This window comes from Acinonyx jubatus, chromosome C1 (assembly GCF_027475565.1).
Source record: "Acinonyx jubatus isolate Ajub_Pintada_27869175 chromosome C1, VMU_Ajub_asm_v1.0, whole genome shotgun sequence".
NCBI classification, from domain to species: Eukaryota; Metazoa; Chordata; class Mammalia; order Carnivora; family Felidae; genus Acinonyx; species Acinonyx jubatus.
Window position 1 is genome coordinate 197,537,955 of NC_069381.1, and position 142,364 is coordinate 197,680,318.

At 46.8% G+C, this 142,364-nt stretch overlaps 2 protein-coding genes, 1 long non-coding RNA gene and 1 pseudogene across 12 annotated transcripts; 2 read left to right on the forward strand and 2 right to left on the reverse strand.

Moving 5' to 3' along the window:
- Nucleotides 1-2,188: 2,188 nt before the first annotated feature.
- SMARCAL1 (SWI/SNF related, matrix associated, actin dependent regulator of chromatin, subfamily a like 1) lies at nucleotides 2,189-56,178 on the forward strand. Of its 8 annotated transcripts, none has more exons than XM_015066688.3 (18): nucleotides 2,193-2,297; nucleotides 3,553-3,589; nucleotides 4,026-4,901; nucleotides 5,665-5,715; nucleotides 9,724-9,957; nucleotides 12,080-12,130; nucleotides 16,969-17,155; nucleotides 20,442-20,592; nucleotides 22,194-22,352; nucleotides 25,450-25,515; nucleotides 32,867-33,007; nucleotides 37,373-37,591; nucleotides 43,602-43,672; nucleotides 46,978-47,080; nucleotides 50,386-50,568; nucleotides 51,658-51,758; nucleotides 52,929-53,025; nucleotides 55,894-56,178. In XM_015066688.3, exons 3-18 carry the CDS (start codon nucleotides 4,085-4,087, stop codon nucleotides 56,110-56,112), a joined length of 2,850 nt encoding a protein of 949 aa, XP_014922174.3. In that variant the 5' UTR covers nucleotides 2,193-2,297; nucleotides 3,553-3,589; nucleotides 4,026-4,084; the 3' UTR covers nucleotides 56,113-56,178. The 8 variants fall into 8 exon arrangements, 7 of the variants coding, with proteins under 7 accessions (XP_014922176.3, XP_014922174.3, XP_014922171.3 ...); XR_008295557.1 differs by lacking the exon at nucleotides 55,894-56,178 and adding an exon at nucleotides 51,846-51,987 and having other exon boundaries at nucleotides 2,247-2,491; XM_015066685.3 differs by having other exon boundaries at nucleotides 2,247-2,491.
- On the reverse strand, nucleotides 52,464-66,413 carry LOC128314122 (uncharacterized). 3 transcript variants are annotated; one of them, XR_008295560.1, is made up of 3 exons: nucleotides 65,664-66,413; nucleotides 59,966-60,314; nucleotides 52,464-56,746 (listed from the first exon to the last, which is right to left on the reverse strand). It is a non-coding gene; the product is annotated as an uncharacterized LOC128314122 (long non-coding RNA). The 3 variants fall into 3 exon arrangements; XR_008295559.1 differs by lacking the exon at nucleotides 65,664-66,413 and having other exon boundaries at nucleotides 52,464-56,543; nucleotides 56,662-56,746; nucleotides 59,966-62,065; XR_008295558.1 differs by lacking the exon at nucleotides 65,664-66,413 and having other exon boundaries at nucleotides 59,966-62,065.
- Nucleotides 65,793-68,745, forward strand: RPL37A (ribosomal protein L37a). The gene is made up of 4 exons (XM_015066693.3): nucleotides 65,793-65,939; nucleotides 66,318-66,446; nucleotides 66,983-67,065; nucleotides 68,622-68,745. The coding sequence occupies exons 1-4, from the start codon at nucleotides 65,937-65,939 to the stop codon at nucleotides 68,683-68,685; spliced, it is 279 nt and encodes a 92-aa protein (XP_014922179.1). The 5' UTR covers nucleotides 65,793-65,936; the 3' UTR covers nucleotides 68,686-68,745.
- Nucleotides 68,746-70,880: 2,135 nt separating this feature from the next.
- On the reverse strand, nucleotides 70,881-71,112 carry LOC128311888 (ATP synthase subunit ATP5MJ, mitochondrial-like; annotated as a pseudogene).
- Nucleotides 71,113-142,364: the final 71,252 nt, after the last annotated feature.

A 142,364-nucleotide genomic window follows, 5' to 3' on the forward strand; every position in this document is an offset into this window, starting at 1 on the left:
TGACAGAATACTCACTACACTGTCCTTTCCGTTGCGGGTTTCTAAGGCAACCGGGTGACGCTTCAGATCACTTTGGCAGTGGCTAGTTGCCCTGTGTTTGCAAGCTTCAGCTGTGTGGTCCTGGCACACACCGCCCCCCCCCTTTTTTTTTTTTTTTGCTTTAGCTGCCAGAAAGGTCCGAGTTCAACTGGAGCTCATCTGCTGTAAGTATCTTCTCTTCTCCCTCCATTTCTTGGCTTATGTGCTCTCCTCCAGGTCTTTAAACCCTTTAATGAATGAACTTTCACTATAAGATGCCTCAAGAACTTCAGAAGTATGGGCGGGGGGGGGGGGGGGGGGCGGGGCGGGGGTAAACCTTGCATATAGTGAGGCCTCAACAAATGATGCTATTGGCAAAACAGATGTGAATATTAAGTGGCATCTGATTATATTACTTGCTGAAGATGATTTTTTTTTTTAGGGAATTCTTATTTTTAATATGGCATTCTTAGAATTTTAGTGAGTGAGAGCTAAAAAGGTAATTGCAAATTCTAATCCAATTCCAGACCCACCAGGTTGGGACTTTTGGGGATAAGATCCACAAATGTACAGAAAATGTAGGATCCAAACTGCACTGGTCCACATGCCCTCTTAGTACATGTCAAAGGGCACTATGTGGTTTTACAGGTTTTATGTGAGCACAACAGAGTAAACTCGCTGTTATATAAATAGGGGGCAGGCACGGTGAAAAGCACAGCACCCAACTTTCTTAGCAAATTAACAGACTCTGTTGGAGGACAGGGAGGGCAGGTAAAGGTGTTCATTAATTTCTGTTCGTCTGTATAGTAGAAAGTTCTTGCTGGGTGAAGAGAAATGAAAGACCAAGAAGATTTACCTCAAATAATAGCAATATCCATCTGGCATCTGTTCTGGGATTTCACAGTTCACTAAGCACTTCTCTTGTCTTGCTTTGATCCTCACCACAACAAGGAGATCTAGCAAGGTGATATTGTTTTCGATACCAGATGAGAAAATGGAGACACAGTTGCTGTGCTTGTGTGTCCATAAAAGAGGTAGAGTGAGATCTGCACGCTTTCTGGTACTAAATGTCTCTGAAGTTGGCTAAGACAGGCCAATATCTTTGTCAGTTAAAAAAAAAATGATTTGCATGTTTCAAAATTGATTCTGTGTTTCAAAAGTCACACAAGTTCTATAGTATTATTATAAGAAAACCCAAATAATTCAGAAAAATATATAGATTAAAAAGAAAAGTGTGTTCCATCCTATTCTGGTCCTGAGCAGTTTGGTGAGTTTTGGGGTTTCCTTTCTAAACTTTTTTAAATGAGTTTACATGCATTTAGAGGTAAGGCTTTTTTCTTTCCTGCTTCTTCCTTTTTTAATGGATCAATCTATACACACTGCTGTGCTTTGTTTTTCTTAACATTATATCTTGGCCATTTTTCCAAATCCTTAAGTAGAGATCTACCTCTTTGTTTTTAAGTGAGCCATGTTTGAAAACAGAATAGAAACCTTTGTGTATACTGAGACAGAAATATTACCATCAATATGTAATAACTGAGTTGATCGTGTAAGGAAAGGGGTACTGATGCTCAGAAATGGGGCAAACTGACTCTGAGAGTGTCAGATAGTTTAGAGATTTTCCCTGAAGAACGGGGACTTCGGATTCAGAATCACAAATAGTCTAACAAAGCCTTGAAAAGCTAACAGCTGTCTCAGTCTTCCCATTTATAGAGTAGGGATACGAATAACACATGTTCCATTAGGTTATCGTGGAGATTAAATAAGATAATTCACACTAAATGCCCAGCACAGCAACGATGAAGACGATGATGACCACGACGCCAATTCTCTTTAGTCCCTGAAAGTCAGGTAGGAGTTGGAACAAAGGGCGGGGGTTAAATTCCGAGGTTATCGACACCTAGAATGGATGCTCCAGGGGATACTTTTTATTAAGAGCTACCAAATCAATCCGCTGTCTGGGATTCCCCTGGAGACAAGCTGAGACCGCGAGACTCTAGTTTTAAGACCTGCTGTTTGGCTAAACTTTTGTGGGCACGGAGGACTACAATTCCCAGGCTGCATCGCTCCAGTCCCGCCCCGCCCACGTCGGTGCGTGTCCTCTAATTCCCGCCAGGCTCGTGGCCCAAACTACAGGTCCCGGAAGACCTTGCGGCACCGGTCCCTATCACCCACTTCATCACTCCCACTTTATGAAGCGTAACTGCGGCCGCGTTGCCTGCTGGGAAGCGAAGTTCTGCGGTGACCTCTCACCCTCCAGGCCCAAGCGCGGCAGTAAGGTGGGCGAACTGGCGGCGCTGAAATACCCGCTCTTAGCCGCCCACCGGGAAGGGTACTCTAGCTCGAGAGGGATCTGGAGAAACCCCTGGGTTCGGGGAGGCCTCAAACGTGGCTCGTGTTCAGTGCCTCTACGGGTGAGAAGGCGGACGAGACCAAATGGCAGCCTGGAAGAGGGAGTCGGCCACGGGGAAGGGTAGATCCAAGTGGAGATAATAGGGGTGGGAGTGGGGCGTGGCGCTCTGTTATTGCCCGGCGGCGGGAGGCGCGCCCACAGAATGGGGTGGAGCAGGGGGCCCCAGCCGAGGGGCGGCGGGTTGTGAATATGGGAGGGTGGGGATGGCTTCAGGACTTGGGGGCTGTTTAGTGGGGTTTCTTCGTCCCCTGGCCTCGCCTCCCGTAGCTAGTGAAGGCAGTCAGCGCACCCGGCTTGGGCCTGGAGATCTTGGGGGTTCAGGAGAGCCCTGGTTGGAAAGTTAGGAGCGTGTTACCCAGCGAGCCTGAGGGCTTCAGCTCTGACCTGGGAACAAAGCCTTTGCCACATCCTTCCTAACTGCTGGTGGTTAGAGGAAGTGAAAGGTCTTGGGGGGTACCATGGAAACTCCATGTGATGCAGAGCTGTGCCCAGGAGAGTCTTAGCAGCAAGGAAAGCTTTAAACCCCTTCAGAGGCGGAACAGCGCTGCTGGATTCCATCCTCAGATCGTCATTGTAAACACTCGTGGATGGAGGTCTGGTCTGAACCAAGCCAGAGAAATTGGTGTCCAGCTCCTTGGTTCTAGAATACTGTAAAAGATTGTATTGTTCATAGAAAAATGTCCAAGTTAATAAATTGAAAAAGAAAACCAGGACATGAAAAAGTGTATGTAATGATCCTTTTCTGTAATACATAAATGTTTCTGCTGAATATGTGGCATGCATCTACGGATAGGAATAGAAAAAATCACTCTAAGCTACTCTAAACCACTAACAGTGCTTATTGATGGGTGGTGAGATTACAGACTAGTTTTACTCTTTTCTGTACATCTTTTTGTAGCATCTGAGTTTGTACAAGGAGCCTGCATTACTTTTTTTTTTTTTTTTTTGCTGATTTTTCCAAGCGTCATGGTTGCTCTAACCAGGGCCAACTACTTGTGGCTTTCACCTGGCCACCTGCAGATTGGTTTGCCAGGAAGGATGACAGGATTGAATTCAAGGGGGTGAGTTTAGTGTGCAGTCTGTATGAGGCTAATCCTGCCTTCCTTCTTTATTTCTTCCAGATTGACCAGAGTCTGTGTTCACAAGTGACACACCATGGTATGTGGCTGTTTTGGTCTATGTCAGTCTAATCCATGATCACTTCTGGTTTGAAGTGTCACCCTTTTCATTATCTGAAAGATCTAGGTTGCACTGCATAACTTCCTTGGGATCTGATAACTCACATTGGCTGGGGGAGATGAGAGGGAGAAAATTATTGCAGCAAAATTACTATTTTAGCTTTGGATTCGATCTTACCTTGCTTTTTGCTTTTTTGTCAGGATCTTTGTTTTAGTGTATGCTACCCACTCTCCGTGTGTGTGTGTGTGTGTGTGTGTGTGTGTGTGTGTTTGTGTGTTTAATTATAAAAGAAACTTTAACATATCGCTTGATTGTACTCCTTGTGCATTTCCTGGGACAAAAGCTTGTTAAAATAAAGGTAGGAGCATGGCAAATATGTTTGATGTTTATTTCAATATTGTTTTTCCTTCTTCAGCTTTTGCCAAGTTTCTGATTGAAGAGTGACAATCCTTGCATAAGCATTTCCCTCTTAAAATGTCCTTGCCTCTCACAGAGGAGCAGAGGAAAAAAATTGAAGAGAATCGACAGAAGGCTCTCGCCCGTAGAGCTGAGAAATTATTAGCGGAACAGCATCAGCGCGCAGGCTCCGGCTCCTCCATTGCCACCAGCTCTTCCCAGTCCAAGCAGGGTCTGCCCCCCAATCTCCCCAGGGAGCCTCCTAAGCCGGTGAGCCATGGTGTCCTTTTCAAACAACAGAATCTCAGCAGTTCATCCACTGGTGACCAAAGACCTGCTAATCCCCACCATTTTCATCTAAGCACTCCACAGCAGGCAAAGGAGAGCGGGAAGATACAAGAAGATGTGCCCACAGCCTGCCTGAGCCACAGCCCACCGAGTCAAATGACTGCCACCAGGGTCTCTCCTCCCTTGGCAAAAAGTCCTCCAGGGGCCCCCACTCAACAGCTGTTGTGTTATCAGTCAGGTCAGGCTTCACACGAGACCAAATCCACACCCTTTGCTAACACAGCTCGTGAGCCTTTGGCCAAAGCAAAGAGTTTCCAGAAGACACCGGCTTCTTCCTTTGGACAGCCACACAGGGACCCTGGATTAGACGCCAAGGCAGAGAGGCCCTCCACCTCGGGGCAGAACATTTCTGACAGCCGCTGTGGTTCAGGGAGTGCGACAGCCAGGCCAGAAGGAAGGCTCCCACAGAAATCGGGGGCCTCGTTCCACAAAGCAGTAAGCTCGCAGCAGGGAACATGCATAAGGAGTGGGGATCGTTTCCAGGTGAAGATCGGGTATAATGCACACCTCATTGCAGTCTTTAAGAGTCTGCCCAGCAGAAGTTACGGTAATGAGCCTTCGGTCTTGTTCTTCTGATGTTTTTTCCTATTTTTAGAGTCTCTTTTAATCTGACAGGTTCTCATAAATACGAAGAGAGCGCATTGGCACATTCTGTCTGTCCAGTTGTTAAAAATTTTTGTTTTTGTTCATGTTTCCTTTTGTAATAGACATCCCTCCAAACAGCTGTCAAACTTGGGGGCTGCCACAGGGCCGTATGGAGAATGGATGAATATTCACTGAGAGGCCAGGTCCCCTGCCGGGTACTTTATTTGTGCTGTAGCACTTAAGCATAACAACCATTTTTTGCGATAGATGAATGTTATTTCCATTTTAAAGGCCATAGAACTGGCTCAGTAAGGGGAAGTAACATGCTGGCATTGGTTCTTCTGGAAGAGCAGAGCCGGGATGTGGTTGGTGCTGCAGCAGCCCAGAGAGCATGTCCCTTCTCACTGTGCTCTGCCTGACTCTACTGGGTCTCGGAGAACTTGGCTTCTAGTTCCACCTCTGTCCTTCTCCCTCTTAGGTGAGGCCATAACGTGCCAGGGCCTGACTTGAGTTCCTCTATAGAGAGTAGAAACACTGTCCGCGCTTGTGTTTGCTTTTGGTCCTCTGCAGGGATTTTGTACATTGGTCGGGGCTCTCACTCAACTGTTTTGAACTCAGTACTCATTCATTCGTTAAGCAAGCTTTTACTGAATGTCTAAGTACAACTTATAACGACAGTCATCAACGTCCTCGTGAGCAAACCAAGTACTTCTGTTTCCTTTCAGATCCTGCCACCAAGATGTGGAACTTCAGCATGACCGACTACAGTGCCCTAAGTAAGTGGGCGTGTCATTGCCTGGCATGCAGGGAGAGACTGGCACTAAACAGCTCCCAGAGTAGCAGATGTGGTCCAGCTCATGGTCCAGATGGCATTTAGGACACTCCCGCAGTGTTCTTCTGCCTTCTCACTAACGGCCAGCCTCGGGTGAAGGTCCCCATATGAACAAAAGCTAGCATTTAAAGGAGCTGCTACACAGCAGGTTTTTCTAAGCTTCCTATACAGGCATACCTCAGAGATTTTGCAGGTTTGGTTCCAGACCTCCGCAGTAAAGCAAATGTCACAATAAAGTGATTCAGGCGAAGGTTTTGGTTTCCCAGTGCACATAAAAGTTATGTTTACACCATACCGCAGTCTGTTAAGTATGTAGTGGCATGTCTAAAGACAAAGTCTAAGTACAAACCTTAATTAAAAAATACTTTATTGCTGGGCACCTGGGTGGCTCAATCACTTCAGCATTTATCAGACCCTTGATTTCGGCTCAGGTCATGATCTCAAAGTTAGTGAGATTGAGCCCCATGTTGGGCTGTATGCTGGCTGCTTGGAGTCTGCTTGGGATTCTCTCTCTCCCTCCCTCTCTTCCCCGGCATGTGTGCTTGCTCTTCCTCTCTCTCTCAAAATAAATGAGTCAGCGTAAAAAAATACTTTGTTGCTAAAAAATGGTAATTATCATCTGAGCTTTCAGCAAGTTGTAATCACTGGTCACAAATCCCTATAACAAATATAATAATAATGAAAGAGTTTGAAATATTGCAAGAATTCCCAAAACGTGACAAAGAGGGAGTGAGCAAATTACTGTTGGAACGATGGCACTGACACCTTTGCTCGATGCGGGGTCGCCACAAAGCTTCAACTTCTAAAAACGATATTTGCGAAGTACAGTAAAGCAAAGAGCAATAAAACGAGGTATGCCTGTATACGCCACGTCTTCTGTTTCTCATAACAACCGTTTTACAGATATCTGGGAAAACTGAGACCCAGAGAGGATAAGTAACTAAAATAGGATCACACAGCCAGTGAGTTGCACAACTGGGATTCAGACCCACACAGTCTGACTTCAGAGTGCACGTTCCCACTGGAGTGCTGGCTCTAGCTACGACAGGAAGCTGGCTGCCCCGAGAGTAACGGCTCGGCAAACAGCACCCATCCTCACAACGCTACGTGGCTAGTTAACCTGAGCGCTCAGGCTCCAGCGGATACCGTTAACCCAGCCTGGCCCGTTGTCAGAGTCCCCGAATGCCCCACCCTGTCTTCTCACATTTTATTGACTCTTACACTAAGGTTTTCATCACCTTGGTGCCCGGAGCCTACATCTCTGCCTATGCGTCAGCCCTGGAGGTTCTGGTCTCCCATTTTCGTCCTCTCTTTTCTCAGCCATTTCTATGCTCCCTTTTTCCCCACCCGGCTCAGATAGGGAAAAGGTGAGGCCTGTCGAGGTCACTTCTCTGCGGGTTTGGGGCATGAGGTAGAATTGTCTGGAGCCACCAATCGTTTCTGGGTGTGAGGGGTGATGGGACGGCCCCCTGCAGAATTTCCTGTGTCTCTCTTTGGAGTCCCACCTCTTTAAATGTATGGCGTCAGGTGATATCCCTTTCTTTGGTAGCTGCTGGTGATGTTTTTTGGGGGGAGGGCTCACTTCTACTGTTATTTTAATCCATTTGTTAGGTCTTGGGAGGGGGAGAGCCAGTACTCTGGGTTAAGATTGCAGGTTTCAACACCTGGTTTTCTCATTTTTGCTCAGTTTAGATCAGTGAGTTCCACTGTCATGGGTTTGTTTTACTGTCTTTTTACTCCTTTCTCACAACGCATGGTGACTTGGATGACTTCTGCTTTTGCAAATTCATTTCGGTTTTCCGTGTGATATGGTTGCTTTTTGTAACGCCCCACATCTTTTTTAAAAACTGGTTATTGGGTGGCACCTGGGTGGCTCAGTTGATTGAGAATCCCGCTTCGGCTCAGGTCATGATCTCGCAGTTTGTGGGATCGAGCCCTGCATCAGGCTCTGTGCTGACAGCTGAGCCTGGAGCCTGTTTCGGATTCTCTCTCTCCCCCTCTCTCGGCCCCTGTCCTGCACACTGTCTCTCTCAAAACAAATAAATAAGCTTAAAAAAGAAACGGATTATTGGGCACAAAATTCTCCCTATTGCTTTTAGATGACTTTTACTGCTTATGAATAACTTCGCACCTCTTTACATCCTTACCAGTGTTTTGCCCAATTGACCCGCTGTCTGCTGAGATAGCCCTTGAACACTCGCGCAGTGACCGTGGACTTGTGTGTTCATCCTTGCTCTTTTTCCTCTCTGTTGAAGTACAGTTGACACACAGCGTTACGTCAGTTTCAGGTGTACAGCATGGTGACTCAGCAGCTCTGTGTTACGCGGTGCTCAGCACGAGGACAGCCACCATCTGCCCTTGGTCTTTATTTTTCAGATAGGTTTATGATGTGTCTTCACAGTGGCTTATGCTTTTTATCAGTGTCGTGTGTAAAGACTGTTGGTCTTGCTGCCGACTTGCTCTAGGCGGACCTGTGGATTTTGTCTTTTTAACCCTGCCACATCTGCGTCATAGAACGCGTAGAAAGTATATCATCGTGCAAGGAACAACTCTTCCCCCATAGTCTCCCCACTCAGTTAACCACTATTAGCATTTTGGTTCTGTGCCTTCCAGCCTTTTTTCTAGGCGTTAAAATGTACACACTTTATTTTTGTATTAACAGTGAATGTTAACCACTAACTCTGAGCTATGAAGAGGCAGGTGTCCATTACCGGACCACTCTGACCTCTAAAAAAATGATTTCATTCGGTTAAACTTAATATTGGCTTTTTGTATGTCTGTCTTTTCTAAAATTTCTTACTAAAAACAATTAACGGTCATATAACGTTCCGTGGTATAAATGTGTCACAAGTTGCTTAAATCATTTCCTTTTTATTTCATTTGTATCCGCTCTGGGTTTTTCCAGTGTTAAAGCTGTAAGAAATACCTGTATCCGTTAATCTCTGTATTTTCAGTTGTCAGTTTGGATAGATTCCTGGAAGTGGAATCATTATCAGTGTTTAGGACTCTTCCTAGATAATACCAAACTGTTTTCCAAAAGGTTTTATTCCCAACTAGCAATGCAGATATCTGTTTGTGTGTTTTTTTAAGTTTATTTATTTTGAGAGCGAGAGCACGAGAGCCGGGGAGGGGCAGAGAGAGAGAGAGAGAGAGAGAGAGAGAGAGAGAGAATCCCGAACAGCGTGGAGCCGGATGCAGGGCTTGAACCACAAATTGCGAGATCATGACCTGAGCTGAAATCAAGAGTCAGATGCTCAACCTTCTGAGCCACCCAGGCGCTTTTTTTTTTTTTTAATCTTGCAAATTTGATGAGTAAAAATGGCTTTTTATTTCTCTGATTATATGTGACGTCGAACACTTCTCCAGATGTTAGTCATTTCTCTCCTCTTTTGAGTTCGTTAGTGAGCTCTACTCACATTTCTTGCAAAAATCTTTATTTGGTAGTTTTGCCTTTCAATTCCATTTGGTTTTTTCGACAGTTTAGTTTTATATAGTCAAATCTGTTAATCTATAAGATGCATCCGTAACAGATAAAATAAGGCTTGCAACTGCGTTTTTGGACTGATGGTTCTGTGTCTCTTTCTCTGGTTCTCCAAGCGGTAGCAGAGCCGTGACCTGGGGGTCGGGTGAAGGGCATGATTTCTGGGTGTTGACCTCAGTGGCTTCTGTGACACAGCAACAGAAGTTCTCTAATAAGGTCACACATCTTGGTGAGATCCCTCCTCCCCCTGTTCATTTGTGCGTTTTTTAGTTTGAACACTTAAGGAGCAGAAGTTCCATTCAGTAACCCTGCAGTTCCCAACGCCCCAGTGAAAGCATGCTCGCAAGCCTTCCTAATCTAACCAAGCTTTTTCTCGAGTCCCATCCCTGCCCTTCTCCTTTGCCTGTCCGAGCACCCCCAGGGTGCTGTGAAAGTCATCCACCTTGTCACATATGTCCTTTTCTTCCGCAGTGAAAGCAGCCCAGAGCCTCCCCTCCGTCACCCTGCAGCCTTTGGAAGAGGCCGAGGACAGCAGGGAGTTGCCCTCTGCTGGTGGTGTAGTCCAGGCCTGCCTGCCTTCAGCTCCCTCCCTTGCCTTTGTCAAAGGGCGATGCGTGCTCATCTCCCGGGCCCGCTTTGAGGCAGACATCGGCTACTCTGAACATCTGACTGCACTGTTTAAGCAGATGGATTCCAGAAATTATGGCAAGTACTTGGCTTCCGCCTGATTCCCAGGATGCATGGTGGTCCGTGTTCTCACACAGGTTGTTTTTCTCTGTTTGAATATTCAGAAGTGATTTTTGTCCTAGGGGAGCTCAAAAAATAGGCATATGCCATAAAAATAAATGCCCTGGGGTAGACGGAGTCAGTGGTTGTCCAACTTGAGCGTGCATCCAAACCACCTGGGGGGCTTGTTGACACAGATTGCCAGGCCCTGCTCCCAGAATAAACACTGATGCCTGGTTCCCAGCTGCAGATACTGATTTAACTGTTGCGAGGTGGGGCCTGGGCATTGGTATTTGTAAAAGTCTAATAATCAGCCAGAATTGAACACCGCTGGCCAAAGCAGAGCAGTTGTGCTTTAGTTTTTGTGAAGCTCTTCAAAAGGTGCCCCATGAGAACACGGGGCAGAAGTTAGTTTTAAGAATTCTGCACTACCGGGTTTCATTCTCAGCTTGGGCTTTTATGTGGCTGTTATGGATCAATATTTCCCATCCTTGATACGGTTTTAGTCTTTTCCGTAGGTGGGTATGAAAGCAAACCTTTGAAACCTCATGCCTTTGAGACATCATGTTTAGGCAATCTTATGGAAGAAGCCTCTATAGAATTACTTGCTCAGTGAGCTTTCATCAGGGTTTGGGGCTCCTTCCGGAGAAGGGTGATGCCAGCCATTACTGTTTTATTCCTTGGGTGGATCGAGTTTTAACTCACAAGGGCCGCCTGCTGAGTGGGATTTGGGTGAGATGTGCCGGGGCCTGTCCTGAGGCCAGATGAGCCACGGACACGAGGGCCAGGGTTCTTTGCCTTCCGGGCTCCCTTGGATTTTCGACTTCAGTTTGGAGTAGGCTGCCCTTAAAAGGCCGGTACAGAAGGCCTGTGTGTATTCCACAAAGAGTGACCTTTGAAATCACACCAAATAGATACGGTCTGCTGTTTTGGAAATGTGAACAGCTAAAATATTGGCACCCAGTCCTGCCCACGCTCAGACATCTAGAAACCGTGAGTGGATTTTTTTTTTTTTTTTTTTTTTTGCCGTCACTGCTATTCACAGACTTCCCCGTTTGCTGCTCTGCCAGTGTCCGGGTCAAGCTGTTGTCACGAAGAGTGTCCTGTACTATTCCCACGGCGGGAGTAGCCTGTCTGCCTTTGGTCTGTCAGATTACACCGGGGCCACCTTGCTTTTTGTTCAGAAACTGACTCACTATGTTTATGCAGCTTGTTCCCTAACCACCTTGCTTTCTCCGTTGGTCATACAGAGAAGAGTTCATGTCCGCCGTCCAGAAGGCATTTATCTGCAACTATGTAGCTTTCATGATTTTCTCAGAAGGTAGCTCGGTAGGGGAGCCTCTCTAAGAACTTAGCTACGGTTGGGTAGTGAGACACTCCCCTTCTTGGTTAGTTCTGTGTGTGGTGTGTACTATGGCAATCAGTGGATGGCATCATACTAATAACAACAATAATAATTTATAGTTGCTAGCTTTCTTTTGAGTGCTTATTGTTTGCCAGGCACAGTTTCATAAGCATTTAATACTTAAAAATCATGTAATCCTCCTGAAAATCCTGTGAGGCAGGAGCTGTAGTGTCCTCATTTTTCAGGTGTGGAAACTGAGGTACAGCGGTGTTACATAATTTTCCCAAGGTCACACAGCTAGGAAGCGGCAGAACTGGGATTTGAACTGGTGTTTGACCACTCTGACCCCGGTACCCAGCTTATAGGGTAGTGAGGTGCATGTGAACCTCTTGATACTATGCCTGGCTTAAAGTAAGCACCGGATAAGTGTAAGCTACTGTAATTATCCCCATCTTGGAAATTCAGGGCCTTTCTGACCTGTCAGGCCATGCCTGGTCACGTATCACCGTAGGACCCTTTATCACCCCTTAACAACGCAGTATTATTGCCACATCGGTTTGTCTTTCCTCCCTGAATTCTCTGAAAGCCACGAGGGCAGGTGCTCCTAGCCTCTCTGTCCCCACTGGCGGGCACAGGACCAGCCACCTCATCCTGGCTTCCTGGAGATTTATGAAACCAGGGAATGAACGAATAAGTGTAATGACGTCGCAGAAGGGCAGGCTGTCACGTTGGCTTGTGTGTTTCTTATCATTGCAGATGCCAAGACCAGGAGGTGGAGCTTTCTCTTGGAAGAGCACAATAAATTAAGTGAGATGCCTGCCTTGCTTGTTTCATATCATGCTGTTGTTAAGCTTTAATTATCTGCCTTAAATTTAACATATTTTTAAAGAGCACCACCCCCCCACCCCCCATCCCCTGCCTGTGGTAAGTTCACCTGCTTGTGCCCAGGACATGTGAAGGTGAAGATGGTCCCAGGCAGCCACACCCCGTCTGCTGAGATGGTGGCTTTGGGGCAGCTCGGGCAAACACAGGACCTCTTCTTCCATCCGAGTGCGGCCGTGCTAGTCAAGTTCCTGAGGCCTGTGCAACTTCCCACCTATCGTAGAAGTGTTAGATGTGGACTTTGGGAATCAGTTGAGCTGGGTTTGCTTTGTGTAGATGGAAGCCACTATAGATTCCCTCTAAGAAAGGCTCTCGGTTTGCTACGAGAACGAGATGATCAATGAAGGTTGCAGGGTCTAGGTGGCTGTGGGCTTTGTAGCACGCGTAGCATTTAATAAGCCCTTGGAAACTGACGAAGGGAAGGGATGTGTGTACAGCTATCAGTATAAGAAGGAGAAGGCAGTTGGGCTTACCATTTTTCCTCTCTGTGCTTTGCATGGGTCGGGCAGTAAATTCTAGTGTCCCTGAGAAAGGGGGGACATGGGCATAGCTCAGCCTGCCCTGGAACGCCCATCTGTCACCCATCTTCCAAGCTGCACACTTCTGCAGTGGGTCTGTGGCTGGCGCCACTTAGGTTCCTCCTGCTTGGCCCCCTGAGGACTTGCTGGGCCTCCGAGCCAGTGCTGGTCCCAGTCAGGCCAGGAGAGACATGATCCAGGGGGCAGCTCTGAGTCATTGGCCATCTTGCCCACCAGCCCAGGACTTTCAGCAAGAGGGAGAAGCTGGGTTTCTTCTCTCTGTCTCCTCCTCAAGCGACTGACTAGGTGACATCAGGTAGAGAATTCAACATTCTGGGTCTCCTCTGTCCTTTCAGTGAAAAAAAGCGGTCTTTACTCTGTTTCTATCCTACTGACAGAAGTTAAATAGAAGAGAAGTGTTTCTGATTCCTTGTGGAAGGACTTGCAGCAAACCCAAGGTTAAGTGTGACTGCGACGGGGTCCTTATTTAGCACCAGCAAACACTGGCTGACATGGCAACGGTGACCGACGTTGAGCTGAGGCCCTGTGGCTGCGGCTTTCTGGAACTTGTGGTTCAGAGGGAACTATTTGGCCAAAGCTAAATTTTTGATAAGCAGTAGGAGTGAGTGTTTCCCTCTTGCCCCTTTGTTTTTCAACCGCAGGAAGGCATATAATTATGTTAGCTATAAAGGCTTTTATTTTTACCGACCAACACGAAGCAGGAAATGTACGGCCTTAGCGGAGGAATGTAATGGAAAACCATGTCTCGTGACTCCTGTAACATTATATAATGGTTCCAAATCTTGTGTGTGCCGTAGACTCTTTGAAATACCTGAGGAACACGATGGATTCTTCACCCAGAAAAATGCACATCCTGGCCACACGTGAAATTTTGCATTTCACGTTAATAATTCCGCAGATCTCAAGAATTCTAGTGTTAGGGCTCAGATTGCTGTGTTACATGCTATCTTGTCATTACAGCGACTGGTGGAAGAGAAGACTATTCTACACATTTCATAGATTGCAAAAATCTTGGACCCAGAGAAAGGAGGAAACAGTTGTCTTCCTCATTGGGAGCGTTGTAGGCTTACAATCAGGCCAGTGACAGAAGTCAGACCAGGCTGGTGATCTTGAGGTTGTAGTGTGACCTGTTTGGAAATGTAGATGCCAGCACCGTGAATAAGAGGCTGAGGAGACAAGGCTCTTCAGAATACCCCAGTTTAGCTCCCATTTTGTTGACAGACTGCAGACCTGGGCCTCTCCTCCACCCCCAGCCCTCGTTCCTCCTGTGTGAAGTTAGGTTCCTGGCCCTGAGCTACCGAGCGTGTGCATTTGAAACTCATTAAGAAATGACAGTAAGACCTCCTGAGTGCATGAATGCTTATTGATGACATGTGACAGTTATTTTCTCCAGATAACAGTGAATCTAAGAGCTTTCCTTCTCCCTCTTTTCTAAGTGACTTGAGGCCTTTCGCCCACAGTGAAATTGGCATAAGGCCTTTTGTTTTCGCCCGGCTGTCACAGTCCAGAAGGGCTCTGCATCCCCCTCACTGATCTTGTCTTGTCAGCTGCTATTTGAAAACACTAACATCTCTCTGCTCTGTGGCTCAGTAGCATTCTGCCGAAGAGCAATTTTACAGAAACGATTTCTAGATGACTCATGAAGCCAGACAGCACATTCCTGTCATCTTCCAGCACCTGGAAAGGACATTAGTGACTTGGGGGGCTGTCTCAGAAACTTACCCACTTGGCTGAACCAGCAGCGTAGGACCATGGAGGCAGTAGCTGGTGGGAGACCGAGTGGAGGTTGCTTTTTCCTCTTGAACGGCTGGGAGAACATAATGCTTACAAAGCACCACATTTCACACCGGCCGGGTCGTCATCCTTTTCTTAGCTTCCATCAGGTATTTATTTGAGCACCGGCGGTCACCAGGATTAAAATAAAAATGGTTTCTGAAAGCACACGGAGTGCTCAGTCTCCTGAAGTGTGCACAAATCAGCATGTGCAGATTTAATTTGGAGGCATAAAATGTATTTCTCTGTCAGTAGGGGAAGTCTCTTTTATATTAAAGCCATCAACCTTACCTAATTTCTTATCATGGTGATTCTGTTCACGCAAACGGTTTCCAGAAATAACTGGTATGTACATTTAGTGAGAGATGGAAATGGATTTAAATATATTGAGACTACAGAGCAATTTAAGGTAGCAGTCAGATGGCTCAGCCCTCCCTCTTGAGATCAATACTTACAATGGTAGCCATTTGATGATGTGGCAGAAGACTTGGAGCACCTCGTGAGGATATTAAGAAAAGACGTGACCATGTGGCACACAGAACCAACAACCTTAGAATTTCCAGTACGACTGGGTAGAAATGAAATACACCCAGTTTCTTATTTGGTTCCCTTTACCAGGTTCCTGAAGACAGCCCCTTGGTGGGTTACTGTGACTCCCAAGGTGCCCGTGAGAAGGGAAAGGATGAAGAGCAACAGAAGATCCGCAGACAGGAGTTACTCTTCTAATTAGATTTTTCAAAGGACAATGATAAAAGGGAAGGCCATCTCGAAAGCCTCAACCCATAGGACAGCAGGCTGTGATTAGTAGATTGCTGATAATTCCTCCACCAGTGACGTCTAGGTCTGTCATCTTTGGTGTTTAACTTGTCTCTCTCCCACCCCCAGAATTATCTGTTTTGTTTGTACCCCTGGTTTATTCTTTTTCTGTTTCTCTCTTAAATAAAGGAGCTTCTTTTTCTTCCCTCTTAATTTTAAAATCGGGTGAGGCTAAATTCTTTCAAAAAGCAAAACCATTGAAATTGATTTCCTTTCGTTTCTTGTAGGTCCCAAGTAATTTTTCCCACTTGGGGTAATGGCTCTGACTGGAAGGAGAGATTTCCCTGTCCGTTATATAGGGGTCTGGAACCAGCACACTTGGAAGGAAAGTAAAGACCCCTAAATACAAGCTTTAATTGGAAGAGTCAGAGTAATAGTCACCCTTAGGAACAGTTTAGACTCTGAACTTGGCAGAGGTTGGTAAACTTTTTTTGTAAAGGACCGGATAGTAAATATTTTAGGCTTTGTGGGCTATATGGTCTCCCATCTACTTGATTTTGTCATTGTGGCAAGCAGGCAGACAGTTGTCATGGCTGTGTTCCAGTAACACTTTATCTACAAAAGCAGACAGTAGGCTGGTTTGGCCCGCAGGTCTAAGCTTGCCAACCTACTTTAGAGGTGCTCTCAGGTCACCTCCAAACCAAGGAACTTGGTCGTCTGCTTCACCATTGATGTCACTGCTGTAAAGCTCACCTCTCTCAAGGGGAGATCGGTATTCTGTCTTACGGAAAGGGTCTCAAGTGTGCAGGGCCATTTGTATTTTTATAAGTTGGTGGACTCAGCGTGACTCTGCCTTTTGTCATTGCTATTGTTGTTGTTTATAAATAGCCCTACTGTCCTCCTGATCTTTCTTGGAAACACCTAACAGCTTCTCTGCACAGAGCACAGTGCTTCCTTGCCTATCAACAGCAGATAACTTAGAGTTCTCAATTTCTCAAACATCAAAACCCAAATAAAACAAGAAGAGGGATGCCTGGGTGGCTCAGTCAGTTAAGCATCTGACTCTTGATTTCGACTTAGGTCATGATCTCACAGTTCATGTGTTTGAGCCTTGCGTCAGGCTCTGCCCTAACAGAGCGGAGCCTACTTGGAATTCTCTCTGTCTCTGTCTCTGTCTCTCTGCCCATCCCCTGCTCTCGCACTTTCTCTCTCTAGATAAATAAATAAACTTAAAAAAAAATGAAGAGAATGGAAATGACAAGATTTATTCATTCTATATCTTGCTTTTTCATGGGTCTTTCTGGGCTGATTTTTAAGAATGTGGGTCCTTATTTATTTGAGTGGGAATACTGAGAGAATTGTTTTAAATTACTTTAGGTTAAAAAAAAAAAGAGTCACAGAAACATTTGTAATTCTTCCGAGTGTCCATGTAGTGTAGAAAATCAATTTGGCATTAGTGACTGCCCTCTTATTTGCAGAAACTAAGTGATAGAGAGGGAAAACCAGTTCTCTAGCCTTATGGACTTGCTCAGGATGTGACCGTCATCCTGCAGGTTTGTCTCCAGTTACGTTTTTGAGAAAACGGCATGTGCCAGAATTCCAGCCACCGAGCTCTGTATTTTGAAGCGCCCTCCCTGTCCTTAGCTCTCGTGGGCATTAGCACTTCCATTCATACCCTTCTGTGCTCCTTTCTAGTTGCACAAGTGCGCTGCCTTCCACAAGTTCAGCTGGATCCTCTGCCCAAGACGCTCACCCTGGCTTTTGCTTCACAGCTGGAGAAGACGTCTCCATGTGTCCCAGAAACCATCCCTGAGGCAGACCTTTCTGGAGTGGACTCCAAGCTCGTGTCCAGTCTGCTGCCCTTCCAGAGAGTGGGAGTCAAGTAGGTTCTTGGTCTTCTTGCTTGGACTCCATCACTTAGTACAAATGGGGTTCAGATGCTTCTTCTCTTAGGAACACTCATCTTTCATGGACATCTAGGAGCAGCTAGGCATTAAACAGCCAGGTGTGCGGTCAGCAAAGCCTGATTATAACCATTGATTGCAAATACTATGAGTTGATCAGGACTCTGGATTCCAGGTGCGCAGATACCCAACAAGGAGAGAGATTTCTCAGTGCGTGGAGTAGACAACCAAGGGTCTCCAAAGATCCCATCACACCTCCCTGTCTCACTCTCGGCTCGGCTCTCTCCTCAGTTTGCTTTGTTCTCAGCCAGGTGCTCCTCAGGTGTGGCGGCCAGGGCTGCCTCGCACTTCTGGCTTGCACCCGTCAGCTCAGCAACCCAGCGGAAGCACCTCTTTTCTGGTGGGCCTGACACTGAAGGGTCTGAAATCTGGTGCTGATGCCAGGACCAGTCACTGTGCCCTGGGGGCTGGGGAGTCTTGTTGGTGAGAATGGATGACAGGCCCTGGAGCCAGCTGGTAGGGCCTGCCCCACCTGAGTTACTTGGATTGAGCGGAAGGTGGTTTTCCAAAAGAAAGGGTGTTCTTATTATAGACAGAAAAAAAAGATAGGCCCACATCGTGACCTGTCCTGTGTTCTAGAGCTGCTTGGGAGGACCAAATGGCAGGTTTGAACTTGCCTTCTAGTGAAGAGAATGGAGGTCATAGAGAGGAAAAAGGCAGTCCTCATGGCCATCCAGAAGACAGCAGGAGCTACCTCTGCCATTCGGTGGTGTGGCTGGGGATATAGCCCCGTGCAGGGGAAGAGAGGAAATCGTGGCGCTGGCAAACAGGACGGCCTGTCCACACGCAGTCCACTCGTGAGGTTTTGGCAAACGCGTGGCCACTGTCCCTGACGGGATTTTGGTCTGTGATTTGGGCCCATTCCTGCCTCCCTGCATTCCCACGGCCCCAGCTCTGCTCACACCCTTTCCCTCGTTTTTCCCTCCAGTTCCATCTGTCACGGATAACATGCTCTGCACAGCTCCGTCTTGCTTGAGAGCCTGCCCACCCCCACCCCTGGGCAGCATCTGTCTTCAGTATCCCAGTTCTCCTGGGCTCGGTGAGAGACCGGGGCCCACGTGGCACCTGCCGGCCCGGCCAGTTAACCTCGTCACCGCCGAGGGGTGTGATGCGCCTGAATGGGAGCCTGGCCGGCAGCTTCCACCTTTTTCACTATGGCTCTGAAACTGCTGAACCGAAAGGCTAATGAAACTGCTAAAGCTGCACTTGCAGCCTTTCTTCAGAGCTCCCCAGTTAAATCCAGATTTTAACTTGCATTCTCTGAAGAGGAGGAATTTGGTGTTGAGGGAACAGGGCTGTTGGTTCCATGTTGTTTTGTAAGAACTACGGTGAGAGCTCCCTTAATCGTATGGAGCAAAGTCTCCTAGATAGGTACCAGCTTCCTCTAATATCTGAATGGTCCCTTTTAACAGATGAGGGAGTCGAGACCCAGCAAGTCATGTGCCCGAGGTCACTCAGCTTCCAAGAGTTTTCCAAGAGAGCACCCATGTTTTGTGACGACGTCGTGGCATGTTTTCTGTTAGGCTGCGCTCCTGTTGTGGCCGCAGCACAAGGTCCTCCGTGCTTTGTTGCTCACCTGCCCCTGTCCACCCTGGCCATCGGTTGTGTAAATCAAAAAGTAAGGGAGAAAATGAGTCTTTTCACACTTACCTCCCCACCTGGTCCGTGTGGAGAGTTGATCCTGGAAACAGTCTAGAAGATTTCTCTAAGGCCAGTGTGCCAAGGAGAGGCTGGGTCTGTTGGACAAGTGAGGCGGCAGTGTGCCGGGCTCCCTTCCTTGTCACTGAAGGTATATGGTGGTCACGGCCCTGGGGATGAAGGGGGGGGGGTGCACACCCCCCCCCCCCCCCCGCTGGGCTGCTGTGGCCTCTGGGCGATGACGACAGTGCCGTCACATGCCATGAGTAGTAGTCCACCCAGCTCGCCCCCCGCGGATGCGCTGCTCACTTCTCTGTCTTTGCTGAGCACTGGCTTCCCCAGGGCAGCAACGCTACTTTCTGGCAACTCAAAAGGCCCCTTGCCAGCCATACCCGCTGCTGACCACGGGGGCTACACGCTGCCTTGGCTGTGAGAAGGAAAGAAAAAGAGCTAGTTGATGGGCTTATTATCAGGTTTCTGAGCAAATGATCAGTTTTCCAGGAATTCACAGGAAAGAGGTCTGCTGTTTGGAGCAGGAGACCAGACATCTGGCACTTGGGATCCGTTTCGCTTTTCACTGATTCATCTTGTGAGCCAAGCAAGTCATTTTTCTTCTGTTCGTCTTGATTATTTTTCCCTTTTTGAGGAGTAGCAGTTACAAGAGAAACACTTCCTCAGCACTTAGGATGGATGGTGGCAGGCACTGTTTTCAGTGCTTTAGACAGTAGCTCTGTCAAAGCCCGGCAACGGCCTCTGGGGTGGGTCCTTTCATGCCTGTCTCACGGCTGAGGCGTGAGGAGATTGGGTAACTGGCATGAAGGTACCCAGCTGCGAAGCGGTGCAACCGGGCGGCCCCCCAGGCCAGTCTGACCCCCCGGACGCTGGAACGCGCCCCGATGCACACAGCGTCAGCAGGGGTTGTCACACTGGAGGGCGGAGGGGCTGCGGCGGCTCCTAGTGGACAAGCTGCTGAGGCTGCTGCTCCCTGATAGACACCCTGGCTCCATCCTCCCCATGGCCTGTCCTCCTCTTCTCCAGTGTCCTGTCTCTGCCGGCTTCTTCCCTTTGCCCCGTGCATAAACGTCCTCTCTGACCTTGAGAAAGCCTAATTTCAATTCCATCGTCTCTTCTTCCTTTCCCTTCTAGGCAGACCTTTCACGTGAGAGGCGTCCCTCCTGGCCCCTCTTTAGGGGCTGGTTCCCAGGATCCTCCTGACCACTCCCCCAGGTCTCGCCTGCACTGGGCTGAGGGGCCGCCTGTCCTGGAAATTTTCTCCCTTGGCTTCCATGATGCGCTTATCCTCTAGAGCCCCTCTCTGCCTTTTGACCCCCATTTCACATTTTCCCTATTTTGACTCTTCAGTGTTATCGTTGATTATACTGTCCCCTAATTGGCTCCCGCCTTCCCTGTCCAGGGAGCAGGTCTGTAGCGAGCAGGGCCCGTGTTCCCTCGTGCGGTGGCCCACACTGGGTGGTGCACGTCCCATTACGTGGTTAGCTAACAGCCCTGACACTAACAGTGACACTAACAGTGCCACACCACTGTCCTTCCCGCATCTGCTTTCAGTTTTGCCATAGCGAAAAGAGGCCGCCTGCTGCTTGCTGACGACATGGGCCTGGGGAAGACCATTCAAGCCATCTGTATCGCGGCCTTTTATCGGAAGGAGTGGCCGCTCCTGGTAGTGGTGCCGTCTTCGGTGCGCTTCACGTGGGAGCAGGTCAGTTCCCTTTGTGTTGTGATTCTAACACCGAAGCGTCCTTGGTCCTTGGTGTTAAAGCAGTCGAGTAGCAGTTGGGGACAGGGCCCGGGAGCTTTCAAGATCCTGTCTCAGCTGAGGGAGGAAGGAAGAGGAGATGGCCTTCTGAGGCCAGGCTTATGATTTTTCTGAATTAGAATCAGGTTGTACCTTTCCAAAGCTAGCCAAGGAGCCGTGAGCTCAGACGTGGATGCGTTGCCTCAGTCTGGCAGCAGACTCTTCCCCAGTACGTCCTGTGCCCCTGCCGGTAACACCTTTCACCTGCACCACACTTCAGCTCAAAATGGTTACCTCCTCATCCCGAGGCAGCCGTGTGTAGTGGACGCAGTAGATGTCAACCCCGTTTATGGATGACAAAACTGAATCTCAGTGAGGTGAAGCAGCGTGCTCACTGGTGATGGGAGCATTACAGGACCTTGAAGCCGTGTCTCCTGAGGTCAGAGTTCTTGCACCCTGCCGAAGGTGATGTGAGCAGGATGTCCGTGTCGACCAGGTACCATTATAGCCGAAGGAGCCGACACGAGCTTGTCTTCCATAAATCTAGGGATCAGAGTGCTTCCAGTAAAGGAATAAACACCCAGACAAGCAAACTTGGTGGAGAATGAAGAGCTCATTGGTCATCAGTGGCTTTTCCCAGCTCTCTGCTACTCGTGGCAGCTGTCAGCCTCGTCACATGCCGGCTTCTGACTCAGCCCCACCGTGAGCCACTTGTGGAGAAGAGGCGACTCTGCCCGTAGCGCTCAGCCCGGTGCACAGACGTGCCCTTCCAGCTGAAGAGAAAGCAAAACTTTAAAAATGTGCATCGAAACAGTACCTTTTTATCCCTGTCCCTATGACCTGAATCTGCCGCTGCCTCTAGAAACTAACAATTCAACACGTATTTATTTGCTGCGTGTTAGATTCCCACAGCACCCTCAGAAATGCTGAAAGAAAGAACCAGGTGGTCACTTGGTTATGAGCAGAAGCGAAAGTAGAGAAGGAAGCAGCACTTGACAGCACAGCAGTGTCAGCCCCGGGATGCCAGGGGAGCTCCCAGACACCAGCCGCTGACACGGAGGCTGCTGGGGGCCTCCCATTGGTTGCAGGCAGTGGCTTTGGCTAGAGATGGCAAGATTTCTGGAGAGAGCAGGTGATAAGTATTTTTGTCATTATCGGTGTCTTTGGTATATACCAGCATCTGGTAAGACTTCCTTTATAAAATTCCTCATTGAAAGAGTCCCATTCTTTCCCTGCAGAAACCTGCCATCTAGTTAGAGATTGAAGGGATGGAATCCGCAGACCGCATAGTGACTGCTAATGATATTTGCATACTAAGGAAAGCAGTGTCCCGTTAGTAGAAAGTGAAGGAGTAGATGGGTAAGAGGGCAGCGGAGGTGTTTGCTGTTCATGGGCCCAAGGGTGCCAGCAAATGCAGAAGGGTGTGGAGAGAAAGGCACTGAGTTTGTTTCTCGGGGAACGTTAACATTGTCCCTTGAGGGGGTGCTGTTGATGGGTCGGCTGGGGCCTCAGCTGACTGCTGCCGGCCGGGTCTCCCAGGCTCCATTCTCCCCTCTCATCCCCAGGCCTTCCTTCGGTGGCTGCCGTCTCTGAGCCCAGACCGCATCAATGTCGTGGTGACCGGCAAGGACCGCCTGACAGCTGGCTTGGTCAACATTGTCAGCTTTGACCTTCTGAGCAAGTTAGAAAAACAGCTAAAAACCCCTTTTAAAGTTGTCATCATCGTAAGTGACTTGGCAAAGTCTTTAAGTACTTTCTCTCTGGGGAAACTTTCTCTTAAAAGCTCCAAGAACTTTGATGCCTGTGTTCTACGGGAGCCTCCCTCTGTTTCTAAGAGAATAGAAATCACTGTCTTTATTTTGTGGGAAACTGACATTTTATTCATCTCAAATAGCAGTCCTCAACCCTAGCTGCATATTAGAACCTCCTGGGGCGCTTTTTGAAAAGTGTCATTTACTGGTGGGCCTGAACTAGGGGTTTGCAGCCCATCTCTCCAACACAAAGTCATGGACAGGGGCTGCTGGTGCGGACAACAAGGGCGTGTACCTTCATGTGGCGGCCTCTTGTCCGGGTGGCTTAGGCACACAGTCCAAACAGCTAATAAGGTTTTTTCCAGCCAGTATAAAGACCCTCCCTCCCCCACCTCAAAAAGTACAGCTGACCCTTGAACCACATGGGTTTGAATGCATGGACCCACTTATGGGCATATTTTTTTTGATAAGTTCAGTCCAATACTGTCTTTTCTCTTCCTTATGATTTCCTTAGTACTTTTTCTCTAGATTACTTTGTTGTAAGAATTCATCATATAATCCTGTACCATACTAAGTATGTGCTAATCGACTGTATGTTATCGGTAAGACTTCTGGATGAGTAAAGGTTTGGGGGAGTCCAAAGTAAACACTGACTTTTGACTTTATGAGGCAGGGGGCGGGAGGGGGCGGGGGCGGTTAGTGCCCCTAATCCCTGTGTTGTTCGAGGGCCACCTATACTTTTTCCTCAGGTTTGTTGTTTTTTGAGTAGGCTTTTCTTAAGTTCTGTGCACAGATGTGACAGCACATCTTTCAGTCACTGGCTTTCCTTGTTTACATGCTTCACGTACTCCGTAAGGAAAGTCTAGAGAGACCTGGTGCCGGCTACCTGTCAGAACCCCGTGTGTTCACATGGCTCACAACTAAAGATTTTGAAAAGGTGTGCAGTCCCCATCCCCCATCCAGGTAGCCACTAACAGACATGCAGGGCTGAAGACCGCAGCGGATGGTTTTCAATGGAAGCTTACCCTTGTTTATCCTCTTGGTGAAAGAGGGACACCCAGTGCCTCGGGACGATATGAAAGAGTCTTCTTTATTCACACGTGTGAATTTTAAAGCCAGTGGTATTTTCCTGAATTCTCTGACAGTGGCTTCCCAAATCTTGATGCTCAAAATGTGTAGTGCTATCTCATCTAGAAGGAGAGAAAGGGATGAGTTTTTAGGAGGCCCAGAAAAGTCAGCAAATCGCAGTAGAGCCTGTGGGTTTCTCGACATGGGGCTGGCTGTCATGGGAGGCTCGTTCATCCGCATGTCCAGCCAACAGCTGAGCACGAGCTCCACGGCCCGCACGGTGCTGTGCCCTGGGGGTGTGGAGGGAGGAGAGTCAGCCCTGTTCTCTAAGATACCATAGTCCAGTAGGACAGACAGACACATAGCACACGGATCATTATAATACATTTTAGTGCTTTCATAGATGTGTGAGCCAAGTATTGTGGGAACTCAGAGAAGAGAAGAAGAAGGCATAGTTGCTGACCTCGGGCATCTATTATCATGATTTGGGCGTGAGAACCATACTATGGCCTTAGCTCAAGCAAACTTAAATGGTTATATCTTTTTGTAAAAGTTTATTTATTTATTTTGAGACAGAGCAAGACAGTGTGCAATCAGGGGAGGGACAGAGGGGGAGAGAGAAGCTGTCAGCACAGAGCCTGACGTGGGGCTCGATCTCACAAACCGTGAGATCATGACCTGAGCTGATCAAGAGTTGGATGCTTAATGCACTGAGCCACCCAAGTGCCCCAAATGTTTATATCTTCTCATAGCTGTCAGGGCAGTGAGTCTTCGAGGGAGTCATTTCTGGTTTGGCACAAATTTGGGTGTGGCTTTGAAAAAATGGTAGCATACCTGTAAAATGAAAACATGAAGTATCCCAGGATGATGGTGACGGTTCTACAATGTGTAGGAAGAATAATGCCTTCATCTCCTGAGGGTTACCCTGTGTCAGGTACTTTATGTCTAACTGCCGATCTTCCCGGTGGCTCCTAAGGCAGATGTTCTCTCCATTTCAGCCCTAATGGAACCGACAGTGAAAGTGGTTACATGATTTGCCCACAGGCATGAAGCCAGCAAGATGGGGCGTCATTGATCAAAGCTGGACTGCATCTGGCTTTAGAATTCATGTTTTTCTGCTTCTGGCTCAACACTTAGCCTGCCATATGGTTTTTGGCAAGCCACTTACCACCAGTGTTGGTTTGTCTTCAGTTATTTAAGAGGCCTGTCTTCTGATTTCAGAGAAATGTTGTAAGAGGGAATAAAGTGTCAACTCTAAGATGTTACACTTCTTCGGAGAGTTCAGATAGAAGCCATTCCTTGGGGTTAGAGTGGTGGTACATGTTAGCCCACTGCTTAAAGGGTCTTTTCCTTCCCTGTCCTCTGTACTTTCTGCTGTTTCTCTCTATAAATCCCTTTTTCTTGGCTGTCATATGCATTCGTCATCACACAGTATGAATATTACAGCCCAGCTTTCTAGGAACAGATACTGTGACATTTGTGGGTTCACCTTACTTATACTCCCCTCCATTGTGCTTTTGAGGTCCATTTCGGTTTATCATAGCTGAAATGGAACAGGAGGTTTCTCACATCACCTCTAGAGATAGAGCCAGGATCCCCCCCACTGTGACCCCATCATAGTGTGGCCAACAACCACCGGGTGCTTACTAAGTTAGCTGGCAGGACTGTTCTGTGTGTCAGCTCATTAAGACTTACAGCAACCTGATAAGTTAGGTAGTGGTATTTTACCCATTTTATTGATAGAGAAACTGTAGAGAGGTCTGTTGGTTGCTCAGGTACATAGCAAGTGATTTGAATATGTACCAAAATAGAAACTTCCCCTCAAAATACTAAGAATGTATTAGTTACAAATTTGGGTTTAGAAAATATGACAGGGACTCATGATCGGTTATGGTTGAACAAGAAACCGCTAGGGGAGGCATCCTCAGTGCAACGCCGTGCCAGGTCAAGCTTAACACAAGCCCTGTCTCCATCCGCTCAGGATTTGGCTGTTTCTTTTCAGGATGAATCTCACTTCCTCAAGAACATTAAGACAGCCCGCTGTCGTGCAGCTATGCCCATCCTCAAGGTGAGTCCTGCTGAGAATAGACTTGAGGCTGGAGCCCACCCAGCACTGAGGTCCTGCTGTATCTTGCTCAGGCTTGCAGGTGGGTCCAAGGAGAGCAGGGGCTGTAAGTCCAGGGCCAGGGGCTCTGGGCCGTGGACGTGACTTACGTTGACCGAAGCTATCACCGTGTAGGGCTTCAGTGCCAGACTCGGTGTTCTTCCTGACGTCCTGCTAAGGAACTGGCGCCTGGTGCAGTCACCTCTGTCTCTCAGAGATGAAGGCCTGTTGAAGGTCACAGGCTGGATGGGGACTGCATTTTGGGTCCTCCTCGGGCTCCCGGACAAGGCAGAGGGGAGCTGCCAGCATCGTGTCCTCTGAACAGCTCAGGAGAAGCTTCCTGTCTTCTAAGCCATTTGTGGGGGCCCGGCTCTCATGGTGCTAGGAACCAAGGGAGAGGAATCATACAGACTTGGAACTGGGCCATCAGGGATCAGCAGGAAGCATTGGCAAACCCGAGTCATGCCCAGAAGCTGGTGCTCTTTCCTGGGGTCACCCTAAGCCTTTTTTGTTAGCGAGACGGGCAGCCATGCTCACCCCTTTCTGTGGCCTACACGGGGGCCTGAGTGCTTTGGCTGGTTGAGCCTTGGCTTCAGAGCAGGTGGGGGTGTGGATTTAGTGGAGCTTCGGGTCTTTACCTGGATGTGTTCTATTCTGATATGAATTCAACCTGTGCTATGTTTCACCTGGCACACACTTCCATGTCTGTGGCTTGTGTCCAGACTCTCCCGACCCCAGATGGTGGCAAGGCCCCCAAATTTCCTTCCTTCTTTTTCTGGGGAGCTTTTTCGTAATATTGGGGGACAATACCACAATTAGGAAAGTAGCTTTTTCCTCTCCTAAGGTAGAAATCTCTCACAGATGACTTTGGGAGAATCTACTTTGGTTTATGTAGACTGAGCACACAAAAGTACATGTTTATCTTGTGCTTTATTAAAGCAGCCTTGGTGTTGTGCCAGCACTTTAAACCTGCAGCTTTCATTGCTTAAAAGAAGCTTTAAGTTGTACCTAAACTAGGGAAAACAAATATGCTAAGTGTTGCTGGGGCTTATTAACATTTGAAAATTCACTTAATTTTTTCAACTCCCCCTGAAGCACAGCCGTCTACTCATTTCAAGTTTTATTTTGCTTTCTTTTGTTTTAGGAATAACAAGTAATATGATACATCTTCCAAAGCAGGATTATGTCATATGCTCCAAACTTAAAATAAAAGTCCTTTACTTAAAAACCTTGATCATCTGCTCATGTTACCTATAAATATTTATGGACACACTTAAATGAAACATTTTTCCCAGAGTGGTGACCCTTCTTTTAGGAGGCTTTAATATGTTCTCTTTTGCAAAATGTTACCAGATCTTCGTACTGTGGTTCCAGTATTATAGCCATACCTAAAAGTAAATGTGTACCCTTCATTGTTTGGGCCAAAGAAACGGCACAGTAGATCGGGTATATCATTAAAGGTATAGTTGGGGAGCTTCTGAGCAGCCATCTTGTTAATGCAGTCATTGCCCAGCCGGGAAAGCTGGACCGCATCCTTGTTTCTGAAATATATGCTTCTGAGCCAGACCTTTTAAAGCAGCATTTATATCTTTAATATCGTGGGTATATTTCAAATTGATATATTTGAGACAAATCTTTTAGCAGTTAACTAGCATAGATTACTCTGCACTTGCTATACAACTTGGATGTGTTAACACTTTAAGACAGGACCCACGAACATAGCCTGCTATTTATGAAGGTGTCCTGAATCCACTCTCGTACATAACGTTGAGTTCACAGGGTTCCGGACCTGTGAGTGGAGGTGGGGCTGAGGCATTCTGCCTCAAACCTTTCATCTCTCCGCTGTGTTTTCATCTAGATTAGAGTTTCTCAGCCTTGGCACCATTGACACTGTGGGCTGGATCATTCTTTGTTGTGCAAGGCTGTCCTGTGTGCTGTAGGAAGTGTAGCACCATCCCTGGCCTCTACCCACTAAGTGTCAGTAGTACCCCCCAGTGGTGACAACCAAAATTGTCTCCAGATATTGCCAAATGTGCTCTGGGGGGCAAATCACTCCTCCCCATCTCTGTTGAGAACCACTGATCTAGGTACTCCAAGGAGATGAATCTAAATATTTTGGAACAAGAGGAGAGTTGGGAGAAGTAAAATATGCCCTTGAAAAGCCATGTCAGGGCCTAATTTGGTACCACTTGGTTGTTCCTCCAACTTGTGCACCTCTTAGAACTATATTCTGATGATTTCAAGACATGTTCAGCAAATGTGCATGGTGGGGTGATTAGGTTATGCCATCCAGTCTGTGAGATGGCCGGGCCAGATCACATCCTGGAAATGCAGGTTTCATAAATGGTGACGGCAGACACAGGGCACATGTGGTTGAAGTTGTAGGAAACTGGTGTCGTCCCCTGGGAAGTGTGACGTCTTTCTTCTCCTACAGCACTATTTGTTTGAGCTACTAAAGAAAGGTAGTTCTGTTTTTATGTATACATGCATGAAAGTAGGCAAGACAGAAAGCTATGAAGAACAAAATTCAGATCCCCTTTATTCCTTCCAATGGAGAAAACCACCAGTAACAGCTTGGTTATTTTTCCAACATGGCAGTTGGAGAGCAGGGTCATCATTTTTAATGGCTCTAGAGCATCATGTTGTGTGGACGCATCCCGTAATTTAACCCTTAGTGTTGGATGTTGTTTTGCTATTATGAATAATTTTGCAAGCGAGCACCATCCACGTCTTTGCAGCTTGCACACCTCGACTCCATTAGGACAGATGTCTACACGCAGAATTGCTGGGTCAGAATTTCACCTTTTGATAGATGCCTCTGATGTCCCATGTGGCCAAGCATGACTGTCTCTACTCCCACTCAGCCTGAACCGCACAGTCTTTCCCACAAGACTCTGGCCCTCATGGGTGTCAGTCTCTTTCTTTTGTGCAACGAGGTACGTGTTTGAGTCTTCCTTAGTGGTGTTGGGTTTATAGTTCTTCTTACTGTCAAACCAGTGTTAGATGATTTCAGTAGAGAGAAAAAGCCCTCAGAATCCCCACCATCCTTTCCTAATAAATACCTGTTTTTCATTTTGTGTGAATAGAGCCTCTTTTACAAATTACTGTTGATTGGTTAGATGAAATGAGAGTAGTGGTCTAAAATGTATGAGCCTTTTCTTTTTCCATCCTCATTAAGTGAGTGTAAATAGATGATATATTCAAAAGGGTGTACGGTGAAAAATGACTCTGTCCCCCCTCTGGGCCCCTGACCCCTTGATCTGTGTCTGCAAGGCAGCCCAGGTTACCAGATTCTCACGTTTACTTCTAAAATGTAGTCTATGCCCAGTGAGTATGTGCATCTGGGTTTTCTTCTTCATTCCTTCTTAGAGTGTTGTACAACCACTCCTTTGCTCCTGCCTTTTTTCTCTTAATAGTGTACCTCAGAAACTGTCCCACCTCATTTCAGATGACACAAGCTCATTGTTACAAATACTGTTTTTGGTTGTACGACTCTACCATAATACATGTCATCTGTTCCGTTTTGATGGGGTTGTAGCCAGGCTTTGGCCATCTTTTCATACGATATACAAGCAGGTGGTAGAAAACCCAGTCCCGCCACATCGACAAGAGACGGCTCTTCGCCCCTCTCAGCCCAAAGGGAGAGTGGTGTCAGTTGGAGGGTCTGCTGTCCCAGTTGACGAGGCTGCAGGAGGAGTCCCTTGTGGTCCTGCTGTTCTGGTATGAATTCTCCCAATTGCAGCACAGAATCAGAAGTGAAATTATTGGAATCTAATACTTAAGGTAAAATAGACTTTTTTCCAGAGGAAAAAAACATGCTTAGTATTTAATTTGAGCATGTGTGTTATATTAGTGATACCTATACCCATGCATGCCTTGAAGGTCAAAACAACAGAACTTTAATTAGCTATAATTATAACGTTTAATGTTTTCTTGTACATTTTGGTGTTTTTGAACTGCTGTAGTCATGTTCTTCCTTGTTTCTGTTCTTACCTCAGAATGAGTTGCCTTTTACATGGCATCAGAATTTTATTAAAATCGAAGCAGTGATGCTCGCCTGCCTTGAAAGCTCTGTGGTTGTCATGCAGATCAGTTTAGTGTTGGTGGTGGTGTTCAGACTTGTGACTGGAGCTGTGTCTCTTTTGGGGAAAAGGCTAAAGCCTAGAAGGGAACTATTTTATATGTAATATGCTGACCCGACCAGAGACTCAGGCCATTTACGAGGCATCACTAAGTGGTAGGGATCACTTCTGATCCCTGGGGTGGCCCTTGGTCAACAGGGGCGTAATTATGCTATTTATCTTGGTTTGGCCTTGCGTGTCGTGGAGAGCAGGGGGACGAACAGAACCTCGATCTATTGCTCGGATTCCAGTCACCGGATTTCTCCTGAAGATTGGGGTTTCCCTCTTGTTCTCAGGATTTAGATTTAACTACAGATGTTGACTCTTTGGTTGTTTCTTGGGTAGTGACAATGATCCTGCGTTTGTTCTTGATCTGTGTACTTTTGGTCACGTGTCCCCAAACTGTGTTTGCCTCTCTCCTTATTTTTGAAGATTCTATAATGACTTCTACACTCTTGACAGCATAGCTCCAGTGTCCGTGCCACATGGAGCTTGTGTGTAACAGGACACTTGGGTAGCGTGGGCTTGACCTGCTTTTGGATGTCACCAGCCTTCTCACGTTGTACTTCTAAATTTCAGGGGACTCCACCTATGGCCTGAACTTTATTTAGAGTACCATCAGGAATAACACTTGGCAAGAACTTTGGGCTTTGGGAAGCATGACTTTTTCCCCAGTCTGGAGCCTTGGTGAAGTGTGTTTTAACCGGTCAGAATAATTCAGTAAAGCAAGTTATTAGCTCAGTTGGAAAAAAAAAAAAAAAAAAAAGAGGTAATGATGGAAAGCGAGGAAGAATTCCCAGGCGGCGTCTTGTACGAACTTACAATTTTGGTTCTTTTCTTTGCAACATAACATTCTCTTAGCTCATATTTTAAAATCTATGTGAAAAAAGAAACCTGTGTGTAGGTTATGCACTGTGAGTCAGATTGGGTTCTCCTTGGCAAATTACATATATTAACTTGTCCTGCCAGCAACCTGTTCCACAGGGCTGACCTGATGACCTTGACCCATGAGGAAACTAAACCTGCCTTTGAAGGTCATCTGCCTCCCGCCTACCCCCAAGCGTCTGTTCCTGTGAATCACATGATCTCTTGCGGATACCACATAGAAATTATTTTTTTTCACCGCTCCCTTGCGGATTTCTTGGGTACTGCTTTCTGTGCTTAGCCACAGGGGTTAACTGTAAAGTATTCAGCTTAGTGTTGAAGGATGTAATTTTATACATTTATATTTTCTTAAGTTGGAAGTTCTCCGAGGTGGACGGTGACCTACAAATCATGTACAGCTGGGCAGGATGACAGGCTGCACGGGTGACAGTCATGATGGCACCACCGTGTTGGGGCTGAGCAGGCTAAATCATTCCAGAAAAGAGAAGACGCTGTTCTGGCTTCTTTTCAGAGCTGGTCTTTTTCTTTTTCTTTTTCCATAATGCTGCCTCTGCTTTTTAAACACCCACAAACGTCCATTTTCAGCGGTTTCATCAGCCCTAGTCAAGGCAGCGCATGGGATAACGGGCTCCAGATTAACACTGTCCTGGAGTGATTTTCCATCACCTGGTTTGTGAGCTGCCCCTCCCCAGGCACCAACAGCGATGTGGGGAATAGGTTTAGGATGATAGGCTGATTTTCTCTTCTTGATAAGGCTTCTCATTTTCCCCGTTTCATTGAAATGGTCTTGAGCCAAGGCAAGCAGTGCTACAGACGTCATTCAAGAAGCTCATTGTTATTTTAATGAGTCTGCATTAAACCGCACAGGAAATTAGAAGGCTGGGTAATTGAACTGTGGAAAATTATAGCTGGAGAAATTCATAGCTCTCCTGTCATAATGGAATTAGGTATTGGCGGTCGCTGAGAGGGCAGAAGTGCATCTTGAGAGTTGTATATATTGTATATTTATAAAGAAACATTTTTCTTCCCTCTGTTGCACCTTTATTTATTTATTTTTATTAGGCAGCATATCCATTTGAAAACCTAATTTCCTCTCCTAGGTGATTTACTGCGTGCGATTGCCTTACACTCCTGTTGTTAACTCAAGGTTACAATGGTTAACAAGGTGTTTCTAGACAACTGAGCTCCGTGGTAGGCTTCCTTCCCAGAGCTGAAATGGATTTTACCTCCAGTAATTTTTGGCCATTCCCTCCCCTAATATAGCAGCGAGTGTCTCCTTTTCTGTTCTCCCCTCTTTCCCATCTTAATACGACGTGGTACATTTCGGTTTGATCACCTTCGGGTCAGGTTGGTGTCAGGATGGTGGGGAACTTGGAGCTCATCGTTGGCGTAGACCATTTATTTCTGTCCTACCCACTGCCAAGCAGGCTGCTGCAGACCTGGGCTGGGTTTAGGGTCAATGGACCCAGGTCCAACTTTTTAAAGTCCTTTTTAACTGAAAAATAGGCTAAATCAGGGCTCTCTGGGCTCAAGGCATTGTGTCGCTGGGTTAGCGACAGCCTTTTTTTCCTCCAAAGAAAATCAGTTAGAGGCTTACGCACAGGCCACCCCTGACTCTTCCTCCTGTCCTCAGTGTCATTATCTGATCAGAAGTTCAACTTGGATGTCAGAGATCAGAGATCCCCTCTGGAAAAAGGTCAGACCTGGTGGTCTCTCCCCAGCTTCCACTTCCAATACTGAATTCTTTGAGTTTCTTCTGTCTTCCCTTGGTTACTGGTTAGCTGAATATTTTTCAGCATGCATCGAGTATTTATAGATCACTTGCTTTGTGCCAGGTACTGTGCAACAGAAGATAAAGGTGGACACAGCCCTGATCTTAAGATGCTTGCAATCTAGTGAGGGAGACAGAAGAGGTAGAATTCAGGATAATGTGCTAGGTCCTGATACAGGGGGACAGGGCTGTCCCAAAGGCAGCCTAGGAAGTGGCATCCAGCTGCTTCCGTGGGTCACACCGTGAGGCTTGTGGAACTTGTGTGTTCTTCTTCTCTGGCCACGGTACCTTTGCTTAGAGTTCCCAGGTGTAGGCCAGCCTGCAGTGTCTTCAGAATCCAGATCTCCTTGGGTTCTGAGAGTAGTAAACTGGATAACTGCTGCAGTCAGAGTGCCCAGGAAGTGAGAAATGCTCCCGCTACATTCCAGGGGATTTTGCTGTCTCTGGGGCATCCAGCTCCTATCCCAGTGGGGCATTTGGGATATTCCCTATGTGCTCCTCTGTGCACTCTCAATCCCTCTGGCTGTTTGTTTTCTAGGTTGCCAAGAGGGTGATCCTGCTGTCCGGCACACCAGCCATGTCCCGGCCCGCAGAGCTCTACACCCAGATCATTGGGGTCAGGCCAACTTTCTTCCCTCAGTTTCATGCATTTGGACTTCGCTACTGTGATGCCAAGCAGGTATTTATTCTCCCCTCCCCTCTCCCCCACCCATTCCTTACCCTGATTTTGAGACCTCCTTTGTGTTCCTTCTCTTTGGCCATGGTTACGATCAGAGGCACACTGGCCAGGGAGCCGGACCCAGATTTTAGTCCTGCTTTGCCCCTAACTCTGACCTTCGAGTGTCCTCAAGGATAAGATAAGAACAGTCCCTCCTAGTTGTAATGCTTGTGATTCCAGGGTGGTGTTTCCCAATAAAGGGACCGGTGGCTGATGTGTAGGTGCACAGAACTCTGAGAAGGGCACCTAGGCGAGCTAGGGGTGAGGCCCGGGCCCATATGCTCTGTGCAAAAAAGACCACAGAGACATCGAAATGGGTGGAGTGGAGAGTGTGATCTGGTGCTGCCTTGGTGGGCTCTCGTCAGTCAAAATGTTGACTCATGACAGTGAATTGTGCCTGCTCAGGAGGCTAGAAGCCTCTGAGCTACAGATTCTCTATGAACACAGTGCCAGTGAAGCAGGTTCCTCTGGAGCTACAATCTGCACAGCTTCAGTCTCCAAACGTGTCAGAGAGAGCCTTGTGAACACGAATGCCATTGCAATCAAAGTCTTGATTTTTTGTTTTAGGTTTATTTATTTTGAGAGAGGAAGAGCTCATGGCACACACCTGTGTGCATGGGGGAGGGGCAGAGAGTGAGGGAGAGACAGAATCCCAAGGAGGTAGTGCACTGTCACCTCGGAGCCTGATGCGGGACTTGAACTCATGAACCGTGAGATCATGACCTAAGCCAAAACCAAGAGTCAGACACTCAACCGACTGAGCCACCGAGGCGCCCCAAAATCTTGATTTCTAAAACCTCAATTTTTTTTTTTAACTGGAAAAAAAATGTCTATTTAATGACATGGGGAAATACAAGAGTGGGGAAAAAAGTAGGATGCAAAATTTTCCCCATAATTCATTCATTCATTTGTTCTCTCTCCCTCCCTCTCTTTATCCCTGTCTCTCCCCTCCCCTCTCCCCTGCACCTCTCTTTCCTATATGATTGGGAGATGACGTACACAAAATAATGTACAAGAAATGGATTACTTTTGTAAACGAGAAAATTGGCATTTTTTTTTAAATGTTTACATGATTTACCAATCCTGCATTCCTCCTGATGGGCCGTTGAATCCCTCAGTGTGCATCAGTCTGATCAAGCCAGCTGAGCACAGGACACTGTCCTCCTCAGCAGAGGAGGCTCCTAACTGAGCCTTGTTTCTCTCCTTGTCTACAGCTGTGCCTCCCTCTACGGTGGGCTCAGCATGTTTCCTGAGCTGGGGGGGCCTCTCAGTGTCAGGCAGCCATAACCAGCTTGGCCAAAGCCTGGGCACGTTTCCCATATTCTTCCCCAAAAATAACCCAAGAAGGGATGACCCAGAAAATCAGCCTCTCGTTTGCTTAGGTGTTCATTTTTTTCCTTATGCACTGAGCTGTTTTCTTCTGGGTTTGGGCTCCTCCTTCTTGGCTCTGGTGCCTTCTTCACCCTCTCCAGACCCCCCCATGGGATGCAGCTCCTCTGTTAGCTTGCGTGCCATGGCCTTGGTTGGCCGAGGGGGATGGAAGCGGAAGTCCCGGCCGGCGACCTCTCTGGCCGTTGGGATGGGAGTGGGGCTGGCTGGCGTCTTCTTCCTGCGCCCCTAGTAGCTCCCTCTGATCCAGGCTCCGGAACTTCCACAATCTGAAAACCAGAGGGAAGATTCATCAATTTTTCCTTCTAATCTCTGTTTTTGAAACTGTGGCCAGAGCAATGAATTTATCCTTCAGCAGCAATCCTTCATCTGGCAAAGTCAGACTCCTCAACTCCTCACCTCTGTTCCCACGAGGGTCCACACGGCCCTGAATGAGAATGGCAGACTCAGGTCCCCTCTCTCAACTGTAGGTCACTTCTCCTTTCCCCCAGCTGTTCTGCTGTAACTTTGTAACTTCGTGAACCTTGAAGCCACATCCTGAGCCTCCCCTGACTTCTTTCTTGGGGGTGGGCCCCCTGCTGCAAAGGCTCCAACCAGTCTCTAGGACCTCATTGTTTCAGACCTTAAGGATTCCTGTTTTGTGGTCAAATGACAACTATACTGAGCCACTATTTGCATCGAAGATGCTGACACATTGGAGAAATGGCTGCAGCTTACTCCTTCTGCGTGCATGCCTCATGCCGTCTTGAGAAAAAGCCTTGCTATGCAAGTTTGTGATGTAAATAAGACTGTCTGCCTTATTTTTTAAATGCTCTTTCAAAAAACTTTTCAAGTACTTTAAAAATACCCACTTACGTTCAAACACAGTGCTTATAATGTAAATTGTAGTGCTTTGCAAAGTTAATTGCAAACCATTTTTAGCTGCTTATTGAGGCAGGAAATTTCTGTTATTGAATGTATTTAAAGCAATACACTTCTTTAACGAAATCTGTAATGCACTTTCCCCAGGATCAATCCAGATTAGATTCCACACAGTTGTCGTGGTCCCACAAAACTCTTCACCAGTGATTTGTACTTCTGTCCTATTTGTAAATGACCCACTTTCTGAGAAGGACCTTCGCTTCCTCGGCCATCTGGGCCCATAGTAGAATGTTTACCTAGTGATGATAGGGGCTGAAGACAGAATCCATTGCCTTTGCCCCCAAACTGCCCCTTCCTGTGTCCCCAGTCTCTCTCTGTCCACCATCTCCCCAGTCTTCATGCCATCCTCATTCATCCTTTCTCTCTTCATTGCACCCCCCCCACCACCACCACCAGTCAAGAAAACAAACATAGACAGTGCCTTTCCTTCCTTCCACCTAGCCCAGTGCCTGCTACATGGTAACTTTTCAATAAAAGCTTATAGGATTGTGAATATTCTAAATTTTAAACCTTTAGTATTATTGGGTTTTAAATTTTTTTTTTTAACGTTTATTTATTTTTGAGACAGAGAGAGACAGAGCATGAACAGGGGAGGGGCAGAGAGAGAGGGAGACACAGAATCTGAAACAGGCTGCAGTCTCTGAGCGGTCAGCACAGAGCCTGACGCAGGGCTCAAACTCACGGGCCATGAGATCATGACCTGAGCTGAAGTCGGACGCCCAACCGACCAAGCCACCCAGGCGCCCCAGTATTATTGGGTTTTAACCTATAAGATTAAAAGCTGACATAGTAGCACTTAGGAGCATGACATCCAGATTAATTACGGTATCCACTTGTGTCAGCATGATGTTTATTTAATGCAGCCAGTAGGCCAGAGCTGTTTTGTTGTTGTTGTGGCCAGCTTCTCACATTGAGAGAAGCCACTGAAGAGAATGTCCCATGCTGAGCTCATTTTTGACCCTATGCATAGCATGAAGGCATTTGCTGAAACTTCCAGTTGATTTCAGGATATTTTTTAAAAGAAGACACAGTTTTTGATCATTTTACTTTGCCTTTGACCATCTCTTCCTATTCTCTATGTAGCATGGGTTTATAGGACACCTGCCATATCCCCACGATGAGAGACTAGGTCCACTGGCCCTCAAGAATGAACAAGCCTAGCTTCTACTCGAGGTGGTTCATGGCCCTGGGGAGGCTGAGACAGGAGAAGAGATAAGCAGCTGGAAACATAAGGCAGCAAACATCCTGGTTCCCTGATTTTCTACAGGACTATAGACATCAGTTCTTATTTCGAGTAAGATTGTTAGTGAAGAATAAGGTTTTCATTGCAGCATCTTACCTAGCTATGTGACAGGGAATAGATATTCTTGCTCATTGCCTCTCATGAGCTGCTAAGTGAAGAAACCGATTTTATGAAGGACTGCCTGTGAACCCTAAAACCCACCTCTGGTTTCAGCCACACTGGTACAATCCCGTGCTCCGGGTTCCTTCCTTCAATTCCCACCAGCAGCAGCAACACCCTGTGTTCATGTCACTGCACTTGGTTGTGTTGGTGTAGCCCATACTAAGGAACAACAGCTTCTTAAATCCCAGTGCATCCCATCAAATAAAGGTATTACTGATAATATGATTTGTTATGTTGTGCAGTGAACTCTAGGAGAAGCCCTAGGGAAGATGATTTGTTTATTTAGAATATGGGAATAGTTTGACAAGCTGGGTGTCTTATTTGTCTTTTAATGTAATAGATACCAGACCTCTTGGCATCTTGCATTTGCTGCTAGAAAGTTCAGCATGTAGAACACCAGGATATGTGTTTTTAGTTCACTTCATTCCTTACTTTTTCTCTTTTCATTCCTAGTTCCCATTTGTATTATATTAGGTTTTATTCATCTTTTAGAGCCACTTGAAGTTCTCTGAACAAAGCCATAGGAAGAGAAAGCTGTGAGAATGTTGAGGTCACAGCCTGGTTAACTTGGCCCTGGGAGAACCTAACTGGATGTATGTTTCTCTCCACAGCAGCCCTGGGGATGGGATTATTCAGGTTCCTCCAACCTCGGAGAGCTAAAGCTCTTGTTGGAAGAGGCGGTCATGCTGCGACGCCTCAAGAGTGATGTCCTTGCCCAGCTCCCAGCCAAGCAGCGCAAGATGGTAGTCATTGCCCCAGGCCGGATCAGCACCAAGGCCAGAGCTGCCCTGGATGCCGCGGCCAAGGAAATGACCACCAAGGAGAAAACTGTGAGTCTGGGGCTGCAGACAGGGATTCAGGGGTTGATGTGTCCACAGCTGTTCCTTCCTGGGAGGGGCTCTACAGGGGGTACCCAGAGTTCTCTGAGCTTGCCTTTCCATGATCTCTTCCCACCCCTCTGGACAAGGACAGTGAGCCCATGGCATTTCTCAGCCTACCTAGTCTGCTTCTAAAACCTCTTACTGATTTGCTGTTTTATGCATGTGTAGATCACTGTTGACAGATGGTCATAAAAATAAACCCCGTGGTAACTGCAGAATGGTGATATATATTCTGAATCCCTCAAAGAAAGTTGGAATTTATGTTTAGTGTATTTTGAGAATGCCTTAGTCTAGTAACTGTTACTCAGTCTAGTAACAGTTAAGAAATTAGTCCTAAGCGTATCTGATACATATGTGTTAACACTCTGACAATACATGTTATTTTAGTCAAAATAACAAATTGACATTTATATAACAAAGTGGAGTTTTCAAACCCTCTTAACCCTTAATCCTTATTACAGTCATTCATGGTTGGCAAGAAGTTGGCATCCCCATTTTACAGGAAGGGAAACGAAGGCTCACAGAGATTGTGATTTGGCCAAAGGCTTGTGGCTGCTCCGTGGCAGAGCTGAGGCTATAACCAAGCCTGTTACCCCTATATTTTAAGGTCTTTCCACTATGGTGGTTTCATCTTTTCAAAACACTTTCATATCTGTCTTTAGTGTCATACTGTGCTAAGTGCTATAAAGTAATTTACACCAGCTCCATCTCTGTCCTTTTGAGATAAAACCTTGCAGTTTTCATTGCCAAGAAAATAACAGTTATTGACATTTTTTGACATTATCATAAAGCATTATCTGGGCTTGTTATTACCTTGTATAAAGAAACTTAGATCCAGATGAGATCCCAGCCTTCTGGGAGAGCACAAAATAAATAAGAATGACGAGAGACAGAATGTGTGGGTTTTTTTTTATGTTATTTTACCATGTTATGAGCAAGACCAGCAGGTAACTTTTAAGAAACAGAGTCTAGGGTGGAAGAGGCACTGTAAGCTATCAAGCTGTATTTAATTTATGCTGTCGTGCATCTAATAATCTGGGTGGTCTGGAGGAAGTGAGCGGGCATAACGTCTTTGCTGTGGGGTTTTCCAGCAAAGTTCCCCTATACCAATGTGGACACACAGACCAGCCATTCTCAAATTGTATTTCAGTGGAACCATGAGCAGAAGCAGGTGTTCTGTTGCTAAAATCAGCGTTGGTGGTCTTTTTCTGATGTCTAGAGATAAAAATTCGATGAATGGAAATTCTTTTTCTCAGTTTAAGCTTTTTCTTATAATTTTCTTAAATCTTTAATGTTTACTAACGGTTGCCCACTAGTGAACTCCGTCAAGAAAGCCAATGCCCAAGGACAACAAATATAGTATTAATGGGAAAAATTCAGATGCATGATAGTTTCAGATGCAAAGATCCGAATGTGTATAAACATTCTATTATTTTAGTTCCTTGTGTGTACAGAAGTAAGCCTATCGGTATTTCATGGAATTCCCTAGAAAACCCCCTCGCCTGTACCTGGCCCCCTCCCAAACCGGGCAGAGAACAGCAGTCAGTGGGCATTTGAATTGAGGAGGAACATCACACTGAGTGTGGCCAAGTGGCAACTGTAAATTGTGCAATATTGCTAAAAAGAAAAAGAAATAAATAGAATTATGGGAATTTTTAACTTTTAGTGCAGCAAGATTTGAAAGCATTTTTAAAATTTTTCACCAGCTTATGTAGTTCTTCACATTAGGTGAGGGGGCTCTTTCCAAAGTTGATTTCAGACGTAACCTGAAAGTTTGAGCTCTGAGTTTACAGGGATAATGTAAGATTGACTAGGCTAAACCATGGAAATCAGGAATGTTGGGTATTTTTATAACTTCCGGTGGCCATATAAATCCCCTAAATTCTTTGGCATATTTTGATATTTTCTTACCTAAAAAGGGGAGCCAGTACTGGTCTCCTAGACCTCATGCAGGAAAAGTGCCTAAGGACAGTGTCAGTGGCTCTGAGTCCCTCCTGTTGTGTGATTGTCGTCTCCCTGCCCTTCTTCCCAGGGTCTTAAACACTGGTTTTGCAGATTATGAAAGCCTAAATTGCAGCGTAATTCAAGAATCCAGCAGAGAAGGAGCCCAGCGCTCTTCTCAGTCCAGTGCTTAGAGTTGCCATGTTTCCTTGGCATCTCAGAAAAATTAAGTTTGTCCCTAAATGAGAGAAATTGAGTTGGTACAGATTACCTTCAGCATTATGCTGAAGCTGGTTACTAGATTCTTTCCGATAACAAGACAAATCCCTGAAAAATTGCTTCCCTTTTGTGTTTTTTAATGTCAATTCATTTTTATAATGGAAAATCCAAGTAGAACATGAATTCATGAGCTTTGCCCTTTGGACCGCCAGAACTTGTCTTACTCCAAAGCCACGGATGTGGTGCATCTGTCCACTGTGGATCTGATCAGAGGCTGCACCCTCACTTAATTCAGGAAGGGGAGCCAGGAGTGGGACCAGATGGCTTTTGACCTGCCTTCCAAACCCTGGCTGGCTGTGAAAGCTTGAGTTGAACAAAATAAAATGTTCGGGGATCGTGGTTTTATGGTTTTAGTCAAGTGAGGAAGCCCTGTGAATCTGTAGAAAGGTGCCCTCCCATTTTGATAGTTACCTTGTAGCCCCAAGTTTCCCTGCAGTGTTGTGCATTCCACTGCTAACCTGTCAAGAAGTGATTCTTTGTTCCCTCACACCTTCCCATCTGGAGGAAGTGGCCCATTTATGAAACATAATGCACGACGAAAGCTTTGTCTTATTTTCAGCTGAAATAATAGATATCTTTTCACAGGCTAAGAAAAGCTGACTCTAATTCTGATCAGCTTTTGTCTATAGTAATTTTTTTGATCAGCAGGACTAGACAGAAAAATGGGACAAGTCCGTGCAGACTTCCTGGTGACAGTGTTACTTCACCCTTCTGCTGTTTGACGATGCATTCAAATTCCAACCTAAAAAAATAATTCAAAACCCCAGTGGATCTAATTTAGTACAAGTCAAGGACACAAGAACAGAGAATACAGGTTATTTAAAATATCCTGGCCCACGGCTGGCAAACGAAGTGAGATCATTCATGGACCAGTATTATGTCTACTTCGTGTGGGGAAGATCTGTTTTTTTTTTTTTTTTTAAGATAAAACTATTGGTTTCTCCTACATTAAAAATACAGTAGCTATCTATTGCCTAGAATCTGAAAAATAAAAGTACTTATAAGAAACACTTATTGTTTCTTATACTGTAAAAAAGAGTCACCCATCTTTTAAAAATATCATATAATGTTGGCATATATCATTTGGGTAGTTTTTTATCAAACGTGTATATTTTGCTTTAAAATATGTATTATATAGAGATATGGGTAACAGATTTTGTATATAGTTTTTTAAGTTTATTTTTATTTACTTATTTATTTATTTAGAGGGTTGGGGAGAGGGGCAGAGAGAGAGAGAAAGAGACAGAATTCCGAGCAGGCTCCAGGCTCTGAGCCATCAGCGCAGAGCCCGCCGTGGGGCTTGAACTCATGAACTACGAGATCATGACCTAAGCCAAAGTCAAACGCTTAACCATCTTAACCACCCAGGTGCCCCAAATGAATAACATATTTTAAAAGCAGAATGGATACCCTGTAAACATCCATCAGCCAGCGGAGAATACAGGTTACAAAACCGCATTGTGAACACTTTCCTATGTTGTTAAATGTTCCTTTAAAATTTCCCCCATGCCCATGTTATAATTTTGCTAATAACTTTGAGTCAGACATTTGAGTTATTTCAGCTCACTATTCTAAGTAATAGCAGCTTACATAAGAATTCGTGAATGTGGACTATATGGTGAGTGTAGATTTGAAGGAGAAAGTCACCGCGACTCAGGGATGTGCGTACTTTGAAGGCTTTGGTGCACGTCACAGGTGCCCGGTGAACTTGGGTGTTTGTTCCCCACACCTCATCAGCTCTCGGCAAATCTCACATGGGCAAGGTCTCCCAGAGTGCTTCCCGCCACTTGTCCATCGTTTCCTCTCCCTGTCTTCTTAGCCAGTGCGGAGTGAGCGAGTGTGGGTGGGAGGGAAGGACCTGACGAGAGCGGTGGTGGTGTCCAAAGGGCGTGGGAGTGAATGTCAGGACCAAGGATGACCGGGGTGCCGTCTGCTTGTGGCCCTCCTGCTGCAGGTGCGGTCAGTACCTGGAAGCCTGGCTCTGTCCCCTTGGTGTATCCTGTGAGGGACCGTGTTATGTGAGAGGGCCTGGCCTGCTGCAAGGACCCTGTGAGGGGACATGAATGGACTTCAGGACGTCTGTGAGCTCACTGGCCAGAAGTGAGCTAGCTCCATCCGAGTCTAAACAGGGTCTGTAGCTGAGAAAGAGTTTAAGACACTGTCACGGGGTCGCGTCTCCAGTAAGAGTTCCCGGGAAGTTTGAATTGTTCAGTTGGGCCTCGGTCACAACATAGGAGGGATGGTGGTTCCGCTGCACTGTCAGTGGCCTCCTGGCTTCCTGTGGTTCCGGGTTATCTTTCTTCCTTCTCATCAAGTCCTAGAGGAAAGATGCTGTTAAGAGCCGGGGAGCTGTTTTGGCCAGGCAGCTCCTCCTCCGTTGTGGTGCCCATTGTTTAAGGTATCATTTGGTAGTGTTTCTATAAAACGTGTGTGTATTTTGCTTTAAAACATGTATTATATACATGTACACTTATATAGAGATATACATAATGCATGTAATGAGTAACATTTTACTTATTTTTGTAAGTTTATTTATTTTTATTTATTTAGAGAAATAGAGAGCAAGCGGCGGAGGGGCAGAGAGCGAGGGAGACACAGTCCCAAGCAGGCTCCACAGCCTGGCTGTGGCTGCTTTCCTGAGTTATCCACAAGTTCAGGGCCATATGTGTTATTACTGTGGGGTCACTTATTTGTTCCGTGAAGACGCTGTTGTGTCCATGACCGGCCTCACAGGGCCCAGGCACAGAAAAACTGAGGGCATCTGTAATCCCACCCTTGCTAGTGGAAGGAGAGGGCCACCCTAGCGAAGATGGTAAGAGTGTCCTCCCTGGGGGCCCAGAGCGATAGAAAATGTTATCTTGTGACATTGTGAAACTATGTGTGCATCTCCTGTGTTAGCATTCTCAATTAGTATTTCTTTAGATGCAAACTATAAAGAAAACATGGTTTCTTCTCCTAGGAGGTCAATCACCTTATGTGGGAGCCAGGCCAAAACACGTGAATAACGGTTTTGAGATGATACTAGAATAAGCTAATTGGTGCCAGTTGGAATCAATTGAGTAAGTCTTGGATAGAATTAAACTTAGTTAGGGGCGCCTGGGTGGCTCAGTCAGTTAAACATCCGACTTTGGCTCAGGTCATGTTCTCACGGCTCATGAGTTTGAGCCCTGTGTTGGGCTCTGTGCTGACAGCTCGGAGCCTGGAGTCTACTGCGGATTCTGTGTCTCCCTCTCTCTCTGCCCCTCCCCCGCTTATGCTTGGTCTCTCTCTCTCTCTCAAAAATAAAAATAAACATTAAAAAAAATTAAAAGAAAAGCCTTTTAAAAAAAAAGAAGTAAACTGAGGTATGGACACGATGTGGCAGAAGAGAAAGGGGGAGGCAAGAACAGCACGGGCCACTGGCGCATGGAAGTCGCTGGCTGTAGTAAATGGCTTAAATAGCTTAGCAAGACTGCATTTCAGCCGCTCATGTGAGCTCGGCACAGACGGCGGGTGAAGCCCCATTCCAGGGGCTTTTGTACTCACAACAGTTCTTGGGAGATGACCGGGTCCCTGTAATGTCACGTTTCCAATGACACGGTAGAGTCTATACAGTTCCTATGGCTTGGCTAAAGTCAGGGCCTCCTGGCTCTGATAACTGGCATTCGAGTCTGTAAAGCTCAGAGCGGTGATGATTATGTCAGCTTCTCCCAGGGTTCCCAGAGTGGGAGACTTTAAACCTAGTCTTCTGTTTCCACAGAACCGGCAGCAAAAAGAAGCCCTCCTCCTCTTCTTCAGTAGAACAGCTGAAGCGAAAATCCCGTGTGTCATGTGAGTGGCCCCCACATGCTGACTTCTCTCTCCCACCCTCTGTCTCTCCCTCGTCTTTCGAAAGATAACACCTATTACCTTAGTCCGCCAGAATGGTTTTATTGCTCTGTATGAAATGATCAGGCATTAGAATTATTGCTGCTTCCGTACAAGGCTTAGGGCAGCACGGCTCATCACCACAGGGCAGAAGCGGGCCTGTCCCGGGAGCAGTGCCAGTATGAGTTTGGGGTCCTTGAGAGATCCTGTCTTGACCACTCATCAGTGGAGCTGCTGCACTTACAAGGAGGGTAGGGGTTGACCAAACACTAAGGGGAGCTTTTTCCCTTATTAGGAAAACTATGGTCACTTGCTTGTAGAAAAACATTAGGGGTTTCATGGAAGAGCAAGAAGGTTCCCTCATATGGGGATTCTCTGGGGTTCTCCAAAGACAGAAGTTTCAGCTGTTCTTTACCTACATAGAAAGGCTGTCGTACAAACTGTCCAAGCTTGCTCAAAAGATACAGGCAAGTGGCCACTGTCACAGTGAGTTTTCCTTCTGCCTTATAAACTAAGGCTGAAGTCATAATTCCTATTCTTAAATGTATTCACTGACTTGAAAAATTGTCTGCTTTTCTTAAAGAAAGGAAAAACCCACTCATGTTCAAATATTCACTGTGGTAGAAACTTGAGGCAATTCTCATGACGTGCGTTTGCCTAATTTTTTATTGTTTAACATTCATGTGAGGCTCTGGCAGGATAATGGTCCAAGTGATTTAATTACAATGAAAATGAACTTAGTGTGGGCTGAGCGGTGCCAGCTTGGCTGTGGGGACCAAGATCTGTGGATAAATTGAGACACAGACAGCCTACCTCACCCTCTCACTCAGCCTCCAGATACCCCAGCCTCTCCCTCTGCACCCCTAAATGCGGTAAGGGAGTGAGTTCACTGCATTATTCAAATCTAAGTTTCTGCACAAAAAGACTGCTGAATGTTGGCCGGCTCTCCTTCAGCCTCTGGGCACTGCCCTTTTCATTTATGATCCTGTGAGGAAACTAATGAACTCCAGATGTGGTTTTACAACCTGGAAACTTATCTCTCAGAAACTAATCTGAATTGCCCCCACCACCCCATCTCTCACGAGCTGCTGAATAACAGATGGCAAGGGTGTGATCCTTTCCCTCAGTCTCTCAGCTCGGGACCTACAAAATCCAGGGTCTCTTGAGTGCTAGCCACAGAACCAGCCATTTTTCTTAGAAAGTTTAAATCTAGCCATTCAGCCACCTCATAAATAAACTTTGGTGATATCTGGTCTTCATCCGTTTAGGCTGCCATAACAAAAATGCCATAGATTGGGTGGCTTGAACAACAGAGATGTATTTCTCGCATCTCTAGAGGCTGAGAAGTCCAAGATCAAGGCACTGGCACATGAGGTGCCTGGTAAGGGCCGTCTTCCTGGCTCCCAGACAGCTGTCTTCTCGCTGTGTCCTCACGTGACAGAAGGGGTGAGGATGCTCTCTGGGGTCTCTTTGATAAGATCATTAATTCCATTCATGAGAGCTCTATCCTTATGACCTTATCACCTCCCAAAGGTCTCATCTCACAGTAACATCACCTTGGGGGTTATCATTCACCATGATTTGGTGAGGGGGGGGGGCACAGACATCCAGTCTATTACCTGCCTTGTACATACTTTCTCAAAATTCCACGGTAACTTGGGTAGTGCTTTATTGTTTCCAGCCAGTTTTGACATCTGTTAACTCCTTTCACGCTTGGAGCCTCTTTGTGAGATCAGTCAAATAAGTGAAACTGGCCCCATTTTCAAAATGCAGAAACTAAGTAAATTTCATGTATATCTCAGAGCCTCAGAGTCATACAACTAGTAAGTGGAAATGACATTACAAATCTTAAAACCCCAGTTTCCTCTGCTAATGGTTTTTCTTCCCTTTTTTGCTGTTGTTTGTCTGTTTTCATTTTAATGAGCATCTTTTGATACAAAAGCCAATGGTATTGTGGTAGGCAGATATTTCCAGCCTGGCAATTTAGGGACTTGGGAAGGGTAGAAATACAAACCCGTGTCTGAGATGCAGAGGAGAGAGAGGAATTAGGGAAACTGACACCTATAGTTGTTAATGAGATGTCCAGCTTGATTGTATGGCTTTGTGACTTTTTGATGCTGTAGCAATACACTTTCTTGCTTATATCATGGCAAATTTTATGTCTCTCAAACTAATTAAAGTAGATTCTATTAGTACCAACTATTCACAGATTAATCTCAAATCCATTCCCTGGTTGGCCAGTGTTGCTTGAAAATAATTCTTAGATGCTTAGAGGAAGCCTTTGAGATTTGTCCTTCTCCATGGAGGGCAATGTCTGTTCTGTGCCCAGACACACCCACATGTGAGGAAGGCCTCAGGCAGAGTGAGTCCTGTTTGTGTCCGAGGAGGCTCACCTTCCAGTTGCCCTTGTGGGAACAGTGACCTGTCCTGGGATTGTGAACCCTCTGCAGGGCATTAATCCCAGGGAAGCCATAAGAGTTTGTTGACTGGGTGATACACCACCCCCACCCTACAGCTCCCCAGGTTAGCTGCCTTCCTTCAGGGCCATGGCTAAAGATGGGCGTGGGAAGTCAAGAAAAAACACAGTTGTGGAAGAGAGAAGTAAATCAAGGGGAGAATAAAGAGCATGCAAATATGGTTCTTCACTCCATCTTCCTTTGCCTCAGAAAAAAAATTCCCTTACCACTGACTTAACTGTTGGCTTTGCAGCTTGCCGTCTAATGTGCGAGGGAACTAGGGAGCTTTTCCCGACCGTCTCTTCAGTACTAATACTTACGTTTCAATATTGCACTTCCAGAAATTTGATTACTGTCAAGAATCCCTTAATCCCCCGCTTAGGCATTTTCAGATCTTAGACGACATTGCAATTTGTATTGAAAACACATTACAACAATAGTAGAGCAGAAAAAGTGAAACTGTTAATTGTCTTCTGTGATCCCAGATAGTAAGAAAGTTTCAGCAACATCATCAGAGACACATAAAACATAACACTATTTTGATTTATTAGCGTGCGGGAGATGATGTAAAAGTAAGGAATAACTCTTTCAGCACATGGCAGAAGGTGGCTTCCCTGCAGCTCCTAATTTTGCTTCTTCTGTTCAGGTGACCTGGTGTGAGCAGTAGAGCTGAGAGGTCAGCTCCCAGAGAAAGGGAGGGAAAGGGCTGGGGAGAGAGCAGGTGCCTCAAAGGTGTCTGCTAAAAATGCAGTGAAGTCATTTCAGCTGGATAAGTATATGTTTACTTCATTGTGCTGTCATTGTCAAATGCAGTGAATACGTCCTGGACCTACTGGAAAGTGGAAAAGAGAAGTTTCTAGTGTTTGCACACCATAAGGTGGTTCTGGATGCACTTACTAAAGAGCTTGAGAGAAAGGTGAGCCCCCTTTGAAATTCAACACAGGATATGCTTAAGAAATCGTTTCCTTTTTAAGGTCATAAATTTTTTCTCCTGCAATTATTTTTTTTCTGAAAATTTTAGAGGTGGTTCATTAATCCATCTGGGTTTGAATTTTGTATATGATGTGATATAGGAAGCCAGGCAGTAGAATTAAAAGCCATAATCCTTGGAAAGGAAAAATCAGAGCTGTCAGTATATTCAGGAGACTCAAGCCAACTAATTGGAAAATTATTAGAATGCACAAGAGTTTAGGAGAGTGCCTAGATTCCAAATAAATACACTAAATAAATTGATTTTTTGTGTACCAGCTATAACTAATTAGTAAATATTCAAGTTCACAGCACAAAAAAGCATAAAGTACCTAAAAGTAATCTCACCAAGAGAGTGTAGAAACCAATGAAGAGTTGGAGAGATTTGGGCCATGCTCTATTGAAAAAGCACAAGGCTGTAAAAAACTGGTCCTTCCCAAATGAATTTGTAGGTTTAACTCAATCCTAATAAAAATTCTAGTTGGGTATTTTAAGGGAACTTTATATTATTGTGCTAAAAGAGTCTCAAAAAATAAGGAGGAGAGATAGCTAAGACAATGTTGAAAAAGAACAATGTTAATAGACTTGTGTCTCCAAATATTAAAATCTGTTATAAAACTCATGCTTGTCCCAGAACTGGTGTTCAGATGGGTGGAATAGAAGGAGAGCCCTCTTTAGTGTTAAGAACTCTTTAGTTAAGTAGCCCTTTAGTATTAAAAAAAAAAAAAAAAAAAAATAGTGTACTATCAAGGAGTCATCAAAAATTTGGCTTAATTTATTCAACAGATCAAGTTTGGATAATTGGCTAAGTAATTGGATGGAACACTTAAATGAAACTCAACTTCACTGTTTATTAAATTTCAGACAAATCAAAGCTCATTAAAGCCATGAAGCATTAGAAGAAACTAGATGAATGTATAGCTAATCATTGGATGGAGAATGACCTTCTAAATGTAAAAACAATGAAAGAAATCACAAAGGAAAGGATTGATTTAAATTACCTAAAAATATGGATCTGTTCTGTCACACATATACACTGTGGTTAAACCAAGGGCTTTTTTTTTTTTTTTTTTTTTTTGTACATTTGGTACCTTTTGGCGGGACAATTTGGCAATAACTTAATGCACAGTCGAATTTTTCCCAGCTTCTCTTCTAGGAACTTATCCTAAGGAAATAATCAAACTGGTCAGATTTATGTATAAGATTTCAAAGATTTATGCATAAGATTTGTGATATTATTTATAATATCAAATAGAGACCTAAATGTTCATCAGTAGGCATACTGCTAAATGATAGTCCATTCAACTATAAAAAATAATAGTGTAGATCTGTGCTTCTTTTTTATTTTATTTTATTTTATTTTATTTTATTTATTTTTTTAACGTTTATTTATTTTTGGGACAGAGAGAGACAGAGCATGAACTGGGGAGGGGCAGAGAGAGAGGGAGACACAGAATCGGAAGCAGGCTCCAGGCTCTGAGCCATCAGCCCAGAGCCTGATGCGGGGCTCGAACTCACGGACCGCGAGATCGTGACCTGAGCCGAAGTCGGACGCTTAACCGACTGAGCCACCCAGGCACCCCTGTGCTTCTTAACTTTGTGGAGATCAGAGGACCGTTTAAAAAGAACCTGAGATATGAAAAAATTCAGCTCCACTCATAATCAAAGAAATGAAAACCAATCACATCAGCAGAGGTTTTAAAAACGTGCAGTGCTCAGGGTGCCTGAGTGGCTCAGTCAGTTAAGCGTCTGACTACGGCTCAGGTCATGATCTCACAGCTCGTGAGTTCCAGCCCCGCGTCGGGTTCTGGGCTGACAGCTCAGAGCCTGGAGCCCGCTTCAGATTCTGTGTCTCCCTCTGTCTGCCCCTCCGCTGCTTGCACTCTGTCTCTCGCATTGTCTCAAAAATAAATAAGCATTAAAAACAAATTTTTTTTTAAACATGCAGCGCTCACTTTTGATAACGGTGCAGTGAGCTGGACATCCTCATTCGTTACTTACTGGAAAGCGATTCTGTGATAATATCAGGATCCTTAAACTAAATCTCTCCCTTTTGCCCAAGTACTTTGATTTTCAGTAGTACAGTCTAAGGAAATAACCAAATATGGGCAAAGAACCATGAACAGATTTATTTTAACCCATCCTTTAAAAATGTTTTAGAGATTTTTATTAGAAATTCTTTCTATTAGAAAATTTTATATTAGAAATAGCCTTATAGAGCTATAACTGATGTGGAATAAACTACATGTAAAGTGTGCAGCTTGGTAAGAATCAAGATAGTCAATGTGTCTGTTGGCCCCAGGAATTTCCTTGTGCCCTTGGTCATCTCTCCTGTCTCTCCCTGCCCTCCTGTCTCCAGGCCACCACAGGGCTGCTCTCTGTCACTGTAAATTAATTTGCATTTTTAGGGCATGATATAAATGTGGAATAATACAGTGTGCACTCTTTCTTTTAATTTGATTTCTCTCAACATATTTTGAGATTCCTATCTGGTATTACAGGTATGAGCAGTTCATTCCTTCTTATTGCTGAGTAATATTCCATCATATGCATATACCATGGTTATTATCCATTCACCTGTTGTTGGTGGGCATTCGCCGACCCATCCTTTTTTTAGTAAAAATTAAGAATCCGCCAAATGTGAAGGAACACACGAACAGATAAATTATACTGTTGCCACGTAACAAAATATGGACATTATAAGTTGCGTTTTAGAAAACTTTAATAGTTTAGTTTATTTACAATATGTTTGTTAGAAAAAAGCAGGATATAAAACGTTGTGTTTAAAAGATTATCATACACGTTGAGAAAAGAGTGACTGGAAAAAATAGGTCGGTAATAGGACTGATATCTGAATTTTTTTGTAATGTTTATCGTTAGAAAAAAATAAATGCCCCTTAAAAGCCAATAAAGCTAAACTGGACAAGCAAGGACCGTGTGGCCCAGCGGTTGGCCCCTGGGCACTTAACCTCAGAGGAGTGAAAGCGCGTGTGTTCACGGAAACACGTGTGTTCACGGAAACACGTGTGCAGGTGTTCACGGCACACGAACACACAGGTGTAGTAGCCCCACACTGGAGCCGACCCAGGTTCCCTCCAGAGGTGAATGGCAAAACTGTGGCACGTCCACACTACGGAGTAGGACTCAGTAATAAAACAGGAAAGAGCTACCACCACCTGCAACACGCTGGATGATCTTAGGGGTGATGCCAGTGAAAAGAGCCCGCCCTGCTCCCCGCCCCTGTCCCTGCAGCACGTGCAGCACGTCCGCATCGACGGCTCCACCTCCTCAGCAGACCGGGACGACCTGTGCCGGCAGTTCCAGCTGTTCGAGAGTCACGCCGTGGCCGTGCTGTCCATCACTGCCGCCAGCATGGGCCTCACCTTCTCCTCGGCTGACCTGGTGGTGTTCGCCGAGCTGTTCTGGAATCCAGGGGTAAGGGACGCACACGACCTGAGCTCCCCGGGCACGCTCGTGGCCGTGGGGCAGCAGGAGCGAGCGTCAGTCTGGGCAGACAAGGTTCCCTGTAGCTGTCAGCTGTCCCTAGCGCCAGTTACTCTTCCGTCTGTCCCTGTGGGGCCTCGTAGACACATTTCTACTTCCCACACATCCATCGTAAAAGGAACGAAGCCTCGCACATCGATTGGCTTGTTAGGTCTTCACGACAGCCTCATAAGGACTAGGATTATCTACACCGTCTTGCCAATGGGAATATGGAAGTTTTAGAAGGCTAGAAGGAACCTTAGCATCCATCCCTCTGTGAGGAAATTGGGGCACAGGTAGCTCAGGTGCATAGCTCTACCCGAACGGGGTCCTGTGGCGGCAGCAGCCGCAGCCCAGGCCTCTGGCTTTCCAGCCTGGGTCCCTTCTATTAACCATCACTGTGAGCTGCTTAGCCGATGGGGCCACGACAGGCGACCGGTGTGAGTGTTCCCTGAACGTGGTCCTTGTGCCCACTGGCCTTATCTGATCAGCTGAGAGCTCTGACAGCAGATATGGGTCACTGGCCACACGGAGGGCCCTGCTTCATGATGGATGGGCTTCGAGGCTGAGGCCTTGTATAATAGAAACAATGCTCTTGGGTTTTGTTATTTATTGTAGTGCTTACCACCATATTAAAAAAGTCGCCCTACTCCTAATCATATATGTACTCTCCCTTGGTTGCGATGTGTTCGTTTATTTAGAAGGTAATGGTTTCTTTCACTGCAAGAAGAATGGAAGTGTGCCAGGCTTCCTTCATGTGCCCTTCAGTGCGGCCTCGTGCTCACTGCTCATTCCCTCATGGCACCTAGTGCTGTGCCCAGTACCAGAGGTCCATTCGCAGCTGTCCGGCCACAGATTCTAGTTCTCCCAGCCAGCATTTTTGTTTGGTTTTCTCTTTAGTTGGATGACAGCTTGTTTGAAGGTAGAGGCTCTCTGGCCTGCTGCCTTGGGTCACGGAGTGAAGTCCTTTGAGGAGGAAGGGTGTGGTGGGCTCGGGGGCAGGGGGCCGCCCGCTTCCGTCCTCATCCCCGGGTCTCACAGGTGCTGCTCCAAGCTGAGGACCGGGTGCACCGAATCGGACAGTCCAGTTCCGTGAGCATCCATTACCTCGTGGCGAAAGGCACAGCTGACGACTACCTCTGGTATGGCCAGCCCCTGGGGTTGAGTGGGGCTGATAGCAATGATGTATTTTCCTTCCTAACTGCCCCTGCTCTTGCTGGTGTCTTCAGGGACCCATGCAGACGGCCCAGGAACGATGCCCTCCCGCTTCCACCATAACTATGCCGGGCCTCCTTCTCAGCCTTCACTCACAGCTTGCTGGGTGCATGAGGAATAAGGCGATGTGGCTCCTTTCCCACTGGCCTGACCAAGGTGGGGGGAGCCGATTGTGATGAAGTGTAGGTGCAGGTTTGCTTGTAAGACACTGTGTCCCAGCCATGAAAGCACTGCTGAGACACACAGTGATATCCCCCTGTGCCCCTTTACGCCACGTGTTGGTACACTAAGGCCATCTTCCAGCGGTGCTGCTGACCATCGGAGAGAGTGGCTCACTCTGGGCCAGGAGGTGCTTTCTCAGCAGAGCTGGGGTAAAATTCGCAACGCTGGGGCTCAGGTCTGTTAACCAAGCAAAAAATCCCGAAATGCTCCTTCCCAATGCCGTTTACCCCTGCCAAATGCTAACTTTTTTGATTATCTCGTTAGTTTCTACTACTCTGTTTCCAGCCTTATGACTACAGAGTCTTACCTTTGCCATACGTGTAGGCGGTCCCTGCTTCCCAATTCTTTGGATTTGTGGATTTGTTAACTGGGCATCTCATAAGAGCACCAGGTTCAGAATGTTGTTTAAAAATTTTTTTTTTAATGTTTATTTCTCAAGAGAGAGAGACAAAGCACAAAAGGGGGAGGAGCAGAGAGAGAGGGAGACACAGAATCTGAAGCAGGCTCCAGGCTCTGGGCTGTCAGCACAGAGCCTGATGTGGGGCTCGAACTGACAAACTGCGAGATCATGACCTGAGCTGAAGTTGGATGCTTAACCAACTGAGTCACCCAGGTGCCCCCTGAATTTTGTTTTAATGAGACATTTATTTCCTCTACATCTTCCAATAGAACTTTGAACCTCATGATATGAGCCCTAAATTGGTTCACAGCTGAGAGGAGGGAAATATTTTTGGATGGGTATTTGTGCCTTGAGAGCTGCAAAGAAGTGAAACAGCATGCCTCAGTCCTATAAAATCAAGGAGGGTGGTCTCCTTTTAATCAGTCTGCTGGTTCTGTGCAGCTTGTAGTCACTGCAGCTCATTTCTCCCCAATAGGCCCATGATTCAAGAGAAGATTAAAGTTCTGGGTGAAGCCGGACTTTCTCAGACCAGTTTTTCAGAAATGGCAGAAGCCACTGATTATTTCCACAAGGTAACACCAGCACATGACTCCTTGCCACTGGGGCGGGGTGGGGGCGGGGGGTGTGCATTAAGTTGTCTGCTCAGCCCTTGGGTCCTGAGAGAGAAGGTGTGGATGCCTCCTGGGGATTTCCCCCAGCCTCGTGCAGATAGGCGGCCTTACCGTAGCTCAGTAGCTCATCTGGAAACCTCGGTGTCCTCTCCTTCTCATGGAACTGCCCAGAATCAGAAGGGGAGTTAAATCAGCAAAATCTTTGAGTGACAGGAAGACCAGAGAGTCTGAGGATTTGATCTTTCATTTACATTCATTTAGCAACTAAAGGCTTCCTTTCAAATGTAATTATTGAGATAAATAATACTCAGATCATTTTTTCCTTTTTTTTTTTTGAGAGAGAGGGGGCACAAGTGAGTGAGGGGCAGAGAGAGAGGGAGAGAAAGAGAATCCCACGAGAGACAGTAAGACGAGAGAGAGGGAGAGAGAGAGAAGCAGGCTCACCTGAAGCAGGACTTGAACTCGTAAACCCCGAGATCATGACCTGTGCTTAAGTCAGATGCTTAACCAGACTGAGCCACCCAGGTGCCCCACAGAGATCATATTTTTAAATGTAGAGTGTAAATTATCCTTATAGATAGAAACAGTTAATAAGCTAATTTTAAAACAACCTTAGTTTTGGGGTGCCTGGGTGGCTGAGTTGGTTAAGCATCCGACTTTGGCTCAGGTCATAATCTCACTGTAAGTGGGTTCAAGCCCTGCATCGGGCTCTGTGCTGTCAGCTCAGAGCCAGGGGCCTGCTTCAGATTCTATGTCTCTTTCTCTTTGTCCCTCCCCTGCTCACACTTTTTCTCTCTCAAAAATAAATTAAAAATCATTAAAAAATAATAAGTTGAAAATTTCAAACACCTAATTTAAAAACAAATAAGACAAACTTACTTTTGAGCTTTTTAAAGAACTCTCGAATTCAGTTGGATGGTAAATATTTTAACAGAGCCTTGGTTATCATATGCCCTTTGAAAAGAAGGAGGCTTATTTTTAAAGGATTCTGAATCGGTGCGAATGAATTTATTTAGAACTCATTTATCATACTGCCCTTACCGTCACTTACTCTGAATTAGTGAAGAATTTCTGCCTATGGTACAAGTGCGAGATAATATAAATGCAGTTCATCAATATTTGTTTTGATTGATACTTATATCTATTTTTTTAATTAAAAGAGGGCTGAAAATTTCATCAACGAGTAGGAAAAGAAGACGTTGCCTCCTAGTAGGAGGTAAAAGCAAAAGAGTTTATGTCTTGCTGAGATAGCCTGCCTTCCGAGAGGGGAAGTGGAATACTAATCTGATCTTGGAACTTCCTTCCATTAATCATGCATGCTCTGAATTAGCTCACGGTCTTGCCACCATCATAATCAAATGCAGGCTAACAGTTGTTTTACTTGGAACAGGCTGCCTTGTGGGGCAGCATTTCTTTGACCTTGCAGTTCCTTCAGACAGAGGCCGATGAGACTGTTTCTGGAGGAAGACACGTGGATCACGTGAGGCTGACCTTAATCAACTTTAATATCACTCCTCCTGGGGAAGGCTGGGGTCCTGAAAGGCAAGGGAATGTTGGATGCAGGTTGGTTGGATAATCTGGAGCTCTTTGATCAGGTTTCAAGGACTTAGCGTCACCAGTGCCGAGGGCTTTTTGGTAAGGAACAGTGAGGAAATAGAGGCCAGCTAGGTTGAGACCTGATTAGAAAGGGGCTGAAAAACCAGGGAAGCTACTTTAGCATCAGTGAGGTAGACACGGGGACCCCAGGATGTGACAAGAAGATCCTGTTCAAGGACAGCCTGGGGCAGAAGTCAGCCTGGCAGAGACCTGCCAGGGATTGAAATGGGAAGGGGCCTACAGGGGAGCCATTGCAAATCCGTACAGGTGCCCAGTGCCACGGTCTGAGTGAAGGGTGTGCCTGTGGAGCATCACGGAGGGAACAGACAGGAGAGGCAGACTGGCTGCCAGTTTGACATAGGACATTCACGGTCGGGACACCCTGGTGATCGCAAGCCAGGGAGACGAGAAAAATGGTGGGGAACCATGAAAACTGGGCTTTTCGGAAAGAGCTGCTGGTGGGAGGATGTAGGATTGAGAGGAGAGATGGTTTTGGTTTAAACAGCTTTAGTTTAATGGGACCGCGATGTCCGCGGAGATCCTGAAAATGTCCCTCTGGATGGAAACACGGTCAGGGTCAGGAATTCGCACTTGCGAGAGGACAGCAGAGGGGTAACAGCGAGCCCGTCGCTGTTGTCGCGAGCCTGTCGCTGTGGTTGTAACTGCCGGGCATGACCTGACACTGTATCGTTGCCGACTGCGTACCCGTGGAGTTGGTGGGCGTATGAAACAAGTGTGGGAATCTGCTCATCGGTGTGTCAAGTATGTGTCTGTTTTATTAATCACTCTGAAAATTAGGGGTAAGCCATGGCTGAGCACACTGCTTTGGCGTTGAATTACAACTTAACTATTAGCCTTTGGTGGAGAACGGCTTTGCGGGAAGTGAGAGCTTGGGAGCAATTTCAATACCCATTTGGAAAGCTAGAAGGCAGAAAACGTTTCCAACAAATATTATAGTTTGAGAGTGCGTTCTTCAGTTGCTCTCACACCGTTTCTTCCTTTTCCTTCTTTCCTTTTTTTTTTTCTTTTCCTTTACCCCACGAGTAGCAAAGAAGAAAAGATGTCAGGTGGTAAGGCCACCTGGGGCTGCACCGGCCATCGTGCGGCACTGGACGACGTAAAACGTGCAGCCCCCACCTCTGTGTCTCCCTCCCAGAGGAGGAGGCGGTGGGGGCAGGCAGTGCTGGAGCCCGCACTCTTCTGCTCATCGCTTGTTTCCTCTCTCTGATGAAGGACCCAAAGCAGCAGCAGATCTACGACTTCTTCCAGAAGTCCTTTGAGGAAGACGGAAGTGACAGGGAGCTCCTGGAGGCTGCAGAATCCTTTGACCCTGGAAGTGGTTTCCAGGACCTGGGAGGCATGCTGGATGAAAGCACGTTGACGGACAGCCCCCTGAAGAAAAGGAGATTTGAATTTTTTGATAATTTTGACAGCTTTACCTCTCCCCTATAAGGGGGGGGGGGGGGAAGGCATTTAAAAATCATGGAGTTCATTAAAATAAAGTGTTTTGTTTTTAAAGCTTGCGTTCCTCTTGACATAACAGCAGTGCTGGCGTCTGTCTTCAACCCAGCGCGTGACCAGGCCAATGGTCAGCATTTTCTTTCTGGCCTTTCTGTGTGGATCTGCTTGGGTCTTAAGCTTGGCTTTTCTGGCTGAGAAATAGAGACAGCAGACTGTAGTTGTGATACTTCATGTTCTTTGAGTAACGAGCCGTGTCCCACACAACCCCTGAAATCTGGATTTTTAAATGTATCGATTCACCAAGTGTTTATAGAGCACCTACTATGTGCCCAGCAGCGTTCTAGGTGCCAGCAATAACTCACCAAACGAAAGTTCGTGTCTTTGCAGAGGTGATATCACAGGAGGGGTAATAGTTCTACATCCTACAAAGAAAAGTAAGGAGGTAAGGGCAGAGAGCAGGAGTTGACAAGCTTTTTCTGTAAATAGATAGTGAATAGTTCTGGCTTTATGGGCCAGGTTGTCTCCGTTGGAATGACTCACCTGTGCTGCTGTAGGTCAGAACAACCAGAGGTAATCCAGAAACAAGTGATTATGCCTTTCTTCCAGTAAAACTTTGTCATGGGCACTGAAATTCGAATTCATATGGTTTTCATATGTCATGAATTATTCTTTTTATTTAAGTTTACTTATTTTGAGAGAGAAAGAAAGCACAAGTGGGGAAGGGGCAGAGAGAGAGAGAGAGAGAGAGAGAACTCCAAGCAGACTCTTCACTGTCAGTGTGGACCTCTACTGGGGCTCGATCCCACGAACCATGAGATCATGACCTGAGCTGAAATCGGATGCTTAACCAACTGAGCCACCCAGGCGCCCCATGAATTATTATTCTTTTGATTTATTTTTAGCCATTTAAAAACATGAAAAGATGTGCTTAGCCCACAGGCCATACGAAAGCAGGCGGTGGGACGGACTTGGCCCTCGGAGCAGTTTGCTAACTCCTAGTCTAGAGATGCACAACCCAGTAGAAATATAACACAAGCCACAGACATGATTATAATTATCTGAAAGTGTTTTAAAAAATAAGGAAGGATCAAATTAGTAATATTTTCTTTAACTTGATATATTTGAAGTATTGTCAGTTCACCATTTATAATCACTATTAAAAACTTACTGAGAGGGGCGCCTGGGTGGCTTAGTCGGTTGAACGTCCGACTTCGGCTCAGGTCATGATCTCGCGGTCTGTGAGTTCGAGCCCCGCGTCAGGCTCTGTGCTGACAGCTCAGAGCCTGGAGCCTGCTTTGGATTCTGTGTCTCCTTCTCTGTCTACCCATCCCCCGCTTATGCTCTGTCTCTTAAAAATAAATGTAAAAAAAAAATTAAAAAAAAACCTTAACTGAGAAACTTTCTATTACCTTTTTTTCTTTTTTTTGTAATGCTCAGTCTTCAAGGCTGGGTGTGTATTTGACACCATCCCAGTCTGGACTGGCCACGTTTCAAGTGCTCATTTCCAGTGGACTTGGGGCTGGTAGCTCCTGTGTTGGGCAGCACAGGGTTAGAAAGTGGTGAGGGGTCTCACGTGGCCAGAGTAATAGGTGATGTCAGTGTAGAGACAGACAGAGGCCAGTGATGTGGAGCCCCTGTGTCGGGTAAGAAACGGGATTTAATTTTGAACGTGAAACCACTGACTGGTTTTGAGCAGGGATAGGAGGCGATCTGATTATGTTTTTAAAAGATCCCTCCAGTTTGTGGATAGAAAATCGTTGAGGAAGAGCGGGCAATGGAAGAGTTCGAGAGGAGGCTGGTGGACTGTGGCGGCCGACGTGGGGTGTGTTGTGCAGAGCAGAGGAGTGAAGGAAGCGAGAAGTGCTTGGGTCAGACACATTTTGACTGTAGAGCTGAAAGAATTTGAGCTGGATTGACGGACAGGCATTGGAGGAAGGAGGAGTCAGGACTTAGACTTAGGATTTTGCCTGTGCAAAGCTGTCGTGCCACTGACGGAGATAAAGATGGGGAAGGGTAGGCTGGGGGAGGGGCAGGGCAAAGTCAAGGGTTTGGTCATGGACTTGTTGAGTTTAAGATGGAGACGCCTTCCAGGAGGGAAGCTTGCTGCCTAGCTCCAAGGAGCACGACTAGCCTGCACCAGGCCACAGTTTCCGGTTGGTGCTGGTCCACAGAAGGCCACTTTGAGCTTACACCCTTCCTAGGGCACCCAGCATCGGTGACTGAACAAGGTGGGCACAAACACTGGGCCCCTTGGACATCTCTGGTTAGTAGTATTCGCTGCAGAACTGCCCACTGGGCACTGGGCTGTCTGAGGTTCCAGTTCACCTCCTTCTGGCCACACTGTTTCCTCCCCTTCCTTTCACAGACACTGATCTCTAATAAATACGCTGTACCCCAAACTCTGTGTGTTCCTGGAAAACGCAACTTGGGGCAAGATCCAAGTGGTGATGTTCCGTAGGCTGTAGGATTTGAGTCTCCAGCAGAGGAAAGTTACAACAAGAGCTGTGAATTCTGCCCTCACCAGATTTAGTGGTGTTTATTATAGTCTTGGGGCTGGATGAGACCACCAAGCAGGTAAGGTGGCTTCAGGAAAAAAGATCTGACTGACACCAGAGCACTCCAACATTTAGGGTTGGGAAGAAGATAGAGAAGACCAAGCAGCAAAGAGGGGGACAAAGAAAATGGGTGTCCAGGAAGGGATTTTAAAAAGCGTTTAAGTGGCACCTGGGGGGCTCAGTCGGTGAAGCATCTGACTTCGGCTCAGGTCACGATCTCACCGTTCGTGAGTTTGAGCCCCACCTCAGGCTCTCCACTGTCAGCACAGAGCCCTCTTCGGATCCTTTGTCCCCACCTCCCACCAGCCCCCCACCACCCCCACTCTCTACCCCTCCCCAGCTTGTGCTCTCTCTCTCTCAAATAAACAAACTTTTTTTTTTTTTAAGTGTTTCAGGAGTGGCCGGGTGGTTCAGTTGGTTGAACGTCCAACCTCGGCTCAGGTTATGATCTCACAGTTCGTGGGTTTGAGTCCCATGTCTGGCTTTGTGCTGATAGTGCAGAGCCTGCTTTGGATTCTCTGTCTCCATTTCTCTCTGCCCTCCCCAACCCCTGTACACGCTCTCTCTCGCTCGCTCTTTCTCTCTCAAAAAATAAATATTAAGAAAAAGTGCTTCAAAAAGGAAGGAGTTGGGGCTTTAATCAGTATTACTGTAGGACAGCGGGCCAGATTTAAGTGAAGTTTAGAGTTAGCCCAATTTTCTTAGCAGCAATGCCAGATGCCTAAGGTGTTCCAGCTCGATTGTGCGTGCATTTGTTCATTGGACTTGGATGGTTTTTGCTTCTGTGCTGTTGGCTAGGGCCCAGGCGCTGGGCCAAACACGACATGTTTTGACACAGTGAACCCCATCTTGGAGGAAGGTAGTTATATTTTCATTGTGCAGATGCAGAAACCGAGCCAAGGAGTCCCAGCTAGGGAGTGGCAGGGCAGTACCCCTCCCTCCCCCTCCCCCCCCCCCCCCCCCCCCGCCCGCCAGCCCACCCCCTCCAGAGCCCACCCTAGGGCAGCGGCCCCGCTCATACAGCCGTAGCCTCAGTGGTGCTCTGGCGGGTCTGTGAGCAGTTTACCGAGTGGCTCCCTTCCTGAGGGGCTCAGCCCTGGCTGTGAACCTGAGCTGGCCTCTCTGTGGGTTCCCAGCTAACTCTGCTCAAACTAGAAACTGGAATGCACCACTTTCTTGTGCCTTTCAACCCCTTTCCTGGGCTTCTAGACAGCTCCAATTGAGAGAGGGAGCTCTGAGAGCCGCCCAAGCCCCTTCGCTGCTGTCCAGGGGCAGTCAGGCATACTGACCTGTCAGTACCATCGGGACCGTGGGGCCATGTCCCGTGTAAGGCTCTGGCCTTGGGAAATAATGGGGAGGATACTGACTTTCTGCCTTCCTCGGTCAAACCTGGCATTTGATGACTGAGCCTCCTATTAATTATTGTGTTGATCTCTGGCTGTGAGCTTCTCTGCCGGGTCAGAGCTCCTCAGGAAATCCAGCCCGAACATCTGTGTCTAAGGGGCCTGAGTTGCTTCTCCCGTCTTTCTGAGGACTGTGGAGATTAGCTGCATTCTGCCGGCTTCTCCTGCCATGAGGAGCCCTGTGGTGGTGCCACATCTCCATAGATAATTAGGCCTTTGGTTTCCTCCTTACTTCCTGAAACAAGAACGACCCAGTGTTATCTAGAGAAAATCCAGAATCAGAGGCCTGAGAGAGGATGCTTGTCTGGGCTCTCATCTAGGCCACTTGAAGTGGTCTTTTACTATCTCACTTCCAGCTCTCTGTTTTATTTTTAAATTTTGTTAGCTGTACCAGTTTTTCTATAATAGTGACGGTGACCTGTTGGAAGCTTACAGAGGATAAGTATTGGGTCTATCTAAAGTTTACTCTTTGTCCCAAATATCTATATCTATATCTATACCTATATCTATATCTATATCTATATATGTGTATATATACATATACAGATACACATATACATATATAGATATAGATATATAGATATATGTATATATATATGCCGTTTAGAATTCCCGAGCATTGTTAAATTAATAAATCCCTGTTTTGTTCACCTCGTGGCCTGGTGGCCCTTGAGATGCTGCAAAAGGTGTCCGAGCAATGCCTGCTATTGGGAAGGTTTGCCCTTGGTCCTTACAACTTGGTGTGCATGTTTGAAACCACCATTTCTCCATCGTCTTAACAAATATGGCCTGTTGAGCCTCCATTAGAAGCCCCTAGTTAAATCTCCGTTTCAGCCGCTCTGCAGAAGAACTGTCTCTGAGATGCCCCTGAGGCCCTCCAAAGCAAATTCTATTGACACCATGAAGCCTGTATATTCTAAGTTATACCATCCCAAAGGTGCCTCTAAACTTTGTTGAGGACAGTTCAGCCATTACTGTGTGGTTCAGAAAAGACACTTAGACTTACTCATGGAGACTGGATGCCTTTGGGTTCAAGGAAGGATTTCCACACTAATTCCTTTTCCTCCTTTGCTTCACAGCTCAGTCCGAACACACCTGCCACCATCCACTGTTGTTTTCTGGAAATGTCAGCTGTAATAAAAAAATCTGGGCCCATCTCATCCCACTTCCTACCCCTGCCATCGGTGGTGCCCTCAGGGCCCCCTAGGCCCCCTGGAGTAGGCTCTGCCTCCCCTCACCAGGGCCATTATTCCCTGAGTGACCCTGGTTAATTTCTGCCTCCAGGCTGGCATCAGGAAGACTAGAGGGAGCGAGGGATCCTGTGAGCCTTGATCCATTTGTATTTGAATTATTGGGTCTTTTCCTTCTTGGCTTCCCACGGGGCTTTTTCTAGGTCAGAGGGAGAGCTAAGAAACCCAGCTGGCGGCGCCTTCCCCTCACCGCTGACTCTTAGGTTTTGCCTTGTCTGTGCATTCTTGTCTATTGGAATCCTGAACCTTTCTGAAGCTCTTTTTAGGTGACATTTAAACTGTAAGAGGGAGGAGCATCTGGCTGGCTCAGTCGATTAAGCCTCCTACTCTTGATCTCGGCTCAGGTCATGATCTCACGGTTCATGAGTTCAAGCCCCGCGATGGGCTCTGGGCTGACAGTGCAGAGCCTGTTTGGGGTTCTCTCCCTCGCTCTCAAAATAAAAGCAACTTTAAACTATAAAAGGGATGGAAAGAGGTCCAACCTTATTTCCTAGCCTATCCTCTCACTTCTTACCAACACAGGATTACAAAGTTAAAAACAAATGGCACGGAAGTTTAAGAGAGTTTGTTGGAGTACTCTCTCATACCTAGGTGTTATTTTGGTTTTGTGTTTTCCTGTGAGGTCCCAGTGAAGGAAATGGATTCCTAATCACAGCAGAAAACACCGAGAAACCTGTGAGTCACAGTATTTGGGATATTATGACAGCCAACAGTTACTTGGTTTTACAACACCCTCTGCCCCGACATTCTCCCCCCCCCCCCATTCACATGATTTATTGAGTGCCACAGACTCTTCCTCTTTGTTCTTAATCCCCCCCTTTGGGGGTGAAATATACACAAAAGAGCTTGTAAAATAAATTCACAGCTTAACAAAATATTACAAAATAAACCCTCATGTAACCATAACCCCAAGGTTGTGAATATAGTATGTTCTAGAAGCTTTATTTATTTATTTATTTTGCTCTTAATGCTTAGATCTACAATCCAATTGCAGTTTATTTTTGTATAGGGAGCAAGGTAAGGTCGGGATTAATTTTTTTCCACATGAATATGCAGTTTCTCGGTGTCATATTTTGCTTCTAAGTTTATGTATTTATTTTGAGAGAGAGAGAGCCCATGAGCAGGGCAGGGGCAGAGAGAGAGGGAGAGAGACAATCCCAAGCAGGCTCCGCACCGTGAGCCCTGATGCAGAGCTCAAACTCATGAACCGTGGAGGTCATGAACCGTGGAGGTCATGACCCAAGCAGAAACCAAGAGTCAGACGCTTAACCAACTGAGCCAGTCAGACGCCCCTCAAAATCACTTATTGAAAAGACTGTCCCTTCATTCAGTGTCTGCACTGCCTTTTCACTGTTATAAATTTGATATAAAAATTAATCTAAAAATATGTAAGTAAAAAAATGAAAGCCCTCCACTCTCCTTCCTCCTATTCCTAGCCCTACTTCCTACAGGTAGTAACCAATATAAACAATTTGGGATAGAGCCTTTGGTAATTTATTCCCTATGCATATATGAATATACATAGAATTGTTTTCACAAAAATTGTATCAAACATTTCGTACTAAAAATGGCTCATTTCACATAATATATTTGGCCACTGTTTCATACTGATTGACCTTATCTCTTTAAAAGGCGCCAAGTAACTCCCATCCTGATGGATGCATTACCTGTGTCAACGCCCCGTGAAATGTCCATTTAAAACAAAAAACAAACAACTAGGGGTGCCAGGCTGGCTCAGTCGTGGAGCATGCAACTCTTGATCTTAAGGTTGTGAGTTTGAGCCCCATATTGAGTGTAGAGATTACTTTAAAAATTAAAAAAAAAAAAAAAAGCAAACAACTAGGATGATGTTTGTGGAAAGAAGAGAGGAGGGAATGAATCCACATGCTGAATCCATTTTGGACACCTGGTTCTTTTTAGGTGTTAAGGACTTGACCTTGGCAGGGCTCACCTTCCCCTTGCTGAATCCCCTGCCTGGTGTAGAGGTTGACCCACAGGGCTCTTGACATTGTGTGCAGAATTGTATCTTGTCCGTGGCCACCAGGCACTTCAGTGAAGGGCAAGCAAGAGCTCTTTAGACACGAAGTGAAGGAACAGCGTGGAGCCTGGGACTCCAGGATAAACCCTTCTGGTCTCCAGCATGAGATAAACTGGGGATGATGCTTGAACCCCAGATTTCTTTCAAGAATAAAAGGTTCCATATGCCCCAAAGAGAACTGGTTGGCTCAACGGCTAAAAGAACTCTCCTCTAGAGGCAACTTTTAACTTCCTTTTCTAAAGGCCAGAGTGAATTTTGATTGTTCCTGAGGAGCAGGGGTGACTCAGCAGAGATTTTTACTGAGACTTTTATGGGTACATATTAATCTCTACACCTGATGGTCGTCTGAGGGGAATGGAGATTTATTAGCCCACAGATAAGACAAATTGAGACTTTGTGCACAGTTCTCTGAAGCCACTTAGACCTGATTTCACGACAGCCTTATTTGTACACCCTCAAGCTTGCTATTTAAAGAGAGTTGTTCAGTTTTAACAAAATTGCTCTGGGCATGAACAATTTCCTCCTACTATGGAGTGTCTCATTTTCAGCCACTCTATTGCATTCTTACTCATGCATTCTGTCTTCTCTTGCTCTCTCTCAGACCCCCTGAAGGCCAGAGTCTAGGCAGCTACACAGGGGATGGCGTGGGAAGATGGTCAGTTTGCTAAATGATGATCTGAACTAAGCTGTCGAGCCAGCCTGGGAGGGCTCACCTCAGTGTGGGCCGCTCCCGGGCAAGGCTGGCCCTGCTTATACCTCACCCAGGGCCAGCCTGCAGGCACAGACAGGAAGAGACGGACCATTGCAGTGTTTGTTTCTCAACCCTTCTTCCACCAGTCCCATTTGTTTGCACCACTAGGAATGTATTTTTGCTTTAATTTATAGTTTTCTAGAAGCAGGGCATAGTTTTGGTGGAGGTTTCCAGAAATCATCCCCCAAATGCAGTGCATTTCTCTCCTGAGGGAGGAGAGGCTTGCTCCCTCAGCCCCTCGAGATTCTTCCACCTAAAGGGGTAGAGGGTACATGGAGCCTGTGGTGGAACGGGGAGATTTTGAGCACATCCTATTCCCCCAGTGGGTCTCAGGTAGCAGTAGCCATGACTAGAATAGTTTCATTGTGCCCAAGCTAAAAAAAAAAAAAAAAAAACTTAAGGAAAAAAGAGATGCGCATATTTTTAAGGGAAAGTAGAAAGCAGATGTTGTTGACCCCTGAACAGAAAATAGGATTGAAAAAGCAGCCAAGGAAACAGCTTGAAGCTTGTGATATAGTAGACAGAACATTGATCTGGAAGTCTTTTATTGGCCAAGTCATATGACCTCTCTGGGCCTCAGTGTCCCGTTTGGAGATCATCAAGTCCAGTACCTCATTGTAGAGTTGGTCACTGCTGAGAGGCAGGGAGGTGGTTCTCCAGGCCATGTAGGGACTGTGGCTAACCAAAAGTGTCATCCCACAAGGTAGTCGCAGAGTCTGGTTTGGACCAAGTGCCAGAGACCTAATTACAAGTTAAGTACATTTTCTGTTATGAGTTTTCAGTGCACTAAATATTATGACTTGGAGTGATACATGCTAATAATTAAGAGAACTGACTGGAGGATCAGGCAGACCTGGATTTGAGTTCTAGTGTCACTGCCTATTGCTATGTGACCTTGGGCAAGTTACTTAACTTCTCTGAATCTTAGTTTCTTCACCTGGAATAATAATAGTAATAGTTACAACTGTATAGTGTTTGGTATGTTGTAGGCACTGTGGCAAACACTTTTCATGCATTTAATTCACTGACTCTTCACAACAACTTCTAAGGTAGGTATTATAATTATCCAGATGGTACACTTGAAGAAACTGATGAAGAAAAAGCAAAATAATTTGTCAAGTGTTCCCACAAGGGTTAAGTAGCAGAGTCCTGCTTTGAACCCAGACCTATGTTTCTAACCATTACACAAGATATCCTCTCTTTATCCTACTAATGCAGAAAACGACTGTTCTGATTTCAAAAGGATCATAGGAAAAACCTCCTTCAGAGCTATCGTCAGTTTGCAATTTTATGACTGGTGAATGTGGTCCCATGACCGTCTCCTGGCTGGGCTGAAATTCTGAGAATGGAGTCTCGTTATTTCCCATTTTGCCAGCCACCTGCACGGGACCCGCGATTTGTAGAAGGTATAACGCAGAAAGCAGTAAGACTTGGAATCATAAGCTTTAAGCACTTCTGTAAGCCAAATGCCAGCGAGCAAGTCACTTAAAATCGTGTCCGTACAATGGAGGAAATCCATTGTCCGTACAATGGAGGAAATCGTACCTGCCTTGCAGGACTTTGTAACATACGTGTAAGATAAGGTGGACGTGTGAAGCGTGCTTCGTTTGTTGCCACAATCTGCGAATCAGGGCAACCCTGGCGGCGAGAAGACGTCTGGCCACACTCCCCGGGAGGCTTCCGGGGCGAGGAAACCTCCGGAGCATAGAGTTCAGTTCCTAGCTGGGCCTCCCATTCGCCACTTCCGCCCGCTCGCCTAAAACCGCGCTTGCGCAGTGAGTCTCTTCCTCTCTGGGCTCGGGCCTAGTTTGCGGCAACATGGTGAGTGTTGGTGCCGCTGAGGCCTGGAGTTCTATCCGCCCGCATCTGACCTTTTCTTGGTTTCTTCGCCCTAGCTCGGCCTCTGCTTACCCGCCCTGCCCCGCGTCGTCCTTGGCTTCCGTGCCTTCGCCGCCCCGCTGGGACGCCGACCGGGGCGGAGGGGCGGGGGCGACTTGGTGGCGCCTGGCCTCTCCGGGCCGGGTTAACAGAGTGCCGTGGGAGCATCGGGCCCGCTCTGGGCCCTGGTTTTGCAGGGATGGAATGAGGGGGAGCTAGGTCACAGGCGGAGGCTGGGTGATTGGAGGAAAGGGGTTTGGCGGGGGCAAGGTCTCCGTCCCGGGTCCTAATTTGGTTGGTTTCTCTCTCAACTCCTAACAGGCTAAACGCACCAAGAAGGTCGGAATTGTCGGTAAATACGGGACCCGTTATGGTGCCTCCCTCAGGAAAATGGTGAAGAAGATTGAAATAAGCCAGCACGCCAAGTACACTTGCTCCTTCTGTGGCAAGGTAAGGCGGTCGGTGTATGGTGGGGGGAGGGAGGGGAAGGCTTTCTTCCGAAGTGAGCCCTCTCGTGAAGGAAGTTTGTAAACCGTGTGCCGATTCTGAGTTGCTGAGCAGTTAGATTTGCGCATGCTGACGTTTGCTGATCAGTTACGGGACGTTAGGGTATTGTTGATACCTGTGGATTTTGCAAAATGCTTTTTGAGAACCAAAGGGTAAAACTTGACACGGAGCCCCAGCCCACGCCAGACCTGCGTTGGGGGAAATGATTGTGTCCGTTTTGTCTGTTGGGGTTCCGTAAAATTTTGTGGGGTGCGGAAGTACTGTTTTGGGAGGAGATGGAGGGGGTCTGTCACATCACTGGCCATAAGTCACCATGAGAAATGCAAATTTTGCATTATAGAACTTAAGGGTATTAGAAACACACGTAATCTCATAACAGTGCATCAGCTTGGATTTCCTAATGTAAATCAGACACCTGGATGTGTGCGAGATAAAAGACTTTTCATTGGTTCACAGGGAAAATTGATTCTCTTTTACAGACCAAGATGAAAAGACGAGCTGTGGGGATCTGGCATTGTGGTTCCTGCATGAAAACGGTAGCGGGTGGTGCCTGGACCTACAAGTGAGTCCATTTTTTTGTGGCATTTGCAAGTGTGTGGGTCACGGCAGAATACAGGTTTGAGGCCGAATGGGCTAGTTTTAACTCTCTAGGAGACTGAGAAAGTGAGCGTGCTTTTGTGTCTTCCACGACTCCTTGAGAGCTGTGGTTTATGTTCAGTTATTTAAGGTATAGAAACAAAACTACTGAAATAAAGTCTGACTTTAGAATTGTATAGGGTCCTAAGGGTCCTCACTGAGCGCTATGATACTGTAAGCCCATTAGCAAGACTGGGTGCATACTGAAGCTTGACTTGTAATGCAAGCTGTTTTTATAAAAATTAGGTCACTTAGCTCGTCACTGTATCTGGAATCACGAGGCCTCCTGCACCACTACGCCTTTGCCATCCTAAACAGAATTGGCTGGACCCTGACAAGTGCCCCGTGATACTGCTGAGATATATCTGTCTGTGCTGGTTATTGATTGAGTGGATTCGAGTTAATCCATTTCTGGGAATTGAAGCCGCCGTCGAAGGCCTCTAATCTTGGAATGCATTGCCTTCTCTGAAGGCTGATGTGTTCTTCCTTTAACCAGTACGTAGACACGAGATGTCAATACACTAGCCGCCTACATATAAAATGATAAGACTGGTGTGGTTGAGGAACCGATTTTTTTTTTTTAATGTTTATTTCTGAGAGAGAGAGACAGATTCCGAAGCAGGCTTCAGGCTCAGCTGTCAGCTCAGAGCCCTATGGAGGGCTTAAACCCACAAACCGCGAGATCATGACCTGAGCCGAAGTCGGACGCTCAACTGACTGAGCCACCCAGGCGCCCCAAAGAATTGAAGTTTTAACTTTATGTTGATTTAAAACAATGTTGTGTGGGTGCATAGGTGGCTCAGTCAGTTAAGCTTCTGACTCTTGATCTCAGGGTTGTTGACTTCAAGCCCTGTGCTGGGCGTGGAGCTTACTTAAAAAATGAAAAGCAAAAATTGCAAAATTGCAGCAGTGTAAAATACTGAAAAGTGTTGAAATGATAGTTTTTATATATGTGTCTTGTGGGGATTTTATGAGGGCAAGAAGGAAAGTGGAGACTAGGGTGCTGTCTTGGTTGTGATGATAAAGTTCCTGTGCCCATTGTATGTGATGGTTATGGGTTTTCCAGATAAAGTTCCTGAATCTTTAGGTGTAACTTTTGTAGTCATTTTAATAGCTGCCTTTCCAAAATATACTTTATTCTATTCTACCTATTTTGACATTGTTTTCTTGATATTTCTAATGTATTATACCATCTTAACAGTTTATTAGTTTCTTCTGGCATTCTGTCCATTCCCTTTTACTGAGTTTAGGTCATCCTCTTGCAACCATTCATTCCTCCCTGTTCCTTTTTTGTGCTGCTTGATAAATGAGATGCATGAAATTAAATTGCCTGTCTAATCCTGCAAGAGCCTGAAGACAAGACTCACTGTTCAAGGATGCCATCGTCGTTAAGATTGAACTGTTAAAAGGCAGGATTTACTCATATGCCATTTCACATGTTAGTGTAGCTGTGATGGAACCAACTTCTGTTTTTCTTTCCAGCACCACTTCTGCTGTCACAGTAAAGTCGGCCATCAGAAGACTGAAGGAGTTGAAAGACCAGTAGAAGCTTCACCATTTGAAACATTGCTAGCCTATAATAAATGGGTTAATTTATATAACAAAATTACTTTGGCGTATTGTTAAATTTATTAATTACATGTTCCAATTAGTGTTGCATTAATTTTGCTTTCTCAGAAGACTTGGAAATTAAAACTCCTAATTTTCTTGGAAAAGCGTGCTGAGGTGGGTTATCATCATAGCGCATTTTTCTGTAGTCAGATGACATGTGACAAAAATATGAGCCTTAGAGATAAGGTATGCATCTTCGCTTTCTATGCGTGTATCCTTGCCAGTTCAACTTCTTTGAGGTACATTAGTTCAAGTTGTGCAGACTTTTGTCTTTAGATCAGTTCTTTTGTTTTGTTTTGTTTTGTTTTGTTTCTAAAGATAGGATGGTATGTATTGCCTCCTGACTTCTGGGTGTTTTGTTTTACCACACATTGTATCAGCATCTGCAGAAAATAACACGGAACAATTTTAGAGCAAATTTTGCAAAATTCCACACCATTCTCCATTTTTCAGTTTGCATAGAGGATTGACAGGATTGAAGCACTCAAGCTGATCCAGATGGTCTGTCTCACTAATAAACAATGAAGTTCCATAGAGGAATTCAAGAGTTGTGAATAGGTCATGGTTATGATGTAACCTTTTTTCCCCTTTACTCGAGAATTATGTAGTTCTCTGCCAGTTTTGCCAGTTTGCCTTTTCTCAGCCCTGTCTAAGCTGCCATGTGTGGTAAGGATTCCTTTGCCTCCTAACAGGTATGTCTGTGTACACTTCAAAGACAGTGATTCTTTGGGAACCCAAATCTGATGTGATAAAAATACGGATTCCCTCTGTCCTTGGACAGTACAAATCTTTGTGGATCTTCATGGACTGCCCTTAACTCTCTTTGGCGCATTACTAAATATCTTAAGTTCTCTGTAACACCTGTGCACAGATTTTTTTCCCTCCACTTCAGCATTGGCTCTGGCACGAATGTTACCTCAGGGCAATAATGCACTGGTGTCAAGCTCCTGTTAGACCCATAGCGCTAACTATAGGTTTGTGTTACTGTTGCCCCCAACAGTTTTGTTCAGTATTGTATCCCCGGTACCTAGTATAATTCCTTGCACGTAGCAGGCTTAAGTATTTGATGAGTAAATGTGTGGCTCTCATTTTTGTGACAATGGTGCCTATAACTGAGGTGATTTTGTATTCTGAAACGGAGTACTCTGGGCCAGTACAGATAGGACCAAGATTGATAAATCAGGATTTTTAGACCTGGAAACGTTTGGCACAGGTCTTCAGAATCCCCTGGTTTTGCATTGTAGGGAGTTGAACAAACGTGAGGTGCCTGGGGTTAATAGGCACCATACTCAGCCAAACTGCTCGGGTAGTTATGTGATCTAGGTTACCTAACCTGTGCTTCAGTTTCCTGAACAACTCCTGGTAGCAGAATGGAGTAGGTGATGGGAGCTAGGGCTGCTGATTCAGGATCTCATTTGAAGACTTTCTGTGTTGTTACTTTGGGAATTTGGATGTGATTCTGGACGTAATAGAGAACCATTAGAATTTTGTAAGCAGTGAGGTAATGTTTAACATTTGTCAGGCTTGAGTAGTCTTAGGTACTGTATCATTTAATCCCACGACAACTTTAGGAAAAGTAGGTAATATCCCCATTTACACATGAGAAAGTTATGCAACTTGTAAATGGTGGAGCTGGGATTTGAACACTCGCTTTGCTGGCTACAGAGTTGATAATCCTGGAACTTTTTTATTACTTTTAACATGGTTTTTATGATAGTTGAAGAGTAGATTGGGGACATAGAGGCCAGTTAGGAGGCTGTTGAAATAGTATATATTTTGTGGATAAGGAAATAGTTTGATAAGGTCACAGTAGGTGGCGGAGGTAGGGCTGAAAATTAGGTTTCTGACTTCTTAGTCCATGTTTTTCCCACTTGATTACACTGGCTTATGAGCTCAAAAGTATGTTTCTTCTTAATCTGCCTCTTCATAGATTAAAGATCTCCACCTTCATTTTACTCTTAACAGAGCGTCTCTACCCCCTGGCTCTCTTTCAGAACTTTTGATCTATGGGTTTGTACCTCACATTATTGCATTGATTCACGCCACGAAATGACACCTCTGTGTACAAGTGCACAATGTCCGAAAACGTACAGCGATGCTCCATGTTCCCATCTAGCAGCTTGCTGAAACTTACAACCAGACTGACACTGCATCTGATGAATACTCCAAGTAAACTGGTAAATGATTACCGTGAGCAGGGGCAGGACTGGACGCTTCCAGAGCTTTACTTCTTTTATCAGCAATCCTGATTTTATATATGATGAGGCCCATCACCCCCATACCTAACTACGTCTCCTGGTAAATTTGGGTGTAGTAGGACGTCTTGAGTGACCCAAACGTTTTTCATAAGGCTTTGAAACATCTCAGTGCAGGACCCCCAGTCCAGGCTGCCCCAATTTGCACAGTGACTCCCAGAACTGATTTCAAGTCGTTTGCCTGCATCAGGATGTAAAGGTGAATAAGGCAGGTGTTCCTCACTAAACTTACAGGCTAACTCGTATCGTAAATATTTTTGTGTGCTGTGATAAATGCACAGGTAGCCAGAAAGCCAAAATAGCGCATCTAATTGAAAGTTTTGTTTTGGGCTTACAGATGAGGGATGGGAACTACTTAAGAATAGGCCTAGAGACCAAATCCTGGAGCTGAGATCTGGGGCTGAGAACAGATTTTAGGAGGGCCCAGCTACAATTGGGAATAACATCAGCAGTTTTGAAATGTAGAAACCAGAACTTAGCTGTCCATACAAAGTTAGAAGTTTTTCTGTATTTACAGTCTTAGGAAAACCAAAAGCCATTTTGTAGTTGATAGCACTTAGGGCCAAAACTGAAAACAGGGCAGGGAAACTGATTTATGTGTTCTGGGATGTATCAGTCAAAACAAGTTGGGTCAAATGCATGTGCCATGGTCAACCCTGTAGGTCAGAGAGCCCTGAGAGCAGTGTCAGGACAGGGGGTAGTACGCCTGACACGGGGAAGACCCACAGATATTCTTGTGGTTCAGCCAATGCAGAAGCTGGGAGGGAGGGGGGGCGGTGGTTAGTTAGAGGGTGGAGACCATTAGATCAGCGTGTATTAACCATTCCCTGAAATAGGGAAGAGACAGGATTGCCAGTGACCCTGCTCACTAGCAGGGGTGAAACAACGTGCCTCATTACACTTAAAACTTACTGGTGTGGAAAACCAAGAGTGTTTCAAAGTTACATGTAGTGAGTACATGTCTGTGTGCATATGTGTATGGCAATTCCAGTCAAAGTGAATTTTTCTAAAGAGCTCTACAAAATGTTTCTAAATTTTATTTGGAAACAACTAGAAAGGATAAAAACAAGAAAGTCCATATAGCTTAGTGGTTAAGAACATGGACTAGGGTCAGAAGTAGTTTATATTTCTTATTAGGTAGTGACCTTGGGCAAGTTTACCCCTTTTTTGAACTTGTTTCCTCATCTGTAAAATCGATCTAATGGCATTTCCTTCAAACAACAAATGAGGTAATTTTGGTTCCAGATACTGTCCATGTTAAGGTCCAGGAACCCAGGGTAGGTGGGGCCCCAGATCTTGGAGAGGAGTCCTTGGGACACTGGTGCTATTTGAGTGAGGGTGTCAGGGCAGAAGCCAGAGGGAAACTGCCTGTGTTAGAAGAGTTAGGATGTGAGGTTCAGGCTGAGGAATCTCTTCTTTTTTTAAAAAAAATTTTTTAGTTGTTTATTTATTTTTGAGAGAGAAAGAGCATGAGCAGGGGAGGAACAGAGAGAGGGAGACAGAATCGGAAGCAGGCTCCAGGCTCTGAGCTGTCAGCACAGAGCCCGATGCAGGGCTCGAACCCACAAACTGTGAGATCATAACCTGAGCTGAAGTCGGACGCTCAACCAACTGAGCCACCCAGGCGCCCCTGAGGAATCTCTTCTAATGTACAGTTTTGGTTCAGGAGGAAAGAGGGGACTAAAACAAGACCTTTGAAAATAGGAAGCCAGTGTCACACTGTGTGCGTGCACGTATGCCCCCGTGATGTGTACATGGCCACGTGACATGCCAGTAATATGGAGCACTCTTGTTAAATTTTTGGAGGCTCTTGTGATATTCTCTGTAGGGGGAGGGTTTATTTTGCTCTTTTGTCTTCAATCCACATATGGTGTCCCTGTGAACTTGTCATGGTTTAAGTTGTAGCACATTTGTGATAAGTTTCCAGCAATATCTTTTCCAGGTGCTTTCCATGGGTATTTTAGTCTAATTGTAGATGACTTAGTCACTTGTCAGCTTACTCCAGCCTGTGGGGAAAACAAGTTCAGGAGTGACTGCATTTGTGTAAGAACCATAAAAGGATTGCCCCAACCACTGTGGGAAAAGGGATGGACAACCGATAGAGTAAATGGAACCAGTCAACTCTCTTCAGAGAGTTTGAGTCAAATGATACAGGAGCTGAGTTAACACTAAGGCAAAGCACTAAGCTTCTAGAAAAGTTCATGGGCTCCCTGCTGTCAGGATCACAGGGCTGCCCCAATTCCCACTTGTTTCAGCTAGAGTTCTTTAGATGTGTGCATCCAGACTGACTCAGGCTAATGGAAGCAGAAGAGAGATTACTGGAGGATAATAGAGTGCGTCAGGATAGAAGAAAAAGGCCCAAGTTTGTAAGGAAAAGAAACCAGGGCATCTTTTCTTCAGTTATCAATGAGAGATGCTGAGAAACCATCCCTTTAAGGAGTCCCCTGTGGGAGGATCAGATCTGTGTTTTGTCTTTTTGACAGTATTTAAGAGTGAAAAACCTGAAGAAAGCATCTAATTGGCCTAATTGGGGTTATATTTCCATCCCCTAGCACCTTAGTAGACAGTCTCACCAAGACCACACAACAGCAAAACTCCAAAAGGGAATCAGATTGGCTATAATTTTAGGAGGGAAGGTGTCTTTAACATCAAACTTCAGTTGTCATTTGAATTGTGTTCTTCGTAAACCATCTAATTTGAAAGTAACATTGGAATTCTGTCTTTCAAACCACCTTGCAAATCACAACTCCTGGAAGAGCACTACAACATTGGCCATGGTCAGAGAAGGAGCTTTTGGAGGTCTGATGATAGATCATGTCTTGGATTGAGTGGTCAGTGGGTAATGGAATGATGACTCCATTCTGTGGTTTTTACCCCCTTCTCAGGATGTAGTATGGGACTAGATAGACTTAGTAAACGGTGAAGTCTTTTCAACTGTCCCTTGGCCAGTGGAGGAAGGGCTATTAGGTTTGGAAATTGTCAAATGCTATAAACCTTTAGAAATTTTGCTTTCTCCCTGCCCCCAACACATAACACCAAGATAGTAAAATAAAGAATCCCCGGGGAATCACAGATTAATGTTACCACCAAACAACTGAAATTGTCACAAGCAATGGTCTCATTATCATAACCAATTTCAGTTATGATTCTGAATGCAGTTCTATATTGGAGAAAATCAACATGTCTGGCCCTGACATACTGCTGTTAACCTAGCTGATGTTTTCCCATCATGCCTATCAGCAATGTAATCAAAATTAGTTTGCCGTCATGTTACATGGATGGCAGTATACTTTTATTGTTTTACTTCAGAGTTATCAAGTCACATGTTCTCTGTCCTAATCCTGCAGAATCTTGATCATGTTGATCCATTACACTAATGACACAATAATTGGACTGAGAGGTCAGGATGTACTGTGATCCTTATATGGCTTAGAAGACATGTATATAGTGATGTAGGTCATCTTTGGAATAGTTTCTGAAGTGATAGACAAATTGTTTCTGAAGTGATAGACAAATTTCTTCGCCTTAGACATCCCCAACTGAGAGGGGCATAATGTTGGATCTCTTTAGATTTCAGAGGCAAAACACGTTTAGATGTGCTTCTCTGTCCCGTTTGTGGAGCATCCTGTAAGGCTATCGGTTTTGAGAGAGTGGAGAAAGAAAGGACTTTGGGGCAGGTCCACGTCACTTTGTTACTTAGTCTATGACCTATCAAATTCGAATAGACTGGAAGTATCAGTGGAAGAGATGTTTTATGATGCTCCAAAAGAAGAATCATAGTACACTGGAGGTTTGGGATTAGTGACTTCTGTTAACATCTATTATCCATTTGAAAGGTGTCTCTTGTTTGCTAGTGGGCCCTGGCAGAATGCCTGAAAATACATCATAGATAATTCTGTGCAACTGAAACTACCCATTATAAACTTGATGTTTACATAGATACAGATATAGAGATATAGATATAGATATAGATAGAATCAGCTGTGTGCAGTAGCGTTCTATTCTCAAATGGAATCTTTGGATTTGCTAGGTCATAGAGACTAAGTAGCAGAACAACTTGGGCCACAACTTAAACCTGTTCCAGAGTCTTTTCTTTCTCCAGGCAGTGGGCTTAGACAATGGCCAGCTAGTCAGAGAGGTGGGAAGAACAGGAATCAAAGATTGGTGACAAGGATGTTAGTTAAAGGTAAAGATATGCCGATAGAATTTTTAGAATGAATAGAGTTGATGATGTTTTATCCCATGTAAATGCCCACCAGAAAATATCTACTGTGCATATTGCTCTCACTAGCTAGATAAATAAGAACGCTTTCTGTGGTTGTCTGTCATCTGTTTTCCCCAGCCACTACCTTGGTGCTTGTTCAGTAGGCACCGGAACAAAACAATCATGATAGCAGAGATTGAGCCTGCATATGAGCTCAAAAGGATAGATCTCCCCTGGCCAACAGTGGCCTGGCTGTTGCCTCTGCTGAGTGGCAAACTGCGACAAGGGAGGCCAGTGCTAAGTCCTAATATGGCCCCATTCCTTAAGGGTACCATTTAGCAAGTGATAACCTTCCAAGTCAGCCATTTGTCTTCTTAGGGAAGATGTGTATTACGGGCGAGGATTTTGTTGCCTCTTATGTTATATATTAAGATTTTTCTTTGTTGCCTACAGTAGGTCTGCTAGCATCACCCTTCGTGGACTTGGCAGAATGCCTTATCCATCACTGTATCCCATACAGTATGACAGAGAAGGAAGTGAAGAAATTACACCAACTGGCTCATACTTACGGAAATAATTTTTACCATACACCCCGTTATCCAGAGACAGCTTGCTTAGTAGGCTTAGGTCTGCCAAAGGCTTAGCTATGGAACCAGCTGGGGGTTAACTCATTATGAAGCTAGATACCATCCTAAAAGACACAGTATATGATGCTTCCCACCCCCATGGTCAGGATGCATGGATCAAGTGGGACTCCATTGAGAATTGTGCCAGCTGACCCATCGAAGGCATTTTTGCTTCCCTTGCTTGCGACCTTGAGTTTGGAGATTGTAGTGCCTAAGGAAGTAATGTTTCTTCCAGGGAACGTAACCTTAGTTCTATTTAAATTGAAATCTTGAATTACTTTGGGCTCTTTATGCCACTGTACCAGTAAGCTAGAAAGGAGTTTCTCCAGATACATCACTTTTACTGCCCAGCTCTGTGCTCCAGGAGATTCTCTGCCCTATGTGGGCTGTAGTAGTGGGTTCCCTTGTTCTCTGGCTTCTGGGTAGGTCCAGTAAAAGGAGACACTGGCAGAAGACTTGGCAGGTGAGAAGAAAGTAGTCACGAAATTTATTTCCCCTGCTCCTCCTTGCAGAGCTGCTTCAGGTATAGTGGCCTGAAGAGTCAGCCGTTAGGTGGCTCTTTGCTTATGTCTACAGATTCTCTTTCTGAGATTTAGCACCACTCTTCTCCCCTTAATCCTGCAGGCCTAAAGTGGTAATGTCTCCCCATTGTTACTGGTCCTGGAGGGCTTCCTCCATTATTGATTTCTCTTAACCCTGCCCACAAGGTTGACCTTAGTCCCTTTATTCAGCTCTGCTCAATTACTCCACTTGAACATCCCATCTGTCTTGTGCCAGGACCCTGACCAAATCAGGTGTTTCACAATGACCTGTTTTGACATTTCTGGAGCTGAAATCATATTCTCCTCCAAATTTGTTCCCTATCCTGTGTCCTCTATTATTCTTCCCTCTTATGTTATATATTAAGACATATTATTTTTGTTTCCCAAAATCTCATTTTTTTAGCAACTTACCTCCTCCATTCTGTTGGTTATAGCAGGGTTACCAATAGCAGGATCCTTTCCCTTGGCCACAGAAGGATGTCACATGATACAAACTGGTACAACTGACCAAATTATTTCTGGGAATTTCTAAATTGTGCAGTGTCACACACACAGATGGCTAGTTGGAATTGAGTCTTTTAGTGGAAGTAAGACCATGAATTGCTGCCTCTAAGATTTCCTGAAGTTGCCCCAGTTCTTGCCTTGGTAGTAGCTCTTCCTTTAATTTGGTAAGATCCCACTGTGGAGTAGGACTCCAGTGGTTACACCCTGAGAGAAGTGAACAAGAAATAAGCCCTTACAGGGATTGAAGATGACTTCCAAATCACATAATGGTTGGATTTAGTTAATTTAGAATTACTAGTGCCTTATCTGCCTACAAGAAGCAAATGTAGATCCTCGCTGGGAGAAGAAAAGATACCCTAAACTTCAAGGTATCTCTACACTTTTTTATATATGAAGTCTGGTACCCAAGTAGAAGTAACCAAGTATACACGGAGACGAGAGTTTAATTTAAAAAACCAAGAGGGGAACTTGGCTGACTCATTTGGGAGAGCATGCAGCTGTTGATTGTGGGGTCTTGAGTTTGAGCCCCATGTTGGGTGTAGAGATTACTAAAAAAATAAAAAACAAATAAGAAAACAAAAAACCAAGAGAAACAATAGACAACTGAGAAAGACCCACAGGGTATCCAAATAATAGAGTTGTTAGACACTGATTTAAAAATAACTGCTTAATATAGACAAGGAAATAAAAGGCAAGACTAAGAATTTCATTACAAAAAAAAGGACTATTCTTGGGGTGCCTGGGTGGCTCAGTTGGTTCAGTGTCTGATTCTTGATTTCAGCTCAGGTCATGATCTCATGGTTTGTGAGTTCGAATCCCACATCAGGTTTGTGCTGGCAGCGTGGAGCCTGCTTCGGATTCTCTCTGTCTCTCTGCCCCTCCTCTGCTCATGCTCTCTCTCCAAAATGAATAAATAAACATAACAAGACTATTCTTATACTGAAAGATTTAATAACTAAAATTAGAACTCCACGGATGGACTTAACGGCGAATGAGATGCAGATTAAGAGATAATCAGTGACTAGAAGATAAATCAAAAGAAAATATCCAGAAAGGAGCACAAAAAAAAACAAAGGAAAGGAACAAATAAGTGTAAGAGACAAAGGAGATACAACGAAGAGTTCTAATACATGTGTAATTGGAGGCCAGAAGGAGAAAAAGAGGAGGGGTGATAATGGCTAAGAATTTTCCAAAACCAATTACAAAAATAGAAAGCTGCAGATTTAAGGATCCCTGTAAGCTTTTATGCAAAATAAATACAAAAAAAAAATCACACCTAAGAATATCACAGTATTATAAATATCAAAGACAAAAGGAACATCTTAAAAGAAGCTAGGAGAGAAAAAGCACTAAGGCAGTAGACTTTTTTAAAAGAAATCTCTACACCCGACGTGGGGCTCAAATCCACAACCTCAAGATCAAGAGTTGCATGTTCCACTAGCTGAGCCAACCAGGTGCTTCTAAGGCAGGTGATTTCTTAACAATAGACTCTACAAGATAATAGATATATATCTATAAAGTTTGTCAAATTCTGTATCCAGTCACCATATCCTTAAAATATGAAGGCAAAGTACAATTTCAAACAAACCACCGAGAGCTTTTATTACTGCAAAGCCACCGATTGGGACAGAGAGTAACTAATCTGAGGGGACTTGAAGATGGAGGAAAGACTGAAAGTCAACAAAAAGGAAAACTAAGTAAATACAAGTGACTGTAGACTATACATAATAATAATTTGGGGGGTAATATTAAAATGTATTAAAGCAACAGCATATATTATAGGTTAAGAAAGAGGGTAAATAGTGTTAAAATGTTATAAGGCTCTTGCATTGTTCAGGAAGAGGTCAAACTACAAATCAAATACATGTTGTAATCTCTAGTAATCATTAAAAGAATAGAAAATAATGTATAACTAACAGTACAGTGGAAATAGAATTAACAAGCACTCAGAGGGGATAAGAAAGAACAAGTAGGACAAATGGTACGTGGTAAAGTGGTAGATTAACTCTCTCTCTCTCTCTCTCTCTCTCTCTCTCTCTCTATATATATATATATACACACACACACAAACAGACTAAATGCTTCAATCAAAAGATAGTCAAGTTAGGTTACATACACAAAGTATCAAGGTTAAGGAAAGACAGACCTAAAGAATAGGGAATTATAAATGATATAAGGATCCAGATACACAAAAACTAAAGACACAGAAGGGTTTAAAGTAAAAGAATGAAAAGAGATATAAGCTGCAAATACTAATCCATGAAATAAAAGCTACATTAATATTTGACAAAGTGGATTTTAATGCAGGAAAGGATTTCTAGAGACAAAGAGGGACCTGTATACAGTAGGGGGATACTTTCCAAGAACCGCCCCCTCCCCAGTAGGTGCCTGAAACTGGATAATGCTGAATCCTATATAAACTGTTTTTTCCTAAACATATGTACCTGTGATTCAGTTTAATTGACAAATTAGGCACAATAAGAGGTTAACAACAATGTAATAAAGTAGAACAATTATGACAATATACCATAATAAAAATCGTGTGAATTTGGTCACTGTACTCACTCTTCTTGTGATGATGTGAGATGATAAACTGTCTACCCGATGAGATGAAGTGAGGTGAGGACATAGACATTGTGACCTAGCGTTAGCCTACTACTGATCTTCTGACCATACACCTGGAGAAGGATCATCTGCTTCCAGACCACAGTTCACTGTGGGTAACAAACTGGGAAGCCAGACTTCAGACAAGGGGAGACTACGGTGTCCTAAAACATACAGAAAAAAAATGTGCACATTTTTTCCATCATTTCTGGGCCATTGAGGAAGGTATAAAACACTACATGCGTAGGTGATGTAGGTGACGATGCTCTGAACTTCTTGAGGAACAGATTGAAGAATTACTTGAAGAACTTAGGGAAACACCAACTAGAGAAAATTAAGGAGAACTGATAAAGTCTACAAAGTCAATGCCAGTTGACCAAGAAGATCCAGCAAGTTGGAATCAATATAAGCTAGAAAACATAGGAATTAATTTCTAAATAATAGATATTTCTATGAAGTGAAAACTTAAAATAACAAATGTTTCAGAGCTCAAGACATAATAGATGCTAATTATTAAGAAAAAAAATCTTTCAATCTGAACTAGAGCCACCCTCATGTCTATGTTTTGTTCTCTGTTACTAAAGCCTGCCACTTCATTTGTTTTCTGCTTTGGCATTAAACATGGAAGTATCCCTAAAAACATCAACAAGGGGAAAACAATAATTACTTGGCACGTATATCACTCTATTCACTGTTTTGTGTATTGACCAGAAAACAATCTTTGTAAGGTGTCACATACAGTCACTAGTTCTTTAGATATTTTTGAAGGTTTATATAAGGTACTTTGGCATTAGAACCCAATGGATTTACATATATCCTTTGGGAATCTAACCTGTAAATCAGAACAGTACTCATCTACAGATGATATTTATTCCTTCCACAAAGCAGAGAAATTGGTCAGCATGTATTGGCTGCAGAACATCATACGTAACGCTAGGGGGTGATACAGCGTATTAGAAGAAAGTAACATATATGGACAAGTAAGGTTTGGGAGATTCATCTTGAGGGCATATATAAAATAGTGAAGAGCATGTGCAAAATTACAGTTAAGTAAGTACCAAGTTATTTTTAAATTTCCAGAATGGCATGATGTGACCAAGCCAAAAGTAAAAAATTAAAAAAAAAAATGAGAGAGACCAAAAGGAGTTGTTAATGAAAGGTCTTTTGAGACAAACAACCCACTAATAGAATATATAATTAAGATGGACTTGGGTATATTTTCTAGGATCTTCTAGTTTGAAGGGAAAATATTAGTATTTCCATTTTGCTAATAATATTAAAAATAGTTTTTACCAGTTGTAAAAACAAAACTTCATTGGTAATGCATTGTCAAAATACATTGAATTGAATTGAATTGAATTGAATTGAATAAGATTTTATTTATCAAGCACTTCTCAATCTGGGGTGTGCTGGGCCCTAACCACAGTTTCAGAGTCAAGAATTTTTTTTTTCCTTTAAAAAGGTCAGTAAAGGAGGAAAGTATTAAATACACTGTCATAAAACACTGGGCTTTGTAATTGAGTAACTAGAGCACTGAGGACATGAACCAATGGGGGAAGCTAAGTGAGAGCGCGGCCCCCCAAAAAGTGGGTCAAAAGGTTACACTGATGCAGGGAGACACCCTGATGGTGCCACCACTGGGCAGAGCCAATGGGATGCTCAGTAGAAGTATGACTTGGACAGGAGCCAGTGGGAGAGAGACTTCCCTCTGGAGAGGGAGTGTGTGTGTGTGTGTGTGTGTGTGTGTGTGTGTGTGCGTGTGCATATGTGCGTGTGTGCATGTGCACACACTGAATGGTGTGATTTGCTAAGATGCAAAGGCTGGTATTATACAGATGACATGAGGGTCTTCTCTTTCCTGATGTTCCCTTTTTCTAAGCCTTTTAAATCTTTCCCTCCCAAGCATCTGTTTTTTAACTCATCAACTCAAGGCTGTTCTCATAAATTTCCCTGCTTTAGTTTCTAAGTCATGATTAACAGTGGGAAGGTTTTCTTAGGAATACGTAAGCATGCACCTTGCTGTGAGCCTGGCTGTGTTCTAAGGGGCTTGACCTGTATAGACACAGTCAGTCCTCACCACAGCCCTGCACTGTGCAGCTGTGGGACCATATTTTATGAGGCTCTTCATGACTTGACTCCTGATTACCTTTCCAACCTTGTCTGTGGTGACGTCCTGTTTCCTCTGTAAGCACCAGCCATGCTGAGTTTCTTCCAGTTACTTGAAGACACCATGCTTTAAGATCATAGCGAGTGTTGACCGTGTTCTTTCTATTGCCAATTCTCCTTTCCTCCTGCATTGTTTCCCGTTCTTCTCACACCAAACTCATGGGGTTAGAATGATTGTTTCCCCTTCTTACAGATGAGGAAAAAGAAGCTTAGAGAACTTGAGTGTTGTGTCTAAGGTCACACACATCAGAGAGGGGACACTAATGGGGAAGAAGGATGAGCTTTGGACCCAGAAGTTATGTTATCCAACTTCTCTCTGTCATTTACTGGCTTAAACTTCAGAGAATGTTTATTCTTTCCTTTTCTTTCTTCCTTCCTTCCTTCCTTCCTTCCTTCCTTTCTTTCTTTCTTTCTTTCTTTCTTTCTTTCTTTCTTTCTTTCTTTCTTTCTTTCTTTTCTTTCTCAGACAAAGAGACTGAGGTTCTCTGAGAGTAGCATGTTGTAAAGGATTTTGGTGACAGGAGGGCCAACCCAGGCACGAGACAAAGGCATAAAATTAGGGGAAATATGAAGTATGACAGAAAGGAAAGGAAAGAATGTTTTCAAGAGATAATGTTAGCAAAGTACAAACAGGACCACACTGATGAATTCAGGGCCCCTGCATGCTCCGTGCCCCAGACTGAGGAACCCAGGCAGGTCAGGTTTCACAGAGGATGGTGAGTATGGAGAGTGGACGGCAGAGGGAGCCCTAGATGGGTTTTGCTCCAGACTGGAGTTCGGAGAATGAGAAAGTGACATGTCCCTCATGCTATCTCACCATGAGCTCTTGCTTTTCTTCGCTCAGGACCCACCTAGCGCTTCCCTAACAGAAAAACAGGCCTTGGGAAGTGCTGCCTGACTCCTCTTCTCCAGAGCAGGAAACCAAGCCTCAGAGGGATTGGGTCACGGCCCCCATTCCAGTTACACAACTAGTAAGTTGTTGAGGCAGGATTCCAGTTCTTAGGGCTCTGGGACTCTCAAGTGCAGCCTCCTCACCCACAGTCATGTTCTGCACCCCTCAACCTCTCATGGGTCTGCATTCCCTCTCTGTCAGTGCAATCCTGGGTACCAGCAGAGTTCAAGGTCACTCTCAGAGTAACATGGTCTGCTCGTTTTAGCAGGGACATTTCAAAAACAATGCTTTAACTCAGAGTTAAGAATTTTTCTTAAAAAAACACCCAGCAAGGAGAGGACTGTGGGCTGGTGGCAACAACAGTACCCAGGCCATGGGTTTGGGGGCTTTAAAATCCCCCCATAATTTCCATTTGCTTCCTCTCTCTCTTTCTTCTGAACAACTGACATCATCTTAATCTTCCATTCAAAGCTTTGCAAACACAGCTTCAAAACCCTACCCTGGCTGCCCCCTTCCAACCTTCCCCAAACCTCCATCGTGGCAGCTTTGACCATCAGTCCCCAAACCCTGCTCCTGGGTGCGAGGGTGGGCTGTATGCGTGGGTACCCCCAAAAGGAAAGAGCTCCAGCTTCACATCTTTAGTTGCAACAAAATAAAGACTCTTGTCTTCTCCCCTTCCTCCTCTGGGACCCCACTGTGCAGGTCGGCATGGGACCAAGTCCCAGGGTGGGGGGTGCTCAGCGAAGACTCGGTGACAGGCTGATTGATGGGTTCCCGCCTCTGCTTGCCCTTCCATCCACTCTTGCAAGGCTCTGGCCCGGGTCCACCATCCGGCTGCCTGAGGGGTCTGCTTTTCTTTGTTGACTCAGCACCAATGAGTCAGGGCCAAGATCAGATGGAGGTTCTGGGGAGCACTGCAGGGCATTGGGGAGGGAATACGAATTTAGTGGCCCAAAGGAAGGCATGGCAAGGAGCGTCTGAGTGGAGGGCACTGGGGTTGTGGTCTGAGGGGCCTGAGCAAGGAGCTGACCTGTTGATGTTATTGACCATCAGCTGTTGGTGAATCACTTCCTTGTAGAAAAACATGGGAGGTTGCTCAAATCGTAGTGCCTTTAGGGCCCTAAACATTCCCAGTCTCGTCCCTCTTGCACTTTTACTCTTTTAGAGATGCCAAAATGGAACCAAGTCCCCATGAACTCAGCTGGTGGAAGATGAGGAGAAAGCAGGTGAGTGCAATTCTCAGATACACCCCAACGGCGATTCAGCCATGTCTTTTTGCCAGAGCTGCTGAGGGTAAAAACAAAGTGGCTGATGACATTTGGTGGCATCCTTGCATGCTTGTCCACCCATACATAGGTCGTATATGCTGGTAGCGGGGCAGGAGGAGAGTTGGGTGTGGCTAGGCAGGGGGACAGAAGCTAAGGAGACATCAGCCTTCCAATAACACTCAGGGAGGAGGGAGTGGAGGGGAAGAGGTAAACCAGTGATGCTATTCTTGCTCGTTCAGGTAAGACAGTTATGCCAATGCCCTCAGAACCACGGACATCGTGGCATCCTGGAATCGTAATGCTGGAGGTGAACTTAGAGGCTGTCTCCTCCAACCCCATCATTTTCAAGAGTAGGAGATGAAGACCCAGAGAAGTGAAGTGACCTGTCACCGTCATACAGCCGGATGACAACAGAGCCAAAAGCCTTAATCGGGGCTCTTTCCATGACGAGAACCCGGGATCAGATCCGCAACAGGCTTTGGTGGAGTTCAGCATTGTTTTGGCCACAGATTTGCAGATGAGCGATTCATTACTGCCCGGGGGCTGAGACACTCTAGAGGCCCTTGGTTCGACATATCTGTTCCTCTGAAAGAAGTAGTCTCTATTCAGGTCAGTTGAACTCTTGAAATTTTTTCGCTCTCAAAAGCCAGGTCATCAGGAGAAAGGGCCATGGAGAGTAAAAATGCCTTATCAAAAAAGCTTTCTGCCTAACAGAAGGGAGATGATGCAGGAGGGTCTGTTTCTCGCTAGGTCTACGTGGGCATAAGATATGGCGAGTCCGTGGATATTCTACCAGTGCCATTCTGGGAAAATAGTAGGCCTTCCATTCTCGGGAAAACTCTTATCCCTTGTGCCTTTCTCAGGGGGCTGAGACATGCCTGTTGTGAGGGTTAGTACGATACAATGAACAAAATTCCCTGCGACAAGAGACTGCATACCTGCGCCCAGAGCCGCGTGATGAGGCCACCCCACCCCACCCCGGCCTCCTCAAGAGACCCCCCCTTCCCTGGCCACCGCTTCTCTGGCAAGCGATTTTCATCTATTTATAGAAATCTCCTAGCAAGAGCAGAAAGGCTTTCTGCTTTGGTGGCACATTTCTCCCACAGCAAGGCAGCGGCTTTGGAGAGGACAGTGGCCCGAATGGACGTCCCGCACCCAGGAGGACGCTCATCGTCCTCTGTGGACTGGGGCATCCACTCCATTTCCCCGGTGCTTTCCTCCAACATGCTCGGAGCACAGCGCAAACGATTTTCTTAACCCTACAAGATCCGGGCCGTGGTGAAAAACAGGTCTCGGCTTCAAAATTCGAGACCTAGGGTGGCCATTTTTACATGTTACCGTATGACAATGCCACAGACTCTTAGCAGGTCCAGATGGACGGGATCTTAGGGTTGACCCCACAGATGTGGCACAGAGGTGAAGAGTCTGGGCTGTCATATTAGACCACTCACATTACATCACTAATTATTCTTGGTATCTTTGCTCCCTTGGGCAGTTTCCCAACCTCTCCAGGGCTCCCAATCCCTTGTCTATAAATGAGGACAAAGACAATACCAATACCCACCTCCTAGGTTTGTTGTAAGGACAAAATGAGATGCTTTTTCTAAAGTTCTCAGCCTGACACATGATAAGCATTCAATTAATGTTGTATATTGTTATTATTACGTTATTACTTTTCCCCTCACTTTACAGAAACTGAGGTCCATAGAGGTATATTTTAGGAAATGTATTTTCCTCTCTTAAAGTCACAAAAGCAGCTTAGTTGTGTGTGCACATTTTCATTGATTAAAAAAAGGGGTCATGTGGGCATCTGGCCATGAGCCAGGAAAGGCCAGGTTATGTGGCAGTCACAACTCCCTAATGCCGGGGCTTACAGCAGAAATGTTCATTTCTTGTTCGTACTCTTTGTCCATCGTGGGCTAGCTTGGGGCTCTGGTCCTATCGTCATCCTTGTCCTGGGGCCTGGGCATTTGGAGCACAAACCTACTCTTACGGCCTCCATCTGGAAGGGATTCTGATCATTTTTGCCCGTTTCTGGTCAGAGCAAGCCCACATGGCCATACGGCATTTCAGCAGTGTGCGTAAGCATGACCCCCTTACGGGAGGCAAGCAGGTGCTGGTGAAGAGTGCTGCCATCTATGGTGATCCTGCTACACAAACGCATGTAATCTTAGTGGGACTGACCCTCTGACGAGAACCAGTTGAGACACCTGCCCTCAGATGTCAAAACTGATAGGAAAAGTGAAAAGACCCTTCATGTAGCATTAAAAGGAGCATCAATTGATGCCCACTCCTTGAAATAATTCCTCAGAACCCCCAAACCATGGCCAAGATAAAAATCTCCATTCCTTGAAAACCAACCACACACAGTCATTGTAGCTCATCCTAGAATGAGAGGGTCCTTGTACTAGGATGTCAGAGAGAGTTCGCTTTGCTGTCCCACCCCAAAGCGTTTACCACCCATCCCATCCCACTGCTTATCCTTTGTGGTTCATTCATTAACCACTGCTGATTTAGTGGTGATCACCGGCCCAGATGGTGGAAACACAAAAGAGGGAGGGACACAGCCTTGTCCTCAGGAAAAGGGGTAAACTTCCTCCGAGTGGGGGAAGACTAGAAGTAGAGTCAACAAAGAGAATGTAAGATAAGGGCTGGTATGGTCTGGGTGCCATAGACCCACAAAGGAAGGTTACTTACTCTAGCCTGGGGGTGTCAGAAAAACTCAAGTTGGGAAGGCTGATATTGTGGAAATTTTATTCTTAAGGAGGGGAGGGAACAGTGCAGTAGTGCATCAATATTGGGGACAAAGTATTCTGTTCTTTAGAAGTAACTGTTCAGGGGGCGCCTGGGTGGCTCAGTCGGTTGAACGTCCGACTTCAGCTCAGGTCATGATCTCCCACTCTGAGTTCAAGCCCCGCGTCAGGCTCTGTGCTGACAGCTCAGAGCCTGAAGCCTGCTTCAGATTCTGTGTCTCTCTCTTTCTCTGCCCCTCCCCTGCTCATGCTCTGTCTCTGTCTCAAAAATAAATAAAAACATTAAAATAAAAAGTAACTGTTCAGCCTTGTCATTAGTAAGTATCTTCTGAGTGTTGGACACTGGCAATACAGCAGGCAGTTAAATGACATAAACTGTGCCCTTTGGGACTTAACTGAAGCCAGGGTGCTGAAAGAATGGGTCTGGGGTCATCCACAGTTGCAGATTTGTGGGGCCCACACCAGAGTCTCTACATATAGAACCCAGAAACTGGCATCTTAAACAAATGCCTATGATATTTTTATCACACTCGAAATTTGGGGGTTACTGCTTAAAAGGTAGCCATAATATTGATAAACGTGGAGAGGACCCGGGGAAAACGGGGTGCGTATATTGAATTAAGAAATACGTTGGAGTAAAAAATATTTGTGCTACCTGTGGGTCAGGGGCCAATGCCCGGTGAAGTGCGGTGCAAAGGTTAGAGACTTTGGCATTTCTTTGTCAAGCGTGCTGTTGGCTTCAGTGCACTACCGGCTCTCCAAGCCAGCTCTCCTACGCTAATGATCTGCTTTGTTTTTAAATTTGTGTTGCCTTTTTATCTCTCCCAATAAAAAAATTTAATGGCAGAATTGGATACTCACTTTTTGTATAACAACCAGTGAGGGGTAAAGATGATTAGTGCCTGGGGAATAATGACATCTCTCCGTTGGCTTGGAGTTTACAAGGACTTAGAGTGCCTCCGTGGATCTTCACCCAATCAGTGGAGGTAGGTCTTCTACTAGCCTTATTTTGCAGTTGAAGAAACTGAACTTGGAGAGCATAGACAATCTGCCCAAGGTCACGTAAGGTAGCTGGTTAGCTAGCTGTGCCTGAATTGGTGGACTTCTTTGAGATTTTAGCCTTTGCGATTATTCCTTTGACGCTAAGGATCTGGGTGAAGAGTTTGCCTCATTTGCAGCCAGGCTACCTCTGACAGAATTGGCTCCTTCAAGAAAGCCCCATGAGCCCCACCCTGATCATGTGATCCTCCTCTTGAATCCTGGCGTCCTCTAACACTGCTGGATCAACAAGAATGAGGTGGTCCAGGTGAGAGTGAGGGACAGAAAGCAGAAGAGAGAATCAAAGAAAATGTCGGAAGATGGAGGCCGCCTTCTCCCACTTCCTAAATGCAGCGTGCTGTCTACAGTGTGCTGGACCAACCTTGGCAAAACATAAAGAAGCTGTATGTGGCCTGCAGTCCTCCTCCCCTCCCCTCCGCTGTCTCCCTCACTCCTGTCCACTACCTAACTTTTAGCTCGGTGGTCTCCTTTCCTTCCTAAAGAGACTGTGAACTTCCTCAAGATGAAAGAGTTAGGGGGCCGATTCCGTTACTCTCCCCAGGGGCATGCTAGTGCTTTGAGCATAAGGCCATATTGGGAGCTGCAAGACCTAAAGGAACGATGATTAACAAGCGCTGCGAAGGAATGGTCGTTGTTGGCCGTTATGGGGAATCCCAGAGAGCTGTCTTCTGACCTCTGGTGAGAGAAGAACAAGCCATAGAACCAAGGACCCTGGAGAGTCTCCTTCCCTTCCTTGTGATGACCCTGACATACCAGCAATAGCAGATGGCTTTGGCTTTAGAAAGCTGGGCTAGAATTCCAACTGCACCAAATGCTTGCAGTGACCTTTGACAAGTCTCTTCACCCCCGTGATGCTCAATATCCCCATGTGTTGAGTAAGGATAGAAAGGCCTGCCCCACCCTCCTCATAGGGCGGGCACGAAACTCAAAGGAGAGGATGTACACAGCTAAGTTAGTGCCAGCTGCGTGGTACCAAAGTGCCACGGGGAGCAGTAGCGAGTGAGAATGGAGCTGGGGAGTCCCTGAGGACAGGTGCTTTGTGAATGACCACTCTGAGTCCGGTGGAGGACTCTCCTTTCATCCTATGATGGGCATGAACACGGGTCACTTGTTCAGCGAACTTGTAACGGCAATCAAAAGTCCATCAAAAGTCAAGTGGAAAGGACTGGTTCAGAGGAGGAGCTTAACCCCACTCTCTAGGTTTCTATGACTCTGGCTCTCCCAGCTGTGTGATTCTGGGGAGGTATTCAACTTCTCCAGGCCTCAGTTTCCCCATCTGTGAAATGGAGATAATAAGGATCCCTATCTCAGTGAGTGGCTCTAAGATTTCAATGAGACAAGAGTGGAGCGTTCAGCAAAATGCCCAGCACCAGAGAGAAGCCGCAAGCATTAGCTGTTATTATCAGTGTTATATTTGACTGGTATATATATATATGGCCTTAACTACGGCTGCTCACCAGGCGTGTGCCGGACAAGTGTGAGAGACACAGGCAAAGCATGTAACAAGTACAAGAATTCATTGCGTATTGACACTGGTACACAGCGCGGCTGGTGCAAATGCGTAGCGAATTGGGTGGCTCTGCGTCCCTTGTGCTCTCTGAGATGTAGGAGTAAGAGTGGCCACACAGCAGCCCTGTGCAGCCACATCCCGTACAACAGACGGCATCACGCCCTTTGGCCTCACGGTCTTCCCTTGGGTCCCTAAAGGGAAAGAGAAGCGTGACTCTCTGGGAAACTCTTAATCCCGCCATCTGGCCGCTTCCAGCCCCGCCTCACCTTCCTCTGCGAGTATACGAGTATACGGGGGCCGCCAGCCTGGAAGCCCCTCCAAAGAGCTCCCCCTTCGCCAGCCCCCACCTCATGTGGAAATGAAGATGAGGCTGCAGGAGACGCTCGAGCTCCTGGAGGGAAGACAGGCCCGGCCGGCACCAGCGTGCAGTCCCCAGCTTGCACTCTCAATTTCTTCCTACTTCTGCCTTTAAGAAGCACCCCCCCTCCCCCCATTTGTTTTACTGAAAGCTGATCCCTTCTGGAAACCTTGCAGAGGAGTTTTGTGCAGTCTTGCTGATTTATGGAGTCAATGGGAGGCTGGGTGGGAGGCGCTGAAAGAGGGAAGGCCAGCCCCTTTCACAACGGGGTGTTTCAGAGGTGGTGGGGTGGGGCTGGGTGGGGGACTGGAGGCCCTGGGCTCCATCGCCTCCATGAATAAACGGCATCAGTGTGGGTGGAAGGGTCTGACAGTGCCCATGCTGGGGGGTGGGGTTGGGAGGGGAGACCTGCAGCGATTGGCGATTGGGGAGATTGGCCATCTCAGGGCGCAGTGGTTTGGGAGGAAGTGAGTGTGGGTTCCTACCGCCCAGGCCACCAACTCACAGTGCCTTAAGAGCATTGCAGGAGGAAGAAAAATTCTAAGTCTTGAAACAAAAAAGATAGCAAGAGGAAACTGCATGACCAAAGTGAATACATGTTTAATTAAAACTTCTCCTTGTGACACCTACGTTAGCAAGTAAACATAACATGTACAAATTTTCTATGAGAACAGCTCTTCGTTGAGGTTTTCATATTTTGCAGGAATCCCAGGGAACACAGCTATTAACACCCCAGAATCGTAAGCAACCATAAATTTAGTAAGTTACTAATAGTCAAACCACTCCAAAAGCAAAATTAGAAATCCGCTTTCGGGATTGCACGGACAAAATTTATTCCGTGTGGATGCACTCGGACATGCTTGATGTGATATGGAGCCTCCAGAAGCTCAAGTGTCCAGGGCCCAGGAGCTGTCAGTCTGCCAACAAGCCTTGACAAGTTGCTCTCCTTCCCTGACGCTTTCTTTTTGTTTGGTGAGGTCCCTGAGTTAGAAGCTCCCTCAGTGTCTTCTCCATCTAAAAATCTGTGAATAATTCTATGGTTTTTTTCTTCTTTTATTACTTTATTTTTCAGCCCGGAAGATCTAAAGGGTGATCAGTAATCAGTCAATCATTAGGCACCGGACTGGGGCTCTCCTGTGAGGGAGGCAGTTGAATGAGGCTGGTGATATTTTTCTACACTCTGCATAGAGCCTTTATGACTTTCATCATATTCACATAGCACCTCACTAGTATTCAAGTTAACCATTTTCTGTAAACCATCTCACTTTGTTTTTTTCCAGTTTATTGAAAAATAAAGCAACAGGAACAGAAAAACAGAATTCTTCCACCTGCCTTACCCCCATCACCCCGCATCCGCTCTCCTCTCATTGCCAACAGATGGATTTCTAGTATAACCTTCCTAGGGCTTTTTATGCACATGTGACAAAATGCAAATCTACTTATACCCCCATGTTTTTTCTTTAAATATTTTTTTTTATTATCTTTTTATTTATTTTGAGAGAGAGAGAGCATGCACAAGCAGGGGGGAGGGGCAGAGGGAGAGATAATATATTTTTTTAATGTTGATTTATTTTTGAGAGAGAGAGAGAGAGAGAGAGGAGGGGCAGAGAAAGAGGGAGACAGAATGCAAAGCAGGCTCCACGCTGTCAGCACAAAGCTCGACCTGGGACTCAAACCCATGATCCATGAGATCATGACCTGAACCAAAATCAGGCATTGGACGCTTACCCCACTGAGCCACCCAGGCCCACCTACCAGATTTTATTTAAACCAGACATCCTATGGATGAATCTTTGGTTTTCTTTGCTATTACAATAGTGTCATCATGGATATATCTCTATCTAAAATCTATGAGTATCTTCCTGTTTTTCCTTCTTGTATCACTTTATTTTCCAGACCTCGAGATTTAACATATATCATTTGGTTTGTACAAAAGTATTATGGACTGAATGTTTGTGTCTGCCCAGAATTCAAATGTTGTAGACAGGGCCTGTGAGGAGGTGATAAGATTAACTGAGACCGTGCCCTGATCCAATAGAGCAAGTGGCCTTGTAAGAGGAGGAAGGGACCTGTGAGGATGTGGCGAGAGGGCAGCCATCTTTGTCAACTTTCTTCACTGTAAAGTTACTCTTTTTCCCCATTTCTATGCCGTGCGCTTTGGAAGGAAGTCGCTATGCCCAACCCACACTTGTAGAGTGGGGGGTTATGCTCCCCTCTTCTTGAGAAAGGATTATCTATACAAATCATTTGGAATTCTTCTATAAGAGAGATTTTTCTCTTCTTCGCCATTTGTGTATTTATTCATATATTTATATCTGTGTGGATTCCTGACTACTTTACACTTTGGGTTAGAAATCATTGCTGCTTTACTTTGTTGCACAGATTTTTCCAGCTTTGTCCATTGAGAGCCCTTTTAGTTGGTTCCTGTGTCCCTTTGACACACTCCTATTAATGTAGGTTTAAAAAATTGCTTTTAATATTTTTTGAGCACTTCCCTACTTTTTGGCATTGTAAGATGTTCCAGGTTCATAATGCGTGTGTGTGTGTGTGTGTGTGTGTGTGTGTGTGTATTTTTTTTTCCTGCAGTCCTAGAATCAGCCACTTCTCCAAGGAACCCTGGTTCCTTGTATTGGAGAATGATATTAGAAATCAAGATCTGGATGCTGGGTGTACATGTAGCCACTTGAGTGTCAAGTCACATTTTGAATTCACTGTAAGCATTCAGGATGCCCATATTTTCCGTCTCTTCTTCTTAACCCCCCTGATGATGCCCATCTAAGTCAACTGGTGACCTCACTGTTTCCTCAAAAGGCCTTGGGATCTCCCTCCCTCTTCCTTCCTCCTTTCCTCCCTTTCTTTCTTCATTTATTAATTTTTCTAAGATTTTATTTTTAAGTAATCTCTACACCTAACGTGTGGCTCGAACTCACGACCCCAAGGTCAAGAGTCACATACTCTACTGACTGAGGCAGCCAGGCGCCCTTCTTTCTTCATTTAAATTGTGGCCCGCACTTTGCCTAAATCCTACCCATCCTCAGGTCTCAGTCCTCCCTCTACCACCTACCCTCACACCGGCTTCCTTTTCAACATTCCTTCCTGTCTTGTTTCTTGCTGCAGGAGGCTCCAAAACCTCAAATTCAACAGAAGCCCAAGTTATTCCTGGAAAGAAAATTCCACAAAACCCAAGCAGAATGGAATTAGGAAGGGAAGACACTGCCTAACCAACATGTTTAGTCTCTGTTCTTTTATTAAAATGAGTTTTGTGGTTGAACCCATATAGCTCAACTATCTGAGTTTTATTAGGGGTTTTCTGTCTTTCTACACTCCTGATACAGGCATCAGGGTTGAGTTTTATGATTCAGAGTCAGAGCTGAACAATGCAGTAGGTGCAGCATCTGTGAAGAAGTGATGAGGGTGATTGGTACTTTGAGATCAGTCCATCCAGCTTCTCCACTGGAGTTTTACAGATGGGGAAACTGAGTCCCAAGGAGGGGGGTGTGGGGAATCTCACCCAGGGCTATTTGGCTCATTAAAATGCAGAGCTGGGTCTAGAAGAATTTTTTTTTAAGTTTATTTACTTATTTTGAAAGAGACAGAGAGAGAGCTGAAGAGGCAGAGAGAGAGAGAGAGGCAGAGAGAGAAAAACCCAAGCAGGCTCTGCACCGTCAGCACAAAGCCCGATTCGGAGCTCAAACTCATGAACCTGAGATCATGACCTGAACTGAAATCAAGAGTCAGACAGTTAACCGAGTCACCCAGGCACCCCCTAGAAGAATTTTTGATTGCTGTCCAATGCTCTTTCTGCTACTGTGTGAAAGGGCTCAATTAAGATTTTTCTTCTCAAGAAATTTGTCTAAACATCCCCATCCTGCATCCAGCGAGGCACCCGACTACATTCTGGCTGGGGGCCGGAGTGGGCAGCCCCGTTCTTTGAAGATACACAGGTTTTGGAACCAGTGAGACCTGCACTGAAAGCCTAGCTTCACCTCTTTACAGCCATTTAATCTCAAGCAACTTCTCAGAGTCTCAGTTTCCGTATCTGAAAATGGGTTTAGGGATGCTTGGGCCACAGGAGCGTTTTTCGGTTTAAGTAAAAGCCTGGATATGAAAGCACCTGGAGCGTGCCAAATACATAACTGGCACTCGGCACTTGTCCAAGGAATCTGAATCTGCTGGGCTTGTTCTGTAACTTCTCACCTGGTGCATTTGGTATCGTGAAACCAATAGAAAGCTTCTCTGTTACTTTTATTTCCTTTGTGTCTCTACAGAGCTGGACACACAGCGCTCAAAAATTCTTGCTGAAAGAAGGAATGCCATAAAGAGCAAAATCCGCTCTTTGGAACTCACCCCACAGGGGGGCCAGTGGAAGGGCAAAGGGTGTCATGGAATTTCCCGGGGCCTTTAAGCAATCTAAGGGGGGCCTGCCTTCTGCGGGTGTGCGGGAGCAGGTGAGAGAGCAGTCACGCTGCCCTCTCATTTTACAGATGAGGAGACTGAGGCTCGGGTCAGGAGGGAATTGCCTGAGGCCCCCCAGGGAGGGCTCTGCCAAGTGGGCCTCTGCCAGCTGGCCAGGGTGGACGCCTGATAGAGCATATCCTGGGGACTGGGGCCCCTGTGCTTTCGTCCAGCCCGGCCTGCCTGTCGCTGCTTGGGGCCCGGGCATGTTCACGGCTGAACAAGATGTGGCAGGAAACCATGAATCAAGGCGGGGGAGGGGGTGAAGGCATTAATGAAGTCGAGCTGACTTCTGGGTCTAAATCCCTTTCCCTCTCCTCCAAGCTTGCTCTGGCCTGTCCCTGCCTGGAGGAGTCTAGAGGCTGCCCTCAGCTCTGCCTTTCAGATCGTGCCAGGAGCCAGGTGACAGCGAGAGAAGCCAGGGAGAAGCCAGGGCTGGCTCAGTGTGCGTAGGGAAAGTCAATCCGAGACCAAGCTTGTCGGTTGGAAGGATGGGTGCCTTTCCTTTTATGGGTGCAGACTTTTAGGAAAGGGAAGTTTCCTTTGCAGGAAGTTTATCTGTAGGAGGTGGCATGGCATTGAGCCAGAGTTGGCAAACTTTTTCTGTAAAGGCCAGATAGTAAATAGTTTAGGCTTTGAGGGCCAGACAATCTCTCCTGAAGATATTCCAGCTCTTATAGTACAAAAGCAGCCAAGTGATACATACACCAACAGATGTAGCTGTGTTCTAATAAAGCTTTACTTATACACGCTGAAATCTGAATTTCGTGTAATTTTTGCATGTCAAAATATTAGTCTCCTTTTGATTTCTTCCCCCAATTACATTTATTATTTATTTATGTTTAAAGTTTATTTATTTATTTTGAGAGAGGTAGAGAGTTCAAGTGGGGGAAGGGTAGAGAAAGAGAGGCAGAGAGAATCCCAAGCAGGCTCTGCCCCGTCAGCGTGAAGCCCGACGCAGGGCTTGAACCCATGAACCGGGAGATCATGACCTGAGCCAAAGTCACCGCTTAACCAAATGAGACACCCACGTGTCCTCCCCCAACTATTTAAAAGCCTAAAAGCACTTCCTGCCTTGATGGCCGTGCAGAAACAGGCACCGGGGCACACGGTGAGGGTGTTTTCAGAGTCCTGGCATAGACAACACGGACTTGGGAGTCAGACAAGCCTTAGGTTCAAAGCCCAGCTCTGCCGCACACTTGACATCTGACCTTTGGCAGATGACAGTCTCTCTGAGCCTCAGTTTCCCAATCTGTAAATAGGGATAATCACGTCTACCTCATAGGGTTTTCGTAAGCATGAAGTAAGATTGTAGTGTAAAGAACCTGACGTGCACTATCTGACCTCGACAGAGCTTTTATCATCCATAAGAGAGCTAGTAACGGGGCCGACAGAACCTCTGCGGCCTGTTTGAAAAGGCAGTCACCATGGTTACAAACGCTGTAACCCTCTGCCCTTGGCTGCACTGACATCTTGTTTGCGTGCAGTATACTTCCACTGAACGCGTGGTCACAAGGTCTGTGCGGGGCTTAGGGTGTAGTGGATGTGGACAGATGAACTTGGCCTAGTTCCTACAACAAGATAGGTATCTCCTTAGGAGGGGTGATAAGACGTAAACCCCAAACAACCATAAATCAAAACAGCATGCAGACTAAGACCTCCCCGGGGGGCCCATGCCTCGCGTTTACCGAGTGCTAGGTGCTGTGCTAAATTCTTAATGTTCATATGTTGATCTCATTTACGCAGCCCCCCCCCCCCCCGAGGAGAGGGTTAGGGTTATGGTTATCCTCATTTGATCAGCGGGGAAATGGAGACAGGGAGACTGTTAAGGTACTTGTACGGAGATTCCCACCCAGGCCTGGCTGGCGTGGGAGCCGGGATTTAGCCACGGGCCCAAGGTGCCGCTGGAGCCCAGAAAGTCCATTCTGACTGTGAGGGTTGGGGTTGCTTCACAGAGCGGGCGGCTCTCAGGCTGCCCCCTTGAGGCTGGAGAGGGTTTCTCCACGTGTGAAGGGGGAAGCGAGGGTAGGGGTGGGGCAGGATTCAGGCAGAGGGAACAGAGGGAGCAAATGTCTGTTGGCTGGCGGGGATGTGGAAGGCTCTAGGCCTGTTTGGGGAACGGCAAGCGGCCTGTTTGGCCCGAGGATAGTGCGGTTTGTACAAGCGTCCGGTACAAGTGATGTCCCTATGACTTCAAGCAGGGGTGGGGAGAGATGGGGCCTGGTGACTGCATTAGACTCTCCTAAATAAGAACCTGCTTGCAACAAAAGAACACATTGTATAACATCTGCCATGCAACGTATTCAACTCTTCAAACTTGTTTTTTCTTCCATAATTCCCCTCCCAACCTGCAGACATGACTTTCCTGGGGTGAAGACGAGGCCATAGGGTAGAGTGACTACAGGGCTGGCACGGATGCGGGTGTCGCAGCAGACGCCGCGTGACCCTGGGTTGGTCACATCTCTGTTCTTGCCTCAATCCTCTCAAACGTAAAATCAGGGGTCAGGTGATCTCTCGGTCCTGTCCAGTTCTAACCTTCCAAATTACGGCATACTATCCCTGTTGCAGTAAGAGAGGCATCCTGCACTGTGGGGTGAGTGTAGGCCAGGCTTCTGCGAGGCAACGTTGGATGACTGACAGCAGCGTCGTTCCTGGGCAGCTGGGGCTGGGATTAGAACTCCCGGCCCTCAAGCTGTCCGTGTGCTGCTTAGATCGCCTAACCCCTACTGATAACGCGTGTCGCCCCTTCTGCACTTCTGGTGATTTCCGTATCCGTGTTCTCCATCCATCCACCCATCCATCCATCCATCCATCTATCCAACAATATATCAACTTTTTAATTAGTTCATTTATTTATTCACAGCTAACCTCTGGAGCCAGAGTCAGAATCCCCGATCTACCAGCTCCCAGACCATGGGCTATTTACAGAACCTCCCTGTGCCTCAGTGTCCTCCTCTGTGAGGTGGAGACAATCAGGGAGTTTGCCATACAGGGCTGTGAGGGATTAGATTTGTCCTGTACGTGAAGGGCTTAAAATTATCCTGACATAAGTATTCACGGTTACGATTTTTTAAGTAAACTCTACGCCCAGCTTGGGGCTTGAACTCACGACCCTGAGATTAAGAGCGGCACGCTCTACCCGCCAAGCCAGCCGGCGCCCCCGCTGTTAGTTACCGTTGTTGAAAGCATTTCTTGAGTGGTTATTGTGTGCCAGGCACTGTGTTAGGAGCTCTTCCTGTGTAACACGTTCACCCTCCCCACAGCCCTACAAGGCCGGCTTTTCATAGGAAGAAGAAACTAAGGTTTGGAGAGTACGCGCCCTGCCCCAGATGGGCTACTGCCCCCAAGGGCTGCAGAGGACACGTCAGCAGGCCCGAGAAGGAGCGGGCTGGGAAGGGCGGGCAGGCCCCCTCCTGCCCGTGTCATTGAGCATCGCCTCACATCGCCTCCCCGCTGCACTGTTCGCTTCTCTCTCAGACCGGGACTGGGGCCGCTGTCTTGTCTTGAACTGCAGAACCTGTCAACACATGAGAATCATTCGCAGCGACCGGGGAAAAATGTGATTTAGGAGCGGGTTAGAGAAGCTCTCGGGGAGACCGAAGCCTGCAGCTCTGTCGTTCATTTTGGAGCCGCCTGTCGGCCAGACCAAACAGGAAACATCCTGTTCGGGAATAATCAGGACGTCAGGACTTAGATAAGTGAAGACACACATGTCTCAGCTGATATCCCAGGCGTATCGGACCGATTAGGCTGCGTAGTGCAATTTCCTCTCCGGTCTGACTTCCTTGGCCCGGCATCGTGCAGATGGCGTGCTCTGCTTACTGGAAGTAAGTGTGGAGATGATAAAATAGAAATATGAGACATTTGGATATCACTCGAGCTGAAACTTGACACTATAGGTCTGATTGAAAATCCAGCAGGCCCCTCTCCTGACCCTTCATCCCTGCTCCCCCTTCCCCGCGGAAGGCGCCTGAGGAATCCCCCCAGCTCTCTCCAAATCTCGCCAGTGTTAGCTCTGGCTGCATTAGCCCTACTCCACCCAGGAGATGTTTGACCAGGTAACCCCCCCCCCCCACCATGAAAGTGCCAGGACTCACGTGTACGTGCACACACACACACACACACCCCACGGGCTGCCCAGGGCTCCCCTCCTGGCGTTCAACTCTTCACTGAGGGCTTCCTGCCTGCTGTCCACTGAACCTTCTAGAGTTTCTCTCTCACACTTGCCATGGGAAAAAGCATCTTCCTCTGTCCTCTGAGGTCCATTTCCTTCCTCCCTCAGAACCCAGCTCCCAGAGCACCTCCTCCAGAACACCCTCCTCATCTCAGATCCCCATCTTTGGCTGGCCTTTTCTTTGTCCTAGTAGCCTGTACCTATTTCAAAGTCTGCCCTCAACCCAGAAATCCCCCTTTCTTTACGCTTCAGGATGTCTCCCCTGCACCCCCTGTCTCCAGACCCCACAGTCCTATAACCTGGAGCTCTCAGCCCTCTGTACTTCTGGTGATTTCCATATTGACTGCAGATTCTAGGGTGACTTGGGTCACCCTACATAAGGGGCTGACTAGAACCCTCAAAACCCCCCTTCCCACCCCAATCTCTAACTAGACCAATGCTGATTACCCAAACCTCAAGACTATATTTTTGCCTTTTTCTTTAAAGATTTTGTTTCTTTTAGGTAATTTCATAAGTAATTTTAAGTAACTTCGTGGGGCTTGAACCCACGACCCCGAGGTCAAGAGTCACATGCTTTACTGACTGTGCCAGCCAGGCGCCCCGTTGCTTTTTTTCCTTAATGATGAACTTGCTTTGAGAAGTCCAAGAGCCCAGACAATAGTGACGACAGACCCAGTTACTGACCCATCCTGATGATTTCTCTCACGAGTGTGTCCTCGGGGCTCTGGTGCATTTCATGCGAGAACACGACTTCCTTTTGGGCATCAGTCTTCCTTCTCAAACCAGGTAGAAATACCGATCTGCCCCCGTTGACCTCACGTCTCATAGAGGTCTGTCCAAGAAAGCCTCTAGAGCGGAAAGATTATGATGGCTTTGCTTTGTTTTAGGCCTTGTGTTTTAAGCTCTTTAAACCCCAGTTTGTGATCCACGGACTTCCAGTCCTGATCTTGAGAAGGAAGAAACTACCGTCTCCCTCGGAACGGAGGATGCCGGAGCGTCCTCGGGTTCCCCATGGCCAAGGACGAGGCGGAGGTGGTTAGCTCCTCTGTGTGGGCACCACATGCTCCTCACAGACCTGACGCTCCTGGTTTCTCTGAGGCCCTCCTGGGCCACCGACCCCTGAAGTAGTCCCTCCGGGCCGCTGTGACAAATATGATACACCGAGGGGCTCAATCAACAGGCTGTACCCACCGGCTGTCAGCTCTGGAGGGCAGAAGCCTACGATCAAAGGGTTGATAGAGTTGGTTTCTTCTGAGGACCCTTCGGGCTTCTCCCTGTGTCTTCATATGGTCCCCCCTCTGCACCCATCTGCACCCGAATTTTCTCTTATTAGGACCCAGTCACATTGGATGAGGACCCACCCTAATGACCTCATTTTACCTTAATCACTTCCTGAAAGACTGTCTCCAAATACGGCCACATCCTGAGGTACCAGGGGTTAGGGAGTCGGCATACTAACTTGGGGGGACGTGATTCAGCCCCCAACACTTGCCACTTTTTAAATATACACTGCCTGGCTGTAGGGCCCCCTGGACCTCTCATTAGGCTCCCAAGAAGACATCTCCTCCTCTGTGACATGGGATCAGTAAGGATACCGCTCTCTCGATGTTCTTGTGAAGGTTAAGTGCCGGTGAGGCTCCATGGGGCCTGGCTTACAGTAGGTGCTTAGTAAATGCTAGAACCATTTAAATAAATAAAGATGATGATGATGCTAATAACACACTGCTATTAGCAGATGTCTTGGCCCTAACAGATTCCTTTTTTTTTTTTATAGCGCCTGATAATCATTTTTGCGTGTGTCACTTTCGTTTTGCTCATTTCTTTCCCAAGGAGGCTGCCCCGTGGCTGGCCAGCACCCCAAGATTCAGGCCAAAGCCACTCTCCACCCCCACTGTGAGGACTCTGAGGTGCCCCGGCAGGAGGAGGCCCGGGGCCTGCCCGCCTCTCCCATCGCATCCTGGGAACCAGCAGGCCCTGGGGCTCCCGGAATCATAACTCACTCACTCAGGCATCTGCTTTTGACCTTGGCACCTTCCCCTCAGCTGTGCCAGGAGCCTGGGGGCCTGCCAGCTCTCCCCACCTGCCAAGCTGACTCTCTTCCATCACTCAAGTGACCTGGGAAATCCCATCTCCCCTCCAGCAACCCAGAGAGATCCATCACAGGAAAGGTCCTCCCGTGTGCGCACTCGCCGCCCCCCCCCCCACCTCCCCTGCACACACGGGGCTCTGCTCACACTCAAAGCCCCTGCTGATAAAGGCTTTCTGCTCCAGACTTTCTGCTTATGTGCATCCAAGTGTCCATCTCTGTCAACAGTTTTTAAAATCTGACATCGTAGGGCTGGGTCTAATCCCACCCTCTGTCCTGTGTATTCCGTGTGCATCAACACGCCCGGGAGAGAGGCTGGGCCCCCACGGTTTGCAAAGCAGTTACGCATGAGCACTTCATTCCTCTCTCCACCCTGCTTCTTGCTCCTGTGCTTTAGTATCCGCTGTTTCCCCTTTGCCTGGAAGCACGCCCTCTGCCTCGTCCCCTGGTGAATGCCCGTCCTCAGTCAGGCCCGGGGCCCGGCCTTTGGAGGTGTGCTGCTGACCCTCCCCAGTTGAACTGATGCCCCTCCTTGGTGGCTCCACTGGACCTCTGGTGGCATCTCGGCCATACTTACCATCCTGTACCGTGATGGTCTGTTTGTATAGCCTCCCCGGCTGGACTGGGAGCTCCTGGAGGGCAGGCGTGACAGTGCATTTAACTTTGCATCCCCAGGGCCCAGCACAGGGCCTGGCTGCAGATGAATGAAGGCTGTGAGGAGGGTTCTGGGCCCTGGCCGTGCTGGGCAGTGCCTTCCATGGCATTTTCCGTTTGCCCTCACCTCTTCCTTTGTCCTGTTTTTAGCCTAATTCCTTTCAAGGAGCTGGCATGGGACTCTGAGCTCATTTTCATGATTGCTTTAAATATTTGGGGCTGTTGGCATGCCAACACGAGGACCCACGCTAAGGAGGAGAGGAATTCTCTAGCTCTCTGGGTCCTGCCCAAACACAAGGAATGTGCCAGAGACAGGGGAGGTTCTGAGAAAGTGCCAGATTGGGTCGAACTAAACCGCTTTTCTACCTGGCTTAGGGAGCCAGGAATTTGCGCAGCAGACAAAAAAGTGAGAGGACACGGAGGCCTGGAGCGGAGCGGGGTGGGTGGGGGGATCGCGGAGAGGGGCTGGAGTGGGGGCAGGGCAGGAAGAGCCCCGGATGGAAGTGAAAGGGTTAACCGCGCCCACCTGGAAGTGTTGTGTCCCTGCCCAGAAACGGGAGGGGCCCCTGGAGCAAACGCCCCGGACAGGACTGTCCCCCGAGCCAGTTTTGGAAACCAGATCGATGGGAGGAGACTCTGAAAGTCTTGTCACGGGAGAACTTGGAAGCCACGAAAAGAAGCCCGTGAGCATCTGCGCGAGGAGGGGCCTCAGATCACCCCACGCAGCCCCCATCACACTGTAGATCAGGAAATGGAAGCTCAGAGAGGAAGGAGGTCACCAAGAGCAGTTTGTGGCCGTAGCGCCAGGACCGGATCTCCTTGTTCTCTTGCCAAGGCTCCTGGCTGCTCAAAGGCTGGAGAGGAGCTAGAATTGGGTTCTTCACGTTTTCCCCAATAATTGTTATAAATCAACGAGAAAGCCGAACTTCTGCCTGGTGAGCTCTTGTTCCCTGCCAGGCACAGTGCCAAGCGGTTCACATGTTTTATTAGAGCAGCCTTACAGGCATAGCCCCATAGTCCCGTTTTAAGGATGGGGAAACTGGATTCAGAGGCTAAAGGATTTGCTTAGATCAACCAGCTACTGAGCATTGAAGTCCAGATTCTAACCCAGAGACTGCCTGATTCTCAGCTCGTGCTTTTATTTTATTTTATTTTTTAAATTTCTTTTTAACGTTCATTTATTTTTGAGACAGAGACAGAGCATGAACGGGGGAGGGTCAGAGAGAGAGGGAGACACAGAAGCTGAAACAGGCTCCAGGCTCCAAGCTGTCAGCACAGAGCCTGACGCGGGGCTCAAACTCACAGACCGCGACATCATGACCTGAGCTGAAGTCGGACACTTAACCGACTGAGCCACCCAGGTGCTCCTGGAGCTCATGCTTTTAACAACTACTTTCTAAAATGTTTCCTGTCTGACCTTGACAGATCTCAAGAGACTGGGTCAAAGGAAAGCTAGCACAGAGCTCCTGGATGAAAAATGCAACATCTCAGCCTTCTTGGCAGTGAGATTTGCCGTCCATAGGCATGGGCATCCGAAAGAGTCTTTCCTAAAGATTCCCCAGTCCAAATGGAATATTCTGTAGACATAAAAAAAAAGGATGGGATCTTGCCCTTTGGGACAACATGGATGGACCTAGAGAGTATTACACTAAGTGAAATGAGTCAGACAGAGAAAGACAAGTACCATATGAGTTCACTTAAATGTGGAACTTACAAAAAAACAAAACAAATGAATAAACAAAAAGCAGAATCATACTTTTCAATACAGAAGACAAACCGATGGGTGCCTGAGAGGAGGTGAGTGAGGGATGGGCAAAATGGATGAAGGGGAGTGGGAGATACAGGCTCCTAGTTACGGAATGAATGAATCATGGGAGTGCATTCATGGGAATAAAAGGTATAGCATAGGGAGTACAGTGAATGGTATTATAATAGTGTGGTCTGGTGACAGACAAGCTGTACTTGTGAACATGGCGTAGCATATGGACCTGTTGAATTACTATGTGGTGGTGCGCCTAAAACTACTGTAACCTTGTGTCAATGACACTCAAATAAAAACTTTCTTTAAAAAAAGAAAGAAAACTAAAACAAGCAAACAAACCGGTCCGAAAGAGGTCTGGGGCCATGAGGGTAGAGATGGACAGACAACACCTGGTGGGGCTGTGGATCCAAGAGTGGGTTGTGAGATGAGGGAGCCCAAAAGAGCAGATGAGCGGAAGGAGACCGATTCTTGACTCACTTCCGGAGCTGGCTGCCGACTCTAGGGGCTCTCTTGCCTATGAGAGGGAGTTCGTAAAAGAGGACAACAGCCCTCCGGAGTTTGCATACTTCACATCTATAGAGCATCTCCAAGCTCACGAGGGGCTCCCTCACACATTCTCGTTGGATTCTTACAAGAAGGCAGGGTGACTATTCCCACTTTCAAGATGAGCACACTGGCCCAGAGAATTTAAGTGACTGGCTCAGAATCACCAGCTAGCTAACAGCAGTGTGCAGATCAGAACCCAGGTCTTTTGAAGCCTACGTGGAAATCCTTTATTTTGATATCACTGCCAGTGGACAAAGAGCCCGCAGAGGTGCTGCCGGAAAGTGCACTGTTATCTTGGAGAATGATGACCTCGCTCCCAGCGCTGTGCTTGCCCTGATGGGGCTACAGAAAATCCTATTTCCTTTGCCATCAGTTGGTTCAAGGAAGGCCATGTGACACAGTTCTAGCTAACGAGGCAGGAATGCCGGGCGGCAGATGGGAAAACTTGTCTTGCTCCTGCAGAGACACAGGAAGGGGCAGTCTCTCTACTCCTCTGGTTGCTGCTGTGACATGATGGCTGGGACTGTTGCAGCCAGCATACTGCTTTGAAGAAGCCAGCGTGTGGAAGAGGGATGAGCAAGGAGACAAGAGAGTCTGGGTCCTCGATGACATTATTCGATCAACACTGAGGTCCGTCTGCCTCCGGCTGCACATCCCAGACAAAAAGACTTCAGACGTGGCACAGTCGAGAAAATGAGAGTCAAGAAATTTTGTGTCTCCTTCTTAAGAGTTAGAACAATCTCCCCAGGAGGCCCCTGGCAGACTTCCCTCATGACTTTTTCACAAGTGCCCTTGGAATGCCATGATTGTCTTATTAGGTGGGGTAAAAATAGCAAGCCCTCCATAATATAATTTTTATTATGGACCAGGCACTCTCCTAAGTGCTGTATCATAATGCTCTAGAAGAGATACTATTAATATTCTCATTTTATACAGGAGAAATGGAAATAAACAGTTTAAATGATTTACCCAGGGACCACACAGCTAGGAAGTAGCAGAACTACGTTTTAAATTCAGACTCCAGCACCTGGGTCCTTAGTCACCACTTACTCAAGTGAAGAATGAGGTCAGCCTCCCTGGAGCACATGGCTGTGTGAAGGAGAGGTGGGGACTTGAACAACATTGAAGTTTTGTTGGGAAAGAGAGAGAGACAAATATTGGTTAGCAATAGTGTTTGCTACAGTTGACCTCATTGGCTACCCTACCTATAGATTTCCTTTGACGGAAGCCAGCAAATATCCTTGTGGGCGAAACCAGTTCGAGTGTTTCTGAAACCATTACCTGTAGTGCTAACATTCCTAACTAAAATGGTTGCAAGCCAGAATGGTCAGAAAAGCCTTCAGGGAAGAGAATGATTTGAGGATGGATAGAATTTAGAGCAAATGAACATTCCAGGCAAAGAGAGCTGCAATAGAAAGCGACACACCTGGAAATCTAGGGTAGAGTCGAGTCTTTGAAGTCCTTGAATGCCAAGTGGAGGAGTGTGGACTTTATTCAGGCAATGAGAGGATCCTTGAGCAGGGGGGTGACTGGGCATCCTGAGATCCGTTGTAAAGTCGAGCAAAGAAAGGTGTGTGCAGGAGGAGAGAGCTGGATGACGAGAGGATCTGTCTTATGATTAAAGTCTGAATAAGGGAGAAAGTGTTGGAAATGGCAAGGGGGAGACACCCTACAAAGCTATTAAGAAAAAATTATGGATTGGTCTGATGACCAAGGATGAGGAGGAAGAATCCAAGGTGTCTTTGACATTTCAAGCTTTGGTGACATGAAAATAGAAACAAGGAGCTTGCCTGGCAGAGGTGGAGGAGAGGAAGCAGGATATGGCAGATTTGGCATCAGGCTTGAAGATTTGAGATGATGGACACCCACGTGGAGATGTGGGATTGGGACATTCATGACAAGTGAGAACTAGACATGTCAATTAGCAAACCAAGGGCGTGGGTGGAAGGGGATGAGACCTCCAAGAAAGAGCATTTGGAAAATGGAGAGGAGACCACTGACGCCTGGACCTGAGGTAACATCCAGGATTGCCTGGTCCCAGGAGTGTGCACCCAACAAGAGACATGGAGGAAGATGGGAGACATTGATGGAGAACCCAGAGAACATGGGGACAGAACCCGGGGACTCGAGGGCTTCAGGAAAGAGAGGTCACTAGTCCTAAATCCCACAGCTACAGAGAAGTCCAGGTTGGTGAAAGCAAACATCTTGGGTATTTTAAAAGAAGAGATTTGGAAGACTGTGGACAACCCAACATCTTTACAAGCTGCTTGTGGGTTTGGCATAATCCTTCAGAAGGGCAGTAGGCAATATGTTTCCAAGGCCTGAAAATATATATAAAATTGCTGATCCAGAAACTCTTCTTCAAGGTATATAACCCCAAAGACATAATAATTAAAGCTTGAGTACTTTCTCAACCAACGACACAGTGTCAAGGATGACATTGTTTTAAGTACTTTATATTCAGAAATTATCAGGTCAACCTTGTAAGGTAAGTATTATTAATACTTTTCCCAAGCAAATCATCATTTTACAAATAAAGAAAATGAGGCCAAGAGAGGTTATGTCATTTGAGGTAAGGGATTGAGATCTGGGGACGACAGCTGCAAGGCCCCTGATTTTAACCACCCAGCCATCCTGCTTCTTGACCCAATTAGAAATGAACACAACGTTGTACCCCTGAGGGTCTTCATTTCAGCGTTATAATAACAGGAAACAATCTAAATGCCTAACAGCTGGAGGTTGGCTAAATAAAGTCTGATTTCCAAATGAGAGCATGATGCTATATAGATGTTAAAAAACCATGTTCTAAAAGAATACTCAATGACATGGGAAAATGTTGATGATACATTTTTAAGTGAGAAAAGCTGTTTTCAAAACAGTAAGATCTCTCAAAATATGAAAAAAGAGAGATATTTGTTATGACTCCCATGTGTGTCCCCTGGCAGACTGATCTGGCTTCTGTACTGGATTGCCTGTGCCAGCACCAGGTACCCGCTTCCATCCACCCTGCCTGGCACAAGGGCCCGTCCCCAAGCCCCAGTCAGTGGGTGGTGGTCATCCTACTGACTCTGGACTGAAGTGCTGTGTGTTTTAACAAAGATAAGCAGGACGCGTGGCAGAGTCAGTGCCCAAGATGTCATTGTTTCCCCTCAGGTCACTCCTGGAATACTTTCTTGATGAGGCAGGATTCTCAGGAACTGTTGACTAATGGAAATCGTTGGGGGGAACTCGCAGGAGGACTATTTCAGATATATGGTACCACTTAAGAATAGGTGTAGAGGAGAGGATGTGTCCCTCCAATGTAGGGGATCCTGGAAAGCACCTGAAACTAGGGTGTCCTGATCCTTGGACCAAGGAAGGGAGGCCAGTCTCCCACCCCTGGGGTCACCAGCTTTACGTTGCAAGCCGCCGAGGTCCAAGATGATTCAGAAGGCCCACTCACAATCCTCTTGGCTTTCTGTCCTGTGCTTCACCCCAGCTCCGCAGAGCCATGTTCAGGCAAAGCCCAGAACTGACTGCTTAGAAAAATATTTAATTGAGATTCCTCCTCCAGTGCTTATTTCTGTCTCAATAAGGCCTTGGCATGCCACGGGTAGCTAAATATATTGGCTGTTTCCTCTCCAATGCCAACCTAGTTTTTTAAATGTTCCCAAGTACATCTGCCCAGTTTTCCCTTAGAGAGAATTTACAGCATTAGCCCTCTGTAACCCAGAAGGGGGGAAAAAACGTGAAGGAGGTTAACTTACTTAGAGAAGAGAAACCAGGGGATTATGTCTGTCTTCATTCAGAAGTGTCTTCATTCATTCATTCATTCATTCATTCAGAAGTGTCTTCATTCATTCATTCATTCATTCAGGAGCCATCTATCGGGCTTCTCATGAGTTATTGGCATTGTGCTTAATGTGGAGACTACAGAGACTTATGGAATTAGACCCTGTCCCTGCCCTCAGAGTGTTCATAGTCTAGATTGACCAGTGATACAGAGTGTTAATGATGGAGGATGAACAAAGCAAGGCTGAAGGAAGGACCTACAGAGCCCTAGAGTGAGGATGCACAGAGGACATTTCCTAAATAGCACCTCTACCTGTCCTAGAAGTACTTAGGAATCAGAAAGGAGAGGGCTCAGCAAAAATATAAGGCTACACAGGGATTCCTGTGCATGTCATGTTAGTTTGGGCTCAACAGCACGGGCACTTTTCTCAATAGAATTCTTCCCTTGGGTTTGGTATTTGATCCTAAAGGAGTCTTGATTACAATTAATTTTTCCTCCCTAAACTTTGGTTTCTTTATCTATAAAATGTATTATTGCAAGCAGATGGTTTATAAACATAATTTAGAAGGACACGACCCATTTTGTAAATAAAAGCATATATGGAACCCCAGTATATAAGACCAGTTAACATAACTTCTGTGGTTGAGGCAGGGGTAGGGGACTGAAAACTAATCCTGAGCTACCCCTGTTCCCCATCGAAACACCTCAGCGAGACTCCAGAGTTCCCTAGGCTGCTTCTTTCTTCACCTCCATGTGGGCCCGTGGCTGGTCCCTGCCTCCAGGAGGGGTCTGCGTCTGCCATGTGGGAGCTCTGACGGAGACTGGTGGGAAATGGTCTTGGAGGGCTTGGGATCACCAAGTTCTGGGAGTGGTCCGGTCATGGTTCATTTGGTGAAGGAAGTAAGTTATCATCTGCAAGCAGGAAGAGTGTTGGCAGCTGCAAGGATGAGCACAGTCTGGGAGCTCGTTACAGATGGCGCTGGCCCCACTTACTCATCCAGGGCTTCTGGAAGAGGATCTGGGGGCGAAGCGTCCTTTCGACGTGTCAAGGTCTTTAGCATCTAAAACGGGCTTTACTCTTTGTGACATCAATAACGCAAGGTAGAGAGTGGTTTCCCCATATTATGGATGAGCAAACAGAGGCTAGTGTGGTTGTCTTCTCCGTGAAAGAACACCGAGACGCCCTTTCGAGAGTATGGTCTGTATGTCATACCCTCTCAGACTCCTGGCTGTTCCTTCTGTTCTCCAGCTTTCATTCATTTCCTCAGTGTGCCTTACTTCCCCTGCATTTATCTGTTTCCTTCTAGTTCAGAACAATCTGAAGTTTGATTTTTTTTTTCTTAACTCTTCTTGACATTGCATAGAAGGCAATGGAAGTGTTAGGGGGTCTTGAATGAATGACCTACAAGGGTGATGGCAGATTTCCTTCTCGGTTCGTGAAACACTGCTTTGGTGATCTTGGCAGGAGGCTGGAGTGTGGACATGAGAATTTGAGGGTGAGGGTGATTTCAATCCTGGGGAGTCTGTAATGCCTCAGATCTTCCTAACATAGGGGCTGAATACCAGACGTTCCTTTGGGTCTGCGTGCCGATGCTCTCAGCCTTTCCTAGCAGCCTTTCTCCACCGGTCTGGAACCTTTTAGGGCATTCCAAGCCCCCGCACCTCTCCCCCCGCCCCGGGGCTGGCCTGCAGTCAAGCATCTTCACACTCTGCTGCTTCCATCTGGAACTCTCTTCCTCGATTCCTTAATGCTGGCGGCCTCCAGGCCTGCTTGCTGTTCTGGTGCCCGGAATCCCACACAGCAATGCTGGCCCAAGTCATGGTCAACCACAGCAGTAGATAAGGGTGGGCTTCCCTGGAGGCAGAATGCATGGGCGAGAGACTCCATCCAAGGTCCCTCTGAGCATTCATCAAAAGGCACCTTACAGAAAGAGACACGACAAATTACCAACAGGGAGGAGATGTCTGGAATACACATGACTGAGGAAGGATATTATCAAGGGCACGTAAAAGAACATCTCCAGGTTACCTTAGGATTCTAAGATTCTCTATAGCATTTGGCTCTCCCTAAGACATGAGAATCTCTGATATGGAGTCAGATCCTTTCCAGAAACTCTTATTTTTCTGCTGCAAAAAGGTGAGGGAGTCTGAACAGTTTTACGGGACCACTAGCTGACTATTTCAGGGACTCAACTGCGACTTGGGAAACACAGGTGTGAAACACGCCTCTGGCTTCCTCCGGACAGCTTGAATAACTTCCTGCCTCCATCCAGGCAGACCTAGTTATGAATCCCGTTGAGGTTTTAAGGAACACGATGCTGGAGTAAAGGGAGGGGAGGGGATGGAATTAAATAGAAGTGGAACCAGGCCCTGCCTTTCAGGGGCGTGCACTCCCCGGAGACATGCACACAGAGGGCCCTTGTTCAGCTACCTCACCATAAACTTGTCCAAAATTGACCAAATGGTTTTCTTCTTCAGTCAACCCCCTTTTCTAACCCCTGAGTCCCTGGGATGGTCCATATACTTCCCTTGTTATCATGACTCAAACCAGAGGTCATCCCGATTCCTCATCGCCTTTATCCCCCACATCTGAGCCATTGGTGGACCTCCCGCTTCCCTCCTTTGTTCACGATTTTCTCACTCCCTCCTTCTGCCTCTTGTCTGGGGAGGGAGGAGGCCGTTAGCATTTCATTTCATAAAACTCTGATCTCATGATATCAGAACCTGCAATTAACCTCATTTCCGATGAAATCATGCCCACCTGATTCCGCCTGGCTGCTCAATGCCCCCACCCCATGCCCCTGCACCTTCTCTGCCATACCAGTTTGTGTGGCTGCCCTCCGTGGCCTCTCTTCCCTGGTCTGGCTCGTCTTGTCCTCTACTCTCTCATACACATCTTCCACTTGATTCCTCCCTTCACACCCGGGCCGGAACTGATGCCTCCTCCTCTCTGCTCCAAGCTGCCCGTCCTTCACAACACATCTTTTCTGTGAGGTGTTCCCAGTTGGGCCATCCCCTTTATGATGTCACCTGTTATGTGTTGATCATTTCCAATCTCCTACCAATTTGGCAGTTTATTATACATTACTAAGTGTTGTCTTTTCGACAAGGTTGTAATCTTCCTGGTGGTAAGGATGTGGCCGTACGTGTTTGAATGATCTCTCTACTGCATCCAAAGCAAGGATGTGGGAATGAGGGAGATTAACATTTATCCAAGGCTGTATGACATTATCTCATTGAATCCTTTCAACCCTAAGAGTTGGATATTTTTTGTCTCCATTTTGTAGATGAGGAAACTGGAGCTCAGAGAAGGATTTTTACATCTACAGCTGGTAAGTGGCTGAGTCCACATTTGATAACAAAGTCCTTGATAACAAAGCATTTTTTACTATTCCCTGTCTTTATTCTAAGGTGGGGCATAGGGCACTTATAAACGCACTGAGTCAGAAAGACAATTTAACACATAAAGCTGATGTGCATTTAGAGTCATTGTTAGCATTGGACATCATACATGTATTTCTTTTAATCCCAACCTGAAAACCTGAATCCCAGATCGATCTACTCCAAAGCTTTTTTATATTATTATTATTATTATTATTATTATTATTATTCTTTCAAAGAAGCTAAGAGCAAGTTTTATGAGTGATGTTTTTAAAAATAGCATATTTATTTTTCTGGAAGCATGCTTCTTCTAAGACTTTTGCTTGGTAAGAAATGGCCTGGGGATGTATGATGTGTCCTCTGAACTGAAAAACTAGGGAGGAGGCTCTGATCGCTGGTAGTATGTCTCTCTCCAGGCTATTGTCACAGCAGAAGGTGTTCCTGTGCTTGCGTGCGATTAGATTATAATCAAAGGAATGGGGTCGTGAAGCACATTCTTGAGACAGAACTCATATAAATACATACACTTTGGCTGCATTCCCAGATGTCAGAAATGCCCCCATGAGCACCCCTGCCCCAAATATGCCATTGAATTAGATTGTGAAGAAAAGGGAGAGGGGGAGAAGGGGAAGGGGGAGAGAAAGAGAGAGAGAGCAATAGGGAGAGAGGGAGAGGGAGAGAGAGAGAGAGAGAGAGCGCGCATTCAAATACAGAGGAGGAAGATAAAGAAATCAAACAAAGAAAGCTTGGTGGAAGGCTTTCTCTATGAAGTGGATAGAACACACATCGTGAATCTTCAGAATTGAAAGGGAAACCAATTTTTGTATTAAGTAGCAATCTTCCCCCCAACAGGATGGAGACAAGGCTTGGTGCTTTGGGATTAAGGCCGAGTTAAAGCAACTTGGCTTCAGCCTGTGCTTTCTGCCTGTGATGCTGGAACTTTCTGACTAGATAGGTCAAGGCCTGGGCTCCACCTGGCCATCCTCTGTGCGTCTCTGGCCTGTCCCTTCTTTCTTCCACAGTAGGGAGAAGAGAGGAAGTGTATGATTGACTAATCCCATCTCAGTTACTCTGTGGTTCCCTGACCTTGATTCTCAAGAACCTTCACTACAGAAAGCAAAGGTTTCTGGAGCATTACCATAGAATCGACGTAGAGCTCTCTGCATTTCTAAAAATGGCACCATGCTCTCTGCTTCTCTGATTCTGCCCCTCTGTTCTCTTCATTTACCGTCTCACTCTTCCTTTGTTCCCAAAAAGAAGGGATTCAAAGGCCCAGGGACCTGGAGGAGATGAGGGTATAGGCCCACCAGAGAGTCCTCTTTCTGTTCTGGCTCCTGGGCCTCTCGTGGCTGCACAAACCATAGCCCTTCCAGAGCCTTGGGGACAGGGGTCAGTGCACAGGTAAGAGTGAGTCTCTGCTGTCTGCATTCGTCCAAGCTGATGCCCAAAGGACAGGTATTTACCACTGTGTGTCTGATGTTCAGACAGTGAGTCAATGTGTCCCATGCCGTAACTGCTTAGACAAAAGTGTCTCTGTTCTTGAAAGGGGAAAGCCTATTTCGCAGAAGGCGACATGCCGTAGCAGAAACAGAATGGGCTGTGGAATCATATGTTCCTGGGTTCAAATCCCAATTTCACCGCTGCATGTTGTGTGATCTGGTAACTTCCGTGAGTCTCCGTGTGCTTGGAGATGCTGGACCCACGGTCAACACTAAACAAGTGCCTGCTACAGCTTCTCCCTTTCAGGCTCTGTTCCGGCGCAGAGAGAGCAGGGGCCCTTCGTCACCTCTCCAGATTCATTTCCCTCTCCTCTTTCCTATACACAGGCCACTCCAGCCTCGACCTCCAGACCCTCCCCGCTCACGGGGTGTGCACTTGACCCCTGCTCGCCTTGACTCGTGCTGCCACCGGATCTCTTTGTGGCTCCTTTCCCCCACTCAGGTCTCTCCCCACACATAACGTCCTCAAAGAGATCTTTCCAGATCAGGGTGTGCAATGCTGCTCTTCCAGCCCTCTCCAGCCCAACTCTACTTTCCTGTCCTCGATAGCACTCACCACCCCCATGCGTTACATTGTCTCCTCCATGAGATCAGTACCTTCACAGGGGCAGGGATTTCATTTGCCTGGTTTTTCACTCTATTCCCAGTGTCTGTAACAGCTCCAGGCACATACCTGATATTCGATAGATGTTTGTTAAATGATCGTCCCCCGGAAATGTTGGGAGGGCGGTTCTGCTTCCCGGTGGGGAAGGGTGAGGGGCACGGGGTCCCGGCTGCCTGCAGGGCATGCCTGGGCAAGTTGGCCCCACGCAGAATGTCAGCGCTCGCTTGCCCCTTCATCCGGGTGCCCCAAGGCAGGTTATGACTTGCACAGGCGTGTGGGGTGACCTGGCCGCTTGGGGAAGAACTCTAACGCTCCCGGCTCTTGTGCCCAGATACCTGGATGCAGGTGCCAAATCTTCCCGAGCACTGCAGGCCACCGTACATGGGTGAGGTGCTGGACCCACCCCCCACCCCCGCCCTGGGGCTGTGCTTCTGGCCCTGGGCAAGGGGGGCGCAGGCCGGTGTGTGTGCGAGATGAGCTCCTGTGTGTGTAAGGACCTCACTCACAGCGGAAGCTCCGTAGATAGGAAAGAACAAAGGCGCCCTAAGAGGTGGCCTGGAACAGGGGCCGCTGGACTTGGAGTCAGGAGAACTGGGCTCGAGGCTCCGCTCTGCCGGGCTGGCCTCTTCCCTGCTCTGAGCCTCAGTGTCCTCCGAGGATGAGGGGCTGGACCCCGTCTGTGAGGTCCTTTCTCAGCGGCTTCGGGAGTCACCATCCCGCGAACAGGGCAGTCCCATGGAGCTGCACACTGACTGGACAAAGCACAGCTGGCTCCCTCTTGCCTTTCATTATTCGCCCGGAGAGAAGTGGCCTGATTCTTCTGCCACCTGGCTTCTAGAGCTGGTTCTGAGGAGTCACAGAACATTCCCTTTGCTCACACAGGCCTTTGCCCTGAGGACCATCAGGGACGGGAGGTGGTTCAGAATTGTCAGGGACAGAGGGGATGGGAGAGGATTGCCCAGAGGCTGGAGGGATCCATTCTGTGGGAGCTGGGGAGGTGGGCCAGAGAGAGATACTGGGCTTTCCTTTCCCAGGCCAGAGCTCCCTGCTTCTTGATGGATGTGGTGTGATGTTGTTCATTCGACAAACTTCTCATCCCATCTGTCCTTCGTGAGGGCCATGGTGGCTTGGCCAAGAAGAGGTCTTGTCTGTGTCTGTCTGTGGCACTTTGGAACCGTGGCCCCCAAATCCTTTGATCCCCTTCCCCTTGACAGGTGGGATGTCTCCCTTGCCCTTAAATCTGGCCTTGTGACCATTAGACAAATGAACGGAGTACACGAGGTACCGTGCCAATATCTGGGCCCCAGCCTTCAGAAGCTGGCAGCTTCCACTTCCTGTCTCTTGGGATGCTTGCTTGCCCTTGGAACCTGGCCACCATGCTGAGAAGAAGCCAAAGCAGCCCGTGGGGAGGAGAAGCCCGCGTGGAGAGGAACCGAGGCTCCCAGCCCTCGGCCCTGGCGGAGCGCCCGGTGCCAGCGTGCCAGCCCCGTGAGTGAGCCGTCCTGAAGCCCCCAGTCCAGCTGCCCAGCCTACAGCATGTGGAACAGAGGCACGCGGCCCCCGGCAAACCCTGCCCAGATTCTAGGTACACGATCACCGCAAGTACGTGGTGCTCCTAGAAGCCACTAAGTCACACAGCTGCTTGGCACAGGACAAGAGAGGACGGGGGAGCTGGGGCTGGTGAGCAAGGGCCCTCAAGCCCTTCCAGACAGTTGCTTGTATGGTTCTTAAAACAGCAGCCGGCCCGCCATCCCACAGACTCTAATTTCTCTGGCAGAGACTCTCTCTGAATGAAGACGACGATTAGTAAGAACTGTATTCCCAGAAGTCCATTCCCTCCCTTGTCATTTCACGTCTCCCTCTTCTCTCCAGCAGATACATTCTTCTCAGTCCCCGCAATGCCCCCAGGGGACTGAACCGCACGCCTTGGTGAAATCTCAGGGTGTGCTGTGTGTGCACAGGTGAATGCACGTGTGAGCGTGTGTGTTCGTGCACGTGTGTACGTGCACGCGTGTGTGCAGGTGTGTGCAGAGGACAGTGTTGCAGACATTGGGGGTGGGTATCGGGTAGTAGAGGAACAGACCCTTTTGATTGCCAAGGTTCCCGGTGAGCCCGTTGGAAACCAACCATTCTTTTTCGAAAACATTTTAAAAGTAAAATCAACCTTTTCTGCTTCTACCATGCCCCATTTTCCAAATTGTCTACAATGGACATGGATTGCTTTTGTAATGAAGGAAAGAAAACTCACGTCCAATTCCAACGCTCAGGATTGACCAGAATTCCCATTCTGGTGAGCTTCCTTCCAGCCATTCCTCTGTACTCAAACATCTATTGTATATGTGGAGATCATGCCATAAATATGGTTCTGTGTCTTGACTTTTTCACCGCATTTTATATTTTAAGACTCTTTCTATTATCCCAAGCCTAATTTTTTGTTTTTTTAATGTTTATTTATTTTTGAGAGAGAGAGAGAGAGAGAGAGAGAGGAGAAGGGGCAGAGAGAGAGGGAGACAGAGGACCCAAGGGGGGCTCCACACTGAGAGCTGAGAGCCTGACACGGGGCTCGAGCTCACAAACCGTGAGATCATGACTTGAGTCTAAGTTGGGCGCTCAACTGACTGAGCCACCCAGGCGCTTCTAAACCTAATTTTTTAATGGCCTGATAGTGGTCTAGCATAAATAAATACATATGTATTTAATTATTTCATTATTTGTTAAACTTGTTCAGCATTGTTTATTTGACATTTAGGTTGTGATATGTATGTTATTATATAATAGTATATATGATTATATTTTAATATATAATTATATATAAAAATATATAATATCACAACCTATATCATTATAACATATACTATGTATGATATGTGCATCAAATATATGTATGTGTAGCTCATATCCTTGTACTTTTTTTTAAAAGTAGGCTCCACCCCAGCACAGAGCCCAACAAGAGGCTTGAAGTCACGACACTGAGATCAAGAGTCTGACACCCAATCAATTGAACCACCCAGACATACCTTATCCTTGTGTCTTTAATCTTCCTAGAGGTGGACATTTCATGTTAAACACAGAACGCTGGGAGGCTCCTAATACTAGGGAGGTACAAAATGGCAGAAAACCCCTTCTGAAATATCTGTGTGGCTTCAGGAACCATCTCCTGACTGTCTAGGCATCGCTCACTCTTTCATTCCTGGGGGAGAATCAGAGATAGGGAAGCCAAGGGAAGAAAACCCAGGTGAAGATGTGTGAGAAAGTCTGTAGCTGGCAGAAAACACTCCTAAACTAATCTTATGCAAATTTGAACGGCTTGGGAGATTGTTTTTGTTTCCTTGTCCAGCTTAATATGATGAAGGAAGAGAAGGCCACTAATGATGGTCACATGGGTCTATGCCTTGCATTCATTACCTCATCTAATCCCTGTAAGGACTCTGTGTTGCCATTATTCTTATCTTACGGATGGGGAAATGGCTCTGAGAGGTTCGATTACCCATCCAGAGTCGGACAGCTGGTAAGAGGAAGCACCCGGACATGAACCCCGCCCGGGCTGTCCAGCTCCAGAGCCAGCGGGATGAACTGCCATCTACATTTCCATAGCAACACAGGAGAAGGTGAATGAGCTCTGGCCCTCCCCAGCCCTCCCTCTCTCCCTGTCCCAATTTGCTCTTTCTCCCTTTGAATAGGAGGGCCTGTGGGGAAGACTTAAGGAACACTTTTCCAACCGTCATAAGATATGGGACACCATGCCCCGCAAGTTATTGAAACTCTTTCCCTGCAAAATGTCTCCACGTTGCTTTCACGGCCTCCTACCTCGGACCCTGACTGGGTGACCTCTGGAGGACCGTGCCGGGCCGAGGATTTGGTGGGTTGCTGGGGAGCCCTCTGTGGCTGTTCTGACCTGCATTCTTCCAGCATGAGTTGTCTAGGAGCATAAGCCCCAAGCATGTGCAATGAGGGGAGGGAGGGCATCGCTGGCAGGGAAACCACAGGGAGTCCGGCAGATCAAGAAGTATTAATAATGTGGCCGCTGGCTACTGGGCCAGCCCTCTGAGTCTGTCACAGGGGAGGGGCCCGGGGGCAGCAGAGGGCAGAGGGATGCGAAAGGCGCCTGAACCCTGTGTTTAAACCTCGGCATGCACCGAGAGGACTGCCCCTTAATCAGAGCTTTTGTCCAAACCCCCACTCTCCTAGCCACTAAATTGCATCTCTTACCCCTTCAGAGTTCCTTTGCGGGATCTGTCCTCTGGGGAGCCACCCAGATGGACCCCATGTGGCTCTGTTTAGATGCTTCATTCCATTTGGGTAGCTTCATCTGGAGGTGACATTCAAACGTTAAAAACAGTAAGAGTGAATTTAGTGCTAGATTATTTGTAACGGCCAACTCTGAGGGCGGGAGCAAGCTTCCAGAAGGCATCTGCTGGGGCCTGTGTTAGCTGTTCAGCTGCTGGACTTGGGGGAGGTGTAAAGGCGTCAGCAGAGAGACCGGGGTAGCAAGGGCACTCCTCGGGCTCAGGGTAGTGGCTATTTTCCAAGTCGTATGGATGTTTTCAGTGTCTGAAGAGCTGCTGGGCTATACCTGTATGTGCAGGTGTGGCTGGGCTCTCCCTACATCAGAACAAAAGGGAGCCCTGCCCTTGGTTTCTTAGGAGCATTGCAAATAAGTCTTTCTTGACCCCTCAAGAGATGTACCACAGGTCCCTCTCCTTCTAGATCTCCACACAGAACCCAACATTGGTTTCTTGCTCAGTGTTCCTGAAGCTGCCTCGTTCTAGCTCAGCAGAGATGAGTTTAACATGACCCAAAGCCTATTCCTAGTTCCACACAGAAGGGGTTCTCTGTCTTCAGTCTCTTTCATGGCGAATGCACCCTCTGATGCCTCCCTCATGGCAGACGCCTGATCAAAGGTGGTCGAAAAAAGTTTGGTTTGTGGGCTAAATTTGAGAATTTAAGTTAAGACCTGTGGTTCTCAAGGGCAGGTGGCCAACCAGCAGTCTCTCTCCCCAGCAAATCTGACCATTCCTCTCTTCTCAGTGACAGGACAACTGGCCTGAGATTCCAGATGTTGGGCTTCTGGTCCTGGCTCTCCCACTACATGGGAGAAATCCCCTTGGGTGAGAATTTCCCTTCTCTGGGCTTAATTTCCCTCCTGTACAAAACAGATCTGGAAAAGCTGATCTCTCAAGCCCATCTGGTTTCTAGAGTGATTTTATTCCATGGTTCCCTTTCCATCACCACAGGGACAGAGCATTCATTATGATTAACAAAGCACATTGGAGAACCAGATGGTCTGGGTTCAAATGCTGGTTCAGCCACTCTACCACAACTTTGTAATAATGGAAGGCTTGTAGTGTGGGCTACATAATACTGATAGAGTGTTTAGGTCCTTAGTGAACTCTCAATAAACATCATCTGTTTTTGCTGCCTCTGGTTAACTGTAGGTTTCATATGAACCGATACCTGTAGCTGCCATATTCTGATTCTTAGTGGAGTAACTGTGTGGAGCAGGTTAGCACAGGCTCTCTGTCCTCTATCCGAAGTAACAGAGTGAGCATCCATTGAGGTTTTACTCCGGGCCGATCGCCATACCAGACATTTAACATACGCTTTCTCATTGCAGCCTCATAGCGATGGCAAGCGGCAAGGATCACACCCCTTCCCTTCTCTCCTAAGGAAACGGAGGCCCAAAAAGGTGAAAGCCACACCAATAATAAGTGGCAGATCATGGAGTCAAACCTAAGTGTGTGGGGTCTCAAGCCTACACCAGGGTGAACAGAACAGAACAGAACAGAAAGACAATTCCATATCGGTCCAGGCTCTTTCTGGGGCGGAAGGCTGACACCTGCATGTAGAGAAGGAAGCCGTCCTGAGGACCACATTTTTCCTCTAAAGCCATCTCCCTCTTCTTTCAGGTCAGGCCTAGAGATCCAAACCACAGAGGAAGATGAAAGAACCTTGTTGATGAAGTCCTCCACCCGGGGAAGAAGATAAAAGAGAGAGAGAGAGAGAAAGGAATAAAAGGAAGAAAAGAACAGAGGGAGGGGAAAGGAACAATCCTTGACAAATATTTTCTGTTAATAAATTCCATTTTGCCTCTAAAATGTTTGCCAACTATCTAAGCAGGAAAAATTTTTCACATACCAGGGCAAACCGTCGCCGAAACGCCTCTCCAGTTGGCCTGGCCACAGCCTCTGTTTCCATAACCTCCCAGGAGGCAGCCTGTCATGGACCTCTGTGGTCTTCCTCTAGGAAGACCTGCCTTTTCCATGAAAGAGATCAGGAGGATTCAGGCATAGTCTCCACCAAGCGTGGGGAGAAGCAGCCCTCCTAAGCCCTGCACATCTCCCTGTGTGCCCAGCTCTCCTCTCCCTTCCCTCTGTTTTTCTCTCCTCTCCTGCTCTCTCTCTGTCTTGCTGAACCACTGCCCTCCTGCTTCCCTCCCAGAGTCACCCAACTCCCTCCAGTCATGACCAAGTCTCTCCTACCCCATTTTCTCTTTGTTCTTCTTCTTCTCCTTCCTCCTCTCAAGCTTGGATGGTGTTATTGGGTTGGGAGGGAAGGAGCTCTCAAATCCTTGGTGTAATCTCCTTACACCTCTAACACTCTGTCTTCAGGCACTCATACGTTCCAAAAATACCGAGGGCCTACTGGTAGCTTCCACTTTTGGAAAGTACTTCAGGCCTCAATATTGGGTTTGGAGAAAATTCTAGTTAGTGCCAAGGACTTGTTCACTTTGTTTTATTGAATTTGCTTAGGAATAAGACCTCTTAACGATCCTCTGGGTATATTTGGTGCCAAAACATACCATTCAGGGACTCCTGAAGCCATCTGGGAAATATCTGGATGAAAAGGAAAGGCCATCTATCAACATCACTCTGTCAAGCTGGAGAGCAAATGTGGATCTAGTTAAAATTACAAGAAGAACAGAGGATTGGTTATCTTTTCCCCTGGTGGACCATCTTTCTACCTCCAACTCAACTTTTCCCTTCCTGGAATAGAGAGAAATTGGTTCCCACAGTATTGTTCTCAGGCCAAGTAGGGGAATGGCATCTAATACAGCTCCTTGTCTTAGAAGGAGGCATGTGGCCGGACCTTAGGGTTGAGCTACTTTTATTTTTCCCTCTGGCGTACTTTGGCGACTTTTTGGAGGGCCTGATGATTTCTTATTCTATTAGCTCATGGAATCAGGGCCTTTGGGTGAGCACAGCTTCCTAAGAACCAGCCTTTATTTAGAATAATCCTTTCTGGATCACCTGGGTGGGTCAGTCGGTTGAATGTCTGACTCTTGATTCTGGCTCAGGTCATGATCTCACCGTTAGTGGGTTTGAGCCCTACGTTGGGCTCCTCACTGTCAATGTGGGTTGGGATTCTCTCTCTCTCATCCCCTGCTCTCTCTCCCTCTCTCTCTCTCTCCAAATGTATTTATTAATACATTTGAAACTAAACAAACTCTTTTCAAAAGTAACGCTTTCTTTCTCCCTCCCTCTAGCCCCTATTTGTTGGCACTCTGTTCCGGGCATGGTGCTGGAGGGTGAGGATGTGATGAGAAGACACATGAGCTCCTTGTCTTGCTGGAACTCAGTGCCTGGTGGGAGAGATAGAGTCGAGACATCAGTATGGGTGAGTCGGTGATGTAGCAAGAGCCATCTTTAATTTTTGGATATCATGTTTTGTCCCCTGCAATTAAAAGCTTCATTGCAGCATACCCTCTTTGACCCTGCAATTCTACTGCTGGAGTGTTTTCTTATTTACCTGTGAAATAGCACGTGGGTGTGAGTATTCATTATAGTGGTGTTGGTGATAGCGAATGATTTGGAATGTCCCAAAAGTCCATCAATAGGTGATTGGTTAAATACATTATGGTATAGCTATATAATGGAATTCTATCTGGCTGTAAAAACCCCCAAAACGAGGAAGCTCTTTTTGTACAGACATAACATCATCTCCAAGAGACATTGTTAAGAGAAAACAACAAGGTAACTGGTAGGGAGTTTGGCATGTTGTTGTGTTCGTAAAGATCAGGAAAAAGGAGTGTGTGCGTGTGCGTGTCCGTGTGTGTGTGTGTGTACTTGGTTGTTTATGTACAGAATACCTCTGGAAAGCTACAAGGGAGGCATAAGAGTTGCAAGACTGTTCACTGTATCCCCCGCTTGTAACTTCCATCTTCCAAATCAGTGCACATGGTACTTTTTCAAATATTTTAATTTCGTTTTAAAAAAGAAGAACAAGAACGTGGGAACACTGGCAAACCAAAGCACAGATGCACTTTTTAAGGCAGGCGATAGCTATGCAGTTTTATCCATTATTGGCGTGGGGACGGGGCAGCGGGGGGGAACTGCAGGCTTAATATTGCCAGATCTTCCATTTTTTTCAAAATAAGTTGGAAAAAATAATACGCTTGAGGAATATTCTAATATTAAATTGTTGGCTCGATTTAAAAAAAAAAATCAGGCTAACTAAGGCATGTCTCTGAGTTATGTCCGGTCTCAGCCCATCGCTGGGGGATCCGGTGGTCCCCCAGGACCCCTCAGGACTCCAGGATCCCTCAGGAAGCTACTGTCTACATTTGGGAGAGAGGTAATGGAGGCCACGTAGGTCAGGGGAACCTGAAGTTCAGGGTAGAAAGAGCAGGATCCGGTGACCATTAGATGTGGGGAGTGAGGGAGAAAAAGTGGAGGAAGAACGAATTTTCAAGCTTGGCTGGTTTGTCAGATGGAGTGATTTGTAGGCAAAATGGTTTAAGAATGGCTCTGAAATCGGGGGGGGGGGGCCCTGGGATCTTACCCCTTCTCCACCATTTGAAGTAATATTTGGGTTTTCTTATCATTCAGTAGAAATAGGAGTACCTCCCTCACAAGGTTGGCACTGAATAAAAGAATGCACTTCCAGTGTCGATAGTTCTCAAAGTGTTAGTTCTTCCGGACCTTTGCCATTCTGGGTCACTGTCATTCGTTCTCTCTGTTTCCTGCTTAGTGGCCCATTTTCCTTCCCTCCCACGTGGTCCTTGAGGAGCTGACTCCACCCCCAAGAGGGAGTAGCAGGAAGCTCAGATCTGGCCAGTGGGTGAATCACGTCTCCCTGGCCTGGGAAACAGGGTGACCAGACGCCCCAGTCCAGACCAGTTAGAGCCAGGGAGGCCAGTCCGGCGCTTCCGTTGGAAGGGGATGGAGGCCAGCGGGGAGCCTGGGCTGCTGTGGCTGTCTTGCCACCACGGGGAGCGGGGGGGGGGGGGGGGGGGGGCACATGCGTGGGATGGAGCCACCAGAGTTGGCGGAGCTGAGAGATGCGGCGAGGGGAACCAAGGCCCAGGCGGAGAATCAGTTTCCCGACATCATGCCTCAGCTCCACGCCCAGAGGCTCAGAGTATACCCGAGCCAGTACGTTCCCTTTTGTCTGAAATATATACGTTTGAACGAACAAACGAGCAAACAAAGTGTGTCCACGGACAGACCACGGGAAACTGCTAAGCAGGCCACTTGGTGTTTGGGGGCCTTGTGTCCAGGGACTCACCCGTTTCCTGAATCCGGGGTGGGAGGCAGCAGGATGGGGAATTGCTGAGAATTCACCGTTCCTGCTGGCAAGCGCCCCGGAACAGTGTCACGGAGGACTGGTGAGAACTTAGACATAAGGTCAGGTGGGAGCCAGAGGTGAAACATGGGAGCCGGAGCCAGGAGTGAGGGGAGGGGGTAGGGGAGCCCTGAAGCTGCTTCTAGGCCCCCGCGTGGGGGAGCTCCGTGGAGAGGTGGGGGATTCCAGGGCACAGAAGTGCACAGGCCACGAGCCCCGGAAGCGCTGAAACATCACCCCTCAAGACGTGGCACCTGCAGAGCAGCATCGCAGGGTTGAAGAGTTCAGGCAGGAGGAGGGGAGGCCTCCCCGCGAGCCGGAAAGCGCCCCCCACCACCGCCAGCCGAGGATGATCCGGCAAGGGCCGCGTTAAGTGTGCGTGGGAAGGTCTGTCTTCCTGTCTACGGTAGGGTGGCGGGGGGGGGGGGGGGGGGGGCCAAGGCCTAGTCTCAGTAATCTGCAGAGGACCCCACGGGGCCAGGCACATAGAAAGACCTAGAAGAAAATAGTTTATTTATTTATTTTTAAATTTTTATTTGTTTATTTTGAGAGAGAGAGAGAGAGAGAGAGAGAGAGAGAGAGAGAGAGAGAGAGAGAATGAGCAGGGGAGGGGCAGAGAGAAAGGGAGAGATTGAATCCCAAGCAGGCTCACAAACTGTGAGATCATGACCTGAGCCCAAACCAAGTGTCAGACAGTTAACCGACCGAGCCACCCAGGCATCTCTAGAGCAAAACATTTTACACAGAGACGAGCTAGAAGACTTTAACGCATGGCTTCCAGGAAGGGCAACCCCAAGTGAGTGGGCTAACCTGGTGTGAGGAAGGGAGTGTGGGTGGAGAGTCTGCTGGAACATTCTGTCTGCTGCGAGTGTTGACAGAGAATTGGGGCTAGTTCCCTTCACCCAGAGTCTCCTTGCCAGGCTTTGCTGGAATTGCAGGGACGAGGGGGCAGGCCTGCAAGTTTCAGGGTCATGTTTGCTGGAGGAAGGCAGGTGGAAGCCCACCGGCATCTCAGCCCAGCTTCCCTGCCTTCCAGGACCAACAGTGAGGAACTCTTTGGAGGTGGCCGAGCCCTTTGGGTCACTGCCAGACAGCACTTTCCAATGATTCCCACACCGCAGCTTCTAAATGGTCTGCCCCCCTCTGCTTACACCCCCTCCCGGTGAGGTAGCTGGATGGCAATCCCTGTGTCTCAGCCCGATGAAGCGGGTGAGAAGGAATGAGTTGTTGTCCAGACCTCAGACGTCCTTTTGGCAAAGAAAAAAATTCTATCGGCCTCTGGAGGAATGGGAGGAAAGTGCCTGCTGGATCGGCAGGGTTGGAAGTCTGAGAGGCTCCTTGGGGTAATTCAGACCTCAGCTCTGGCCCTCATAGCATCATTGATTCGCAGGCGACTCTTCGGCAAATCAACGTATCCATTCAGTCAACAAACACTGAGCAATTACTACACGTCAGGTACCGTGCCGCGCGCTGGGGTGACAAAGCAGAGCATCTTCCATCTTCCCAGACGACATGGGGAGAGAAACAAGCAGTCAAGGCTATTGCGTATATCGTAGAGTGGAACTTGATGTGCCAAGAGGAACCCAGGTGCAGTGGGACCCCAGCAGAGGGCCCCCTCCTGTGGGCTTGCTTCCGTGTCTGTGCTTTAAGCGGTGGGACCAGGTCACAAAAGGAAGAGAAGGTGCCTTTCACGTGCCTGCCATGGTCATACATCGAGGAGGAGCTTGAGCCCAGCGTGGGCTCCAAAACAAGTGCTGAGTGGTGGTTCTCAAACTCCAACGTACATTAAAATTAGAACCCGATGGAGAGCTTATCTTAATAAGTAGTTTCCGGGGCCCAACCCGAGGAGATATGATTCAGTGGGTTTGGCATAGGGTCTCATAATCTGCATTTTTAGGAAGTACCTTGGGTTGATTCTGGTGCAGATGGCCCACAGACCACCCCTTGAGAAAGGCTGCGTCTAATGTCCCTGACAAGTCTGACGTACCCAAGTTTCCGTAACCGTAAGTATTTACTTGGAGCGAGTAAGCGTGCCTGTTGATGGAGCCTGGGATTTGGGCTTCTCCTCTGAGGTACAGGCTTGCGCTTTCCTCCACGAGATGAGCTAGTCAAAATTGCCAGGATGTCTGTCTATGTGTCAGAAAGCATGTCTATTCACACAGTTATTCTTGATTTGGATGTTTTGGGAGAAACAGCATGAAACTGCAGCGTGGAGTCTAGTTTCTCTTACAAAAACACCGAAGTATCTAAATAAGAAACCAGTGAAGAGTAGTGAGAGCACAGGCCTCCAGTGTGCCTACACTTGGAATCCAAACTTCTTTACTTACCAGCTGCGAGACCTTGGGCAAGTTACTTTACTCTCTGGGCCCCAATTTCCGTATATGAAATGAGCCTGATAATAATATCTCAATCTCTGAAGGGGGGTTACAGGAGTTAAATGAGTTAGTATGGATACGCACTTAGCATGATGCCAGGTGCTTACACACTAGAAACGCTACCTGTTATTGACAAAGCTAAGTATACAAAAACTCTCCAGGAGTCAGAAACCAACAGGGAACTGAGAACTGGAAAAGTAATTGCATGGGCTGCCCTTTGCAGTTACCACGGGGGTGGACAAGTGGTGCTGATGTTAGAGCTGGTCTTATTCACACAGGGGTTTGAGTTTTTAATACCATTCAGGGATAAGAAACAAGATGTTCAGTCCCTGGGAGGTGGAGTATTGGCACTGAGGCATCCACAGAAAGCCACGACCCTAGAAGGACAACATCGTTTAAAAAATTGTAGACCGGAAATAGTCAATCTCCAGCTTAGAAAAGTGGGAAGAGATCTTGTTTATCTTGAGCTGAGCTCTAGGTCAGGAGGGGAAAATGTCTCCCTTGAGAATTCAAAACCACTGGCATGAGCCTTTAGTGGCTTTGGGGTTTGAATAAATAGTTCCTGAACAGCCTACAAACCCCTAGGCTAAGAAATAACATAAAATTTGGTCTGGACCAGTGGTCATCTGTTAGAAGCAAACGCTTTGATTATACTGGTTTCACCAGGTTAAGACCCTGTTGCAGATGAGCTCACAATCTGAAATCACACAAGACACTCATAGAAAAACATGAGCAAGAGTCCACAGATCCAACAAACAATAGCACTAGATGTTCCAGAACCTTGGATTATAGAAGCATCCTAAGAGACTGTAAACAGTGTGTTAAAATGACTAGTAGCATAAAATAAAGCTTCAAAAACATAAGTATCTAGAACGTCAACAAAATCAGGCAGATTAAAGAAAAAGATTTCCCTTGACTTACGCTTGGGTTACGTCCCAATAAACCCATTGTAAGTTGAAAATAGAAGTCAAAAATGCATTTAATACACCTAACCTACCGAGCATCCCATAGCCTAGCCCACCTTGAACATGCTCAGAACACTTACATGAGCCAGCAGTGGGGGGAAAACATGAACACAAAGCCTATTTTATAAGGAAGTGTTGACTATCTCATGTAATTTGTTGAATCCTGAAAGCAAAAAGCAGACCGGCTGTCTGGGTGCAGAATGGTTGTCATCGTGTAGGCTGTTCACCCTTGTGACCGTTCATCTTGTTCACCTTGTGACCGTTCACCTTGTCAGCTGCACTTCCGGCTGCTGCTCAGCATCAGGAGAGAGCATTGCGGCACATATTGCTGGGGGGCAGATCCCAAACCCAAATTAGAAGTATGGTTAGTATGGTTTCTACTGAATGTGCATTGCTTTTGCACCATTGTAAAGTCAAAAAATCGTAAGTCGAACCATTGTAAGTCAGGGACCATCTGTAGTACTTTTTCTTAGAAATAAAAAAAAAAAAAAAAGTACTCATTAAAATTTAAAACTCCAGGAACAGACTACGGAGTAGATGAGACAGAGCTGAAAAAAGAATTTGTGAACTTGGAGGTAAATCGAGGAAATTATCCAGAGAGAGCCCAGAGATGGAAACTGTGAAAGAGATTCCAGAAGACACAGAGGATAAAATGAAAAATCTCACATTGAGCTAATAGACGTTCCGGAAGAGAAAAGAGAATGAGGTGAGGTGATGTTTGAAGGCAAGTTCCCTGAGAATTGATGATGAGAACGTTTAGATTCAGGAATTACAATGAACCCCAAACTAGAGAAATAAAACCAAATGTTCTTTTAGAATCACCATCGTGAAAGTGCAGAACGCCAAAGGCAGACAGACTCTAAAAGAAAGCAGAAAGACCAAAACCCATTACGGTTGAGAATGCCCTGGCCGAAGCCACGACGACCACGCAATTGGGAGTGTTCCCAGGACCCACATCTTAGCACACACTCCATGACGTGCCGAATTGGAAAAGGGGGGGGGGGGGCGGGTGGGTCAAGGCAGGGGCTGGGATCAAGGATGACTTCATTTTTTTTTTTTTTGAAGAATGCCTGTTCTTTTTTTTTCAATATATGAAGTTTATTGTCAAATTGGTTTCCATACAACACCCAGTGCTCATCCCAGAAGGTGCCTTCCTCAATGCCCCTCACCCACCCTCCCCTCCCCCCCACCAAGGATGACTTCAAAAGCAGGAAAAGGATTTGCTCTTGGTGTCAAAAGATGCAAGAAGTTCTTGCACTGTTGCAAGGACCCAAGAAGACACGTAAATAGGCTTGTTAACGAAAGAGCATTTTCCAAAGGCTTGTATTGCAGTGACTGTGGTGTGGAAATTAAACTGTCCTGGGACTCTTTGTTCCCAAATCCAAACGGCTGTTTTGTTTCCTTTCTGTCTTTTTCTTTCTCTTTCTTTCTACCTTCCTCCCTCCTTCCCCCTTCTCTCTTTCTTTCATTCCTCCCTTCCTTCCTCCCTCCCTTCCTCCTCCCTCACTTCCTCCTTCCTTCCTTCCTTGCTCCCTCCCTTCTTCCCTTCCTTCCTTCCCTCTGTTCTTTCTTTCTTTCTTTCTTTCTTTCTTTCTTTCTTTCTTTCTTCTTTATAGCACAGAGAGATTTGCAACAATGTGAGGTATCTTAAGAAAACGTTAAATCAGCTTTGAACAGATGCTTGTTATTTCACTCTGGATTAACCATTTTGTGTGCAGTGTTGACATTTTCTGATGGAAAATGACATACATTACCTTATTTCCTCTCCCCTCTTTATAGTTTGATCAGATTAGATGGACCCTACTAGGAAAAATTCTGGCTTGGGCCAAACTAGGGTATGCTCTAGGCAGAGGAGATGTCCCTGAAAACCCTGACTTCACATACAAGTTGGTGCTTCTCTGTGGCCTCCAGCCTCCCAGGTTGTTGTTGATAAATGCAAAATGGCTAGGCATTTGCCCAGGAAACCCCCTTCAGGAATCTTGCACAACCTGCCGAGAAATGTGAATGGATTAGGAAAGGCTGAGCCCAGGGAAATGAGGAGATAGGTGGGGTACCACTCAGCTCACCCCATCACCCACTCAGGAGCTTTTATTTCACTGGCCCGGTGACGTGAAGACACGGCTGGCCTAAGGAGAACTTGTTCTTTCGACACATTCTTACGGAGTGATGATTATGTGACAAGTCACTGCACTCAGTGGCCAGGGACACTACAGTGATCCAGACAAACCGCCTTCCCTCTCAGAGCTTAGAGTCTAGTGAGAGATGCAGATGAGTAACTATGATGTAGCTTGGGGAGTGTAATATGATGGAGGGGATAGTCATGCCAGTGAGGATACTTAACAACCGAGACTTGAGAGGAATAAGTAAGAGTAGCTGAGAGAAGGAAAGAGCGAGATACAGTCAGAGAAGTTCATGTTGTTCGGCTTTTCTGGAGAATCAAAAATGAGAGGTGAACAGTGAGAAATATTGCTAGAAAGGCAGGCGGGAGTCCACAGGAGTCTGTAAGCCCTGGTCAGAATAAGCCTTGACTTTGAGGAGGACCCTGGGGGCCATCACAGGATTTATGCAGGAAAGTAACCTGATTAGATTTTGTTCTTAGAAAGTTCAGTCTGGGGCGCCTGGGTGGCTCAGTCGGTTAAGCTTCCGACTTCGGCTCAGGTCATGATCTCGCGGTCTGTGAGTTCGAGCCCCACGTCGGGCTCTGTGCTGACAGCTTGGAGCCTGGAGCCTGTTTCAGATTCTGTGTCTCCCTCTCTCTGACTCTCCCCCATTCATGTTCTGTCTCTCTCTCTGTCTCAAAAATAAATAAACATTAAAAAAGAAGAAAGAAAGAAAGAAAGAAAGAAAGAAAGAAAGAAAGAAAGAAAGAAAGAAAGTTCAGTCTGGCTGCTGTCTGGGGATTCCAGTGGAAGGGAGACAGGGGAGCGGGGAACCCGTCAGGCAGCTATGGCAGTGGCTGCGGGCTGAACCGGGTGGCCGCAGGGGAGATGGGAAGGATGAGGATTCAAGAGATGCTTCGCAGGAGAATTGACAGAGACTGGGATTGAACGTGGACTTTGAGGGGCAGCAAAGATGCAGAGTCCTGGTTTGAATGTCAGGCAGAAGAAAGGAGGGGAGAGGGGCTAGGGAGCCAGAGGGTGGAGAAGGTGACAATCACTCTAGAGATGCCTCGGAAGGACCAGTGGGCCTCTTTGCCTTGGCTTGGGTCCCCTATGGTGACCCAAGGGGGGGAGTCATCAAGGACCCAGACTCGTGGCAGCTTCTCCATCGGATGTTGCTGGGACTTCAGGTGGACTTTGTCAGAGCCGCTGCTCAAATGTGGTTTGCTCATGGGTGCTCAGCCCCTACCCTTTGCCCTGCTTTCAGCATGCCCCTTTCAGAATTTAGGAGGCACACCTGTTCCAAATCTTCGGGAGAACAACCAAATAATTGTCATCATCACAAAAGGGACTCTAAGGGCACCTGGGGTGGCTCAGTTGGTTAAGCATCCGCCTTCAGCTCAGGTCATGATCTTGTAGTTCATGAATTCCAGCCCTGCATCGGGTTCTCTGCTGTGAGCATGGAGCTCGCTTCAGATCCTCCGTCCCCCCCCCACCCTCTCTCTGCCCCTCCCCAACTGACACTCTCTCTCCCTCACTCTCTGTCAAAAATAAATAAATATTCAAAAAAGAGAAGAGGGGCAGCTGGGTGGCTTAGTCAGCTGAGCGTCAGACTTTGGCTCAGGTCATGATCTCATCGTTTGTGAGTTTGAGACCCTTATTGGGCTCTGTGCTGACAGTGTGGAGCCTGCCTGGGATTCTCTCTCTGCCTAGCTCTCTGCCCCTCCCCCACTCGTGTGTGTGAACTATTTCTCTCTCTCTCTCTCTCAAAATAATAAATTAAGTTTAAAAATAAATTAAGAAAAATAAATTAAAAAGAGAGGAGACTTTAATACCATTCCTGCCACTCACTGTATGACTTTGACCAAGTTACTTCACCTCTCTGAGACTCAGCTGACCTTTGTGTAAAAGGAACATGGTGGAGAGAAACAAGTTAGGTGACTTTCCAAGAAAGCTACCATGTAAAAAGATATAAGTGAAGTTGCTCTGTTTGAAGGTACAGAAAGGTAGGAGAGGGATAGCCTATGGTCTCAAACCACCACTCACCTTTCCCCTTGACCCACTAGCTTCCTCCAAGCTCCAGAATTTCTAGAAACCTTAGGGTACCATGAAACACAATTCAAGGGGTGGCTGGGTGGCTTAGTCAATTGAACGTCTGACTTCGGCTCAGGTCATGATCTCACGGGTCGTGAGTTGGAGCCCTGAATCGTGCTCTGTGCTGATAGCTCAGAGCCTGGAGCCTGCTTCGGTTTCTGTCTCCCTCTCTCGCTGCCCCTCCCCCATTCACACCCTGTCTCTCTCTCTCTCTCCCTCTCAAAAGTAAATCCACATTAAAAGAAATTAAAAAGTAAAAGAAACACAATTCAAAAATTTCTATCTGATGTGCCTTCTTCATTTCATAAACAAAAGGGCAAGAGACTTGTTCAAGGTCATACAAGGAGTCAATGGTCATGATGGAATTAGGACCCAGGTCCGCTGACCTCTAGTTCAGTGCTCTTTGTCCTCAGCATTTTGCCCCAATCCGGTTGTGGCCACTTTTTGTTTATTGAGTGGGAAACACCCTACCAGCCCAAACATGAGCTCTGCCCTCTGGGAATGGAAAAAACAGCCCACACACAAATCATTGCCACTGCCCGTGCCAGCAATATGATCCTGACTCTTGCAGGCTATTTGTACTTATAACTAAGTATGAGGTTCCTGGGGTCCCCAGAGCCTCTGATAATGATCTGTCAGGGATTTGGATGAGCCATCAGTTGAGTCTTAACCAACTTTAGCATTTGCTGTCCCAGCAAAACACTGAGTTATGCACAGTCTTGTATTCTTTTTTTTTTTTAAATGTTTTATTTATTTTTGAGACAGAGAGAGACAGAGCGTGAGCGGGGGAGGGACAGAGAGAGAGGGAGACACAGAATCCGAAGCAGGCTCCAGGCTCTGAGCTGCTGGCACAGAGCCCGACGCGGGGCTCGAACTCACAAACCAGGAGATCGTGACCTGAGCCGAAGTCGGACGCTTAACCGACTGAGCCACCCAGGCGCCCCAGTCTTGTATTCTTAAAGCCTACTTCTTTCATGAGTATTGGTCTTATTTCTCCAACTAGATGCTCTACTCCATAAGAAGATGGTTCCTCCGTGCCCAGTTTAGTGTTCTGTATACAGTTGGTGCTTAGATAACAGTGCTTAGTCAATCATGCGTCTTCTCAAAGCCATGGGACTTGTTTCACCAAACATGAGGCTGGAACTCACGATCCTGAGATCAACAGTCACACGCTTCACCAACTGAGCCAGCCAGGTGCCTAACTGGACCTGTTTCTGTTCACAAACTGGAAAGGGGAACAGCATCAGAAGGGAGTTTCAGAGGCAGGCAAGCCTTTGAACCTCCCAGAAAGGACATGAGCCGCTTGGCACTGCACGGCATACGCGAGAAGAAGCTGAGCTGGCAGCCAATGAGAGCTTACCACCCATAGCAACTACCAGTCTGGAGCATTTACCACGTGACCGACAGGTGCTGTGCTGAAAACTGCAGAGGCATGACCTCCAGGAGTGGAAAAAACAACCTCTCATGGACTTCTTCCTACTTCATTAGAGAGCTGAGGCTCGGAGAGAGGAGGTAACTTAACTTCCAAACTACCCCTAGAACCCAGCTCTAGCTGACTCCAAAGCTCAAGTTCATAAACTCTAGATCAAGGTGACCAAGGGCAGCGTACTTGAACTTTGAAGGATCCCGTAGGTGGCATGGAGAGCTTTTGTATCACATACTCTGATATCCCTCTGCTTGCTTTGGCCCCTCTGCTCACCTTGCTATCTTCCTTTCCTGCGGCCTCCCAGAGAATTTAGACAGGACAGCAGATGGAAACAGCTAGAGAATGTGGAGCCAGAGAGTTTGTAAACCAGACAGATTAACATGGTCCAGAGACCTCTGGGGACAGGGGAGGAGGGGCGCTGGCTGAGACATTAGCGTGGTCAGAGATGGGGTAATGAATACAGAAAATCTGCAAAGTTTATCCCAAAGGTCTTTAAATCGGGAACATTGTGATCCTACCGAGCAGTCCCTCAGAAGCAGACATAATGAACTAAAGTTTTTCCAAAGTCCGCTGGAGCTCTGAGAGCGTAGCGGGTAGTTAGTCAGTGATCTCAGAGTCAGACAGACCTGGGTTTCAATCCCAGATCTGATCCAGATCCTTCACTTAATAGCCGAGGGATTTAGGGCAAGTTACTTATGCCTTTAAACTTCAGTTTTGCCAGCTGTATCTTGGGAATAATAATACGTACCTTAGAGTGTTGCGAAAATGGAGTTAGATTCCTATCGAGTACTTAACATGGCCTCTGACATAGGGTAAGCACTCAGTAAAGAGTTATCATTATGGTGATTTTGTATTAATAGTCTCCACATTCAGCTTCGCATCAAGTTTGATATAATTCTTTTGATAGCTGAAGTGACTAAACCTTCAAGTTCAGTCACACCCCTTAGGGTCACACACCCAAGCCGGTCCTTGGCTCAGACTCCGGGGCACCAATTAGCTCTTGTCCTCTGATTCACACTCCCTTTGCATTGTTTGCATATCTGGAGGCCAGCTTGAGGCCCCCTGGTAGAAAAATCATTCTGTAGGCTCTTTTCAAGAATAGTTTGGGTGGTAGCTCGGAAGGAAACTTGTCCAGATCCCAGAGTCTTTAACCTTCTTGAAATGATTGAAGCTGCCAGAACCTCCAAAACCATAAAATCAGTTCTAAAGCTCCCATAGCCTTCCCGTGATTATAGACTCAAAATATTAGAGCTAGACTATTCTGTGGCAACTAAGAAATCATCTGCTCCAACCTCTTCATGTTACAGATCAAAACCCTGAGCCTTAGAAGGTGACACTTGGGCTGGAAGCACAGATGATTAGAATTGCAAGGCAATACGCAGAACATGAAAGGCTGAGAATGAGACCACGTCCAGAGTTTCTCTGGACGTGGTCCTCTCTGGACACCCTCCTGCCTCCAAGCCTGTGGCAATCTGATGACAGACGTTTCAGAAAGCCTCTGGGCCCTCTCCGTGTCTTTCCACCTCTGACTCTCTTGGTGGACCCTTTTCACTTGCATGCGTGGTTGTGTAACTGATTCTGGCAGGGACTCATGTTCAAAATAAAGCCAACCACTTTTCTGCCTTCTGCTCGTTGGGCTCAGCATCCCTGGAAAAGTTAAGTAGCTTCCTCAGGTAAAAACAAAGGCTCTTTCTTCCTACCGCCGTCCTCACGATTTTGTCAGAGGTAGGCACTAGGTACATGTTGAAGAAATAAAAGCAATGAGAGTCGGGAATGAGGAACCAGGGGCCCCGATCAAAAAGATGGGGACGGGTCTGTGAGGAAAGAAGGGACAGAGGCCAGGGCCACATACATCTGCACTCTCCACTCTGGTACGTGCAGTGATCATATCTGATGCTCAGTGAATGTATACTTATTGAATAAATGAATGGGTGAATGAACTGAGAAAGGGAAAGAGGCACAGAGGTCACTTGGAGCACCAGACCAGGAAAAGTAATCTGGTCCAGGGCCATTTAGGTGCAGGAAAGGTGAAAGTAACTGACATACATGAAACCTCCAGAATGTACCAGGCCCTGTGCTTGGTCCCTCCGTATGGCATATCATAGAATCCTCATTACCACTTCATGACACAGGCATTGCCCATTTCACAGTCAGGAATACTGAGACTCAGAGAAATTTTTGTGTTTGGACTCTTTCTTGGAAAGAGTTCAGACTGACGAACTCTTCTCTGAACATATCTTGTGTGGCTGATGATTCTGCATTTGCCCCTATAACTCACTAGATGCATCATCTGCCCTTCTCCAAGACTTTGGGGGGCTGACCTCTATGCACGACATCAGCCGGGCTCCTTTGCCCTGGCCTTCTGTTTGGGTTTCACCAATGGAGGTACTGATTAGATATTAGAAAGCAGGAAAAGAGGAAGACACACGGGGAGTTTATTGCCCTGCCCCATCCCTGCCTTGCAGTCCTCTCATCAGACAGCCCTTCCTCCAGTACTTAAGCCTTTGGCCTCTGGCTGGGCTTTGGCAACAACATTCTCTCCCCTAACAGTGTGTCACTGCTTCCCCATCGTTGCTAAGCCCAGGGTTCTTCACTATTGGTCTTTTTGTGCTTCCTTTTGGTTCTTCTCCATTTCATCTCTAATTTCTGTTCAAAGAAATTCAGAATATAATTGTTCTAACACATCCTACCTCCTAAGGACCAACAAAAGGAAACAGATAAAGACCATGAAGACTTTCTGAGATGTTCGTCAACTGATGGCCCATCTTCAGTCCAAGAGACAGAAGGATAGGGGGCTGATATGTACAATCGTGGCGTAGTTTGTGATTGTATTACTCTTCCTTCATAGTGCCTAGTGCATTTTGTATATTCGAAGGATGTATTTTCTTCCCTGCTCACTCAACTCCTACCCTTACATTTAACTCATCAGTGTTGTCAAAAGCACTTCTACAGAGAACTTAAATTCGGGTGGGGCAGGGCAAAGAGAGTCTTACAGGCCTCGTCTCTTTCTCTAGGACAGTGGTTCTTAACAGGGGATGATTTTGCACCTCCCCCCCGCTTCCCCCCGCCCAGGGAAGGAATGTTTGTCAATGTTTGGAGCATTTTGCATTGTCATGATGGAAGAGAGGTGCTATTGGCATCTACTGGGTAGAAGCCAGGGATGCTTCTAAATACCCGATGCCGCATGGGACAGCCTCACAACAAAGAATTATCTGGTCCAAAATGTCAATAGCGGGGCTGTTGAGAAACCCTGCTCTAGGAGTTTACAATGATGACATCAGGGCTGGCCTCTTTTATGTTCAATGAAAACATTATTGCAGATTTCTATTTAAGAAAAATAGAACATCGTTGTGTGTGTGTGTGTGTGTGCGCGTGTGTTTACATTCAAATGTGTTTTAAAATATTTAGAAGAAACGAGACGTGGGAACACATTTCTGGTATGGGTTATGTTATGAAATACATAGTTTAGAAGAGATTATTTTCCATAGTGATTAGGCATTCATTACGAAGGAGGGACAACTGAATAAGTTAGAATGTCATTGCCAGGTAAATATTTTCCTGACTCCAAAGAGATGTTACGAGGTTACTCAGGGATGGGATTATTCAGGCGAGCTACCATTTTTCCCTCCTTTTTCCTGATCCTGGTCTGGAGACAGATGGAGCTGCCAGTGATAGAGAATCAAGGTTTTCTGAGTCCCTTCCCCGTTATTAATAGGAAAGCAGCCTGCTCCCCAAAAGGGCCCTGACTGGCAGGTGGAATGAGACAGGTCAAGGTCTGGACTGGTCAGTTCCTGAAGTATGTAGTTCAGGATTCTGTCTGCGATCTGTGTGCAGGAGTCTGGCCAGGTGACTTCTGTGGCCAGCAGTAGTTCTAATGGCAGCAAGCAAATAGCCTTGTCTTCACTGTGTGGGCCAAGGGACCCAAGCTTAGGGAATTTACATAACATACCTAACCACACATGGTTGGTAAGAATTGAAACCAGGCTCTGAGCCCAATCTTCTTCTCTCTGCTAGACTGGGTCACTTTTGTACTGACTTGGTATATTGGAAAGAGGCCTGAGTGGAAGTCAAACATGACACCCAGCCTTCTGTGGCTTTGGGCAAGGATTTAATACCTCTGGACCTCAGTTTTCTCTTCTGTAAGTTGGAAGAGCAAACATGTGTGGCGTTACCATGGCCCTGTGCAGTTTCCAGATTCTTGTGGAATCTAGACCTCTCTCACTAGACTTCTGAGAATTCCAGTCTCTCCCATCCACACGGATGAGTAGTGGCCATGGGGGGAGACAAGGCCACTGCTGAGTGGATGGAGTGGATGGAGAGGGCAGCGGGGGCTGCTGCGTCCACTCACAATGTCTCAGCTCCATGGTCAAAAAGGCTGAGGGCAGAGAGTGTGACAGGCGTGTGATGGACGTGGGCCGTGTAGGACTGTCCGTGGTCAGACCGCTGTAGCAGTAACAGCAGCAGAGTCAAGATAAAGAGATGCTGGACCGAGCAGAGTTCTGGAGAACATCTTCTTGACTTTTCTTTGGCATGTGGAAAGTGTCATTCACTTGTTCATCCAGCCGGCCTTTGTTGAGTCCAAACTCTGTGCCAAGCACATGGTAGAGAATAAAGGTTGACTAAGGCAGGGTGGATTCCTGCCCTCGGGAGATTTAAGAGGAGGTGAGGGTGTGGGCCTGGGCGCCAGCTACCTGGGCTTGCCTCCCAGCTGTGCCGCTTCCTCGGTCAAACTCTGTCTGTCTCTCTATCTGTCGAGTTGGAATAATAATAGTACCCACATTGAAGGGATACTCAGAGCATTAAATGACACAATTTAGAAAAAGCACAATTCCTGGCTACATATAAAATGAGTATCCCATAAATGTTTGCGATCCTCACGACTAGTAAGTGGTGATGGGACAGATCTATAAACAGGAAATTGATGCTGTTCATGGAGCCCCAATAGATGATGCAGTTCACTGGAGGAAGGTGGAATATTAAGGTGGGAAATAGGTGTGCATGTGCACACCCACACCCACACACACACCCACACCCACACACACACACACATAGGAAGGGTGGTCAGGGAGTAGAGAAGACCAAAGGAAAAAAGTCACTATGGCTGGTGTATCATTTTTTGTGATTGTTGTAGTTATTTTACTTCTGCTTGGGTGTAGAAAAGTCTCCAAGAAAGGAGAATTCAGATACCACTAAAATATAGAAAGTACTCACCCACAGCCCAGCAGGCACCCTTGTGATCATCTCGATCCTAGAACGAGCCTGGGTTAGGTATCACCACCTGCATTAATTTCCGGGGCCTGCCATGATAAAGTACCACACGCTAAGTGGCTTAACCAACAGCAATGTACTTTCTCACAGTTTGGAAGCTGGAAGTTCAAGAACAATATGCCGGCCAGGTTGGTTTCTGCTGAGGCCTCTCTTCTTGACTTGCAGATGGCCGCCTTCTCACTGTGTCTTCGGCGGTCCTCCCTCTGGGCACACATGTGTACCTCATATGGACAGCAGTCCTATTGGGGCCCCATCCTAATAGCCTCATTTTAACTCAACCACCTCTTTACAAGCCTTATTTCTAAATGTGGCTGTATCCTGAGGTACTGGGGGTTAAGACTTCAGCATATGGGTTTTGAGAGGGCACAGGTCAGGCCATAACAGCAGAGATGTGCTCCCTCGGAGGCCTAAAGGGAGAATCTGCTCCTTGTCTCTCCCAGACTCTGGTGGCAGCCAGTATACCTGGGCTTGTGGCAGCATCACTAATCTTCACCTCCTTGGTCACACTGCTCCCTCCTCTTTTGTCCGTGTAGTTTCCCTCTACCTCCATCTTTTAAGGGCATCTGTCAGAGCATTTAGGGCCCACTCAACTAATCCAGGATAATCTCCCCATTTGAAGGTCCTTAATCACATCTGCAAAGACTCTTTTTTTCCAAATAAGGTAACATTTGTAAATTCCAGGAATTAGGATAATGATATGTTTCCGGGGCCATTTTTCAGCCTACCATACCATTCCATTATACAGGTGGGGAAACTGAGGCTCTGCAAGGTGAGGCCACTTGCCCGACATGATAGGGGGAACAGAGGCAGAGGCATGTTTCCAAACACAGAGGCCTGAGCTCAATCTACTGCTCCAATCCAGCAAGCTGTGCCCCAGATGAAAGCAGGATGACAGAAGGAACGTGCTGATGGGTACAACCTCACCAAGGGGCTACCTTCGGAGAGGAGGAAAACAGCGATTGAGCAAGGACTGTGTGGTGGGAGAACCCCGTTGTCTCTTGTCGTCTACTTGGATGAGACCAGAGACCCGCGTTTGTGGGCAGGCAGATTCCTAGAAGCAGGGAATGTGACACGCGCCTCAGATCCAGAGAAATTGCATTTATCTTGGAAAAGATCTCGGGTGCAGAGGGTCAGGGCTGCTGGAGGAACTCTGTGGTGATTCTGTTCAGCAGGTCGAGGCTGGAGATGGTGTTTATTCTCGTTGGGAATGAAGCAGGGGTCACGGAAGAACTCGCCATGTCTCGTTCAAAGAGGCACCGGGAGGCAACCAGACTCACCAAGAATGGCTGTGGTCTGACCCTGGACCCAGGAAGAGAGGTCGGGGTTGAGACTCTGGCAGGTGATTTTCTGTCTGAGGAAGTTGATACTTGCTACAGGCACAAGAAGGGAGGGTGACAGGCCCATCCTGGTTTGCCAGGGACTCTCCCCATTTAAGCAGTGCAAGTTATACATGCACGAAGCCTCTTGTTCCTGGGCAAACAGAGACAGCTGGTCACCCAGGCTGCAGCATTTGTATCACGAGCGCCCTTAAGGCCTTTAAAGGCATTTCAGGTGGCAAGAACAAGGCCACAGCTCTGTCTCCCCGGGGAAGGGAGAGAGCCTGTCTCTGCAGATTTCCCTCAAACAGGCAACGTAAAAAGAGATGCATTTCTTGGGTCTGAGCTAAGCAGCTCTAACAGAGACTCCAAGCAAGCAACAGGAGTTATTTCTTTCCACTTAACAGGCTGGGTTCACACGGTGCAGAGCTAGAGAGCAGTTCCGGGGAATGGTGGGACCAGGTTCTTTCTGTCCTGCTATCTTTCCACCGTCACTAGCGTGTCGCCCTTGTTCACATGGGCCACCATGTTCCTGTCCTTCACCACGCCCCGCCTGGCTTCTCCTCTCTCGTCCCTCATGTGAACAATTCCCTGTAGTATGTTCCTAATCTGGCTAAGTGTCTAGAGATGTTCCTGCTCCCTTGACTGGATGCTGACTGATACAGTCTGTGAGCTCAAAACGGTAAGAACCACAGGGAGACAGGGCAGGTGAATGCCACCGACAGCCCCATTGGAAGCATCTCAAGAAAGGAGACAAGATAGATGACGTAGGCATTTTGTGTGCAGATGGGAGGCGGGAGAAATGTGTCGCATGTGCAGTCAATGAGCAGGTAGTTTGGGCTCATGAAGCTGCAGAGATTCAACCTGGGTGGAGGCTGTGCCATTGGGCTCCTGAGTGGAGAATCCAAAGACAGGAGTGAACTCAAAGAGATGGGCAGGGCTAGAGGCACCCACATGGTGCAGTTAAGCCAACTTCGGCTCAGGTCATGATCTTGTGGTCCGTGGGTTCGAGCCCCGTGTCATGCTCTGTGCTGAAAGCTCAGAGCCCTGGAGCCTGCTTCAGATTCTGTGTTTCCCTCTCTCTCTGCCTCTCCACCGCTCTCTCTCAAACAATAAATAAACGTTAAAAAGAGAGAGAGAGAGAGAGAGAGAGAGAGAGATGGGCTAAGCTGGGGTAAGGAGGACAGATGGAACTCTGTAGGCTGGCTGGAGGAAGCAAGAATTGATTCCAGGAAGGATCAAAAAGGAGCGAGCAGTGGGGCAATCAGGAAACCCTTCCTGGATGTCCAGGACATTGGGAAGAAGAGGGAAGGTCGATAGAATCAGTAAAGGGAGGTGACAAGAAACTCCTGTATAATGAAGTAGGTCAGCAGGGGTCATTAATTAAAGAGTTATGGGCTGAACTGTACCCCCCAAATTCATATGTTGAAGTGCTAACCCCCAATACTTCAGGATATGACTACATTTAAAGATAGGGTCTTTGGAGAAGTAGTTATGGGAAAATGAGATCATTTGGGTGGGCTCGAATCCAGTCTGACTGGTGTCCTTATAAGAGGAAATTAAGACACAGGCACGCACAGAGGGAAGATGGTGCGAGGACACAGGGAGGCAGCGGCGACCTGCAAACCAAGGAGCGTGGCCTCAGAGGAAACCAGACCTTTTGGCACCTTGATCTTGGACTTCCAGCCTCCACAACTGTGAGACAATAAATTTCTATTGGTTAAGCCACGCAGTCAATGGTATTTATTACAGCAGCTGTAGCAAACTGATACAGTCCCTGATTTACCAAAGCATTTTGATCCTTCCCTGCATCCGTATCTGGGAGCATTTTGCCTGATTGAGCTTCTTTTCTTCCTTTTCCCTTTTATTGTCTTTTACATTTAAGAAAACTCAAAAACACGTAAAAGTCTGAAGAACGCTACATAATCACACCCTCATGATGCAGAATTAACAACTGTAAAAGTATTTCCCTATTTCAAGCATTTTTTGGTAAAACAATTAAAATGTTGGGATTCTGGTGCAAGTCCCTTTGCCAACAACGCTTTCCTCTTCCCTTCCTCAGAGGTGATCACTATTAAGGAGCCAATGTGAATTCTTTCAGTCCATGTGTCCTTGAAAAACATTTGGAGCTGCTTTGTGTGGGTTTCTAGTTTTTTGCAGTCATGCTACACGTTTTGTGAAACTTAGCTCCACTGCGTCCTAACCTCGTGTCTAGGCTCTCCCAAAGCGTGGCAGGCGAAGAAACGCACAAGAGTTCGTGGTCATGGTACAGGCCCCAGCTGGACACAGGGTAACATTGAATGGGATAGTGACAAAATGATTTCCTGAAGATGAAGTCAAAGAGAACTCTCAGGGCGAGGCTGAGTCTTTAATCCTTGCTAATTTCCCTCTTTAACAAAGAATAGGTACAAGCTCAGAGTGTTCAGCAAGCAAAAGTATCCGGCCAGATTTTCATACCATTGTTGTTTTCCACGAATTTACTTTACCTTTCTATTTAAGATGAGTGATGCTGGTCTTTCATTCTCGACAGTAAAATGAAGTTACCCTATAAAACAAAACGGGAGGGGCGTCTGGGTGGCTCAGTCAGTTGAGCGTCTGACTTCGCGCTCAGGTCATGATCTCACGGTTCGTGAATTCAAGCCCCACATCTGCTGTCAGCACGGAGCCCCCTTCAGATCCTCTGTCCCCCTCTCTCTCTGCTCCTGCCCCACTTGCGCTGTCTCTCTCAACAATAAATTTAAAAAACCACTTGAAATAAAATTAAATTAAATAACACTGGAAGTGTAAAAGAAGTAGATAGATTTAAATTAAAAAAATATTAAGCCAATAATGGTACAGATAAGATGTAAAAACTGAAAAATGGTGACAGTGTTCATGAACAGAATTTTGGGAAAAGCCAGATACATCCGCTGGGCACACTAACATCTCCATTTATGGAGCATTCTGACTGCATCTGGCACCAGGGAACGTGTTCCATACATTATTTGTTGTGATCCCATAACAACCCTGAAGAAGAACCTTCACCCCTCTGAGGCCCAGCCCATATTTGAGCTGTCTGACTCCAGAACTCACGTATGTAAGCTATGCCTGGTAGAGTCTTGTCTTTGCCTGTAAAGTAAGGCTTAAGACACCCAATCGGTTTGAGTCAAAGGGCTATCTAGAGGTCAGAACAAAGGCAAGGATGTGAACGTGCTTTGAAAACTGTCCCAGGCTGTCAGGACACTTCATGGGCACGTGACCCATGCAGGAGGGTCCACACTCGGTTTGATGTTCAGTTGTTGCCATCTGGAGCTTCCTAACACTTCCATCTTTGGTCGTGTAAGTCAAGTCCAGTGGGACCAAGGAGCATGTGCAGGAGGCCTCTGTTCACGTGGGGTCCACCCCCCATTGCCTCTCTGGGCTGGGGTGGCCACAGCCTGCAGTCTGAATCCTGTTTCCCAGGCCCCGGATGGCCTCCTCTCTCCTCCCCCACCCCCTCCACCACGGCGGCCGCCCTTTGCCTGGCGCCATGGCGGGCCATGTTCCACTGCTAACGTGCCCTGGCCTGGGTTCAGGTGCAGGGAGGGTTAGGGTCAGCGTGTGCCCCACAGTGTGTCATGCGGGGTGAGGTATGGTGGCCTCCCGGGTTTGCAGCTCCACGGCTGATTCAATGCACACTTGAACATGGACCTCCCACGCATCCCCCATGCAGGGACCCAGGCAGGTGCCCCGCACCAAACTCGAAATCGCGTTCCCACCCTCTGCTGGGACCCACTTTTTCGATTTTGCCGTGGGCCCCACCAATTATGCAGCGAGCCCCCAGTCCTGTGGAAGCATAAGGGAGTACGTGATGTGTGTGCCCATGCGGGAAAGCAAGAATCCAAAGGGAAAACCCGGGACGGAGGAGGAGTGTTGAGGGAAGCCTCGAGGGGCAGAAAGATCCACGCAGATACGGCAGAGCACAAATAAGAGAGGCCCCAAGTGGGGCTCCCAGCTCACACCCATTAGCTCCACAGGACTGCATTTGCGGATCTGTGAAACGAGGGGGCTGGGCCACGGAGCCTCCTGGGAACAAAATGGGAATCTGTGGGGTCTCTCGTCCGCTACCCCTTTAGTGGCCAGACCCTTGACACTTTGCATGAGACTTTGGAGCATCCCAGCTTCCCCAGAAGTGCATGGATGGACCCCAAGGAAAACACACAATGTTTGGAATTCCCGGACTGAAAGTTCCCTTAAACTCCTCCAGCACCTAAACCGGGCAGTACAGGGCACGCTGCCCCAGGAAGGCTAAGGGCGTGGGAGGCTGGCTGAAATCGGTGCTGAAAAGGGAAACTTTAAAAATGGACAAGAGAGAGCTGCGGAGAGGGCAGAGTGGGTGAAGCCTATTGACAGCCTCCTGGGAGACCAGGCAGCCCGTTTTAAAAAAGAAAAAAGACACAGGAGAGAGGGAAGGAACACAAAGAGAGTCCACGCTCCTCCAGTAGAAACTCGATGGCTTAGCAGATAAAGACATCCTTGAGGCGTCGGGAAATGGGAGGATTCCGCGAGGCAGAGCCGACTCTGGACACGTTTGCTCTAAAGGGCCTCCGGGGAACTTACCTAAATTCCACGGCGCGAGTGACAGCGGCCAGCCCGGTCTCTGATGGGCCCCTGATTGATTTCGGGGGCCAGCTGGCCCCCGCGCTGGAAAGAAAGAGTGGGTAGAGGCTGTCTCCAAAGAAAGCAACTCCAGGGCCTTGGGGAAAAGTAAAGAGGGAGGAGGAGAGCACACATTCGAAGCAAGCACAGCAGCAAGTGGGAAGGCAAAAATGCTTCTCAAGTTCCGAAAGGAAGACCAGCCTGGGGAAAACGAGCAAA

Coding starts and splice junctions, on each gene's coding strand:
- SMARCAL1 (XM_015066690.3), top strand. CDS start 4,085: ATGTCCTTGCCTCTCACAGAGGAGCAGAGGAAAAAAATTGAAGAGAAT. Junction 5,716..9,723: donor GACCGACTACAGTGCCCTAA/GTAAGTGGGCGT, acceptor TTTCTTCCGCAG/TGAAAGCAGCCCAGAGCCTC. Junction 51,759..52,928: donor ACAGCTGACGACTACCTCTG/GTATGGCCAGCC, acceptor TCTCCCCAATAG/GCCCATGATTCAAGAGAAGA.
- RPL37A (XM_015066693.3), top strand. Junction 66,447..66,982: donor CTTGCTCCTTCTGTGGCAAG/GTAAGGCGGTCG, acceptor TCTCTTTTACAG/ACCAAGATGAAAAGACGAGC. Junction 67,066..68,621: donor GGTGGTGCCTGGACCTACAA/GTGAGTCCATTT, acceptor TTTTCTTTCCAG/CACCACTTCTGCTGTCACAG.